Source organism: Chenopodium album, chromosome 4 (genome assembly GCF_948465745.1).
Source record: "Chenopodium album chromosome 4, dcCheAlbu1.1, whole genome shotgun sequence".
Classification (NCBI taxonomy): Eukaryota; Viridiplantae; Streptophyta; class Magnoliopsida; order Caryophyllales; family Amaranthaceae; genus Chenopodium; species Chenopodium album.
Window position 1 is genome coordinate 67,384,312 of NC_137837.1, and position 144,179 is coordinate 67,528,490.

Sequence of the window (144,179 nt, forward strand, 5' to 3'; positions counted from 1 at the left end):
TATTGCACATTTTAAGACAGCATCTATTGTACTAGTAATAATTTTGAACAGGAATGCATGAAAAGCAATAGAAATTTAAAGATGGAAAGTCATAAAGCGGCACATAAAAGGAAGGCATCATATAGTAGCATAAAGCAAAATACTCGCAAATACAGCAGAGTTTCAGCAAAGTTGAGCTCAACAAGCTCACCAAAACATAATTGAGAGCTTGAACATAAAAGCAACAATAGCATAGTAACTAATTGATAAGAAATTTAACTTTACGAAAAAGAAAAAACCTGAAATTATTTCTCTCAGATTTAATCTTCCCGAATATTTAAAGCCATTGAATTCAAAGTAACTGAAAACTCCCCCATTCTTTCTTCTGAATTCTTGTCTTCATCATAATCTCTCAGTTGGTTTGTGAAACATATGTAATCATATAATTCCCTGTAAGACCAAAACAGCTTGAAAAAATAAATACTGTAACCCATAATTTAATCAGAAATGCAGAAAGCTTAATAAAGTTGTGTAATGGAAGTATCACCTTTAGAGACTGAAACAGGTTAAGGGGGAGTGTTCAAAGTTTCTTAAATCAATGGCGAGAACCGGAGGAAGCAGAGGACGGCCTATTAGGATCGCCGTCGTGTTCCTCTTCACCCTGAATCCGAGCAGGAATGTGGAACCCAGGAAACCCACCTGAAGTAAAACCAAGGCCTGATAAGGCTTGTGGGTGGACTGCAATAGCTTGATGATGTTGATTGTGATGTTCACTTGAGCTAGCAATTGAAAAAGATGGGTCACTAATCCATGCGCGGATAGAAGGTGTGTTACTGGACTGAAGGGGTCCCCTCTGAGTATAAAATTGGCTGTGCTGGCCACCACCAAACAATGGATGCAACAATGGTGGGGGCTGATTAAAGATAAATCCGCCACTGCCACTGCCACTGCCACTACTGGTACCGAGATTGTGGTGCTCGGTACCGGTGTGCTGGGTGTTCCAGCCAAGCATCAGCCTATGGAGCCGTCCCAATTCCGGGTTTGATTGATGTTGGCTATCAGCCCAACCCGTATTCGGGTTTTCAAACCCAATTGGGACAGCTCCTGGGAACAATGTATGCTGCTGCTCATCATGAGCATGAGCAGCAGCAGCGCTGTGGTGATGTGAATGTGGGTGCATTAGTATAGGATCCTGAAATGACTGCAAAGACAATTTTAAGTCTTGACTCTGCCTACTACTACTACCACCACCACCATCATTACCACCACCACTCCTTTGCATCAAACCACCATGAGAATAATCCTGAAACTGCATCGGAGACGCTGATGCCGAACTCGTTTGTGGGTGCCCTGCATTGCCCCCACCCATAGGAAAGAAAGACTTGATAGTATCAGCAATGGCATCAGAATCCAATGAAGGCGGTAACAAACTAGAATTTGAACAATTAGCATTGTTGTATAACTGTTGTTGTTCCTCACCACCATACATCCCCTCTGCACTTCCTGCATCCTTCTCCTCAGCTAATTCCACCACCCCATCTCCTGCAGAGCTCTTACCGCGCCGCCTATTCGAGCTTAAAACATTCATATTAGTAGGACTCCAAGCAGGCAATTGATCAAGCTCATCAATGGCAGTCTTAGCCTTGTTAATCAACCAATCAACAGCCTTACTAGGACGGTCATACCCAAGCCTGTCCTGAACATCATAGAACTGTATAGCAGTATGAGCTGAGAGCCGAACTCTCCGGTCTCTCGGTCCTTTAGCAGTACAGACCTTGCTATGCCGGTCCTTTCGCCCCGTGGCTCGAACAATGTGACCCCCTTGAACCTCAACTATCTCCCCTATACCAGCCTTTCTCAGTGCTGACCTAGTGGAAACCTGCTGCTGCTGTTGTTGTTGCTGCTGCTGCTCAAATGAAGAATCTCCCATTGCGGCCTTTTGTCGAACATGTTGTGTGCCAACAGCAGCCGAAGGCGAAGAAGACGGAATATAAGAGCGTTTCTTAATGGGTTGATGGGGTGGTGAAATGGGTACCAAATTCTGGGGTTCCAGCTGAGAATAAACCTCTCTAACTTGAGATTGCTGCAAGTAGAATTGCTGGTTATTAAAGGGTGGTGGATGTTCTTGCTGATGAAATTGGTGATTCGTTGTTGTTGTTGGTGGAAATGGAGGTGTTGGGGTTTGTTCTTCCTCTCTTTCTCTCCTCCTCATCTACATTTCTGAGGTTTTCATGGCGGTATTAATGGTGGTTTTAGCAGAAATGGGGATACTTTCCAACAGCTGTAAAACCCAAAACCCCCTTCCATTCAATTCCACCATTTCCAATAATCTCAACTTATAAACAACAAATTCAAAGTATACCCACCAAAAATTAACTCTAACCCATTTCAAAATCTGCAGAAAAATGGCAGATAATTTAAACCCAGGAAGCAGCAGAAGCAAGAAGAAGCAGAGGCTATGAATCAAAGATTCAAAGTAAGTACCTTGAAAAAAGGGGAAGAAAGTAAGAAACTTTGGTAGAAATGAAAGGGTTTTTGTTTTTGGTTTTTGGGTGGAATTTAGTTTCACAGTTTTGGGGGGGGAGAGTAAGAAAGAGAGGAAGATGGGGATTGTAATGGAACAGTAAAACAGGAGAGAGAAAGAGAGAGAGAGAGTGTGTGTGTTTGTGGGGGGGAGAGAGGGATGTCAAGTTGGTCCGAACTACCTTTTGATTAGTTCAGTATCACCGTCGGTTTTCGTAATAATAATTCTTTTACTGTACCATTAGAGCACTCCAATGGTTGCTTTTAGGAACTAGCTTGTAATTTTAATAATTTTTAAGCTAATAGTCAAATCATTGGAGGATAGTTTAATAATTAGCTTGGCCAAGCTAATGCCAAGCAAATTAGCTTAAAAATTAATTGTCTCTAATAAATTACTAATTATTTAAAAAATAAAGCTGAAAAATCTAAATGCTAATTAGCTTAACCATTGTGGCATAAATTAGCCAGAAGGAAGAATATCTTTGCAATCCTATATGGCATGGCAAGCTAATTTGACAATTAGCTTGCTGTTGGAGTTGCTCTTATATGTATAACTTCATATACTACATAAAACAATGTTATTATGTATTACAAGTAAATTATTAGATTAATCAAAAGATATATTTTGATAATATTGAATTGTATTGCCTTTATTTTTTTTAGTTCCTACACTTTCTTATTTTAGAAATTGTTTTTTAGTTACAACATTTTTTATTTTTTATATTTCTTTCTCTCTATCTCTCTCCAACCCACATGGGCCCTCTTATTTTTCTCTCTATATCTCAACTCTTAAAATTTTGTATAGAAAATCGTGAAAATTAAAGTGTAGCAACTAAAAAAACGGAGAAAGTACTATATTTTATACGTAGTACTACTTTGTCATTAAAATAATTACTCCCTCCGTTTTAACATACTTGTTCCACTTTTCTTTTTTGGCTTTTTTTTTTAAATATTTGTTCCATTTCTTTATCACAACTTTAAATTTATTTCTCTCGACTAGTATACCCAACATAAATCATATTTTATTAATTTCATATTCTCTCTGCTCCAATTCTCTCAACCACTTTTACTTTTTACAATTTTTTATTCTTCTGTCTGCCCTTTACCTCTATTTTTTATTAATTTCTCCAATTTCTCCTAAATCTCCGCACGGAGAAATGAAACAAGTATTTTAACACGGGGAAGTAATAATCAAAGTTGTGTCTTGACAATTATGTTGGCAAAGATATTGCTTTTAAAAAAAAAAATAGAGGGAGTATTCCACGGTTGTATGAGGAAGCATTAAATAAGTTACTTCCTTCATTCTAAATTGAATGACATTTTCTATGATCATGTTTGTCAATGCAAAAATTCCACAAAGATATTCTTAATTATACAATTGTAAAAAAATACTATAAATTGAATTTTAATTAAATACATATTAAAACGAATCTAATAATAATCCATATTGCTATTTTTATAAATTTATAAATCACATATGTTAGTCAAAGCAAAGTTTATAAATATTATTAAAGTCAAAACGTGTCATCTTATTTGAAATGGATGACGTATTGTAAAGAGTAATTTTTTTTACAATGTTTAAAGATTAACTTATTATACTTTTGTTATCATTTTTCATGTTCCCCCTGCCATTTACTACATACATACGTAGTGAAATTTAAAAAAGTTTTGATTTAGTGTAACATATAGATATAAGGAAAAAAAAACATATTTTTATAGCGATTTTTATTATAGACTTTACATTTTGCAATGTATGACCAATTTTTATCCAACTTGTATTTTTGTATGAATTTTTGTTGACTTAGGCCATGTTCACTCACTTAACCTGAAAAAAAAAATATTCAATAAAAATAATTTTAGTTAAGTAAAAAAGAGTTCAATTTAATAAACATCGGTAACTTTAATAGAGAACTATAATACAAAATCGGTAAAAATAATTTTACATTAGTAGAAAAATATATTTTTAATTCAATAAAAATAATTTTACTTCAGCAAATAAAAGATGAAGTGAACCGGGCCTTATTTAGTCTCAACTTTTCTTGTCTAAACTTTATTGTTTTCATAAAATAGTCAAGGATAACACACTATAAATCATATTTGCTCTGTTATATATATATATATATATATATATATATATATATATATATATAACAACGACACTTGGCGTTTCAACTTTTCTCTCCAAGTGTCGCGCCACGTAGGATAGAGTTATACAGAATTCAATTTGTAGGATAAAAAATGTTTGTTTAGAATTCTATATTTACCTATGCACAATTCTAACCATTATATATATGCAATAAGTTAAATGGCATATTTACCTATGCACAATTCTAACCATTATACATTAATTATACAAGCTAAGAAACACACGTAATGTGTGTATGTGCAATATAAGAAACATATTAAGCTCTAATTTCCTACTTTTTCTAATTATAAAAATATTAGTGGGTATAAATTTAAAGTGATTGATAAAAAGCATTAATTTTTTTATAATTGCTTTTTAATTAAAAAAAACAATTAATATAAATAGAGTAGTTATAAAAGGGTAGATAAATACTCCTTGTATTATGCTATGATGGTAGTTTTTTTTTCTTTTTTTAAAGGTTAATAGGAAAAAAAAATGTTGATAAAGAGAAATCTAGGAAAATCTATAACTCTAAATGAAGGAGTTATGTCTTCGATAAGTGCAATTACTAGATATATCAAGGATCACTATTATGGAGATAATAAGTTCATTCTATTGGGTCGTCAATGTTTGGTGCTAGATATGACAATTGATCTTTGGGCTAGCTTAATAGCCCAAAGCCTTATAGAATGGATCCTACAAGGTCACACATAAGAGTATTGGGTTAAACAAGTTAGAGGCCCATTATTGGGCCTCATGAGTTCATGACATACCACATTGATATTTGGGCTTGGATAATTAGAAGAGTCTAATGGGTTTTGGACATGACATGGTTTTATTTCTAGATATGATTTATAAATATAAACCATGCCTGAGGTTGCATGACAGAGCAATTGACATACAGTAAATTGTCACACAAACAACCAAGCATCCCAAAACCCCAATTCTCTCTCTCTCTATTCGGCCCTCACTTCTCTCCTCCCTGTCCGTACGGCTCTTCCTTGTGGGCGGCGCGTGTGGTGGCGCGCGGGTGGTGGTGTGGTGTGATCGTGACTCGGATCTTCGTTGAAGGTTGATTGAAGCGTTCAGTCACAACTAACTAGCATTAGTGGAGGTTTAATCCGTGCTCGTGGACTAAGTAGAGGAATCACACGTGGGGTTCTTGTTCTCCTTATTGTTCTTGCTCGATCACTTGTGGAATCACGCTTCAAAGGTATTATTCTTACTCTTTATGTGTTATGCATGAGATCCTTGGTTAGGTGCTATATAAATATGATTCATGATTATTTCCGCTGCGTAGTACCTATAATCCCCTACAGTGGTATCAGTTAGCCTCTTGCAATTACATATATTGAGTATTAAACCTTTGTTGATCCACAATTTTAATTCAATTAGAAGGGAGAATAATTTAATTATGGGTCAATTATTATATTAAATGTGATTTAACAATATAGAATCATTAAAGTTGTTTAATTTGCTCCATATTAGCCCTAATTTGATTCGAAAATTGCCCTATGAAGTTCAAAAAAAATCGACCCCCCCCCCCCCCCTTAATATTTCAAAATTTTCGAAATCATTAACCCTAATTTGTGAAATTTGTGTTTTGAATTTGATTTAATTCGAAAGTTTTATGTTTAAAGAATTTAATCTAATTGATTTCATGATAAATTATGAATTTTTCATGATCAACCTATTTAATTTAAAAGTTAAATTGAATTGGGATTAAATTCATGAAGAACCCTAATTTTAAAATTGAATATGATTTAATTTTAAAATTGGATGGACCACACTAATTTTAATTTTAATAAAATTGTTTTGTTTTAAATTAAAAATCAAAAAAAAAAGGGAATTAAGGCGACTGCCGCACCGGTGGTGGTCCAGGAGGGAGGGCGGCTGGGCACGGGTCAGTCAAAGGGGCAGCGCAGCAGTGCACCACCCCGATAGGTGTGGTGCTGCTGCTGTCCGCGCGTCGCTGCAGGGGCAGCGCACACCGCAAGGTGTGCGGCCACCGTGGCCGGCTTCGGCTGGCCACACCACGGTGGCTGACGCGAATTTTTCAAAAAAAAAAAATTTTTTTGTTTTGAATAAAATCAGTTTTCAAAATTAAAATTAAAAGATAAGTTTTGATTTTGAAAGGATAATTAACAAAATTAAAGTTGTTAATTTTGTTAAGATAGGATAATTATGGAGCAAAAGATTCTATTTGGATAATAATTGATTAAATAATGTGATTATCCCATAATTATTTTAGGATATTAATTGATTTAAAATATGTGATTGGCAAGTAATTAGGATAGAATCTCTTAAAGGTTAGGATAATCATGGAAAATAAATATGATTTATCTTCCATAATTAAAATAAGATTTGATTCTATCTCATACCTAAATTAAAATATATGATATTTTATAATTGGTTATGAATAATATATGATATTATCTAATTACAGTAATTAATTAAAATATGAGATATTTTTAGGAGCCATGTTTCCTTTACTGTGAACATTCGATGTTGTAGTCTAGGAAAGCATGATGAGTGATTTATTATATGGCATTTTATAATATATGATGTTATATCTATTGATATATAGACTCGTATGGCCCATATATTCTAAATACGATCTGCGCATCGTTTCATATTTTTGTAATCAAAATACGGTCTGCGTACCGTTAAGTATTTTTGTAATTTATTTTATTTTATTTAAGTAGTAGATAGAATAGAATAGAATTACAGGTTGCAGTTAATCCAAGAATCTATGGAGTGGAGGCCCAAAGGAGCAAGATGGATGAGATCCATGAAGGTTCAAGTGGGAGCTTTTGCTTTATTAGTTTTCTTAGGATTAAGGGGCCATACTATGTCATGCTTTATTTATGCATTAGTAGATTATGCATGTTAGATTTTATTTATGTTGTTTGATGATGCGCTAGAGTTCACTAAATAATCACAACATAATAAATCTAGGTCCCAGTAATATTGAGGTAGCTTTTCCAATCAAAAACCCGATGAAACCTTTGATATTTATGATGGGTCATGCCAAAGCAGGGTGTCATATTATATCTTAGGGGAGTGGGGGTAAAACAAATTTTACACTTTTGATTGGTTGTACTCAACAAGGTTACCTAAAGAGTTTAGAACCTTGAAGCTAAGGGTAATAATTAAACATGTGATGGTTAATTATTCAACCAAGAATTGCAAAGAGTTGTAATCAGTAAAGAGTTTACTCACCTTGAAAATGTAATAGTTGATGGTAGGGCCAAAGTCTGGTCAATTATTGCACAAATAAAGGATCTTGGAATCATTCTATTCAGTAGGGATCAATTAAAATTGAATGAATGTTTTAAAGTTACCAGTATTATAATCACTTATGGTACTTTAAAAGTTTATTAAACATAATTATTGAACTTTGCCTCGTTTGTTTTTGTTTGTAGATGAATAACTTATACGACAACACAATTTTACCAATGAAACTTAACTTAAGGCTGAATCTCAGAAACTTCAGGGAATGGGAAAAGGAGTTGAGAAATGTTCTCACAAGCCATGGGCTTGAATCTCGTTTATACATTCCTGTTGAGAGCAAATATACAGAAAAGTATGGAGCTGAAAGGCATGCTGAAATTGTTTCAGCTGCAGAGAAAATCAGAGAGCTCATTTTAGAATCTATTCCAACTTGTTGGAAAATAAGATTCAGGAACTATGAGCTAACCATCTTGTACAAATGTCTACGTGCTATCTGTCGAGGTGGCATATATAGGAGCATTAGGAAGTGGAGGCATAAATGATCAAAATGCAAGAGAGGTCGTTAACTCGATCCCTCAGATTTACTATTCTTGGACTGACAGTGTAAGGTCGTTAACTCGATCCCTCATCAAATGGATGTCCTTGGAAAACCGATCGATGGTGACTCTGCTCATGATATTATTTTGTTCTCACTCCATGATGGTTTTGACATTGTCAAGCTTACTCATAATGATGAGGGATCTTCGGTGACATTGATCAATCTGTTGCTTAACCATGCTGAGGAGTTCCTGAAGAGGAGAGGAAGCGAATGCTTCTTTTGCGGTAGTTGGCCATGCCATACACCAAGGTGTCCCCACTATACACCAGTGAAAACTGAAGGTAAAGAGTTACTTGATGTTTTTGTTGTAGAAATTAATCTTACTTCTTCTTCCACTTGGGTATTTGATACCGGATGTGGTGCTCATATCGTTAATAACGTGCAGGGCTTGAAAGAAAGTAAGAAGTTGGCAAAAGGGGAAGTAACGCTTCGAGTGGGAAATGGAGCAAAAGTTGCTGCACTTGCTATTGGAAGCTATCATTTGAGACTTCCGTCTTGACTTATTTTGGTGCTTAATAACTGTTATTATGTACCAACAATAACTAAAAACATTATTTCAGTTCCTGTTTTAGATTCTGAAGGATTTTCATTTGAAATAAGAGACAAGTGTTGTTTTATTTCGAAAGAAAATATGTTATATGCCAACGCCAAATTAATTAATGGTTTGTATGTATTAGAATATACAACCAATGTCTACAATATTGATCATAAAAGGCAGAAAACAGATGGTTCAAACCCAACTTACCTATGGCATTGTAGGCTTGGTCACATAAACCAAAAGCGCATCCAGAAATTACATAAGGATGGACTTCTTTCTTCATTTGATTATGAATCATTTGAAAATTGTGAGTCATGCTTGCTTGGGAAAATGACTAAGTCACCCTTCACGGGTATAGGTGAAAGAGCTAGTGATCTTTTGGGACTCATACATACGGATGTGTGTGGACCAATGAGTTCAAAAGCAAGGGGTGGGTTTAACTACTTCATTACTTTTATTGATGATTTAAGTAGATATGGTTATGTCTACTTAATGAAGAACAAATCAGAATCCTTTGAAAAGTTCAAAGAATTCCAGAATGAGGTACAAAACCAACTTGGGAAGACGATTAAAGCATTACGATCAGATCGTGGTGGTGAATATTTAACCCAAGAATTTGATGAACATCTGATTAATTGTGGAATAATTTCACAGTTAACTCCTCCAGGAACGCCACAGTTGAATGGTGTGTCAGAAAGGAGGAACAGGACTTTACTTGATATGGTGAGGTCCATGATGAGCTTTACTGATCTTCACATATCGTTTTGGGAATATGCATTAGAAACAGCTGCCAGAGTACTAAACAGAAGCCCGTCCAAAGCAGTTGAGAAGACATCATATGAGATATGGACTGGAAAAGTTCCAAGGTTGTCTTATCTCAAGATTTGGGGTTGTGAAGCCTATGTAAAACGTTTACAAGGTGATAAACTACAACCTAAATCAGACAAGTGTTTCTTTGTGGGCTATCCAAAAGAAACAAAAGGGTATTACTTCTACAATCGCGAAGATAACAAAGTGTTTGTTGCTCGCGATGGTGTCTTTCTAGAAAAGGAATTCCTATCTAGAAAGCCAAGTGGGAGTAAAGTGGTTCTCGAAGAAATTCGAGACGAGCAACAAATGGATGTGGATAACACCACATCACAAGCGAGGGCGCATGAGTCGATTAATCATGCGTCGGAGCAAGCTAATTCGACTAGCAAGACTCCTATCCTCCCACTTGAACCTAATTCTTGCAAAAATCTTCAAAGAGTTAGAGAGAATATTTCTATTGTTGCTCCTACCCCTCGTAGGTCTGCCAGAATCAGAAACAAACAGTTTGTTGAGTTTCTGATAACTGAGGATTCTGAAATCTTCTTATTGGAGAATGAAGAACCCACAACCTACAAGCAAGCTTTGGCAAGCCCCAACTTAGATAAATGGCTTGAGGCCATGAAGTCCGAAATGGAATCAATGTCTGAAAATGAAGTGTGGACCCTAGTTGACTTGCCTAATGGGGTAAAACCTATTGGTTGCAAATGGGTTTACAAAATTAAAACAGACAAGGATGGAAATGCCGACATCCACAAAGCAAGACTGGTTGCGAAAGGATACAGACAAATTGATGGTATTGACTATGATGAGACCTTTTCCCCAGTAGCCATGCTTAAGTCCATTCGGATACTTCTAGCGATTGCTGCATTTTTCGATTATGAAATTTGGCAGATGGATGTCAAAACCGTCTTCTTGAATGGGTTCTTGACGGAGGAAGTGTATATGACACAACCTGAGGGTTTTGAGGATCCAGAAAATCCTAGTAAGGTATGCAAACTTCAGAAATCCATTTATGGATTGAAGCAAGCATCCAGGAGTTGGAATCTTCGTTTTGATGAAGCAATCAAACAGTTTGATTTTCTCAAAAGGGAAGAGGAACCTTGTGTATACAAGAAGTCTAGTGGGAGCAGCATAGTTTTCCTAGTCTTGTATGTAGATGACATACTACTCATGGGAAATGACATACCAATGCTTGAGTCAGTCAAGGAATGGTTGAAGAGTTGTTTTTCCATGAAGGACTTAGGTAACGCCGAGTACATTTTGGGAATCAAGATCCATCGAGACAGATCTCGAAGGATGATTGGACTAAGTCAAGAGACTTATATTGATAAGGTTCTTGATAGGTATTCCATGAAAGACTCTAAGAGAGGATTTCTCCCCATGTCTCATGGCATTACGCTCAGTAAATCTCAATGCCCTAACACGCTAGAAGAGATGAGACGTATTGTTGATAAACCTTATGCTTCGGCAATAGGGTCAATCATGTATGCCATGATATGTACGAGACCGGATGTTGCATATACTCTGAGTATGTGTAGCAGGTTTCAGGCGAATCCAGGAGAAGCACACTGGACAGCTGCCAAGAACATCCTTAAGTACTTGAGAAGGACTAAAGGAATGTTTCTAGTATATGGTGGCGAAAATGAGTTGGTTGTCAAAGGTTATACTGATGCGAGTTTCCAAACAGACAGAGATGATTTCAGATCACAATCTGGATACATTTTCTGTCTGAATGGAGGAGCAGTGAGCTGGAAGAGTTCGAAGCAAAACACTGTCGCAGACTCTACAACAGAATCAGAATATTTAGCTGCTGTTGAAGCAGCTAAGGAAGCAGTTTGGATTAAGAAGTTCCTAACTGAGCTGGATATCATACCAAGTGCTCAAAAGGGAATCGAGTTGTATTGTGATAATAATGGCGCCATTGCTCAGTCAAAGGAGCCTAGGTCACACTTCAAATCCAAACATGTAGAGAGGAAATATTACCTCATTCGAGAAATCGTTAACAGAGGAGATGTGAAGATGTGTAAAGTTCATACGGATGAGAATATCGTTGATCCTCTTACTAAACCCCTTCCACTTCCAAAGCATGAGAAACATGCTAGTGAATCTGGATTGAGGCAAATGATGTAATTAGAAGTTGTATTTATTTTTGGAGGAAAATAATTTACATATGTAATACATTCATTTGCAGAATTATGTTTAATCAGAAATTTTATTATTTCTCTTATTTAATGATGGTTTTCAATATTAAATAAAATGTCCAAAATAATTATGGATTGATGGGCTCATCAGGTTGATGACCTGGTGAATGAAACCCCACAGGTGAACAAAATCCATATATTATTTAAAGTTCCTAGTTCAGAATCATTAAATTGGACATAAATGACTTCTAATAAAGGACTAGAAAGTAAGAAGTTTCATGGGCTATAGAGGCATAGTGAGGCTCGGTCAATCACATGGATATGCATGAATGATGCATGATCGAACTATAGACCTACTTTGAAGTTCAAGTATAGAACTTTCGGATATATTAGTGGATTCCTTTGACATGAGTGGAACATTGATTTCACTCAATAGATGTTATGGCTGTGGTACACTCAAACGTCTGCCCGTAACTGGAGATTATAAAGGGTGTTTCCCGGTTATTTCAGAAATTGAGTGGGAGCTTTGGTTGCCACAAGATTGGATTGAGTCTACCTATTTAATTAGGAATATGTCTTGGCCTCTTGAAGAGGGAGAATTCAAAGAAATGCATGGCCGTGCTCAAATGGATTACACAGTAATCATTTGTTTTGTAATTCTCACTCAGTTTTCAAGAAAAGATTTGTGGATTAATATGATCACGACATAAGATGCAATCATATTATCAAATCGACACACATTGACTTAAGGAATTTGAATATTGCGCACTTGTCTCAGACAAGTGGGAGATTGAAGGAGTTATGTCTTCGATAAGTGCAATTACTAGATATATCAAGGATCACTATTATGGAGATAATAAGTTCATTCTATTGGGTCGTCAATGTTTGGTGCTAGATATGACAATTGATCTTTGGGCTAGCTTAATAGCCCAAAGCCTTATAGAATGGATCCTACAAGGTCACACATAAGAGTATTGGGTTAAACAAGTTAGAGGCCCATTATTGGGCCTCATGAGTTCATGACATACCACATTGATATTTGGGCTTGGATAATTAGAAGAGTCTAATGGGTTTTGGACATGACATGGTTTTATTTCTAGATATGATTTATAAATATAAACCATGCCTGAGGTTGCATGACAGAGCAATTGACATACAGTAAATTGTCACACAAGCAACCAAGCATCCCAAAACCCCAATTCTCTCTCTCTCTATTCAGCCCTCACTCTCTCTCCTCCCTGTCCGTACGGCTCTCCCTTGTGGGCGGCGCGTGTGGTGGCGCGCGGGTGGTGGTGTGGTGTGATCGTGACTCGGATCTTCGTTGAAGGTTGATTGAAGCGTTCAGTCACAACTAACTAGCATTAGTGGAGGTTTAATCCGTGCTCGTGGACTAAGTAGAGGAATCACACGTGGGGTTCTTGTTCTCTTTATTGTTCTTGCTCGATCAATTGTGGAATCACGCTTCAAAGGTATTATTCTTACTCTTTATGTGTTATGCATGAGATCCTTGGTTAGGTGCTATATGAATATGATTCATGATTATTTCCGCTGCGTAGTACCTATAATCCCCTACACTAAACCCCTCTTCTCTTTATATAATCACAAAGTTTTATATGTGGCTGGTTGCACGGTATGGCCAGTCATTATATGGGTTACTTCGTTACTGCAATGGGTTTACTTCATTGACCGACCTAATGAACTCTGAAATCAGTCAAACTAGTTGTATTGGTTAGCTAACGTCATGGCTTTTCCAAAAATGTATCATATATATAAAGTGTCACGAGACAACAACACTTGGCGTTCCAATTTTTCGCAAGTGTCGCGCCACATAGGCAACAATTAAATATTGTATGCCACATAAAATTTATATGATGTGCGCCACGTAAACAGCAATTAAATAATTTATCATATAAATTTATTTTTATATTATAATTTTTTGGATCGAATGAAATATGAAGTTCAAAACATACAACATTCATTTATAATATTCCCATATAAAAAAAAGTTGGTGTTAAAATTAGATAAACAACACGGGCATCGCACCAAACTAGTCACTAATATATATATCACTAATATATAAAGACGGTCTCACAGCCATGCCACGAGACAACGACACTTGACAATTCAGTTTTTTGCCAAGTGTCGCGCAACGTAGGCAAAAAAAATAGGTATTATTGTGACACATATATGAAGGAGTTATGTCTTCGATAAGTGCAATTACTAGATATATCAAGGATCACTATTATGGAGATAATAAGTTCATTCTATAGGGTCGTCAATGTTTGGTGCTAGATATGACAATTGATCTTTGGGCTAGCTTAATAGCCCAAAGCCTTATAGAATGGATCCTACAAGGTTACACATAAGAGTATTGGGTTAAACAAGTTAGAGGCCCATTATTAGGCCTCATGAGTTCATGACATACCATGTTGATAATTGGGCTTGGATAGTTAGAAGATTCTAATGGGTTTTGGACTTGAAATGGTTTTATTTCTAGATATGATCTATAAATATAAACCATGCCTAAGGTTGCATGACAAAACAATTGACATATAGTGAATTGTCACACAAGCAACCAGTTTTCCTAAAAACCCTAACTTTCTCTCTCTCTACTCGGCCCTCTCTTTCTCCTCCCTGTCCGTACGGCCCTCCTCCCCGGGTGGCGCGTGGGTGGTGTTGTGGTGTGTTCGTGGCTCAAATCTCCGTTGAAGGTTGATTTAAGTGTTCAGTCACAACTAATTAGCATTAGTGGAGGTTTAATCCATGCTCGTGGACTAAGTAGAGGAATCACGCTTGGGGTTCTTTATCTCCCATTGTTCTTGCCCGATCGCACGTGGAATCACGTTTCAAAGGTACGATTATATGTTCTTTATGTGTTATGCATTAGATCTTGGGACTAGGTACTATATGAATATGATTCATGTTTATTTCCGCTGCGTAGTACCTATAATTCCTTACAGTGGTATCAGTTAGCCTATTGCATTTACGCATATTGACTATAATTCTTTGATAGTCCACAATTTTAATTCGATTAAGAGGGAGATTAATTTAATTATGGTTCAATTATTATTTTTAATGTGATTAAACTTTTAGAATCGATTAAATGTGATTTAATTATGCTCAAATAGCCATGAAGATGACCGTTTTTAGCCCTAATATGTTCGACAATTTCGAACCCCCTAACCCTAAATTTAGAATTTTTCGAAAATCCTAGCCCTAAAATATGATTTTTGTGCTTGATTTTGATTTAATTTGGTTTATTTTATGTTTCATAATTTTAATCGGATTGATTTATGCATAAAAACGTTTTGTGTATGATCATCGATTTGATTTTAAAAGTTAAAATTAAATTGGGATTAATTTTATGATGAACCCTAATTTTAAGATTGAATGTTGATTTAATTTTAATTTTTGGACTGATTTGATTTAATTTTAATAAATGTTATTTTAATTAAATTGAAAACAAAAAAAAAATAGTTTTGAGGTCGGCAGCCGCGGCTGGGTGGCGCAGCCACGGCGGCTGCCGATCTGGTGGCAGTCCAAGAGGGAGATAGGGGAGGGCGGCGGTCCAAGGTGGCTGTGGACAGCAGCGTGCAAGCGTTGCATGGCTGCTGCCACGGCTACCAGTGCTGCTGCCCTTGCGGCAGTGGCTGCTGTTGGCAGCCAGCCACCGTGGCTAGCTTCGGCTGGCCAACCACGGTGGCTAGTGTGGTGGTACATGATTTTCAAAAAAAAAAAATATTTTATTTTAAAAATATTTCAAGATAAATATGATTTATTTTGGATGAGATAAAATATTTTGAAAATATGATCTTTTATTTTGAAAGATAAAATCGATTTTATTTGGATAAAATCGATTTTATTTGGATAAAATATTTTATTTTAGGATATAATCAAATATTCAAAAGTTGTTATATTTGATATTATCCATATTTAAAGTTGTTAAATTGGTAATTGTCCATAATTAAAGTGGTTAATTTTGGATAAGATTTGTTAGGATATTCTGAGCATATTCCAAAAGGATAATAATTGATTTAAATAATGTGATTATCCCATAATTATTTTTAGATAATAATTGATTTAAAACTTTGTGATTGGCTAGTAATTAGGATAGAATTTCCTAACTTTGTTAGAATAATCTTTGAGGATAAATATGATTTATCTTTTAAGATTAAAATAAAAATTTGATTCTATCTCATGACTAATTTAGAATATATGATATTTTATTGATGGTCATGAATAATATATGATATTATCTAATTGCATTAATTAAAAATATGAGATATTTTGGTGCCATGTTTCCTTAATTGTGAACATTCGATGTTGTAGTTTAGGAAAACATGATGAGTGATTTATTATATGGCACTTTATAATATATGATATTATTTACTGCTATATAATGACTAGTATGGCCCAGTAGATTGCTAAATACGATCTGCGCATCGTGATGTATTTTTGTAATCTTAGTACGGTCTACGTACCGATAAAGTATTTTTGTAATTTTATTTCATTTTATTTAAGTAGTAGATAGAATAGAGTAAAATTACAGGTTGCAATTAATCCAAGAAGCCCATGAAGTAAAGACCCAAAGGAGCAAGGTGGATGAGATCCATGAAGGTTCAAGTGGGAGTTTTTTACTTTATTAGTTTCTTAGGATTAGGGGGCCATGCTATGTCTTGTTTATGCATTCAGTTTATTATGCATGTTAGATTTTATTGATGTTTTGTGATGATGCGCTAGAGTTCACTATTTAGTCACAACATAATAAATCTAGGTCCCAGTAATATTGAGGTTGCTTTTCCAATTAAAAACCCGATGAAACCTTCGATATTTATGATAGGTCATGCCTCAGCTGGGTGTCATATTATATCTTAGGGGAGTGGGGGTAAATCACGTTTTACAATTTTAATTGGTTATTGTAGGCGTCGCTCGAAGTGCGCCTACGTTAAAAGCATGTGTGAATATGCCTGGCACTCATAGGAAGTGGGAATTGACATTACGATTAGGGACAACGATTAGGGACAAATAAAGTAGGGAGTCGCCAACAAGTTTTTTTTAGGAACTTGTAAACCGTTCACGGATCATAAAAGGCAACCACGAATAAGGGACAACGAAGGAAACAACGATTGACCCGTGAAGGTTACACCCCATTCATAATCCATGAGATTACTAACTCCATATGGTTCGGAACCACGAAAGGAGGATCGGGGATGATGGTACGAAGTGAGTCATGGAGTCACATTCGCCCGTATTGGCCTCTACTCGATTCTTATAGTGAAAAATGATTCCTGCGATCTCAAAGGCATACAAACAATAATTCAATTCGCTCCAAACTATTATTTAACTAAATTGGTTTAATATTAATGCACACATAATTCTAAAATATTGGTGATCACTTCAATTAATAATAAGATTAAAAAGGATCCTAAACCGGTTGTCCAAATTATCTTATTAGGCGTGATTTTCAATTACATATTCCCTTTAAACATGCAATATGGTGATCAATAATAGAATAACATTAATATTAAAACCAATTTAATCACAATTCCAACAACATAAAATCGTTAGAAAAATAATAAAAATAAAAGGAGCTAGATCCTTACTTTGATTCTGTTTATTTGCAACTACAAAATAATAAACGAGTTAGTAACTTCAAGGAAATAAATAAACAATAATTAAATTAAATTAAATAAAGTAGAGTTGATTTGAAGCCAAACCCTCAAACAATTCTACCTTTCACGCCTTGGCTTAAAGACAGAACCACGAGTAAAATATGGACTCCTTTGAGTGCTTGAGGAAGGAATTTTGAAGTGAAAAGGGTAGGCTAGTGTTTAGGCTAAAGCATAGAAGAGAGAAAATAAAATGAGAGAATTACTCGGTGCCCCGTTCATCAGAAATGAGGGGGTATTTATAGGGAAAATGTGCTGAGGGAGCACACGGAACCCTAAAATGATAAAAACCCTAAAAAAAGTATCCCGTGACACGGTCAAACTGTACCGTGACACGGGAAGCCCCACCGTCAGACGGTACACATTCCCGTGACACGGTACACTTTTGGCGCGACGCGGGAAATTTTCCGAAAACGGGATGAAAAACGCGTTAAGGGTTTACGCGGAAAGGACACGGAATGTCCCGTGTCACGGCAGACCTCCCGTGTCACGGGAAGTCCCACCGTCAGACGGAAAGGATTCCCGTGACACGGTGGCAGTCTGCCGTGGCGCGGGAATTTCCAGTCCATTTTCCGTCTAAATACATTTTTAACCCTAATTTCCTTCGGCTTTTTAAGTGCCGATTGATAATTTCGGGCCTTTTCTGACTTTTATTATTCGGGCTAAAATAAGAAAATAATTAAAATAAAAAATAAATAAAAGGGTTTGGGCCAAAAATAAATAATAAAACAATAAAATAAAAAAGGTTTGGGCTAGAATTAATTAATAAGTTTGGGCTGAAATTAAAACTATGCTTTTACCAAACATCAAGACTAATCCATGGACTATTCAAAAATATGAATACGATTTTTTAAGCACTCTCGGGATTAAATACTAAACCCGACCAATAGTGGCGGTGAAAGGTTGTTCATCATCGGGTTTGGTTTTGGGGAGACATTTTTAGGTGTCTACAGTTATACTCAACAAGGTTACCTAAAGAGTTTAGAACCTTGAAGCTAAGGGTAATAATTAAACATGGGATGGTTAATTATTCAACCAAGAGTTACAAAGAGTTGTAATCAGTAAAGAGTTTACTCACCTTGAAAATGCAATACTTGATGGTAGGGCCTCAGTCCGATCAATTATTGCATAAATAAAGGATCTTGGAATCATTTTATTCAATAGGGATCAATTAAAATTGAATAAATGTTTTAAAGTTACCAACTTAATTCGCTTATGGTACTTTAAATTTTATTAAACATAATTGAATTTTGCGTTTACTTATAAGTAACATGTCGTTCTAGTTTTATTTTATATATAATCTCCTCGATTGGAAATAAAGTAGAGAAACGTTCTCAAAAGGTCAAAAGATATTCCATAAACCTATATTCCAAATTTGCTAAGATGGTTCTAAAAGGCAAGTTTTAGAAATCCATGTCACATGTTTGAGTAAAATGCCAACACATCTTCATTTTGAAAAGTGTTTCAAAGGATATAATGAGATGGGAGGTACAAACCCTCTAAAAGACAAGTATAAAATTCCAATAAAATCTCTTATCTTCAATATGATTGAATATAAGAAAGTGATTGGAAATCTCTATGATTAAAAGTTGATCCATTGACGCTATTCTCCATCCACTTTATATAAGAGTTAAATAGTTGATTAAACTCTAATATGAATTATGATTGAATAAACTTAGCAAAATCATGAAATGTGCTTAAAGTAGTTAAGCAAAGCATCATTTTGAACCTAAGAGAAGTGTTCTAAGTGGCTCAAATGGGAAAGGTTTAGGAATATATGAGGATTGCATTAAGAAGTAATAGGCCAAGAAATGCAAACAAGTTGTTATCAAACCTAGAACTACTTACATGCTAAAAGTTGTTATGAACAACAAATATTTCAAATTAAATGGACCAATTCCAATTGATTAGAAACTACCTCATATAGTTGGAAGGTAAAAGAATGGAAATGTTCCAATTTAAGAAGTATATTATAGAAATTGATTTAGCACATTGCTACTACTTCTTGGACATATGATGTCTTGTTTAGTTCTCTCTCATTGAGAATGAGGTTGAACTAAATGAAGAAGTATGGCTAAAGGAGAAATAAATCTACAAGTTTAGAAGCAAATGTTGCTACTTCACAATTAGAATCTACAAGTTTGGAAGCAAAAGTTGCAACTTTACAAGTAGAACCTATATTTCACCTTACCTTGTTGTTGGCTAGAACTAAATAAATGTTATTCAATTTTGCCATTATCAAAACACCATTCAATGTTAGTAAAGACTAAACATCGAAGATTCAAAAAACGTGGAATAAATGTTATTCTATGCTTCATTGAGTCATAATGTGTTTTGAGTTGCTAAATAGGTTCAAAGTTCTATATGATAGAAATAATTGAACCATTTCTATAAATGAATTGTCTCTAAAATGTCAAATAATTCAAACAAAAATGAACATTGCATGCGAAAGATTCAAAGGGATGGACTTTCAATATCATTGGATTATGAATCCATTGATATATGTAAATATCATTCTAATTTGAAAGTATTGACAAGTCACCATTTAGAGAAATGATGATGAGAACTCAAGGTCGAATATATATCGATGTAAGAAAACCAAAGGTTCAAAGGCTAGAGACGGACAATGAAACTTCATTTGTGATATGATCACATGTGCTTAGTTGAAGCATAAGTACGAAAATTTTGAAAATGTTCAAAATGTTCAGTATGAAGTTCAGTATCAACTTGACAAGATAATAATTGCATTACAATATGATTGTAATTGTGAAAATTTGAGTCAAGACATTTACTTGGCAACACATTCAAAATATTGCGATATGATCGTAATAATGAAAATTTAAGCCAAGACCTTGATGAACATCCAAGAGTTGTGAAATCGTTTTACGACAAACTTCAAAAGAAAACCTTGTGAAGTGTTTATGAAGGGAGCTATCAATCTATATGAGATATATTTTGATAATGGATAAAATTACCTATCTTCCAACCATTATTCAGGGGATATACTTTTAAGATAAGCTACAAAACTAAACAAACTACATAGGTCAAATCAAATTGTAGCAAAGGCTTCATATGTGATATGGATAAGAAGAGTTCTTATAAAGTCTTTCTACAAAGCAAGGAATAAAAGTTGTATTAAATCGTTTAATGCACGATCAATTCCTATACAGAGCACAGGGTACTACCACACAAATCATACTTAGCACAAAATGTTTGTTGCTCAAGTAGGTGCCCTTATGGAAATTGTTCCAAAAGGTCAAGTGGGAGTAGTATAAATCTCGAAAGAGTTCGAGAAAAGCAACAAACAAACATGGCTCAAACCATGGTTGTTTCACCCTATGCTAAAAAGTGCCTCCTCAAAAGGGCAAGTGGGAGTATAAGAATCTCGAAAAGTTCGAGAGCCTTGAAAGAGTTCAAGAAAAGTGATTCGAAAATCTCGAAGAAATTTGAGAAATAATCGAATCAAAGCAACAATATGAGCGTGATTCACCTCATGTTACAAATGACAACGCGTGGTCTCATTAAGAGTAATGGGAATAATAACCATGTGTCAAAGGTAGTACATTCCAAGTGCACATCCTCTATTGTCGTTTCTCATTAAAAACTAAACAAAGTTGTTGTATGAGTTTCAATTGTTGCATCAAACCCATAACAATGACTAGCATATGTAAAACTTAGTCAAATAAATATGATTTCATATTGATTAAGAGTTCTAAAACATTCATTTTGGAACATGATGATTATGCAAGTAACAAAGATGATTTGACAAGTTATAACTCCAAGTGGTTTAAAAACCAGGAAATCTGAAATAGATTCTAAGTCTGTAAGCAAGTGTATGACACTTGAATAATTTGCCTAATTGGGTGAGACCCATAATAAGCAAAACAGACAAGAAAGAAAAATGTTTTCTAAGTAAGCAAAGACTTGTTAAAGGATTCAACTAATTCATAGTATGACTATGACTACGACGAAAACTTTACATTAGTCATGTTGTAAAGATCTATTAAAGGTATTTTAGTGATTACTACCTTATAAGATTTGGTAGATGGACTTCAAAACACTTTATTGAAATTTTTCATGAAAGAAGATTTGTATATGATACAATCAAAAGTTTGAAGATCCAATAATCCTAGGGATGCATAGCATCATGGAGTTAGTGTTCTTAATTTTGAGTTAATCAAATTGTTTGATGTTCTCGTAAAATGAAGAAAAAGTCTTGTGTGTACAAGATGTTTAGTGGGAGCTATGAAGTCTTCTTGGTCTAGTATAAAGAGCAAATTATTCATTGCTTGAAGAATCAAGTGGTGGGTAGTGCATTTTGTATGAAAAACCTTGAAGAGAATGATGAGTACATTTGGGATTCAAAATCTATAGAGATAGGTTTTGATTGATGTTTGAGCTTGGTTAAGAAACTTATATTGATAAGATTCTTATAAAGTTCAACGTTATATTGAAAGGGGTTTCAATCCCATGTAACATGGCACATTGCTTATGATTCAATGCTTTGAGAAAGGTTGATGAAATTAAGGTCTTGAGTGATGATCCTTATGCAGTTTGCAAAGGATGCATCATGCATGTCATGGAATATACTCGTCTATTTGATTCACATGTTTTAAGAACAAGTGATGATAGATTTCAATTGAAATCCAATGTTACGTTGGAATAAAAATTAGAAATTCCAAAGTTCCTTGCGAAAGGACGAAGGAAAATTCTTAGTGTATGGAGATGAAAATGATTATAAGATTTAGAAATTGCAAAATTCATGTTTATGAGAATGTCTCATGAACTCTACTTAATAAACCCCTTCCATTTCCAAAGCATGAGAAACATGCTAATGAAACTGGATTGAGGCAAATAATGTAATTAGAAGTTGTATTTGTTTTTGGAGAAAAACAAGTTACATATGTAATACATTCATTTGCAGAATTATGTTTATCAATTGAAACAAAGTTTCAATCTTATTTAATCGTGGTTTCAAGATTAAATAAAATGTCCAAAATAATTATGAATTGATGGGCTCATCAGGTTGATGACGTAGTGAATGGAACCCCATAGGTGAACTAAATTCATATATTATTTAAGTTCCTAGTTCGAAATCATTAAAGTGGACATAAATGATTTCAATTAATGGACTAGCATGTAAGATTGATTGGATAGTGCAGTTTCATGGGCTATAGGAGCGTAGTGAAGCTCGGTCAATCACATGGATATGCATGAATGATGCATGATCGAACTATAGACCTACTTTGAAGTTCAAGTATAGAACTTCCGGACATATGAGTGGATTCCTTTGACATGAGTGGAACACTGATTCCATTCAATGATTGATTTAGCTGTGGTACACTCAAACGTCCAGCCGTAACTGGGGATTATAAAGGGTGTTTCCCGGTTGCTTCATGAGTTGAGTGGGAGCTTTGGTTGCCACAAGATTGGATTGAGTCTACCTATTTAATTAGGAATGTGTCTTGGCCCCTTGAAGAGGGAGAATTCAGAAAATGCATGGTCGTGCTCAAATGCATTACATAGTAATCATTTGTTATGTGAATCTCACTCAGTTTTTCAAGAAAAGATTTGTAGACTAATATGATCACGACATGAGATGCAATCATATTATCAAATCGACACACATTGACTTAAGGAATTTGAATATTGCGCACTTGTCTCAAACAAGTGGGAGATTGAAGGAGTTATGTCTTCGATAAGTGCAATTACTAGATATATCAAGGATCACTATTATGGAGATAATAAGTTCATTCTATAGGGTCGTCAATGTTTGGTACTAGATATGAAAATTGATCTTTGGGCTAGCTTAATAGCCCAAAGCCTTATAGAATGGATCCTACAAGGTCACACATAAGAGTATTGGGTTAAACAAGTTAGAGGCCCATTTTTGGGCCTCATGAGTTCATGACATACCATGTTGATAATTGGGCTTGGATAGTTAGAAGAGTCTAATGGGTTTTGGACTTGACATGGTTTTATTTCTAGATATGATCTATAAATATAAACCATGCCTAGGGTTACATGACAGAACAATTGACATACAGTGAATTGTCACACAAGCAACCAGTTTTCCTAAAAACCCTAACTTTCTCTCTCTCTACTCGGCCCTCTCTCTCTCCTCCCTGTCCGTACGGCCCTCCTCCCCGGGTGGCGCGTGGGTGGTGTTATGGTGTGTTCGTGGCTCAAATCTCCGTTGAAGGTTGATTGAAGTGTTCAGTCACAATTAACTAGCATTAGTGGAGGTTTAATCCATGCTCGTGGACTAAGTAGAGGAATCACGCTTGGGGTTCTTTATCTCCCATTGTTCTTGCTCGATCGCACGTGGAATCACGCTTTAAAGGTACGATTATATGTTCTTTATGTGTTATGAATTAGATCTTGGGACTAGGTACTGTATGAATATGATTCATGTTTATTTCCGCTCCGTAGTACCTATAATTCCCTACAATATAATGCTAAGTAAGCGAATTTTGGATAGATTTTTTAAGATAAAATTGTTGTATAGAATTTTATTCTCGATAAAATTCTAACATTTCATATGTACAAAATTAATCATAACTTTTAATAAATATACTAAAACTCAATTATATTTCCATCATCAAATTCGTTTTAAAAAGTTCTTTAAAATAATATCTATTTATGATATATTTAATCACAAATTTTTATACATACTTGGCCAACCGGTGTCACCAACTATTACAAGTGTTACTTTGTTAGTGCTATAGGGGTTACTTGGTCCGTGTTATAGTGGTTACTCAATCAATGTTATAGATAGAGGTTACTTATTAGTCCATGTTAGAAGCTACTCAGTTAGTATTACAAGGGTTACTTGGTTAGTTTTATGGGTATCAATTTGTCCGACCAGATGGTGTGACAAGTCGCATTCAAAATGCATTGTTAATTAACTTATTTAAGAAATATTAAAAAAAAAATCGTTATAACAGTGGCCAAAAAGTAACCCCTATAGCACTAACGAAGTATCTTTTAGTATGGTAAAATACTTTTTGTTTGGTAAAAATACTTTTAGTTCAGTGAAAATAATTTAAGTTCAATACTTATAATTTCAAGTTAATAATAACATAGATATCTATTTATAAACAAAAGTAATAAAATAAACACACTACTCCGTATTATATAAATATAAACCGGGCCATACCACTTTTTATGTCAAAATATCATACATTATTAGAACGGATTATTTGACCGTATTTAACATTCAAGTCAAAATTTTATCTTAAAATTTTATTAACCTGGGAACCGTCTAGACACAAAAGGCACACTCTATATTAGAACGAATTTTTTTTTTTTTTTAATTTAACTGAGGATAAAATCAAAAGAAAAAGAAAAATGACAAGCAAGCAAACAAGAGCAAAAAAACAAACAGCAACCCACGTACACCACCAAACAACCTAGAACTACCAAATTATAAGAACGAATTATTATTTGACCATTTTTAACATTAAGTAAAAATGTTATCTTAAAATTTTATCAACCTTCTAGGTATCGCTCGGGCACAAAACTAATTACGTAGTATAAAGCATGTATATTCCTTGATCTTTAAGATCGTCTCGTTCTTCCATTGTATAAAAACCTTAGTGTGAATGATATGTGCAAATGTACAAAAATAATGCATGGTGCGTCGTACGTCTAGAATATTAAAATGTATAATGGACATTTAGACATTTTGGCCACCAACTATATCGTTAATAATAATTATTATTAAGAGCATATTCGCCAATAGATAAGCCGTATTATTATTAAAGTTGACGAAGCAAAATTTAGTATTTTAAAGTTGATTAATGATTGATTAACATGGCGTGTATATTAGTTTACGAAGTTTTAAAATTGCTTGGTGCTTTTTCCTTGTCTTCCATATATATGCTTCGATTCTTCCTTTCCTTATTGGGAAACCCAAATATTTTAGTACATCTATAATTTTATACTTTTGTATAAACGAATTATTTAAGTAACTACGGTAACGTATTTGGTACAAATGATTGACATTAATTAATACCACTATACTAGAGTACATTATAAAATTACGGCTTTAGTGCTTTACATAGTTATTGTTCGCTTGGTTCGTTTTCAAATTGCACATCTACACGCTTGAGGCTTAAAGAAAAACATTGAATAATGTACAACTCCCATCCATTAGATTTACTAAAAAGAATAACATTTTTTAAATGCAAAAAGATATAATCCACCAAGTACTAACTACTTTTTCTTAAGTCTTTAAAGGATTTTAACCAAATTTTAACCAGATTTCAACCCTCACGGTTTTTTGGTCCAATATTTGTTGGCTATATATATAGGAATAAAGGTGAGGATAAGAGAATTCCTACCCCTAAATTACCCTCACTTGATAGGATTTGAACCCTACAACTTTAAGACTTGAGGTAATAACCTTACCAAATGAACCAACACTTTTTTGATCTCTTAATTCACTAATTAAGATCTTCGATCATACAAATAGTAAACTCTACATTACCAAAAAAATTATACAAATGAATATAATTTAAAATATACATTTATTTGAATTTAGTAAAGCTTATAGTTAAATTAAATGGGATATTGCGAAAAAGTTTTCCGCAAAATGAATCAATAACTATTATATACTAAAAGCGAAATCAGAAATGACACAAGTGAAAATTAGAAGTGAATAGAACACAGCCTAAGTATCAATAATCTTGACATTGGTATAGGTATAGAAATTCAAGTTTATATTAATTTTTGAATAATTAGTATTACAAATATTACTTTTTTAAAAATTCAATAACAACCCTTTTTTGAGATTTTCCATAATATTAACAAGGTGGTGATGGAAAAGATGGGAATATTGCTCTGAAATCAAATATGAGCAAAGCATATGATCGAGTTAAATGGGTGTTTCTGGAAAAAGTTATGGAAAAAATGAATTGATCGTGTTATAAAAGTGCTTAATGGTGTTAATTTTGCTTTCAAGATTAATAGTCATATTTCGGGTTCGGGTACTCAATCGAGGTGGTTACGTCAAGGTGACCTTATTTCCCCATAATTGTTCCTGCTATGTGATGATGCTTTTTCGACGTTGTTAGGGAAAGCTTCATATGATAATCTCATTTATGGTGCTCAAATATGCAAAGGTGCACCCCGGGTCTCTGTAGACACCCAAATGTGTCTCCCCAAAACCAAAAACAGTGATGAATATCTTTCATGTCATTTGATAATCAAACGAGGTGAAAGTGTGAAAAGTCTAGTGATGAGGATGTTTTTATTAAAATATCTCTTCTTTTTGTTTTTGAAAATATTTCTTTTCTTACCCTATTTATAAAAAAACGTGCATTCTAGTTTAGTTTGGTTCATGACAAGGGTCCAATAATAGTGTAGTTGGATTGGGCTTGAAAAGTCCTTTCCAACGATATATTATAAGCCCAATTCCGATCAATAATGAGGAAGTTATGACCAAAATACTAAACTGGGCCCGGTTTGGCTCTTACATACGGCCCAATGATCTAGAGGAGGGTCTATTATTAATTATCATTCCTAAAGCTATTAGGATTGATTATAGTCTTCTAGAATACTCTAGAAGGTTCTCTAAAATTCTAATGGAGTTAGGATTGATAATTATGTTTCAAAGAGTTTGAAATTGAATAAAAATACTCCTTTTAAGAATCCTTGTTTTGTACAAGATGGAATATATTCAAATTTTATTTTAGTGCCTCATAATCTTTATCCAAATCTTATATGGTTGGATAGATCTTGAAATTATATTTCCAATGATATATTGTAATATTAATTCCGAGCAATAACGAAAAAGATATGAATGAAATATGAAACTCTATCCAAAACCGACACCCTTCCACTATTTCAGCCATATCTTTTTATCTACAAAAGATTTTAATCTGATTCTAATTGGGTTGAAAATTAAAATTCAAAAGCTTTCCAACGACATATTATATACCTTATTTGGACTTCTGGATCAAAAGAAATGATAAAAAAAAATCCGCAAAAACTGTCTTGCAGCGCCGGACGACAGGCCTGTTGCGCGGCGACAGGGGCTGTTGTGGCGACAGTGGTGTGTTTTATTCCTCTTCAAACTCTGATCGAAAAAATCATTGTCGAACTAAGCACAAGGTACACCAATGATTTGAGGCACCCCTTGTAGCCACATCATATTACCTTTAACCCTTCAAATATACAATCTTTTCTTGATAAACCACTTTCAGTCTCGTCTAATGATAGAACTTTCTTTCTTCAACCTACATCTACCTAACCTTGGGATGGGATGGGATGGTGTGTAACTTATGCAATTTCAAAAGCTTGAGTGATTTAAAAAAATATAAAAAGCAATAAAAAATAAATAAAAGTGTACAAAAGGGCAAGTGTTCCAATGTCTTTGATATGAACACGTCTCAGATTGCGTCTCTTATCGAGTGCTCGATACCGTGTCTGAGAAACATGAATGCCAAGTGAGTGATAGACTGCATGATCGGGATTGCCCACACTTATCAAAAAATGTTCGGAAAAAAAAAAAAAAAAAAAAAAAAAAGAGAGAGAGAGAGAAAGAGCTCAAAAGTGAGAACCTTCAAGCATAATAATACAAAGATTTAAAAGCAAGGTTGCACACCTTGAGGGCTTATCTAGGGTTTTAAGCCTTTGTCCCTTTCTTCTTCAACCTTAGCCTAACCACGTTACAACCCTTAAAAGACCTCTTTGAGGTATACACACACTTGTGCGAGGTTCGGCTAGAGCTACGTTCGGCCTGATTCCTAACGGATACGTAGGCAACCTCACATCGAGGTGCGGCCGTAATAAAAATGCATTCATATTTACATTCATAATCGATCATATCAAGGGATCTCCAATGCTCATCCCTATTCATGTAGAGCTAGACTTGGGGGCTTGATCCTTACATTATTAGCCTACCTATCTTAAGAGTCACCACCATTTGACTCTTCTCAATATATTTTTCCACACACTTAGCCATTGCAGCCTAACTTTAGTGTCACCATCACACACATCACAGATACATGACCAAATATACTTTCCTTAGGAGCCCTTTGTCATGAAATCTTAACACAACGCTAAAGCATGCCCTGTCATATCAAGATCAATCATCATTGCATCACAAAGTATGAAGTACTTAGCCTCCGTGCCTAAGTTACCTAAATACTTTCATTATCGAGTCAACTAGGAAAGTCTAAGATGTTACAATCCTTGTACTGTGAGAGACAACGTTAACGGATTAAGCTCATTCAACATACACCTTCAAAAACCTCGCTTCTTTCTTTTTCGCGTCTTTCTTTTTCGGGAGAAAGTCAGTTCCCTCCACAAAAATGACGGAAATTTTTTGCTTTTTCATTTTGAGTCAAGCACATCACAATACAATGCACACACGAGTCATGAGTCACACGTGTCAATTCGCCTTGGGTTAACCTCAAGTTAGTCAGTCACATTGAGTCAACCTCAAGTCAGTCAATCACCTTAGGTTAACCCTAAGAAAAAACATCAAGCCTTAGGTCAACCTTGAGAAAAGCACCAGCAAAGCCTTTTGGAAATCTTTTGATTTTTACTGGATACAACCATTCAGCAAAGCTCCGATTCGTAGCCAACTGAACGATCTCAATCAATCACAGCTCTTTTGTTCAAAGACGCGTGGACATATCATCAAAGCTCTTTTGTTCAGAGACGCGTGGACATATCATCAAAGCTCTTTTGTTCAGAGACAAGTGAACATAATAAAAAAAAAAAGCTCCATAATAAACAAAAAGCTCCATTGTTCAGAGAAAAGTGAACATCAACAGAGGCAAGGCGGCAAGATGGCGGTATTCCCTAGCTTGAGGAAGATCATCCCAACAAATCGGTTACCTACAGAGATGTGTGCTCGACGGTGCAAGATACGCGTTTCTTAACTCTCTTATATGTTTTAACTAACGCTAGTTTGCAGGTATCGGCGTTACAAGAATGATTTAGGATCGCAGAACGTTCTAAATCATTCTCCGTCCCTATTGATACTTTGACTTTTGATTTCGAAAATCGCGTTTCTCCAAACTTAGTCAAAGTGGGGCCTTCTGTAGACACCCAAATGTGTCTCCCCAAAACCAAACCCAGTGATGAATACCTTTCATGTCATTTGATTATTGAACGAGGTGAAAGTGTGAAAAGTCTAGTGATGAGAATGTTTTTATTAAAATATCTCTTCTTTCTGTTTTTGAAAATATTTCTTTTCTTACCCTATTTATGAAAAACGTGCATTCCAGTTTAATTTGGTTCATGAAAATGGTCCAATAATAGTGTAGTTGGATGGAGTTTGAAAATACCTTTCCAGCGATATATTATAAGCCCAATTCCGATGAATAATGAGGGAGTTATGGCCAAAATACTAAACTGGACCTGGTTTGTCTCTTACATACGGCCCAATGATCTAGAGGAGGGTCTATTATTAATTATCATTCCTAAAGCTATTAGGTTTATTATAGTATTCTAGAATACTCTAGAAGGTTCTCTTAAATCCTAATGGAGTTAGGATTGATAATTATGTTTCAAAGAGTTTGAAATTAAATAAAACTACTCCATTTAAGAATCCTTGTTTTGTACAAGATGAAATATATTCAAATTTTATTTTTTTGCCTCACAATATCTATCCAAATATTATATGGTTGGATAGATCTTGAAATTACCTTTCCAATGATATATTATAATATTAATTCGGAGATATAACGAAAAAGATATGAATGGAATATGAAACTCTATCCAAAACGGACACCCTTCCACTATTTCGGCCATATCATTTTATATTAAAAAGATTTCAATCTGATTCTAATTGGGTTGGAAAGTAGATTTTAAGATCTTTCCAACGACATATTATATGTCGTATTTGAAATTCTAGATCAAAAGATATGATGAAAACAACATCCACAAAAATTGTCTTGCAGTGCCGGACGACAGGCCTGTCACGCGGCGATAGACGGCGACAACCCTGTCGCGCAGCGACAAGGGCTGTTGTGGCGACATCAGCGTGTTTTATTCCTTTTTAAAATCTGATTCTTTTTTATCAAATCCGAACTGTTTTCATTATAAATAGCGTCCTTAGACCTTCATCATTAATCATCAACTCTTACCCAGAATTATCTAATTCTTCTCTTCTCTCTCTTAAGAAATATAGCTTATTCTTTCTCCCTCTAACTTTTCTAAACTAGCCTTTTACAAACACAATTCATCATACATTAGCAGTATACACACGTAGCCAAGTTCGAAGTTTCCTTCACCCTAGACGTGAAAGGTTTGATATTTCTGAGGGTTTGGTCCCAAATCTCTATTATTTAATTTAATTCTTTGTTTATTTATTATATTTTCCTTGAATTTACTAACGTGTGTGTTTTACTATTAGAAAGAGGTACGAGGCATCCATGTAAGTGCTTTATTTGTTTAATTGATATTATGATATAAATCATGTTTAGATTGTTATTTTTATTCCTAGCATCATGTTTGGATGTTTTATTGCTTCCTAGTATCATGTTTAGGGTAACAACTAAAAATTCCTAATATCAAGTATGATTAAAAGAATGTTTCCTATTTTCTTTCCTAATATCATGTTAGTATCATGTTAGGGATAAAACTTTGATTTTTAATGTTTAGTGACATGCTAGGGGTTGTTATTAATCTTATTAGTATCATGTCTAGGATCTTGCTATTATTATGCTTTAACATAATATTTTTAATTATAATTGTTTATGATGATGATTATTATTATTTTGATTGTTTTGTTGCTTGATTATATTTATCGTTATTGCTTGATCACACCTTTTATTCATGTTTAAATGGAATTTGTACTTGTAATCACGCTTAATAAGATAATTAAAAATCTTGTTAGGGTTAATACGATTATAATTCATGTGATCGCCAATAATAGTTTTATTTGTGCATTAATATTCAACCAACATAGATTAAACATGTTTAGGGTTAAACCTATTGATTGCATGTTAGTCATAAAGCACACATGAATACAAGAAGAATAAAGTAGAGGCCTATTATTAGAGTAGGTTCTTTCTCTTTTAGATTGGATTTGTACTTTCACCCCCGAACTTCCAGTTTTGGTTCCAGACCTATTGGAGTTGACGATCTCATGAATCGTTAAGGGGTGTAACCTTCACCCTGTGGACGGTTTACAAGTTCCTCAAACTTCTTGTTGGCGACTTTTTTGCTCTATCTTTCTTCCCTTTGGACGCCACCGTACTTTAGTATATGATCACAGTGGGGTTCAAGTTTGGGGTAATGCTTGATATATTCCTCATAGTCTCACACTTATTTTTTGCCGACAATAGTATTCTTATTTCTAGAGTAACCTTGAGTAGGGAATATTTCAAGCATTACCCCTAACTTGAATCCCACTGTGATCATACACTATAGTACGGTGGCGTCCAAAGGGAAAGAAGATAGAGCAAAAGAGTCGTCAACAAGTTTGTAGGAACTTGTAAACCGTTCACAAGGTGAAGGTTACACCCCTTAACGATCCAGGAGATCGTCAACTTCAATAGGTCTGGAACCATGACTGGTAGTTCGGGGATGAAGGTACAAATCCAACCTAAAAGAGATTGAACCTGCCCTGATAATAGGCCTCTACTTTATTCTGATCGTATCCATATGCGATTTCTGACTAACATGCAATCAATAGGTTCAACCCTAAACCTGTTTATCTATGTTGGTTGAATTTAATGCACAAATAAACTATTATTGGCGATCACTTGAATTATAATCAAATTAACCCTAAACAAGATTATTAATTATCTTATTAAGCGTGATTACAAGTACAAATTCCCTTTAAACATGCATAAAAGGCGTGATCAAGCAATAACAATAATAATCAAGCAACATAATAATAATCAAAATAAAAAAAATCATAATAATAATCATCATAATAATAATTATAATCATAACAATCATAATTAAAAATAATCATCATAACAATAATTATAACAATTATAATCATAAATCATAAAAATAATCATAATAATGTTAAAGCATAATAATAGCAAGATCCTAGGCATAATACAAACAAGATTAATAACTGTAGACACCCATTTGTGTCTCCCCAAAACCAAACCCAGTGATGAGTACCTTTCACGTCGAATCGTAATCGAATGAAGTGAAAGTGTGGAAAGTCTAGTGTTGCGGATAGTTTTTAATTTCTTTCTCTTCTCTCTGTTTTTGAAAACTTATTTTAAGAAAACAACCAATCCATTTTGTTTGGTCCATGATATGGGTCCAATAGTAGTGTAGTTGGATAGGGATTGACAAGAGCTTTCCAACGATATATTATAAGCCCAATTCCGATGAATATTGAGGAAGTTATGGCCAATTTACTAAACTGGGCCCGGTTTGAGCTTTATATGCGGCCCAATGATCTAGGGGAGGGCCTAATATGATTTATCATTCCTAATGCAATTAGGAATGGTTTTAGTCTTCTAGATTCTTCTAGAAAGTTTTTTTTCATTCCTAATTCAATTAGCATTGATAAATTGACTTTTGTTGACTTTTCAGAGTTTTAATCAAAATCAAATAGTATTTTCAAGGAAATTATATGATTTTATCTTCCAGTACGGCAAACTTATCTGATTTTTGAAAACGCGTTAAAATTAGGCTTGGCACCTGACCCCAGGCTTTGGCGCCTGGCGCCAGTGTTGGTTGCCTTGCGCCAGCTAGCCAGGGTTTGCGCCAGCTCTGTTTTTTGTGCGTCAGACTCTGTTTTGTTTATTTTATCTTTTTGGCTGATTTCTCTATAAATAACGTATTAAAAACTCCGTTTTCATTCACCAATTGTCACCAATTGTCACCAACTCTCATCAAGATTTTCTTGATTATTCTCTCTCTCTTTTCTAAACTAGCATTTTCTCAAATACAAAATTCCGCATTCGCAAGATCTAGAAACACCTAGTCATATTCGAAATCGCCTTCGCCCTAGACGTGAAAGGTTTAATTTATGAGGGATTGGTCCCAAATCTCTCTTTCAATCATTTAATTTAATTGTTTGATTATTATTTTCCTTGAAGTTACTAACGTGTGTATTTTGTTATTAGAAAGAGGTACGAGGCCTCAAAGTAAGTACTTTAATGGTTTTATTGATATTATGATGTAGATATCATGTTTACATTGTTATTATGATATTCCTAGTATCATGTCTAGGATAATTTTAATATCAAATATGATTAAAAGTACGATGCTTCCTATGTTCTTCCTAATATTTATGGTTGTTAGTATCATGTTAGGGTTAAAGATTTGATTTTTATTGCTTAGTGACATGCTAGGGTTTGTTATTAATCTTGTTAGTATCATGCCTAGGATCTTGCTATTATTATGCCTTAGTATTAACATGAACATGATTATTATGATTATGAATATTATTACTATTATTTTTTTAATTATGATGATATTGTTATTATTATAATTATGATTATTATTCATGATATTGATTATTATGTTGCTTGATTTTTATTGTTTATTGCTTGATCACACCTTTTATTGCATGTTTAAAGGGAATTTGTACTTGTAATCACGCTTAATAAGATATTTGATAATCTTGTTAGGGTTAATTTGATTATAATTTCAAGTGATCGCCAATAATAGTTTATTTGTGCATTAAAATTCAACCAACATAGATAAACAGGTTTAGGGTTAATCCTATTGATTGTATGTTAGTTAGAAAGCGCACATGAATACGATCAGAATAAAGTAGAGGCCTATTATTAGGGCAGGTTCAATCTCTTTTAGGTTGGATTAGTACCTTCATCCCCGAACCCTTATTTGGTTCTAGACCTTATGGAGTTGACGATCTCTTGGATCGTTAAGGGGTGTAACCTTCACCTTGTGAACGGTTTACAAGTTCCTAAAAAACTTGTTGGCGACTCTTTTGCTCTATCTTCTTCCCTTTTGGACGCCACCGTACTTTAGTGTATGATCACAGTGGGGTTCAAGCTAGTGGGATTTAAGGCTTGAAATTTATTCTCTACAATAACAAACCCTAGCATGTCACTAAACATTTAAAATCAAAGCTTTAACCATAACATGATATTAACATGAATATTAAGAAAGAACATAGGAAGCATCATAGAGATCATAATTGATATAAGCAAATCACCCTAAATATCATACTAAAGAAAGCATCCTAACATGATATTAGGAACATCCTAAACATGATACTAGGAATCAAAATAACAACCTAAGTATGATTTCTATATCATAATATCAATAAATCAATTAAAGCACTTACTTGGATGTCTCGTATCTCTTTCTAGTAACAAAATACATGCGTTAGTAACTTCGAGGAAAATAATAAACAACGATTAAATTAAATAATTGAAAGAGAGATTTGGGACCAAACCCTCAGAAATTAAAACCTTTCACGTCTAGGGCGAAGGCAACTTCGAACTTGGTTAGGTGTGTCTAGATCTTGTGAATGCGAAATTTTGTGTGCAAAAGGCTAGTTTAGAAAAGAGAGAAAGAGAGAGAGTAAATCAAGAGATTCTTGATGAGAATTGGTGGAAATCGATGAGAATGGATGAGAATTTGATGAGAATTGATGATTGAAAAACAGAATTTTAAGAGGCTATTTATAGAGAAAATCATTCGTCTGGATAAAAAAAACGATTCAGAGTTTCGATGAGAATAAAACACATTAGCGCCAGACGCTGGACATTAGCGCTTGCGCTGAAGGTTAGCGCCAGGCGCCAAGCCTTGTCGTCAGGCGCTAATAATCAGTTTCACGCGTTTTGTTTTTATCATATCTTTTGATTCGGAAGTCCAAATAAGGCATGTAATATGTCGTTGAAAAGCTCTTGAAGTCTACTTTCCAACCCAATTAGAATCAGATTAAAATATTTTGTAGATAAAAAGATATGGACGAAATAGTGGAAGGGTGTCAGTTTTTGATAGAGTTTCATATCTCATTCATGTCTTTTTCGTTATAGCTCGGATTTAATATTATAATATATCATTAGAAAGATAATTTCAAGATCTATCCAACCATATAAGCTTTGGATAAATATTATGAGGCAAAAAAATTATATCTGGCTGTCTTTGAACATCTTTAAATTCGAATAGAATTAGGATTTAAGAAAAGGAAAGTTTTTATTTAACTCAAATTCTTTAATCTTATCTTTTCAAAAAGGATAATTAAGATCTTTTAGAAACTTATAGAAGCTTCTAATTAACCCTAATTAGTTTAGGAATAGGATTAAACCTTTGGACCCTCCACATGATCATTGGGTCGTAGGTAAAATCCGGTTTGGGCCCAGCTTAGTATTTTGGCCGTAACTTCCTCATTATTCAATTCATCGGAATTGGGCTTATAATATATCCTTGGAAAGGTCTTTTCAAGCCCCATCCAACTACACCATTATTGGACCCATATCATGGACCAAACTAAACTATAATGCACGTTTTTCATAAATAGGGTAAGAAAAGAAATATTTTCAAAAACAAAAAGAAGAGATATTTTAATAAAAACATCCTTTTCACTAGACTTTTCACACTTTCGCTTTGTTCGATAATCAAATGACATGAAAGGAATTCATCACTGGGTTTGGTTTTGGGGAGACACAAATGGGTGTCTACACCTTTCAAGAATGTTCCGTTATAACTGACATTATCAGCAAGCACGAGAGAGCATCCGGTTAGAAAGTTAACCTAATTTAAGCAAGACAGATGTTACTTTTAGAAAAAAGGTTGATATGGTTCGTTAACAGGAAATTATTGATATTTTGGGTGTTCAAGAGGTGGAAAGGCATGAGAAATTCTTGGGTCTCCTGACCATTATTGGAAGACAAAAAGAGCAATTTTTGCAGAGCTAAAAGAAAGATTGTGGAAAAAGTTGCAAGGGTGGAAAGAAAAATTACTATCAAGAACAGGGAAGGAGGTTCTTATAAAAAAGGTATGTAGCTCAAGCGATCCCGACTTACATGATGAGCATCTTCAAAATTCCGGAGGGACTTCTCGATGAGTTTCATTCCATGTTTGTACGTTTCTGGTGGGAATCTATAGGTGCGACTCGAAAATTGCATTGGCAACGTTGGGATCTTCTTTGTCAACCAAAGAATAGGGGTGGTATGGGTTTTAGAAATATAAAATGGTTTAACCAACTTCTTAAAAAACAATGTTGGCGCCTTCATCAAAACCTAGGTACACTTTTACATTCTATTTTAAAAGCAAAGTATTTTAAAATTTGTGATGAGCTCGACTTTGGGGGTTGACCCTAGTTATGCTTGGCGGAGTATGTGGGGTGCAAGATCTCTTCTTCTCGAAGGTCTGAAGGGGAAGGTCGGAAATGGGAGTGATATTTATGCATGGTGTGATGCTTGGCTGCTAGGGAACTCGTCTTCTCTTGTTCCTACCCCTTCAAGCAACAACGATTTAAGCATGCGTGTCATTGTTTTAATTGATCATGAAAAGCATGTGTGGGATGTTAATGCAGTCCGTAGTAATTTTAATGTGGTTTATCAAGCTTTATCCTCTTAATCCCTATCTCTCGTTGAATGTTAAAGGATTCTATGTACTAGTGGCAGTCAAGGAATACGGAATATAATGTAAGATTGGGTAATTGGCTAGGAAAACAGAGTACATGAGCTCCTGTTTCACTGGCTACTACTGAAGCTTGGAAGATGGTCTAGAATTTAAATGCCCCCCGAAGCTCTGTAATTTTATGTGGAGGGCATGTAAAGGTTTTTTGGGGGTTAAGGAAAGGCTTGCATATCGTCATCTTGTTATTGATAATTCATGTACTATCTGTGGGAGTGGGGAGGAATCAATTATTAATGCCACATTCGAGTGCACACATGTGAAGGCTATATAGGCAGCAAGTAACTTTATGTCCTTGATTTCTCAAGCCCCCTCCACGAATTTCACTAACAAATGGATGTGGCTAGCTGCTAACAGTCCAAAGGATAAACTTCTTACCGTTATTTATCTCATTTGGGCCTTATGGAGCGGTTGAAACAAGGTAATTTTTGAAAATGAGTGCCCTGTTTCGATTGATGTCGCTACATGCTACACTAGAATGGTGCAAGAGTATGTTTCATATGCTATAAGGGTATTTGCGAAGCCTGGGAACAGTGGGTCGCAATGTGTGCGAGCTTGGAATTTTCCAAGTGGTGGTAAGGTTAAAGTTAATTATGATGCTCATATTGGCAATGAGACGAGGCTGGGTGTCGTGATAAGAAATGAAAGTCGGGAGGTTCTGTTAGCTACTGTAAGGCTGCAAGGAATCAATATTTAGGGGAAAGGAATCTCTGAGTTGTCATGTGGTGAGGAGGAACTTATATCACAGGAGGAAAAGAAGGGGGATGAACTAGAAATTTCCAAATCTGACCAGTACTTTTACTCCGTTGTTAGCAACTTCTCCGGTGGCGCGATGGTAAAGAAATCTAGTGGAGGTGCTGGTGGGGGACGTGATGACCTTGGAAAATTTGACGGTGAGATCAAGGAAACTCAAATATGGGGGAAGGCTTGGCGATTTCAGGGATGGGTTTACAGGTGGAGGTCTAGGTGAAATTGTCTAGGTTGTTGGTGCGGTGAGTGTGAACAAAGGACTCCTAGTGGGCCAGAAATTCTAAACAATGATCTGAGAAGTAGTGGGCTAAGGAATGGCGATATCTCCGGTGGGTTTTCAGATGGCGGTGATGTGGACAGAGGTGGCTTGGACAGAAGAGGGCCCTTGGTGAGCGGCGGTATTAGTGGTGGAAAGCTTGAACGGTTGCTGCTCGATGGTTTCCAGACTTGTCTAGAAATAGAAGAGTATGAGAAAAGCTTGAGTGGGTCTCTTGTTGGCTTGGAGAGGAAGTCAAAATTGAAAATTGCAAGTAAGGGTATATTAGTAATACACCTTAAAGATATGGCAAATGATTTCAGCCAGAGCTCACGTGCTTAAACAAAACAGAGCGCCATAGTGGGTATATGAGATTGAATAGGCTTACTCATTTAAAGCCCAACCTATCATCTTTTGGGGTGACATACAAATCAGACTCTTCAGGTTTTGGGTTTGTTAATTTTAGGCCCATCCATCCAACATCAGTATTAAATTCCAATTCATCACCCAAAATGTTCATTGCAATCTAATATACTTTTATATATATATATATATATATATATATATATATATATATATATATATGAGTTTTTCCCCGATATTTTAGAGAGTCATGTAGGATTTAATTTTCTTAGCGCGCTATGTAGGATTATAAATTTAAGTTGTAGCCAATTAAATAAGAGATTATTAATTTATTTTACAATTAAATAATTCAAATGTCACGTGAGCAAAATTGACGAATGAGATTTTAAAGTTTAAATTAATTAAAACAAAATATTATCTTTTGATATTAGGAATTTAATCTAATATTTTAAAACTAATATAATAACAATTTTAATCACGTAAATATGAAAAATATTTTTTAAAAAAAAATACTAACAAACCGTGCATCGCACGGATTTCATCTAGTTTCCCCTACCCACAACCAGCTAATCCTAAGTCAACAAAGACCTCTACCCAAATTTCAATGATCTACTCTCATGACATGCTGGTACATTATTCAGATTTTCCTGCCATAGAATGTTCACAAGAGGGAATACGAATTTTCAGCAATGATCAGGAATTCTCACTGCAGTTTTCTCTCGCCTTTGGCTTATTTAAGAGCTGGGTCAATGACCATTGTTGCCGGGAATCCAGTTCCGATTATAAACCACCTTGAGGACAAGGTGAAAGTTTAGACGACGGGTAATGCAAGGAATCAATATTTAGGGGAAGGGCATATTAGTTATAGTCTATTATTAGTGACTTGGGAAATAAGCTAGAGTTTGTTAGGAGGGGTTTTCTATATATATGCCTCATTAGGATCATGTTGAATATTGTAAGGATTTTTATTGGGAAAGAGTGAGCCTCTCAAAAGCTCATATTAGGAGAGAATCCACCTCTCGAAAGTGGAATTATCGTTCAATTAGTTGTAATTCTCTTCTTAATACCATAATCAGTCTTTTTCCTCCTAATTTTATGTCATTATTACTGCTAGAACCATGCTAATGCCTAGCATTCTAGCAAAGGCGTGATGTTGCAGGCTGGGAGGTGGATATGGTGGAGGCTGCTGCTTGTCGTTTTGGTGTTCGGTTGGCTAGGAGAATGTGCTTCACTAAGGTTAATTTGGAGAGTGATGCAAGAAAGGTTGTTGCAGGCTTAAAAGGAGTCATTGGTTTTAATCCTTTTCACTCACATTGGATGATATACGTGATTTTTCTTTATGTTTCGAGTCTTTTATTTGTTCTTATGTCAAACGGGCGTGAAATACTTTAGCTCATCTAGTGGCAAGGTGGGAAACTAGGGGTTGTGATGAATATTATCAGAATATGTATGTCTCCTTCAAAGTCTATTGACTTTGGCGAATCTTGATCGTTATAATACATTTTTTTAAAAAAAATTAAAATTTAATAACAAACCGTACATTGCATGGGACTTAAACTAGTTTTACGACTATAACTCTTAAATCAAGAAATATAATAATAAATGACTCAACTTAAACCACCCGAACCGCCTCCAGCCCTCCGACACACCAAATTCTGGCAACGTTGGTGCCATTCTCCTTGTGGCGCTTAATAGTAACCCTCCCATTTTGTCTCTCGCCAAAATTCCGAACCCAACCTTCTTGCAGTGTACACGAGCATAGCCGAATCCATATTGATTTTAACTCAACCTGAGAATAGTATGTCATAAAGCAGTTGATAAGAGGAAAGCCGCAGATGGGAAAGCAAAGATATTACTTACCTGCAGAAATCCTCAAACCTCACAAACCTAGTCCCAGCTAGAGTCGCAAGTCACAACATCCTAAACGAGTATTGTTCCGAAACTTTGGCAAATATATTACAGTAAAGATAAAGAGCTTTTTCGGAGAAGTTAGAAATAGATTACAAAACCCAATGCTTTCAAGGGGAAAGGACATTTCCGAACTACAGATAGAAACTGCCAAAGGAAGATGGCGATATGGAAGCTCAACCAGGTTGGGGAACAAGGATGGAGAAAACGGGTTAAGAGGCATGAACAAACAAACAGCAAAGCTGAATTATGGTCACCTGGCAAGCTCTTTGAAATGCACTGATCAGTGAGGCTACTGCTAGACAACAAAGCTCGAGGCAGTGGAGGATGATTGTGTGAAACAGGGAAGGCTTTAAGCTTTTCCGATGATATCCATGCTCCTCAAACTACAGCAACATTAATTCCACAATTTTAGCCTTCTATGTTCATCAGGGTTTTAAACTACCGCTACCCCTTGCAGGTTCAAGCTAAAGTTACAGTTAATTAAAATCATAGCGGATCAATAATGGATCTAGCTCCTTTTGGACGACCTCTTCGTAAAATTAAATTTAAAAAATAATAACAATCCATGAGACATTTATACATATGAGTAGCTCCTTGAATATTTTTTGTTAATCGACGGTTACCCATCATAATATTTTCATCCTTTTGAAAAGCAGCTAATGAAAAGTAAATTTCTTATGCCCTATAATACAAAACGCAAAAACCCATATTGGCCATATCTAACATAAAATAGTTGCAGCTCATAAATTTCACTTTCTTGACTTGTCACAATCTCAAGCAGAATGCATATGAAAGAACAAATCACAAGAGAAATCAACGCTGAGAAGGGTGGAAGGCTACTTCCTACATGCTTAACATACTTTAATCACGCATGCTATTGCTATCACTCTCAACAGACTGGGTTGTGCACCAACTTGCAACCCAGTCTGTCAAATCCGCAACATTTTTTTCGATGTCATCAATGGAGTCACTCTTCATTGCAACCACTACATCTTCTCGGTAACTATCTTTAGCCTCCTCAAGCAACGTTTGAAAGATTTCACATTCAATATTGTTTGTAAGCTTTGACCCCGTATAGCCTCTGCAGCAAGATTACCATTAGATACAAGCAGCCAGATGCCAAATAAAAATATGATGGAAAGGTACAGTATATAGATGGTGATGCCTTTCCAATACACAAAAACAAAAGAACTGTGAAGAAACTAAGGAACAATACAATCTAGTGAATGGCATACCTCTTGCTGAGGCGATCATACAAGATAGAATTTTCAGTTTGAAGCACCACAACACGATCAAACCAACGCTCAGGAAAAAATTCACAACCATGGTAATCAACGATTACACCGCCCTCTTCCATCATATCTTCAAGCTCATCACATACCTGTCAAAGCCACATGAAACTTGAATGTGAGATCATAACTTATCTTTTCCTGTCAAAAACCAACCAGAAGAAACTGGTCTGTCAGCCTAATACTTTGACCCAGCCAGCACCCCAAAAAAGGCTATAATACAACGAAACCTACATCATCCAAACTAATTTATTTCAAGTCGATAAACTATTTTCACAATATCTGACCTAAAATCTGACTATATTAAGTTCGAAACGAAGTGAATTTATAACATTGTTTCCATTACCTTATATTTAATTACACACTTAATTAAATACTACGAACTGAAAAAAAAAAAATGATTGATACATACAGAGTACTATATATCCTCTTTATAGAATCAAACATTTTAGCAAATGTTAATCTTACTGAGAAGTGGACGAAGTGTAACAAAACAATCACACCCCCTCTCATTACTTTTGCCCTCTCCGGGGTGCACTATGTTGCTAACTAGTTCAAAACTATCTTCTTAATCCACATATCATGAGCCATCCTTCAACTGAGAGACTATGCTACCAAATTTGTAGCAAGTAGCCACTAGGGCTAATCATCCAAATTCTCTCACTCCCATGATCGTTACAATTACAAATACAACGAAAAACATCATCAAACTAGTTTGAGCAATTAAACCAAGGTGACAAGATACTACCCCGTACTTGAATATCAACCAATGCAACTTTGTTCCTGTTAACTATTAGATAAAAATCAAATTTCCTAGAAACAGAGTTTTGGCAGAAGCCACTGATTAAATGAATAAACCCCAGATAGTAATTTCACCTAATATATAAAGCTGTTCCAACAGTTTTTTTGATAAATTCACTCCCTAGTCCCTATGGATGCTATGGTCTTTAATCTCTATCAGCATGACCAGATTATTATTGTCACTGCCCATAAACTAATGATGATGCTTGACAAAAGCAACTCTATGCAAGAAGCATTCAAATTAAATGCTAGATAGTGGAATCACATATTCACACCTTCACTTATCGTTTAAATTTTTTTTCAAAAAAGTATAATACTGAAGCACATTAGCCCATAAGGTACTTGAATACATATAATAACAATGAAAGACGAGCAGAGGGGAATCAATGCTTCTTTACAAATAAATGCTTATGATGAATGGCATACCAGATCCTCATTGATGACATGACATTCAAATTCCTCGTCCCAACCATCATGCAAGTTTTTCTCCTTAACCAAGTCTCCAATGTTCACATGGCGAAGCTGAGTAGCCTCTGCAAGAGCAGAAGACATAGTTGTTTTTCCTGTCCCAGGTGTACCGGTTATCAATATGTTTGGCTTCCCTCTCACCATTGTTAGTACACGCGCTATTTCCCAACTTTTACCTGAATATCAATGAATGACTATTAGATACAAAACCATTGCTAGAATATTAAGATAACAGTGATATTTTGGAGTTGAATTTTAAATTGAAGCACAAACACGAATCGTATAGTGCCTTAAATTTCTTCATAGCCCCATCACTTCTTTAGACTCTAGCTTTAACTCATAAAACCACACTACCCTTGTTTTACTTCTTTTTACACAATTATTGACAATTTTGATTGATTACTACTCGTATATCGCAACACCTCATCTACAACAGAAATTCAATTCAAACAGAGCATTGTACATTTCTAACATTCAAAATAGATATTGACAGAAAAGTAAAAATCTAACACCCTCATTTGTCTCACTACTTTCTTGATGAATCTCATTGAAGAGGCATGTTAAACTATAATTTATGTTGCTTCTACTCTTCAACTATATAAATTAATCATTATAATTACTCAAAAATTCAGTAGTTCAATAATCCACTTTAGAAAAACCCTAAATTGATTATAATAACAATTAGCACTAGATTGTGTGAAATTGATATTCGATGATTAAGTAAAGAAAGGAAAAAAAAGTAAATTACCTCAGAAACTGCTTCAATGGAGGAGAGAAAGCTCGGCGCCGCTTCAATGGAGGATTCAAAATACGGTTTTAACGGAAGAAAGAGAGAGGAGGAAAGGGCTGGAGTCCTAAGCGCCGAGTAAAAAGTTCCAAAGTAGGAAAATCAACGGTCCAAAGTCAGTACTCTGTATCACTTAAGTTTTAGTTAAGGTATTAGCTTACTTGGCATGCTGGATTGAAATTACTACTTTATTTTTAGAAAACGTTAAGAGCCTCTCCACTAGTGAGAAAAAAAAAAATTCTCCTCATTCTCTCTCTACCCATTTTCTCTCTCTTCCCAACTAAATTCGCTCATGAGCATTTTTTATGAGCAAATTTTAGTGAGCAAAAAAAAATGCAAAAAAAAAAAGCTCATCAATCTCTCTCCTACTTTTTCACATACCCCACCAATATTTCTCTCTCTTATACATCACCCTATTATTATTTATTATGTTTTGGTTAAATGAATTTTTAGGGCTACTAATTACAATTATACTATTATTTAATTTAATACAATTATTAAATATTAATTCATAATATTAAAATTTTAATCGCTAATTAATTATAAATTTAATACAACATAAAATTTTATTGGCGTACGACTACATTTAATACTACAAACCAATAACGAATCTAGATTTTTAACGTACGATTACATAAGACTCTATTAAATTGTAATCTTACGACAAATTTATTTTTTTTACTCATTAATAGAACCATATTTTTGCCAAATGTGTTCCACTAAATTCGCTTTTAATTGAACATGAGTGTCTCTATCACGTAGTGACATTCTTCTCTGGACGTACGTGTCGAAATCAACGTTTGGCGGTCGGCCAACATTGAATTCAAAAGGCTCATTGTTGTTAACTGTAGCACTTGTAGTTGGTCTTGTAATTTGCGGGCGATCTTGTTCATAGTACCTTCTTAAAACTTCGGCCCGAGTATAGTTGTGTCGTTTATCTTCGACAATCATGTTGTGCATAATGATACAAGCTTTCATTATGTCACACAATATATCTTCGTTAAACGCAAGGGAGGGTTGTCGTAGAATGGCAAACCTTGCCTGTAAAACCCCAAAAGTCAGTTCAGCGTCCTTCCGAGCTGCAGCTTGTTTATAAGCAAATAATTTATCCTTTTGAAGTTGTGGAAGTGTTATACCTTGAATAAAAGTAGCCCATTTTGGGTAAATGTCATTTGCTAAGTAATAGCCCAACTTGTATTCATGGTCGTTCACGGTAAAATGAATTGGAGGTGCCCGACCATGAAGAACATCATCAAAGACCGGAGAACGGTAAAGGACATTAAGATCATTACAAGATCCCGGGATTCCAAAGAATGCATGCCAAATCCATAAATCTTGATCTGCAACGGCCTCCAGAATGAGGGTTGCATTTTTATTACGGCCTGCGTATTGCGCTTTCCAAGCCATAGGACAATTCTTCCACTCCCAATGCATGCAGTAAATGCTACCTATCATACCGGGAAAATCTCGCATTTCATTTTGATGCAAGATTCTCCTTAAATCTTCGTCGGTGGGACTTCTGAGATATTCAGCTTCAAAATGTGTAATAACCCCTTGACAAAAATGTTGCAAAGCCAATCTGGAGGTAGTTTCGCCAATGCGCAGATACTCATCCACGGCATCTGGACAGGTCCCGTACGCCAACATTCTAATCGCAGCGGTGCATTTCTGCAACGGTGATAACCCAAGCCTTCCAGCTACATTCCTACCCTGCTGGAAGAATTGATCCCCCTCGACCACCTTGTTCATAATCCTACAAAACAAAGGTCGTTGCATTCAAAATCTACGCCGAAATTGTTTGTCGCTATAAACTAGATTACTCGCAAAGTAATCATTGAACATGCCCCTTTTCCCTATCTCTTCTATCCGTATCCCCTCTACGCTCTGGAACACATTCAACATCGGATACAGGTTGGGGTTGTGTTTGGTTGTTATACAACAAAGTTGGTAGATGGGTTGTGACAAATTCGTCAACTAAATGATCAAATTCTACGTATTGATCAGAATCAGACGATCGAGCTGGAGGTTGAGCTAATGGAAAACATTGTGTTTGCTTGTTACTTACGGGTATTTGGATATTTTTGAGGAGTTGGATTATAATGTGTTTTGCATAGATGGTATCACTATTATTTATAAGCATGAACACTCAATGAGAGGTCAAAAATATGAATGACAATTCCATGAGTGATGAAACATAATTGACAATTCCATGAGTGATGAAACGTGATTGACAATTCCACGAGTGATTAAAGATAGTAAGATAGAAAAGAATCTTGACTATTCAAAATACAAAAAGACAACTGACATGAAAGACATATGACTACTCAATGTCTAATAAGACAAGGGAAATGAAAGACATATGACTACTCAATGTCTAATAAGACAAGGGACATGAATACAACTAATAAAAATAAACTAATTAAGATTAACTAACTAAAGAAATCTAACCTCAGAATACTACTAATTAAAATTAAACAAAATAAAGATAAACTAATTAAAGATAAAATAATTAAACAAATCTAAACTCAGAATACAATTAATTAAAAATAAATAAACTAATTAAAATTTAACAAAATAAAGATAAACTAATTAAAGACATCTAACCTCAAAATACAACTACTTAAAAATAAACTAATTAAATTTGAACGAAATAAAGATAAGCTAATAAAAGATAAACTAATTAAACAAATCTAACCACAGAATACAACTAATTAAAAATAAACTCATTAAAGAAATACAATCATTTTCTACCGTAGACTAATTAAAGTAACTCGTCCTTGTGGGCCTCTTCAGCTGAAGTGAGTGGTGTTGTCCTTGCTAAAAGTGATTGAAGCATATCAAAATTCATCTTCTTCTCTGCTAAATCAATTTATTTTTTGCTTCCTCTTTTCCTTTTCTCTATCAAGTTCCAACCATTGTTGTCGTAAATTTGCCTCCCTTTCTCTAACCTCAGACACGCCTTTATCTGTTCACTAATGCTCAATATTGCACTTTCGGAAGCAATTGCTTTGCCCTTACGCTTAGCCTTCGTTTTTTTGACACCGTCTGGTCGTGGTAATCCTCCGCACATAAATCCATCAGTACGGATTTCATTTTCACTTTCCGCCCTAGACCTTTTCCCACTTCCACTGCTATCTTCCTCATCATCGGCACCGCAACCCTTTCTTTCCTCCTTTGACAGACCCCATCTTAGTTTAGTCCTCCACTTCGGATCTTTATTTACCATTTCCACTCCATGTGGAAATGCAAAATTATGTTGTGGATTAGAGGAGATATAAAACAACTTGGAAGCGTTTTTAATTCGATCGGCTTTGTTGTAACCACTTCCGCTTTCAGGGAGTTTGCTCGCCTCCTCATAGCAATTAGTCCACTGTAGAAAATCAGCTGCCATTCTTCTCCAATGTGTCTCCAAACTCTTCATAGGTCTTGGCGGGAGAATATGCGGTTTCTCAGCTTGTAGTTTACAGTAAGCTGCATGAACTTTTTTGGATTTTTTGGATTTTTTTAAAGTAAAACAAAATATTGCTACTTAAAATATCATTAATAACGTTTTAAAAAATATTAGAGTACTAAAAATATTAATTAGAAATAATAAACCAAAAAAAAAAAAAAAAAAAAAAAACCTATCTCAACTTTATATAGAAAATATAAAATAAATCTCACTAGAAATGGGATTAAGAGTAATATAGAGTGTTTTGTGATTTTGAAATTATACCAAAATATGTCAAAATGGATCTCTATTTGTAGAGAAAAAAATTATAACCGTTGTAGACACCCATTTGTGTCTCCCCAAAACCAAACCCAATGATGAGTACCTTTCACATCGAATCATAATCGAATGAAGTGAAAGTGTGGAAAGTTTAGTGTTGCGGATAGTTTTAATTTCTTTTCTCTTCTCTCTGTTTTTGAAAACTTATTTTAAAGAAAAACAACCAATTTTCATTCATCAATTCTTATTCTCTATTCTACCAACTCTCATTAAGATTCTCTTGATTACTCTCTCTCTCTTTTCTAAACTAGCTTTTCTCATATAGAAAATTCCGCATTCATTAGATCTAGATACACCTAGCCATATTTGAAGTTGCCTTCGCCCTAGACGTGAAAGGTTTAATTTCTGAGGGTTTGGTCCCAAATCTCTCCTTCAATTATTTAATTTAATTGTTTTATTATTTTCCTTGAAGTTACTAACGCGTGTATTTTGTTATTAGAAAGAGGTACGATGCATCCAAGTAAGTATTTTAATAGTTTAATTGATTTTATGATATAGAAATCATGTCTAGGTTGTTATTATGATTCCTAATATCATGTTATGATGTTTTTCTTAATGTGATGTTTAGGGTGACAACAATAAGTTCCTAGTATCATGTTTAGGATAACTTTAATATCAAGTATGATGCTTCCTATGTTCTTCCTAATATTTATGATTGTTAGTATCATGTTAGGGTTAAAGCTTTGATTTTTATTGCTTAGTGACATGCTAGGGTTTGTTATTAATCTTGTTAGTATCATGCCTAGGATCTTGCTATTATTATGCTTTAACATGATTTATGATTATTAATTATGATTACGATTATTTTTATGATTCATGATTATGGTTATGAATATTATTATTATTATTATTATTATTATTATTATTATTATTATTATTATTATTTTAATGATTATTATTTATTGTTGCTTGATATTCATTGTTATTGCTTGATCACACTTTTTATGCATATTTAAAGGGAACTGGTACTTGTAATCACGCTTAATAAGATAATTTAATAATCTTGTTTAGGTTAATTTGATTATAATTCAAGTGATCGCTAATAATAGATTTATTTGTGCATTTAAATTCAACCAACATAGATTAAACAAGTTTAGGGTTAATTCTATTGATTGCATGTTAGTCAGAAAGCGCACATGAATACGATCTGAATAAAGTAGAGGCCTATTATTAGGGCAGGTTCAATCTCTTTTAGGTTGGATTTGTACCTTTATCCCCGAACCCTATTTGGTTCAAGACCTTATGGAGTTGACGATCTCTTGGATCGTTAAGGGGTGTGACCTTCACCTCGTGAACGATTTACAAGTTCCTAAAAAACTTGTTGGCGACTCTTTTGCTCTATCTTCTTTTCCTTTGAACGCCACCGTACTTTAGTGTATGATCACAGTGGGGTTCAATCTAGGGGATTAACGCTTGAAATATTCCCTACAACCGTTGATGATTTTTTTAATTATTAAACGGCCAAATTACCGTTTAAAATTAATTACCGTTGCAAAACGGTAACAATTGCTGATTGGAGGAACAAGCTAACAGGGACGCATGTCAGCTTCCCATTGGCTGGACTTACGCGCCCCTGTCAGCAGCTGCACTTAATTTTTTTTTTGCTTTCCTCCCTTCAAAACGCGTCGTTTTGGGGATTGCTCTTCACAAGGAAAACCCAAAACGCGTCGTTTTGAGGGTGTCAAAAGCAAAAAAAAAAATAATAAAAAAAAAGGCAGTTTGGCCCCACCATTTTACTATTCACCTTCATTTTTGCTCATAGGATGAGCAAAATCAATTATGCTCATGAGCATTTTTTCCATTTGCTCATTGATGGGGAAGCTATTATTGCAATTTTGCTCACCATTTTTGCTCATGAGCAAAATTCTCTTCATTGATGGAGATGCTCTAAGGCGGACTTAGGCCTCGTTCTTTAGAGGAGCTCTGCTCTGTTCTATTTTCAAATAATAATTAATAATAATAAAAATAATAATTAATATTGTATTGATGATAATAATTTATTATTTTGAATAATTATTAATAATTCAAACTATTAAGAATTAATATTTAATAACATTATTATTTAATAAATTCTAATAATTATAACAATTCTTAAAAAAAAAGTAAATAATAATAATAATAACAAAATCTTTTTATAAACATTTGATTTTAGAATCCCAATGTGTAGATTCCTTCAAAAAAAAAAAAAAAAAAAAAGAATCGCAATGTGTAGAAACAATTTATGTGGGTATTGATTGTTAGTTCATTGAGTTGAATTAATTTTTAAATCTTTCTATACAATTTAAGAATTAAAAAAAAAGAGGTTGTTTCAAGTAGTACTTTGTATATCATTATTATTTTGAGGGTTAAAAATATATGATTTAGGCATATTTATACGTAAAATTATTATTACTCATTAAATAATTTTATTTTAAAATTTTTGTGAAATAAATATAAGTAAACCGTTGTCTTTTATCTTTCGACTAATAATAATAATAATGATAACAATAACAATAACAATAATAATAATAATAATGTGGGAATCGGCACGGGCACGACATTTGGCACGGTGGCCGTCCCATGGGTCGACACACCGGCACGTCACGTGGCACGAGGGCACGGCACGTGGCACGACACTCGTAATTTTATTTTATTATATGTATTGTTGTTTTTTTTGCTAAATTAATAAAATTATTTATATAAACTTAAACATAATTAGATAAGTAATTTATACAACCTTAATTACAATAAAGTTGTTCAAAACAAATATATTAACATATATATATATATATATATATATATATATATATATATATATATATATATATATATATATATATATATATATACACGTGGATCGTGCCGTGGGCTGGGGTGTGCCAAATTTAGGCACGGCACGGCATGGCCCGCGGCAGCATGGCACGGCTCGTTCCCCATTTTTAACAAGTACACACTACTAAATAAATCGTAGATTTGCTATATATTATATTTAAATAAGATGAGGGTTTAATTATGTTTATATTTTTTTTTGAGATTTATTTTTTTTTATTTCTGTATTTACTTTTTTTTCAACAAATGTGTTAAGTTTTGATTTTTAAATGTAGGTGCAATCGTGAAAGGGTAAAGTTGCCTCTAGTTAGGGTCTGTTCACATTTACTGAAATGAGCTGAACTGAATTGATTGGAGCTGAACTGAACTGAACTGAACTGATTGGAGCTGAACTGAACTGAATTGAACTGAGCGAGCTGAGCTGAAATGAATATTTTATGAGAAAGGGAAATTAGGAACTGAACTGATTGGAGCTAAACTAAAATTAAGTAAATGTGAACATGCCCTTAGGGATGTCAATTCGACTGTGCGGGTTGGATTTAATGAGGTCGGGTCGAATTGAATCTACTTTAACTTAAGTCATGCTAGATTATTGATTCGAATTTTTTGATTTAATTTCGAGTCAGGTTAATTTTGACACCTCTACTTCTAACATTTCATACAACTAGGGCAGTTAACGCGCGCGATGCGCGCGCAATAACTAGCCATATCCAAAATCTCTTTCGATTTAACCTTACATTACTAATTTAGTTCTTGACAACTTTTTAATGAGAAAAATATATAAACAAATATATTAAGGGGTATAAATTCCATGCACTATTCTTATTTTTTTTTTTATTTTTACAAATAATCATTATTAAAGAGAGTGAATAAATAGTCTAGATGGTATAATTGTCCAAACACTATTCATTACAAAAACTTATACATATTAGTGAGGGTATATATGTAAATACACATTTTAAAGGGCATAATTGACATAACACTATTCATAAGAGTAATGTAGGGAAGCATACAATCTTTACCATTAGACTAATTTATACTCGAATTCGAGCCAGTAAATAGTTGGTCTAGTTCATCCGTGTACGTATTTCTAAGCCACTAGAAACTTGAAATGCACAACTCCAGAAAATCAATTCTCCCACAACTCTTCAATTTCCATTTCCACATTGTATCAGATGAACATCATAACTCCCTCTTCTTGCAACAACACTCTGTTATTCAAATCCTCAACAAATCCCCTTTTTCCGCCATTAAAACCCATGTTCCTTTTCCCGCCAAAACCACCCCTTTCTCTCTCCTCCTCCTTCTTCCTCCCCAAACTCCCAACCCCTCAATTTCACCCCAAAATTCTTCTTGGATACCCCAGAACTTTTCTGGGTATTGTTTCTTGTTCCCAAAACCCACACAATTCGGGTTTCCCGGGTTCCGATGACGAGTCCCAATTGGAGTTGGATCGATTGGTGTCGCTGCTGCCGGAGGAGATGCGGTGTCGATTACGGCAGCACCCGGAGTTGGATAAGTTGATGGAAGTGGTTATGGATTTGGGTCGAACCCCGATAGCCCGGTTTCCTTCGGGCGATTTCGAGTTGTCGGATTGTCCCATTACAATTCAGGACCTTGAGTTTGCTACTTCTCAGGTATTGCATATGATATTGAATTTCTTTAGATTTTTTCCTTATCCTTAAATTAATGTATAAGCTTGGAAATATTTTGGGAATGTATATTTTTTTAGGCTATGATTTTTATCATGAATTTTGGAATTGACATAATAATATGATACAATTATACAAACACTATGATATTTGATAAATTTTTGTTATGGATATGTAATGGCGGGTGTATAACTGAATTTAAATGAGTAGCGTCAGTGAATTTGTTAACTGGTGATTAAGGAATATTTGCCGAAATTTATCCATTGTTTGGTTCGTTTAAGTGTTGTTCTCTTTACCGGAAATAATCTAAGGTTAGTTTTGCTTAATTGTTTGTGCTTATATATGTATATGGGAATACGTAGTAAGAAAAAACATTATTATGTGGTGTCTTGTTGAATTCGGCTCAATTTGAATTTTCGAAATATCTATATTTTCATACATTTTTGATGTTGTTAATATTTGTGTGGTTTGGTTTGAGTATTTCTCTTTTGATAGTATATTAAGCTGGAGAGGCCTTCACCTTATAATATTGAATTAAAGCTGATTTTTAAGGATTACTACGTTTTTTTTTTTTTTTAATTTTTTAATTTTTATTTATTTATTTTTTTTAATTTGGGGATTAAACTATTTGTTACTGTTTCACACCTTAACTAGTGTCTTTACTCTATTATTTGTGTATTACAACAACCTATGGAGTACTGATTTTACTGAATAATTAACTTGCAATTTTATATCGAATACAATCTGTTTCGTTGTATTTCTTCCGCTTCCCAGTACGAGCCTTTTGATCAAAGTAACCAATTATAAATAATGCCAGTTCCCGCCTGCTGGTGACAAAAATATGAAGAGGTAGTTCGATGATAGAGTAGTTCTCACTGCTTGTGTATGGCCAAAGATTTATGGTGCATTTGAAATGTCTGGTTTATGCAGCTGCATTGGCAAGATTAGCTGGAGAACTGATTTTTATTCTTTGTATGGGTGACTATAACAGTTAGGTGTTAGGGACTTAGGGCTGTTAGATAGATATTTTTGTATTTGTATGCTGCCGCTTTTAGTACGACATACCATGTTAATACTCAATACCTGAAATTTGTCCTCGTCTTAGGTTGGTGATTTTGCAGTTGACAACCGAGCAGGAATCAGCCGCACTTTACATCGGATCAGTGCTGTCAGGAACAGGAAAAATGCAATTATTGGCCTGACCTGCCGTGTAGGCAGGGCTATAACTGGAAGTGCTGATTTATTGAGAGACTTGGTCAAAGATGGAGCTTCTTTGTTACTCATTGGGCCTCCAGGAGTTGGGAAAACTACCATTATTAGGTCAGAGCATCTCAATTGTCTTACTATATAGCAATAAACAACACTTCTGTGCCAACTATCACTTTAGAAGTTTAAATCCATGCAATATGGGGTTGCTCTATGCAACTGGGTTGATGTTGCATGTATAGAATGTCTATCTGCCGTATACTCTTCTTTTTTATTTTTTATTAGTTTCGGGATGTGTAGTCTTTCGGTTTGAATAGAATGCTTCACCCTGTCCTCTAGGAACTCATGTGTGTTTTTTAAAAGCCATTGACTTTTTTGTTCTAATGTTCTAGAGTCCATAAAAGTGAGCCTTGACCTACCTATCTTCTGTCCTTTATTTTCTTCATTGTTTGTTTGGATAGAAGCCCAAGGTAAATTCTGTAATAATGAATCGTCCTGATTCATCTTATGATAAAAGCATGGGTGACAAATTATTAAATGTTGTTGCTTCACTTTATAAACATTGATTGATGGGACTAACAACGATGGCGTAGACCTAGAGTCCACTGCCCCACCATTTCCTACCCCATTGCCACTGCTTAAATTTATGGGTTTTATTTATGGTTTTCATTTTAAAGACATAATTTAAGATATTTGACTTTTAGTTTTAGGGGTTATAAGAAAGGGGAAACAATCAACCATCTTGATTTCCTTTATTTTGTTGTATGTTAGAACTTTTTAATGACTACTTATATTCTCAGGTTTATTCTACTTTTCCTCAAAAAAAAAAAAGAGGTTTATTCTACTTTTGTCTACCATATTTCCCACCCCCATTAGGGAATCATCTTAACCCCAAATTTCTCTTCATCCAACTAATATTAACTATCACTTTGACCATTCCATTTTACCACATGTCCATATCACACCACCATCAATCAGGCATCACCACATTTAACCCCCCAGAACCACCCACCTACGCACCCACCATAAAAAACCATCCCCCCCCACCCACAAAAAAAAAAAAAAAAAACCACACCAACTACCCTCAAATTTACTTTAACCACCATCAAAACAACTCACCCCCAACCTAAAATTCATCCACCCACCACCGAAAACAGTTGTCCACCATCACCTACGCAAACAAAATTACATCTTATAATGAGTTTGGAAAAAGAAAAGGGATGGAAAAGAAAGGGAGGGAGGGGAGGGGAAGGGGAGGGATGGGATAGGGAAGGGAATGGAAGGAAGAATGACAAGTTTTCTTTCTAAATTTCTATTGTTAGAGAGATTAATTTCTTACAATTTGATCCCTCCATTTCTCTCCCCTTCAATTTCCTTCCTCATTTGTTATCTAAATGAAAGATACTCCATCCCTCCATTTTCTTCAATCCAATTTCATTGTAAGAGAAATGAAAAAAATTGGAAGATGGTGATGGAACCTAGACCTCCATGTAATTGTCCAAGGGAATGTGGTGTTGACCTTTCTTCTCATGCTGAAATGTGTGAGATGATGTTGTTGGTAGTGGTTGTTGTAGAGAAGGAGATAATTGTGTGAAAAGAGGATTTTTTTCCCCTTTTCTCTATATACATAATATAATGAATATGATAATAATTTCCTTAATCCCTTTCTTAATTTTATTTCCTTAATCTTATGCTAATCAAATGCTTCCTTATTATTCTTTGTTTAACCTGTCTTAGTTTGGACAATATGGTTTTTGGATTCTTCTTGTCTAACAAAGTTGAATGGTATGAAACATATTTGTAGCTTTTTGGTGCTTTAGCTGAGATGTTTGTGTTGATTGCATTTACAAATGATAATTATGTGGGGGAGCCCTCTAGAGAGTTTTAGGAGATAAGTTGTTATTATTGTAATAGAAAGATAGCTATGATGACAGTTAATGGTGTGTTTGAATGATTTTATTGATGGTAGAGGTGTGAATGAAAAGTGTAGGCTAAAAAAACATTGAGAAATACTTCTTCCGTCCCAGAACAAAGGTTTGAGCCTAAAGAAATGTGTTGGTCAGTTGATCTCTTAGATATAAGGAGTGCTAAAAAAATTCCCTCTCTTTTAAATAAAACATGAATTTTCTTTCTTTCTTGGACGGTGCCTTATGACAATTCATGTTAGCCGACCCCAAATAATTTTGGGACTAAGGCTTTTTCGTTATAGTTGTTGTTGTATATATAATGATGTTTAGATAAATTGAAGGTACATTTGGAGTACAAAGTAAACAAAGAACAATATATCCTCAATAAAATTATAAGAAATTGTAAATTCTACAATAAAATTGTACCCATCCCAAATCATAAATTTCCGAATAGGATAGGTGATAGATATGAGAACAAGAATAGAGGACGGATGCTTTGTTGCCAAGATTCTTTTCAAGACCCTTTTCATCCATTACCCACCCAAAAACAAAACAAGAACAAAGGATGCCTTTGTGTAAATATGCTACCAGGTCATGCCATGGTGCCAATGGCCCAAGGCATAGCACAACCTATGTGTTGGTTGTGGGCTTTTCCAATGTACTTCTTACTCATGCAATTTCTACATTTTTTGACACCATTTTATGGAATTATTTGCCAAATTTGAATCATGACAATGTGTAGATTTTTGATGTTGAAGTATAATGTTTTTGACAATGATAATAAAATGTGAATTTGATAAAAATCTTTAACTAGTAATCAAAGAATGTGCAATAATACAATCTCTTGGGTTGTGAGAAAAAATTAGGGAAGTGAAGCCTTTTCGCATTAAGCATGCTTTTCAATCTCTTGGGGTCTGGTGGTAGGAGATGAGTGGTGGATATTTTAGGGTGGACATTTTGGTGAACCATCTTTTTGGATAGATTTTGCTTGGCAGTGTATGTTTGATGCTGCTTTGTGGAGGCCTTTCTTTAAGGATAATTTTGAATGAGGTACAATGTAACTGACACTTGTATTTATTTTGGAAGCTTTACTGGACTTGGTCTCATTCTGATGCGTGTTAGATACTGACTATTTCCTTGTTCCTGTCTGCAGAGAAGTAGCTCGCATGCTTGCTGATGATTATCAGAAACGTGTAATGATTGTTGACACTTCAAATGAGATTGGTGGGGATGGTGATATACCACATGCTGGAATTGGAAGTGCTCGACGTATGCAAGTACCAAACGCAGATATGCAACACATGGTACTGACACATATGCTAAGGCATCCTTCCTTTTTATATTACAGGAAAAGAATGCAAAAAAGGAAGAATGCAGACTTCATTTCAGATTTTATTATTTATTTTTAACAAGATGAAAGATGTATTTCATCGCTCAAGAAAATTATCATATGCATATGTCCTTAATTGTCCGGGCAGTTTACACAGAGCTCATAAGCCTTATAGCCCTTTGTAACATAGGAATCTAAGTTTCCAATTATCTGTGACCACTAGATTCTCAAATCTTTCCCTTAGCCGAGGATAACAAAATTTGTACACTTTTGGAAGGAAGTTATATGATTCTGGCACATGATCTGGTTCCTAGCAAACCAGATACTATGACTGCAATAAGAGCAGCTATTCTGTTTTTAAGAACAAAAGCTCTGTTCTTCTTAGAGCTAGTTTTATGCTTCATAATACTAGGTATTCTTGGGAACTGCATAAAGTGGAGATGGAATGGCTTAATTGATAAGATTACACAAGGGACCCATGAATTTTTAGACATGTTTTGAGAGTCATTTGGATGCTTTGGTGAAATACTCGATACCATCTTTATAGGGTAATCTATGATCTGCCTTATCTGCTTTCTTCATCTCATGACCTAATAGATCAGATAAGGATGCTTTGATATTATCAAGTAATCAACTTAACATACTTTGTAAAGGGTGATTTTTTTTAGAAGTCTCAAGGTTATGACAGGGAAGTCTCTGTCTACTATTTATTCTTTACCAGAGTGGAAGATGTGTGTATTAGGATTTGGAAAAGGCTATGTTGGTGGCCTGGTGGGGTCTTTTGGAGACTTAAAGTGGGGTTGGAGTAGGCTTACATTCCCATTCACTGTGAGGAAATTATACTTTTTTGTTTGTCTTCTCAGTGCTATTGATATCTTATAGCATGTTTTCATGATTTTTGTATTTTGATTTATATTTAACTGTGAAAATCAACCTCTGTTATTTTAGCATAGGAGGAATTAATTAAAATTGAGAATGTATTTAGGGGTTTGCTGTATCAGTTTGTCAAATCTATTCGACGGTGCTGCTGGGAGTTTTTTTTTTTTTTTTTTCTTGGGAGGCTTTCTAGTATCTCTGGATTATGTTGTTGCAAGCATACTTATTTAATATTCCTCTCTACCATCTCTTTTTCAAGACTCCAATGATTGTACGTAAGATTTTTTCTATGGTTGATGGTGAAAGAATAGATTATTTTCTAAGTGAGGTATGCTGCGCTAGAAGGAGATCTGAGATATGGGAGAATGGTGTCTGGAGTGTTTCTCTAGTTGGGATGTTTGATATGGCGTCTCTTGAATCAGAGTCCCATTGGTAGCCTCATTACTCTTTGGAGTCCAAAGAGTAATGAGGCTGCACCAAACTGGGTTGGGCTTCGAATGTGAAGCGATATGTAACAGACTGGCATAGCGGGTGGGGCACTATGGGCAATGACTTACATATCTGTTGAGGATTGTGTGGAGAATAAGTAGAGAATTTTATAAAGGAGAGAGAAGGCCTGTGATGGTAAAAAAATTACACTTGTTTGTCTTTGGAAATAATTCTTGTATTATCTGCCCAATTATATATCATATACACGATTGCCGTTTACAGTTGTGTGCACTGACTGATCAAAATATTGGTCAATGGAATGATAGTTGTTGTATCTTATTCAGGTATTGATAGAAGCAGTAGAAAATCATATGCCTCAGGCGATTGTGATCGATGAGATTGGAACAAAACTGGAAGCAATGGCTGCCAGTACGATTGCTCAGCGTGGAATACAGCTGGTTGCTACAGCTCATGGAATCACCATTGAGAACTTGATCAAGAATCCTGCACTAGATATGCTTGTCGGAGGAATACAAGTACTGAATACATACTCCTTATTTTGTTGTTCAAGATTCTACCTCCATTCCTGATATGACTAGTTGTATTAATGAGATTTTTCATCCTTGATTGGATAGGTAGAATAATGGCGGTGCATTGAAATGTACATATATGATTGAATCTTCTAGAAAGAAAGTGTATACTTGGGTAAATCTGAAAAGGTCAATTTGAAAGTTATTGCTATTATTATCTTGAATTAAGAGGCAGTGACCATTTATGAGCATTGAATATGATCTGCACATCAGCTGGGTTTTGCCTTAAGTGGCATTTTTGATAATACATAGTATGACTTCCACTGACATTTCTTGTTCAACCTTGTCGTCCCTAAAGTATTTACATTGTGCTTAAAGTGAATGACTAGCCAGCAAAATTTCCTTGAAATCAAAAGATTGGCCATAAATATAAGCAACAGGAACAATGGGAACCGAACCCTACCACAAATTCAAAGATGCTTTTGCATACAGACAGTTGTTTTTATTCCTTGGGAAAGGAGGGGGGGGGGGGGGGTGGAGAGGGTGCTAATTTAAACAAGAAAATTAGAAGAATTATTACAGTTATTTCCTTTTATTTTCATTTGTAATCTTTGTTGCTATTAAAAAAAAAAAAAAAAAATCCGAAGAACTGCAATCTCTTATCTAATACTCTGTGCTATATAACTGTAATGTTTATATTATTGCTCATTTGGCAGAGTGTAACTCTGGGTGATGAAGAGGCAAGTCGGAGGCGTGTTCAGAAAACGGTTCTGGAGAGAAAAGGACCTCCAACTTTCCATTGTGCTGTAGAGATAATTTCAAAAACAGAGTTGCGAGTGCACCGAAGTTTAGGAGCAACAGTTGATGCCATACTTGCAGGTATGTTTAACATTAAACACTAATTTATATCATCTATTGTTTGATGGTTTGTGACTAAACCATGATATGATTCTATTTATCATTTTTGGTAGACAATCTTTAGATTACAGGGTTCACAAGATGAGTTTGAGTACGGCTGACCAATGTATCCTCCCTTGTACACCTTTATGAACTATTTATGCAGGCCGATGCCCAGACTTTGATGTACGGAAGGTGAATTTTCATGGAGTGCAAGGAACTGAAGAAAGTGAACCAATTGTGTCTCAAATCAATGGCAGAAATGTGCAAGTTGAACCTGAAATTGTTCTGCCAGAAACTGTAGAAAATGCTGAAAATAATAGTTTTCTGAGGTCTTCTTCACCTCCTGAAAAGATTTCTGATGATGTGAGACCCCTTCGTATATTTGTCTATGGGGTAAGATGTCATATAATACATTGGATTTCTGCTTAGAGTTCTAATTTTAATCAATATTCACTTAATCATGATATATACTTTGTTTGTCAACTGTGCTCTCCAAAATCATATTCAAATTTCTTCTTTGGATAAATCTATAGAAAATTACTCCATGATGAGAAGTAAGCCAACAAAAATTTTGATGAATACCTCACCTCATTTGACATTAGCTTCCAAACATAATGTCCTGCAGAAATAGGAAAATGTGGATAAAAATGTTACTAGGGTTTATTATTTACCTTTAATTGCATAATATTAAGTAGATGTGCAACTTTTCAGTTGAACTGATGAAAAAATGTGGTTGTAATTAAATTTTTTTTGTATGGAAAAACCCAACATCACCCTTATTCAACAGATCTTGGAGGCAACTGTGATGCAAGGGATCAAAAAGTTGAATTTGGATGATGAAATTGAGTTGACTGATAATTTTAGTGAAGCAGATGTACTATTAGCTCTGCAATCCAAGCTTAAGAAGAACCTGGGGATCCAAGCTACTGCCAAATCTCATGGCAAACTTGTATACGCGACCAAGGTATTCTTTTCTATGTTTCAACTTATATACCCTTTTTCAGAATCGATTGTTGACCAGGGCTATAGATTTCTTGCAGACCAGCTCTTTGGTCCAAGTAACTAAGGCACTTCGCTCATTAGTGAATGACTATGACTATGAGGACATATCAAAGGCTTTTGTATCAGAAGAATCAGAAGATGGTCTAAAGACTTCAGAAAAGATCGATGCCCTTGAGGTAATGGATATAGTTTCTGTTCACTGTTTGGGAATTGTGGTCTATCTGTGAAGATAATGTGTTAATTTCCTTTTTAGCCCTTGCATGTTTATAATTGGGATAAACGATCGCTGCTCCAAAATGGATGTACTTCCAGATTATATGTGTTCCTTTGTTTCTTAGCAACAATAGTGCTTGAAGTACAATAGTATTGATACATATAGCCATATAGGATTGTTGGATGGCATTAGTGATGTAAAAAAGAGATAATAAGAGGGTCTATCAGACATGTTTAAGCAGCACTGAATTTCTTCACGTCATTAAGGATCATGGCACACACATCAACACCAGAGCAAGATCACTACCATCAATCATAGTATCATCACATTAATGAAAGCTTTATGAAGATTTTATGACATTGCGGAATTGGGGACCCTATAAAAAGTTTATTTATTTCAGCAAGTATCGTGTATGCGCAGAAAGTACTCAACAAGCATGCTTATCCTTTTAAAATCTCTATGTTTTAAATTTTACATCCCCACACCTGTATTCAAGGGCACCACTGGGCTTTCCCTTTATAACTATGCAATTGGGGGGTCTATAAGCAGAAAAGTATTTCTTAAGAATGCTTATATTCTTTTAAGTAACCTTACACGAGGTTAATAGAGCACATTTTGACATCTATGTCCTAACATGGGTGTTAGTCCTGATGAGCAGCTACCAAGGAGATATGATAGCCAATAGTGTTCCTCTATGAGTCATTCTTGCTATTACTTTGTATGTTCTTTTGCCTTGTTGATGAGGTCAATTTCTATTATTAGTAGGGCACTAGAGACATCTTTTGAGTTTTAAGTTTGTTCCAATCTTATTGAGATAAGTGTTTCAAGGTTGATGGCTCAATCATGAGCTGAACAACATAGCAAACTTGCCATTTTTATTTTATTTCAATTTTTTTTATTTCTACTGTACTTTGAAGCCACCCTTTCAACATATGGTTTAAGAATTATCTTACTACCATGTGACTTTGTTATGTAGCTGATTTAACCAATTAATTAATTGCAATAATGTCAACTCATGCTTATTTGACATTCCGCAATGCCATTTCCATTTGGTGGAGTGTTGTGAAAGATTTCCTTCTAATTATGTACAGTATAGATTTGATGTAAATCTGTACTCGTAGAAAATTGAAAAATAGTAGACCAATGACAGGATATTTCTGAGTGTCAAGCTACGATGATGGTATTACTAAACTTTTTAGCAATTGTAAGGAAATTATTTGGTCTTTGATGGCCTAAATATCTTTCTTCTTTTTCTCTTATTTGACCACTTATCAAAAATTCCTTTGTTGTATTCAAATTTTTAGCAGGAAAATAAAATTCGTCCTAAGATGTGCTATAAGACTATAGGTTACACACTGACACTCATGGTCCTTATAAAAATATGAAGAAAGCAATATGTTGTCCAACTCATCCAAAATGCGATCGGCATTTTTCAGTATCAGATATACTTTGATTTAGATGTGCAACCTAGATATATCTTGGAAGATTAAAAGGCTGTGTAGTGTTTGGGTGGAGAGGAGTGAGGAAATTTTTTGTCTGTCTTTGCAGGGTGAACTTGTAGTATTCATGAAGAAATATTAAGCTTATGATTTCATTTTTACAGGAAGCAAGAATCGCTATTGAGCAAAATGTCATCCTCAAAGGGGAACCTGTGGAGCTATTGCCCAGGCCTCCCCACATCTTGTCCTTTCAAGTGGACCTTGCACAAAGCTATCAGCTGCAGTCAGAGATCATAGGTCAGGGGGCAGAATCACGCCTCCGTATAATTCCCTTTTATTCAAATGCTTTGGGAAAACAGGACACAGAGGCAACTGATGCTGGTCATGCTGCAACCACCACTGATGAAGTCATGGACATCATTGAAAATACAAATGGCTTGCCATACTCTCTTGATAGATTACCTATACTGCCTGACTATCCATTAAGCTGATGAGAAATGACATTCTTGAGTGCAACACTAGCTGATTTCAATCTTATTCGTGAGACTCCCAAGCTGTATAATCTGGAAAAAAAAGTCTCTCTTATATTCTTATCTGTATAATTTCTCTCTTGTTGTACCCTTTATCATTCTGACTTCTCATATAATTGAGCAGCTATCAATGCTGATGGTCTATTTGAGATGAGTTTTCTTTTATTTGAGATGAGTACATATTATCCCCATCATTTTAAGAGTTAAGATAGTTGCCAATGTCTTGTACGACTGTACTCCAGTCAGTAAGTACCTATGGAGATGGGAACTTCATGATGAAAAGGAGAGGAAAAAAAATTATTAAGATAAAATTGGGTTTATTTTTTATTTTTTTTTTACCTCTATTAAAACACATTGTTACTTTGTAAAATCAGAATTTCATATATTAATTCAATTTTTCAAGCCTGTTTTGCTACTCACAGACTTTTAGTCCCTAACATATATCATTGACTGACACTAATGAAAGCATTATTGCATACATATAAGGTACTTATACTTGCCTGCTATATCTACCTTTGAAACTGCAAGGTTTTATATTTTGTTCCCTTCCTCTCCCCTCTTGTTATTACTTTCATATAAAACAGAGTATTATATTATATCTCATTTCACTACCTTGCTGCTGTAAGATTGTTTGTACTTCTTAACCACAGGAATTTTGAAGTAGGAGATAAAAGCTTGTGATAAGATGGACATGCAGAAGTAAATAGTGATAATGTACCTGGGCATGAAGTTTAAGGTTAGCATTCAACATTGTCAAACCTTTGTTCTTATTAATTTTCCTGAAACAATCAATTTTCTTCATAGTGGATCTCTTACGAGTTATGATGACGTATTGCATTACTCGTTCCTATTGACAGATTGATGATTGGTCCAAGTTTTGGTATGCAGATGAGTTTAGGATTTGTACAGGTGACTCGTTTATCTTTGCCTAGATTTTTTGGTGATTAAAATTTGGTTTATCTTTGTCAACTTGTCATATACAAGATGAGACAGGACTTAGGCTATAATTATTGAACGATGATGTGTCTTAGTGTACTGTGTTTAAGAGTTTTGGCAAATCCTTGTGATCTATCTTAACCCATCATGGATCTTCTCTTATTTCAATCTCAGCATGTCATATTGTGCCATTTATTTATACTTTCAAATACAATGTATATGATAAATGAGGAAAAGTAGACTGTCATTGCACCAAAAAAGAAAAAAGGAAAGAAAACTGTCAATTTATGGGATATGGATATTAGAGTTTGTTAGTATAATCCATATGTATTAATTATGCACATATTCGTGAGGTGACATGGTGTTGCGTCTCAAGGGTCTTACATCATGATTTGCTGGCTCACTGCCATTGTGACCTAAATTATCTACAACTTCATGATTGAAATTTAAGAGTTTTGGAGCAAAAATTTTAGGATATTGTTAAATTCTTGAAATTATACCTTTTTGAACTGTATTTTCTTTTGCAAAGAAATATGAAGACTACAATGTTAATGCTAAATTCTCTCATCTGAATTCTATAGTATTAATAAACATAATGACCTTAACAACGGATTATGACAGTTGATGTGGTAATGCAATGGTCTACAGTGGGTGTCGTGGTGTAATAATAAAGAAACACATTACGTAACAGATTGCCATGGAACAGCAAGTTGAAAAGCCGTCACAGAATGGCACTGATTTCATTACTTAGTGTAATCAGCTTAGAGTTCTCCTCTGGAGTTCTTTAGTTATAAAAAAATACTCTTAAGATCAATATAACTTGAAAGAAATTAAAGATAAAGGCCAGTTATGTGAGTAATGGACTGTGTAGTAAATGTCACTAACTTTACAAATGGAATCTTTGTTTATTCCACCAAAAACTTCAAGTAGATAAAAGTAGTATTATCTTATAGGTATTACATTTGGATAAGTACTAATTTTATTGTTCAAGCCTACCCTTTCACCTGGTTGCCTACTTTGGCTTAGCTGACTGGTTGAATCCTTTTTTTAATTCAGAAATTTCCACATCCGTACAGTCATTCATATTGTTTACTTGCCACTTTTTCAGTTTCTTGTTTATAGTAGCAAGTTTAAATGCTTGCCACTTTGTGTGATTATTATATAAAACATATAGTTAAAGTCAACTCATTTTTAATCACTTGTAAAACAACTATTATCAGTCAATTCCGCGTTAGGTGATGAACTGCTGTAATCATTGTACTGTCAACTTCTGTATACTATCTACTAGTGACCTGTCAATTACTTGATTGTTAAAATACTGCTTAACACAAATTTATACTTAATGAATCCTTAAAACCTTGGATAAGATGAATTTTAATCATTGACTTCTGCAGCCCTTTTCTTTTGACTCACTTACCCTGCTTTCTCTTATCTTCAAACTTTCGGTTGAATGTCAACCGTCCTATATAATCATTGCATCCATACATGACCTATTAAGTGAAATTGTTATTTTTTACTATAACTATCTCTTACATGTCATCTTTACACCAAACTATCTCTTACAGTATTACATATCTGCCGCCCACCCTCTTTTTTCCTTCGACTCTTCTATTTACCTTAAGTATATGTATCACATATTCGAGTAGTCGACTTTCCAACAAATTTATAGGAAAAGGAATGCTGACACTTCTATTATTATGATCCAAACTATTCTAGAGAAAGACTATTGAATAAGATGAAAAGCAAAGAGTCATGTGATATATGCTTGAAAGTAAACTTGAGATAAGAAATGTAACTAGATGCTATAAAGTCCATTATGTGCACTTGTAAGAGGTTTGAGAGCTAGGGATGCATTTCATTAATTTCTTTCCTCCAACTCCTCTCACCTGCACCCAATTCTAAAAACAGGGTTCCAGTGTGAAATTTTGAACCTCAAGTCTGTATGTAATTAATATATCCTTACTCGACTTTGATACCCGTATCTGAGTATCATTGCCTTTGTATTACTATCAGAGGAGAAGACAAAGGGGTATGGCTCAATGTTGGCCTTGTCGGATTTTTGTTTTCTGTTATTTTCTTTTGGGTGGAGGGGAAAGTTGTGAATATGGAAGGGGAAAAAAAACAAAACAGAAATGAAGCATTAGTAGACAGACTGAAGGACACTCTTATTTTATACTATACGTACATGAAACCATTGAGACAGACTATGTGGAGATTAGAATAACCCTTAATTGAGGCATTTGACAAGAGTAGTATCTTTAATTCTTTATTCCTTTATTTTTCTGGTCCATATGCTTTGGACTTCCCGCTACCTTTTTCTGAAGGATTTCTTATGAATCTTACTATTTTTCTAATTCTTTTAGCTTTTTTTTTTTTTTTTTTTTTTTTTTTTTGGGGGGGGGGGGGGAGTTGATACTTGATAGCTGAACCTATTTTCTCTGTTATCTTTCTTTGTAAATCTCTTACTTCCCATGGCATGACAAAGCACAATGTTTTTGCTTTTGCCTAGGCTCAGTGAAATGGCATGATTCAGCCACACAAAGCCACCATTCTGTTACGGGCTGTGCTTGACCAACCCAATGGGGCAAGAGGTGCAGTCATACCTGATGGTTTCATTCATTTTCGGGGGTTTTTTTTTAATTTTTTTTTTTTTTAAATTTATTTATTTATATTCTGAAGGAAGAAAATCAATAGATGGTGAATTGGTGATACTGTCCGTAGCTCCCACTAATAGTAGGAAAGGTAGCATAAACGGACATGAAACCTTTGCCTTTCATTTAAAGCCACCGCCTTTGTTTTAAATTGCTGCACATGTCATTTGGAATATGGGCTTATTGCTTTTCCTGTGTACATCCTGTCTGTTAGCAGAATAAGCCAAAAACTAACCATTCAAGTATACATTTTGTCTGTTGATAGGATAAACAAAATATTGACTTAATAAAAAAAGATGGCATTTTCCGTTGAATCTAAATGGTTAATTAGGCCATTAAAGTGTGCTGTATGGTTATAGTTTGAATAACTAGATTGAAGTAATGGTAGCTTGGATAGATTATCATAAAGATAATAACCAAAGAGAATCCTCTTCTGAAGTCATCCATTAACTGAATTAACGCTGATTAAGAATGATGAATATAAAAAGTGTTGCTATTGTAGCAACGAGGTTCTCTTTTTATTTTATTATATTTTTGGTTGAGTGCTGAGGCTTTTCATCAAGTGCAGAAGTTCTTTCATTAGTTTTTTGAGCTGATATTGGAAATTTACTGGTCTAAGTATTATCTATTATTTGGTAGATCTGAAGTGTGATCAAGGAAGTTGGGCATACATATGTAAAAGGGCATGTAAGGTTAGGAGATAATTGAATCCAGGTAGAAAACTTATAGGTTAAATCTTAAAAGCGGTTTGGGTATGATATGAGATCATTCTTTAATGCTCTTAACTTCATCTGAAAATCCTTGACATCAGATACTCCCTCCGTCCCTAAGAAAGTAATGGAGATCAATGACTGTATAAGTAGAAAGGAAAAAGTGGTGCAGTGGGTGTGTGCGGATCAAATCTTAGTGAAGAGTTCACGAAGAAAATCTAATGCCTAATGGTATACAAGGGATGTGAACATAGAAAGTAATACATCATGGTCTTTGCTCTAGTTTAAATTTGGAGGAGGCACATAGGCTGATAGACAGAAACTGAGAAACGCATTTTTAAAAATCCTTAGTTTTTTTGAGTAACTAAACTTGTTGACATCCACACTTTTTCGATTATCTGAATTTTATTTTCAATCAGCAATTATTTTAGTTTCTTTTGAGGTGGAGCTTACCTATACCACTAAAAATTGAACACTTTCTAATAAGTAAACTTTGCTTAGTCCACTTAATTTAGTGCTTTAATTTGTAGTTGACCAGCGCCCAGATATAGTATTTTTGTGGTCGTTTGCTGTCATGAATCTTCTCCTGAATCCTTTTTTTAGATGATTGTTAATGGGATCTTTGATTGGACTTGCATATACTTTCTAAGTCCATTTTGGCATTATAGTTCTTCTACGTAACGTAATGAAATTCTTTGCATTCCTCTGCTTTTACTTGAGAACAGCTAGTTGTCAAAAGCTTCAGCTATTGCAGTGAGCATCTCTAATCAGAACGAATATATTGAATTTATGAATCCTGTAAAAATCTTTTAAACTGAATTTTTCTCTTTTTTTTTTGGCTAGTCTCTTAACTTCCCCGTCTTCCAGCAGGCTTTTTCTTAGACTGTTGTGCACATTGGACTTTCGTCTCATTCTGTGGACGTACTTTCTATGTGTTTATCTTGATAACATTATCCTGTGGACGTACTTTGTATGTGTTTACCTTGATAACATTATCTAGGGTGTTAGATGCTGAGATCAAGCCTGATATGAAACGTAATGAAATTCTTTTCATTCTTCTGCTTTTACTTGCGTAATGGCAACTTGTTGCAGAAAACATCAGCTATATTACTTAGCTTTTCTAACCAGAAGGAATATGCAACTTTATGAATCCTTTTATTCTGTCCAAATTTTATTTATTTTTTCCCTGTTTGAGAGTCTCCGAGAGTTCTAAACTCACCCTATATTCTATTTTTCCATCAGTTCTTTAGACTGTTGTGTACTTTCTGATTTCACTAGTATTATCCTGTGAACATAGTTTTTGGTGTTTATGCCTTGTTGCCTTGACAACTCTATGTGCAGAAAGTTAAGTGAGTTTCACCATATCAAGAGTCCACATATTAAGATTAAACCCGATATTGTAGGTAGGTCGTAGTCTAGGGACCAGATCGGTAAAGGTGTAAGACCAAAACAGAGCAAAGCTGTTAAAGGCATAAATTGTAAGGTGCTTGTTGCAGAGTGGTGCAGAAGCAACCATTACAGCAGCAAGTTGTTAGAAGAAATGCTCATTCAATCTTAATAAGGGTTGAATACAGTTCTGGGATAATGGGTAGAATTAATTATTTATATATTTTGTCAGGCAAAATTTATTCATGTTAGCCGACTCTAAATCATTTTGGAACAACTAAGGCTTTGTTGTCGTTGTTGTTGTAGGAGCCTACTCAATAAGGCTTTTGGAGTACCCAAACTTAGAGATAAGATCTGGTGATGCCTTTTGTATTAGCTATCAGCCATTTCTGAGTGTTCACATGAGTTCTTACTCAGGTCGCTACTAGTTCTCTGCATCAGGAAAAAGCTCTTTTCATCAGGAAAAAGCTCTTTTCATACTTTGTTTTGGCGAGGTAGGTAGCATGATATTACAGCTCCTGTCAGTTCTCCCCTTCCCTCTATTGCACCCGATACAAGATCATGCGTAAGTCAAATCCGTACAATGAAGAACGACCCTTCATCAAAGCCTCTTTCGGCAGAGGCTGACCCTTAACTAAAAAAAAAAATTGCATGAATTTGGCCTTGTGACAATCTAAAGTGGATGCTGAGGATTTTGAGGGTCCCCTGTGTCTCAAGCTAAAAGTGCCATTTTTTTTTGTAGAGAATTGTATATCAGTAAGATAATCTCCTGTAGGTTATGCGAAAAAACTAAAATTTTTCGCCGCCGACGGTCGGTACTTTATATTTGGACTGCACTACAGCACTAGACGAATGAAAAACCATTGGATAAATTGAATTAGGAGTGCATGAGATTATGCATTTTAGTGGAACTCTTGCAAACCAACATTGTCCTATTTGACCTCCCTTGGTTCTTTCTACTTATAATAATTTTTATGGTATTTAAACTTGGATGGCATTTCACTATAAATACTGCATTTCTGCGCTTGAACTTATCACTGAATTATAATAGCATTATCAATAACAAATTTAGCAATCACAATAGCAATAACCCTCCCTCGAATTTCGACTATAATGGCTGTTTCATTGAGAGTTTGTGTTTGCCTTGTAATTTTACTTGTTTTGTTTTCGAGCTCTATAGCTCGGCCTCTACCACCAAGTAGTACATTACCGGTCAAGGGCCCTGTACCGCGAAGTAGTACACTACTGATCAAGGATAAAGACGATATGATAGGGCAAGTGAAAGAAATGTTTAAGAAGAGAATGCATAGAGAGGATGTCATTAGAAGTTATTATGTTTCAGATAGGGTGAGCCCTGGAGGACCTGATCCACACCATCATTAATTTCAGTTTCTTTTTATACGTTCGAATTTTCGAATGGCTGATCATTGATGATTTTCTCCCTTTACTTCTTCTTCCTTAGCCTTATCTCAGTATGTCAATAATCTTGCTCTTTTCTTATGAAAAGGAATTTTTGCGTAATGAGGATTTCGAATTTTGGGGAGAATGTGAGGCATGCTAGTCAAGAGCTTTAGAGATGGAGTAAGAGAGAAATATGCATTGCATTTCACCTTAACTTGCTTCTTTTGTTGATGTTGCTTTTAATTCTCAATGTAATCATGTTTCATTTTACAGTGTTAAGGAGGTAGAACAATGTATAAGTTAGAAGAGGTTCTATTATGTGTGCAGAAATTTGTTAGAATACATGAAATGGAGAACTTGTTTCTTTGTTTGTAATTTCTAGTTGTACATACAAAATAAATCTTTTACCAGATAAAACTTTTTTCACAATGTTATTGTTGATCATCGGATAAAGTATTGTAGTACCTTTTTTTTTTTTTTTTTTTTTTTTTTCATGTGTCATGACTTATTAATTTGTTTATTTTCACGTTATAAGAGTATGTAGATAGAGAGAATATATAGAGTACATCAAATAAAAGCAACTTAAAACGGAACATGGCTACTTCTTTCACAGACGAAGAGAGTAGTAAAGTCACAATAGCCTTTGCCATTTTATCAATACAAGATGTACAAATTCTTGAACAAGAGTAAAGTGAGCATACGTAGATTACATTATCTTCGGCCAAAAAAGATAATATTGAATACCGTTAAAAGACGTACAATTCATGAGCAAATATATCATATTACGAAGTACTTAAAAAAACTCCTGTCCTTCTCAATGATTTCACTTTAAATACTTTGATTAAAGCAAACGTGGGTGTAGATTCCTTAACAACCCTTTTTAGGCTTTTTACTAGGGCGTGCTACATCCTTGATTCCTTGGAGCATGTAACACACTTAAAATGAAAGGTGCCTTATAATATAAGGTGAGTCACTTTTTTTTTTATACTGAGATACTATAACATTTAATCATATAATCCCGAGTTTTCTGTTTGTTTCCAGTAACGAACAAGGAAACTTGTACTGGGTTTGGTAAGTGTCTCTAAGCTGAGTACCTATACAATCAAGGTACGATAACTACCTTAGTATTCTCGGGGATGGGTTTGAGAATACTACTTTTGATGATAAATAAAGTCTCTTGGTAAGGGTAGGTTGATTCACATCAGTGCATTTGTTGTACAACTTGTACTGCCTCTCTTTTATATTATTTGCAATATTGATGTATTATTTGTGAGATATAAGCAATTCTAAATTTACAAATAATATGAAATAGAGATAATAATAGATATTAGATATATCGTGCTAATAATTAATGAAGGCATTTATTTACAGAGCTGTTTGAGGAATCTACTAGTGCTGTAACCCGTGACTCTTGTTTAGTGAATGAGACAACATGGGTCGTGCTGGCACGTGGGAGGCACGGGCCCGGCACGGCATGGCGGCCCACTTGTGGGCCGTGGGCCGTGCCGTGAACAAAATTCTGAAAAATTGGCATAGGCACAACAGGCGGCATAGTCGCCCGTGGGTTGGCACGCCGGCACGGCCCGCCAGCCCGGCATGTGGCACGGCACGCGGCCCGCTAGGCACATATTTATTATTATTATTATAAGCAAAGCATTATTGTTTTTTTTTGCTAAATTAATAAAATTATTTATATAAACTAAATTTAATTAAGGTTGTTAAAAAAAAAAACATATTATAAATTAATAAAATTATTTATATAAACCTAAGTTGTTCAAAAAAGAAAAATTATATATCGATTTTATTTAATATACAAATATATTTATAAAAAATATCGGGTTGGCCCATAGCCCGGCACGGCCCGCCAGGCACGTGGGTCGTGCCGTGCTGTGGGCCGGGGTGTGCCAAAACTTGGCACAACACGGCCTGCCGGGAATACGGCCCGACACGAGCCCCACCCAGGCACACCCAGGCACGGCCCGTGACTAGGGGTGTTCAAAAAAACTCGACCCGATTTCCCGATGACCCGGTAAATACCCGATGGGAAATTTGGGAAAAAAAACTATTTTTCCGGGACGGGTACCCGACCCGGGAAAATTGCTTGTTATCCGGGTCGGGACATGGGCCGCCCTATATGTTAGACGGGTACCCGCAGACCCGGTAAGTTGTTTTTTTATTTTTTTTTAAAAATATATATACAGCTTTGCTAGGGTTTTTTTCATTTCACAGCAGCCACCTTCTTCTCTCTCCTTCATCTCCCCCTATCTCTCTCCTCCATCTTCTATGTCCATTTCTCTCTCTTCGTCCCTCTCCTCCGTCTCCGTCTTCGTCTCCTTCGTCGTCTCCCTTCATCTCTACTCTGTCCGGCTGTCCCTCTCCTTCATGTCTCTGTTTTTTTTCGTTCCCATTTTTCTCTCTCCGTCACGCTCTCTTCGTCCAGCAATCCGAAGCAACAACAACCCCAACAAAGGATCTTCGTCTAGCAACAACAAAGCAACAACAATTCTTAGCAAATCGAAGCAACATTGTGGTAGGTGCGGTGATGTGCTTGCTTCGATAAGGTGGCTGGCCATGACTTCTCATGCTCAGATCTACAAGATTACAAGTTTCCAATATATTAATGGAGTATACTTGTTAATTAGGGATGAATATGTTTACCCAATTTAATCTGGGTTTTAGTGTTTTACAATTCAATTAGTAGTAAATTAATTTTTATTGTGTTTGGATTTGTATATTCAATTATTCATCAATAGATTTGATATTGTTGGGGTAAATCAAAGTTTTTTTTTTTTTTTTTTTTTTTTTTTTTTTTACTTTTTATGATATGTTAATACAATTATTTGATTACTGAATTAAGGATAAAGGTTATTATTGTATTTGATATGTTTTTCTACTAGATTATTTTAATTTCATGACTTTTTTTATCAAAAATAAAATAAAATAAAAAGAGATCCGGGTACCCAATGTCCCGACCCGAATAATTCGGGTACCCGGAACCCGGGTACCCAAAATATTCGGGTCGGGACATGGGACAAATTTTCAAGTACCCGAAGGATTTGAACACCCCTACTCATGACGGCCTGACACGGCACGACACGATGCCCATCTTGTCCATGGTAGACTGGTAGTACCAAGTGTTGGATATAACGTAGAGAAAGTTGGAGAGCTAGCTTGTATCTTATCTACTCTTCTATTTTGAGAAAGGGTTTATTTGTAATAGGTCGCAACTAAGAGTGTTTGGCATATCATAGTGGATTGGCTTGGTTTGGTTTGAAATCCTTTGGTGGGTCGAGGTTTTACTTCTAGTACAATTCACCCCCCTCTTGTAGTATATACAATGGCGGACCTATATAGTGTCATGGGTGGCACGTGCCCCCCTTTATTAAAAAAATCTGATTGGCCCTTTTAAAAATTTTTTAAAAAAAAATTATGATAAGCGTGCCCCCACATTATTTCCGTCAGAACTTCCCCATTAGATGATAATAGTAGGGTCTGACAATTGATAAAAACTAAAAAAAAATAATAATAATAAAAAACCTTAAAAGTACAATTAAAAAAAGGAATACTACTACTTCTAGGATTCTACACCTAACCCCTATTCCCCTAAAACCCAATATTTCTAACTTTCCCACTTCCCAAAATCCTATTGCTCGTACAAATCCCCAAACCCCAATACCCCAACCACACTAAAAATCAAATTGTCCCCAACATTAAAGAATTAAGAATACGAGTACTTTTACTCCGTATTCAACCGTTTATCAGTTACTTCGTATAACCTTTAGCCCTTTTGGTTTCGACGAAAGTAAAAATTGGCCGAATTCTTGTGTAATTTTGTATCGTTTCTTGTTTGTGGGTGTCACATCTACCAAATTAAGGTCAATTACTTTCTTATTATCCTTTGTTATTGTTCTAATTTTTGTCCGTGATTTGGTTGTTGAATGTTGATATTTTTATAAATTTTATAATTGAAATTGATATGATTTATATAATATGTTGAATATTGCACATTGATAATTTGTTACGGACTTACGGTGGTACTTTATTACTATTAGTAAATTGTAAATTTGTTTGAGGGAATGAGAGATTATCAATTAATTATAAATCTATACAAAATAATTGTATCTTGTTAAATTAATTGTAAAAAATCTAATTGTACTCATTTAAAATTACAGTATGAAGAGAACAAAAACAAGAGATATTACAAGTTTTATTTCAAAAAGAGTTCATAAAAAATCTGGTGCTACCTCTAGTCCTAATCCTCCTCAATCTGAAGCAAATCAACCCGATATTTCTCAACCAATTGATAATCCTCCATCTCAAGAAACTGAAACTAGCCCTCAAAATTTAGGAGGTGAAGCAGAAATTGGAGCTAGTTCAAATCCTAGGACTGAAGGTCCAAACGATGAAGAAAGATTAACTGTGGTTGATGTTGTAAATCTTCCTCATGATCCGGGACTAAGAAAAAAGATATATGAGTTTCATCCAGATGACAGGGATCTTGTTAGGAGAGCATATATTCAAAGAAAACTTTGCCAGCCTAAAGACTATGAATTTCCTCAAAGACCTTTTGGGCCGAAAATGCGTCGATTTAACCCTAATTGGTTCAAAAAATATAAATCTTGTCTTGAGTATAGTGTTGAAAAGGATGCAGCGTTTTGTTTTCCTTGCTATTTATTCAAAAATGAAAATTCACCGGGTGGAGATGCTTTTGTAAGAGGTGGATTTAGAGCTTGGAATAAAACAGACGCATACGATAAGCATATTGGAGGACATATGAGTGCCCACAATCAAGCTATGGGGAATTTAAATGCTTTTAAAAATCAGAATGGTTCTATTGCATGTGGTTTATCTAAGCAAACTGAGGATACTATGAGTAAGTATCGAAAGAGACTACAAGCTTCTATTAAGTGTTTGAGGTGGTTATTACTTCAAGGGTTACCCCAACGTGGTCATGATGAAAGTGAGTCTTCGTCGAATCGAGGTAATTTCTTAGAACTTCTGAAATTTCTTGCAACTGAAAATTTTGATGTTCGACAAGTAGTTCTTGAAAATGCTCCGGGTAACTCTCAAATGACATCTCCTACTATTCAAAAAGACATCATTAATGCTTGTGCAAAAGAAACAACCAAAGCAATAATTGATGAATTGGGAAGTGATTTTTTTGCTATTCTTGCTGAGTCTGCTGATATATCTGATAAAGAACAAATGGCTCTTTGTTTGCGATACATAAATAAAAGAGGAGAGGTGACTGAGCGCTTTCTTGGTATTATCCATGTTGCTGATACCAAATCTCTGACATTAAAAGCTGCAATTGAATCTTTACTTATGGAGCATTCTCTCATTTTTTCTAGAGTTCGTGGTCAAGGTTATGATGGTGCCAGCAATATGCAAGGTGAAATTAATGGCCTTAAAACTTTAATTAAAAGTGAATCTGAATCTGCATATTTTGTTCATTGTTTTGCCCATCAACTCCAATTGACTCTTGTTGCCGTAGCTAAGAAAAATGCTGATTGTGGGTGGCTATTTGTTGATGTGCTTGCACCATTATTGAATTTTGTGGGTGGTTCACCTAAGAGAAAAGAATTTCTTCGACAAAAACAGGCTGAACATGTTGCGGAGGCACTAACTTTAGGTGAACTTGAATCGAGAACTGGTTTAAATCAGGAGCGTAGCTTGAGTAGACCCGACGATACTCGTTGGGGTTCTAACTTTAGAACCATTTTGAATGTGCTTAATTTGTATCCCATGATTCTTGAGTCACTTGATGACATTGGAGCTATTTCTGATCGTGCTGATAGGAATAAAGCTGAGTCACTTACTCACTTATTGATGACATTTGATTTTATCTTTGTGACACATTTGATGAAGAGTATATTTTCTATTACAAATGAGTTGAACATGGCTTTACAAAAAAGTGATCAAGATATTGTCAATGCAATGACAATGGTTGATGTAACTAAGAGACATTTACAAGAGTTACGAGATGATGGTTGGGATTCTCACATGGAAAAAGTAACCACATTTATGCTTAAGTATGACATTGAAATTCCTAACATGGAGGAAAAGTATGTTGTCCCAGGGAGACGACAATTTCGTGGTGGTAGGCCACAAGTGACTAATCTTCACCATTTTCGAGTTGAAGTTTTTCTAAGTGTCAATGATCTACAATTGCAAGAACTTGATTATCGATTTGATGAGGTAAGTAAGGAATTAATTATATGCATGTCTTGCTTCAATCCCATTAACCAGTTTTCTTCTTTTGACATTAACAAGTTGATCCGTCTTGCTAAATTTTATCCTAATGAATTTTCGAGTGTTGAAATTTCTTTTATGGAAGATTCACTTAAAATTTTTATTGTGGATATAAAAAGTGATGAGAGATTTTTGAATTTAAAGAACCTTAATGAGCTTTCCATGAAACTTGTTGAGACACAAAAGAATGAAACTCATCCGATAGTATACCTGCTTTTGAAGTTAGTGTTGCTTCTCCCTGTGGTGACATCAAGTGTTGAAAGAGCTTTTTCAGGAATGACTCAAATTAAAAGCAAATTGCGCAATAGCATGGGAGATCAGTTGTTGAATGATTGTTTGGTTACTAGTCTAGAAAAAAGATTTGTTTTTGAATGTAAGCATAGATGCTATCGTAAACCGATTCCAAAATATGAAAACTCGACGAGAACAATTGTAACTTTTTCAGTAGAACTTTGTTATGATCGATATTTTTTTATTACATTATAATTTACCTCTATGAATAGAAGTTTTTTTTTTTTTTTTTTTTTAAAAAAAATCGTCTATATCCTTTTATGTTGGTAGATATTGGTGCCCCCCTTTGTTGAAAATCCTAGATCCGCCACTGAGTATGTATATCATCCAAATAACATTTTGGGAATCGAATGTACGCTATATATGCATGAATGAATGAGATGAAGGGCAAGCTTTTAAGCCCTTATTGATTTCTATATGGTATCAAAGTTTAGTAAGATTAAGCCACAAGAATATAACCATGGCCGGTGATGATATATCACCATGGCCGGTGATGATATATCGCCATCACCTCCCCCACATATTGATATTACCTCCCATATTACCTTGGTCCTCACGATCATCCTGGAGATTTCATTACTCTGACCCATCTTTGTTAGAAAAAAATTAGGGGGATGAAGAATTAGGGACGTGTTTACACTGTCCATAAAGCAATTTTAACCCCCACTATGATTGCTATGGGTTACCAGTTAATATGCTCCCAGGATTTCTCTAAGTTCGAGAACAGTTAAAGCAATATAATTGAACTCCCTAAGAACACTTTAAGAACAATAAGAATAGATATGAAAGAAGAAGATAAAGTAAAAGGGTTCGTTATAATTTTGGAGCAATTAACTATATATAGTGAATAGCCTTTTAAAACAAGAGTCACTATTTCCTAAATATAATTAATTAAGATAATCTGACTTTTAATGAAAAGTCATTATTATCATAATCAATTTAACCGTAAGAAAGTGACTGTTGACACTCGCCCGATCGGCCCAAGCCTGCCTAGTCGGGCAAATAAACGGATGAATCTTTTAACTAGGCTCGCACTCGACCGAACAATGCCCACCCGATCGGGCCATCTACACTGAAGAAAATAAATTTTCTCTTACGCCCGATCAGGCTAACTTAGCCCTATCAGGCGAGCAAATATTATTTTCCTAAGTTTATACTCACGCCCGACCGGGCCCGTGGTCATAACTAGGGGTGTTCAAATCTGGGTACCCGGGATTTCGGGTACCCGAAGACCCGGGTACCCGGAGTTTCGGGTAGTTGAAAACGCGGCCCATGACCCGTCCCGTAAAATCCGGGTACCCGGTTATCAGGTACCCAAATTTCCCGGGTCGGGTCATGGGTACCCGACAAAATAAATTACAAAAAATTAATTGGGTGAATTTGAAAGCCAAAGAAAACATACTCGTACTATGTATTTCTCAAACACAAATCAAAGTTAATTATGGTTCAACCAAATAGAAGAAATTGAACAAAGAAGAACAATTACAAGTTGCAACCACAATTACAGTAAAATAATATCAAAGATAAAAAGGAAAAAGAAAGACGAAACACCATGAACAATTACAAACCAACTCAACTTTCAAATTTGATTATGAAATCAGACTACCCATCAGTATCAAGTTACTTGGTTCAAGTATAATCAATGTTTCAGCTTAGCACATTACAATTTGAACTCGATCTTGCAACGGTTGCGGTGATAGATCTCTCGTGTGGTTGGATCGACCGTCGATCGTAGATCTCGTGTGGCCTTGTTCGATTTGCTGCTTGATGAAGGTTTTCTCTCGCGCGGTGTGTGTATAAACTGTGAACTTGTGAAGGAATGAGAGAGATAGATAGATCTAAGAGAGGGGGGAGGAGAGAGGAAAGCTAAGAGAGGGGGAGGAACAACAAGAGAGGAGAGAGAGAGAGGAACACTGAGCGGCGGAGAGAGAGAGGAAGATTGAGAGCCCTAATTTCCTCTCAATAGTGGTATGGGCTGACCTTATTGGGCTACTAGCTTAGTAGCGAATTTTTTTTTTTAAATTTTAATTTACTATTGGGTACCCGAGAATGAAAATATGCGCCCCATGTCCTGACCCGGATAGAAGGAAATTTTCACGGGTCGGGAACCCGACCCGTAAAAAAAGTTTTTTCTCCAAAATTTCCCGTCGGGTATTCACCGGGTCATCGGGGAATCGGGTCGGGACAATCGGGTCGGGTATTTTTGAACACCCCTAGTCATAACCATGACTCACTTTAAAATTTTGTTTTGCTCCAAATATTAAATTTATAGACTAGTTCCAAGCTAAACCTTTCTATTTACCAATGTGGGAGTTTTCTTCCCAACATCAAGTTAAATAGAATATAGTAACTTATAGACTAGCTCCAAGCTATACTTTTCTATTTAACCAATGTGGGAGTTTCTTCCTAACTTCAAGTTAAATAGAATAGAGTAAGCTATCATCCTTTATTCGACCAATTGGGACTTTCTTCCCAACAACATGTTAAATAGAATTGAACAAGGCAACTTCTTCTATTCTACCAATGTGGGACTTCCATCCCACACTAACCTATATGTAGACACCCATTTGTGTCTCCCCAAAACAAAACCCAGTGATGAATACCTTTCATGTCATTTGATTATCGAACAAAGTAATAGTGTGAAAAGTCTAGTGATGAGGATGTTTAATTTATATTAAAATATCTCATCTTTCTGAATTTCTTTTCTTACCTTATTTATGAAAAACGTGCACTCCAGTTTAGTTTGGTCCATTATATGGGTCTAATAATAGTGTAGTTGGATGGGGCTTGAAAAGACCTTTCCAACGATATATTATAAGCCCAATTCCGATGAATAATGAGGAAGTTATGGCCATAATACTAAACTTGGCCCAAACCGGATTTTACCTACGACCCAGTGATCATATGGAGGGTCCAAAAGTCTAATCCTATTTCTAAATTAATTAGGATTAATTAGAATATTCTATAAGTTTTAAAAGATCTTAATTATCCTTTTTGAAAAGATAAGATTAAAGAATTTGAGTTAAATAAAAACTTTCCTTTTTCTTAAATCCTAATTCTATTCGAATTTAAAGATGTTCAAAGACAGTCAGATATTAATTTCGTGCCTCATAATATTTATCCAAATATTATATGGTTACATAGATTTTAAATTATCTTTCCAATGATATATTATAATATTAAATCCGTGCTATAACGAAAAAGATATGAATGAGATATGAAACTCCATCCAAAACTGACACCGTTCCAAAATTTCGGCCATATCTTTTTAAGTAGATTTCAAGAGCTTTCCAAGACATATTATATGTCTTATTTGGACTTTTGGATCAAAAGATATGATAAAAACAAAAACGCGTGAAACTGATTATTAGCGCCTGACGTCAAGCATTAGCGCCTGGAGCTAAGGCTTGGCACCTGGCGCTAACCTTCAGCGCCTGGCGCTAATGACCAGCGTCTGGCGCTAATCGAGTTTTATTCTCGTTGAAACTCTGATTCGTTTTTTTATCCATCCGACTGATTTTCTCTATAAATAGCCTCTTAAAATTCTGTTTTCAATCATTAAATGTCATAAATTCTCTCTATCAATTATCATCAATTCTCAACTATCAATTCTCTCTCTCACCAACTCTCATCAAGAAATTTTTGATTCTCTCTCTTTCTAATCCTAGCCTTTTACAAACACAATTCCTCATACATTAGCCTTTTACAAACACAATTCCTCATACATAAGCACTAGACATACCTAGCCAAGTTCGAAGTTGCCTTCGCCCTAGACGTGAAAGGTTTTAATTTCTGAGGGTTTAGTCCCAAATCTTTATTTCAATTATTTAATTTAATTGTTTGTTTTATATTTTCCTTGAAGTTACTAACGTGTGTATTTTGTTATTAGAAAGAGATATGAGGCATTCAAGTAAGTGCTTTAATTGGTTTTATTGATATTATGATTCTTAGAAATCATGTCTAGGTTGTTATTATGATTCCTAGTATCATGTTAGGGCGTTTTGATCTTCCTAGTATCATGTTTAGGGTAATTTCTAATATCAAATATGACAAGTATGATTTCTATGATGCTTCCTATTTTCTTCCTAATAGTCATGTTAGTATCATGATAGGGCTAAAGCTTTGATTTTTATTGTTTAGTGACATGCTAGGGTTTGTTATTAATCTTGTTAGTATGATGCCTAGGATCTTGCTATTATTATGCTTTAACATGATTATGATTATTTTTGTGATTTATGATTATTATTATTATTATTATTATTATTATTTATTATTATTATTATTATTATTATTATTATTATTATTATTATTATTATTATTATTATTATTATTATTATTATTATTATTATTATTATTATTATTATTATTATTATTATTATTATTATTATTATTATTATTATTATTATTATTATATCAGAAAAAACCTACAAAGTCAATCAATTTACAAGAAATTAGTGGGGAGCCGAGATACAATCTGCTGAAGATGTGAGCTGCCGCACGAGCACCAATATCCTGAATCTTAGCAAACGCCTGAACCCGCTTCAGCAACGCAATAGCATCCTTATCTAATTTCCCCAATGAAGAAAAGGAGAAAGGAAGAAAACCGTAGCCAATAGCCCTGCAACGCGCCCCATACTTGTCCCGCTTCCGCTGAGCCGCCGTAGACACAACACGACCAGGAACGAAGTCAGACAACCCCGACTGTGTCAAAGGTGAAGATCCCGTCAAGTCAACACATACATCAAGGCCTCTATCCCAGGAATAAAGCAACATATCTTGATGATATTATTATTATTATTATTATTATTATTATTATTATTATTATTATTATTATTATTATTATTATTATTATTATTATTATTATTATTATTATTATTATTATTATTATTATGTTGCTTGATGATATTTTTTATTGCTTGATCACGCCTTTTATGCATGTTTAAAGGGGATTGGTACTTGTAATCACGCTTAATAAGATAATTAATAATCTTGTTTAGGGTTAATATGATTATAATTCAAGTGATCGCCAATAATAGATTTATTTGTGCGTTAATATTCATCCAACATAGATAAACAGGTTTAGGTTAATCCTAATGATTGCATGTTAGTCAGAAAGCGTACATGAATACGATCAGAATAAAGTAGAGGCCTATTATTAGGGCAAGTTCAATCTCTTTTACTTTTCTACATGCTTTCTCCATATCACAACCTTCATTCTTCCTACCTTCTTCCATCCATGCATGTTGAATCGAGTTTGAGTCATGTGATTGACAAACAAAAAAATGAGGGTAATGATGAAACAAATGCACAAGGCAAGCTTCTCACCAAGATTTCATGCTTTCTTCTTCTTTTTTTCAAACCCTTTCCCCAATAAGTCTAGCATAGGCCTCTTTTTTTTTTTCTCCTTAGATTTATTTTGTAGGATCATTATTTCTTTTCCTTTATTAAAATGAGCATTTATTTTCTTGCATATGATCATTGCATTGCATTAAAAAAAATGTCGAACTAAGCACAAGGTATACCAATGATTTGAGGCACCCCTTGTAGCCACATCATATCTCCTTTCACCTTTCAAATATACAATCATTTTTGATAAACCACTTTGAGCCCCGTCTAATGATAGACCTTTCATTTTTCAACCCACATCTACATGACAGGTAAAGTCGTATCCCCTAATCAAAAGTAATTCCTAAATCCTCTAACTAATGTAGATAGGGAAGTAGGGTCGAATCCACAGAGAAACGAGTCTTTCTATTCCTAATTAATTAATATAATCCAGATTATAAAGTAACCAATATATTGTAATCAAAGGAAACTAAACTACGAAGATTAAGAGCAGGGAGAAAACAATGAATAAAAGGATATAGGGCATAGGTTCACCAATAAATAATACTCCAGGGTAAAACATAGTAATCAATCGTTGACATTGCATAAATAACACGATTAACAGGCTCTCGCAATTTATTAATCAACATATATCTAACAGGCTCTCGCAATTTACTAGATCTAAGTTCTTATTGAAAATAGCCTTTAATATCAAATTAACATCTGCTCGATTCATCAATTCAATATTGCTATACTTTTACAAGCCGCAATTGTAAAATGTTAAAACAATTCAATAAGAAATTATCATGCAATACCAATAATCAATAATAGTCAATCATCAATGCATCAATTAACCAGATTGTAAAGGGCTTTCGCTACGTATTACAATCATACAATTAATTTACCGGTATTAAATCTCATCTGTCGAATCTCGACTTAACCATTTATAAATTAATCTGCCTATTGAAACTAGACCTAAACATTAATTCTCATCTGTCGAATCTCAAATCAATGTTGTCAAACTCATGCATAAAAGATCTGCGCAAATCTAGTCACAGAGCATTAAATCAATCAATAGGAAATTAATCTAGCATTGATAATCAACAACAATAAATTACCCCTTCATATTATTTATGGATCCCCATAAACCCTAGAAATAGAACTACTCACACATATTAAAAACAAAACAAATCAAAGCAATAAAATAAGTCATGATGAAGGGAAATAAGATTAAGAGAAGAGAAATCGTTACCAAACTAATCTGTATTAATGGAAATAATCAAGAACAAGAGTTGAGAAAAGAGTTAAGAGAGAGAAAAGATCCTAAGTAGAGAGAGAAAGTCTAAGGAAGAAGATCTCCAAAAATTCCGTACAAAACTCATATATAAACGTTTCCTAAAACAAAAGTTACGGCTAAACTAATCAGGTCTCTTAAAAACGCGCGCCCGATCGGGCGAAGGGCCGCCCGATCGGGCGTGCCTTTTTCTTCGCGTTCCTTGCCTGCAGCATCGCCCGATCGTGCTAGATTCTCGCACGATCAGGCGCTTGCTCCACTTTGAGGCTCGAACTTCAATTGGGCTTGATTTCTCGGCCCAATCCGGATTTCCTCCTCGGGTCTTGAATACTTGGTCCAAATACCTCGGGATCCCAATTACCGAGCCCTTAATCACCGGCTCTCACCGATCCTGGGCTCCAAAAGTGGTCGTGTCTTTCTAGCTTCCGTAGTTGATCCATAAAGCCCGGGAAAATGCTCTAAGAGTGCAATTTCCTGTAAAATACAACTAAAACTACAAAAACACTAGAAAACACAAATTAGTAATAAAAGTGGTCCGAAAGAGCCAAAAACACTACTAATAACGACCAAGGGACGGGGGTAAAACACTATATAAAATGGACATATCAAACTCCCCCAAGCGAAACCTTTGCTTGTCCCTAAGCAAATATCTCATCAAATGAATCAATAAATATGATTCACCCCAAAAAGTAAAAATCAAGCACAAACGATTGAGGGTAAATCAAATAAACATGCTTCAAAGTCAACCAATCAAATCCATCTAACTACCAATCTTCCCTAACAATTGTCAAATAGAGCAAACAACAAGAGCATATAGAATTCAAGACTAGTGCTCACACACTCAACTCTCATTTTTGTGGCGAGTAAAAGATGTACTCGATCGCTCTCCATCCAACCCCCTTTAGGTGAACAATGCCCTACCAACTCACACTCTCGTGTGTATAAAACAATGAACGCTCAATCCTACTAGTCGACTCGAAATATGCCAAGTCATAACTTGCATTGATAAACAACATTTTCACATTCATATAATTCTATGCACAAAGGTCGGAAGGTCTTTAAATCTTGTAATGTAAGGCTAGGGTAAAGGGTAGGATAAATTTGGGAATAAGTGAGAGAAAAGCTATGCTTAAAGGAGTCATATCCTAATAAAACCCATGATCAAAATAAATAATGATCATACACCTCCTACATAACCAACTCTAACACCAACCAAATATATTCCAATCACAATAAATAAACCCAACTCTTACAATTTCACTCATAAGATATAATGATAAAGAAGTGGAGTGAATAAACAAACTTATTTTCCAAACTTGAATATTTTTCATTGAAGCTCTATTATTTTTCTTTTGATCACCCTCCAACTAGAACATTTGAACATTTTTTTTCTTTTGAAGTTCACTTATTTTTTCACATTTTTTTTCTTTGAACTTCTTTTTTTTTTTTTTCATGATATCATGCTTTATTTTTTCAAGAAAATATAACTTTCAAACTCATCAAAAATAAACATGATCAACAACAAAACAACTTATCAAATCCCACCCAAATTGTCCAAATAATAAGCACACTACAAACTCCCTCACCTCACTCACTAATAGCTCCCCCAAGCCAAACTTGGGACTAATAACCAATGGGGAAAAATAGGCTTGTAATGCGGCTAATAAACAACAAAAAGTCAAGGCAACAACATGGGTAGCAAGAAGGGAACAAATGTATCTACAATATCTGGAGGCTACCTAAAAGAACAAATGCCTTCGTCCTCCTCAATGTGCATAATAATGAATCATATAAACATTAATAATAGTTGCAAACCAATACTCAAATTCATTGACATACCAGGAACTATGGAACTATCACACATTCCTTACCAAATCAACTATTCAAGCACTATATTCACAAGTAGTTGGACAAAATTGACGCATGTAAAAGGTTTCAAGGCAATCAAACATCAAATCATGATCAACTAATCCACAATGCCTATCGTCAAATACCAAGAATCAAAACAATTTTCTCAAGTAAGGGGCACAGGGAAGCATAATTTACAATTCATTAGAACGTATTTTTGAAATTTTTTTATTTTTCAATTTTTTTTGTATTTTTCATAAATAAGAAAGCAATAAAGACTACACTAGGAAAGCAATAAATAGTGAAAAGAGAAATAGGATTACCATATATACAAGAAATCTCCCCCCAAGCCAAATCAAGCAATTCCCTCATTGACTTTGGAGGGTAGCTAGGAAGAGCTACTCCTCATCGTCATCCATCCTCTCATATCCTCCTCCATGACTCGAGCCGGCACCACCCCGGCTCGGTCCAGCACCACCGTAGCCCGAACCACCTGCAAAGTAGTTAGGGTCCACATTCCCCCCCATACCCCCAAAAGGAGCATCACCCCCATATCCGTGGACTGAAGAGTAGTCCACATAAGTACCATACGCACCGGGGTGAGAATACCCTCCTTGGGGGTATTGGAACCAATCGGGAGTAAGTGAATCGGGAGGAATAGCCCCCCGATGGGCATAATCGTCATACATGGGGTATAGACCCCTCCCGAGGTTCCTCTCTATGTAACCAACCCGCCCATCTAAGGTGCTTAACCTAGAATATAGGGTTTGCATCATACCCTCAACTCTCCCTTGCCCCGTCTCGATACGGTCTAATTGGATCCTAAAAGCCGAAAAGTCATAAGGGGCATTGGGGTCGACGTTATAGTCGACCGAGGAAGTGGGTATGCCATAGGTGAAGGGTGGAGGTGTTGGGTAGTGTGGTGAATGGTGAGTGGGGGAATGGTCTAGGGGGGATTGGTGGGGTTGTGGTGAAGGGTGAGGTGGTTGAACCTCACCTTGACCATTAATCTCGAAAGTATAAGAAGGCTTCCCCTTCTCAAATTTGGTCAAGGCGGGGTTGGGTAAGGTAAAGGCTTGATCCCTCCTACCCGATTGTCGGTGGACTATCCACCAAGTATCACTCCCCATGGGTTGCACCCAATTCAAACTCCCTAAATAGGCTAGGTCCATGAGGTTTGATCCTACAACTTTCCTATGCCCATTCGGGTTCCAACCTAGGTGTTTTCTAGAAATGTGGGTCACTAACTCCCCAAAATAAATAGGCGCCCTAGACCTACTAGCCTCGGCCGCATTGGCCGCCCTTTGGAAGTGATTGGCTATCCTATGGGGTATGTTCAATTTTTTGGCGGTAGGAATTATATAGGATGCTAAAAGTTCCAATTCATCTCTCCTAACATTTGCCGGTTCATGCCTCCCAAAAATAGTGAGGCCGGCAAATCTTTGCCAAAGTTTTGGGACGGGATGTTGAATCCACGTCCCTTTGTCATGTTGGAGGTTAACTAAATCCTCCCCAGTTATCCTCTTATAGACCACGGCGGTGTGGTCTTGAGAGGGTTCAATCGTTTTATCCGATTTCAAATCAAACAACTTTCCGAATTCTTTAAGAGTTAGTCTCACATCGTTGTTTAATAATCGGAATTGTACATGAGTAATTAGTGCATTCATTTTAATAACATTAAAACTTGAAATAAAGTCTAATGTTAAGTAGTCATACGTATCATGGCACATTTGAAATAAACCACTCATGCCTATACCTTTGAACAATTTTTCCAAATATTTATCTAAGCCTAACCTAACTAGTGTGGGATGATGAATAAAACGGGTAGAGATTACCTGGCGATCGATAAGGTTTAGCATCCTAGCCCGTTGCTCCTCCGAGGTAATGACAACCTCCTCCCATCCCGGAATTTGAAGATCCGGGTTGACCGTTGGTTGTGGTGCCCTCGAACTCTCACCCCTTTGTGTCCTTGAACGTTTTGAGGCCATTATATGTGGAAGAATTTGATGCTTGGAGCTTTCTCTCTCTAGGGGTTTGAAGGAAGTATGAGAGAAAGTGGGAGAAAATAGGTGGGAAATGTAGAGGAAGATGTGAGAATTAATAATATGTAAGAATTTTGAGGTTTTGATAGATGAATTTGAGGAGATCTTGAAAAAGAAGTGAGTTTGAAGGTGTAAAAATGGAGGTTTTAGAGAGAGAAAGTAATGGAGAAGAAGATGAAATGAGAAGAAAGTGAGGAAAGAAAGAGGAGGAAAAGTTTAAAGGGACGGCCAAAATAGGCGCGCCCGATCGGGCGGATAAACTTGATTTCCAGAAACCCAGTTGCACGCCCGATCGGGCGAGCTCCGCCCGATCGGGCGCGAACACGAACGAAATTTTCGCCCTCTTACTCGCCCGATCGGGCAAGCTTCGCCCGACATATCTTTTCCTTCACTCGATTTGCGCCCGATCGGGCAACCTCGCCCGATCAGGCGAATTTCACTCGAGTTTCTGACGCTCTTTGCGCGCCCGATCGGGCAACCTTGCCCGATCGGGCGAAAATTGCTCGACTTTCCATCCCTCCTTGCGCGCCCGATTGGTCAGCCACGCCCGATCGGGCGAATTTAAGACTGGAATTTGCCATGCTTGCGCGCCCGATCGGGCGAGCTCCGCCCGATCGGGCCCGTGCCCGGTCAGCATTCCTCAGCTTTTTCTTCGTATTCAAATTTCATCTAAGTCTTTCGACCTCTTAAACCTATACCTGTACAAAAACACTTATAAAGGGTAAAATTTCACTTTCCTCGCCTCTCAAAAAATAAAAATAAAGATAAATAAAAAGGAAAACTAGTCTAGAAAGCAAGAAATACGGGTTGCCTCCCGCAAAGCGCTGATTTATCTAGGTCCCGCACGACCCTCTTACCAAGTACAATGTCTAGGACCCTCGGCCTAACACTTGATCGGGTGGTTTCTCACCCGGTCTACCGGTGTTTAGGTTGCGATGCGGCTTCCTGACATACCCTGTAGGACGCCAAATCACCTTATCCGGTGGATCCTCCTTGACTTGGACTGGGGTATCTTCAATGCTACGCACTAAAAATCCTTCTTCGATCGAAGGTTGCTTCAAATTTTCATTGCGTTCAACACTTGCAACTCGATCTGGCGGAACACTTACCGTAGGCTCGATTCGCATAACTTGCTCGATCGGTTCCACCCGTTCATCCTCGAAACCAAGACCAACATTGTAGAGTGCTCTTTCTATTGCATCGAATTCCTTCTGCCATTTGTCTATCTCATCTGAAAAGGATGCAACACAAGATACCGCCTCCAAGGGATCTTTTTTAAGAGCTTGGGGCATGTTAGAATAATCTTCAACCACATTAACACTGAAACATTTCTCCTCTGTCATGGAGCTTTTAGGGGCATTATTCAGATTAAAAACAACTTTATCATCCCCTACTGATAGTGTTAACTTACCACTTCTTACATCTACGACTGCTCCTGCAGTGTTAAGGAATGGTCTACCCAAAATAATTGGGGTTTGCATATCCTCAGCCATATCAAGAACAACAAAATCTACAGGTATATAAAATTTACCTACTCTAACGGGGACATCCTCTAAAACACCTAAGGGGTATTTGAAAGAACGGTCGGCCATTTGTAAAGTTATATTGGTAGCTTTTAATTTACCCATATTCAACTTAGAACACACAGATAATGGCATGACGCTAACACTAGCACCCAAATCACATAATGCATTATCAATCAAGAGATTGCCAATATGACAAGGGATAGAAAAACTACCCAGATTTTTAATTTAGGTGGAGACTTATTTTGAAGTACGACACTACATTCTGCAGTGAAAGCTACCGTCTCTACCTCAGTAATAGACCTTTTTATCGTCAATATTTCTTTCATAAATTTTGCATACGAGGGGATTTGTGTGATCAATTCAGTAAAGGGAACTGTTACCTTCAAATCTTTTACCACCTCCAGGAACTTACCAAACTGCTTATCCAAGTTTGTCTTCAATTGACGATTGGGGAATGGAAGTTTGATAATTGGCTTTGGAGCATTATTACTCTTGTCTGGAGTAGCCACCTTCTCTGGAGTTGTACCCTGCAATGTAGAATTGGATATGTTAGTACTATCCTTTAGCCCTGCAGGGCATCAAATACATTGTTTGGTTTAACAGAATTAAGATTAGCATTATTTAAAAAAACAGGTTCATCAACTCCGGGCATAGAGGGCCCTTCATAGTTTGAACCACTCCTTAGAGTAATTGCAAATTCTTGATCCGTAGGCCTAGTCGGCTGTGCCGGCAGAGCTCCCTGTTGGCGGGCTTGTAGGGTAGCGGAGAGTTGCCCGAAAGTGGCCAAAAACACTACTAATAACGACCAAGGGACGGGGGTAAAACACTATATAAAATGGACATATCACTACCTAACCTTGGGATGGCAGTGTGCAACTTATGCAATTTTTTTTAAAAATGCTTGAGTGATTTCAAAAGATCAAAATAAATAAATAAGAAATAAAAAATAATAATAAATAAAAGTGTACAAAAGGGCAAGTGTTCCAATGTCTTTGATATGAACACGTCTCAGATTGCGTCTCTTATCGAGTGCTCAATACCGTGCCTGAGAAACATGAATGCCAAGTGAGTGATAGACCGCATGACTGGGATTTCCCACACTTATAAAAATGAAATAAATGCTAAAGTAAAAGAAAGAGATAAAAAAGAGTAGAAAACTTCAAGCATGAAAATACAAAGATTCAAAAGCAAAGTTGGACACCTTGGGGGCTCATCGAGGGTCTTGAGCTTTTATCCCCTTCTTCTATAACCTTTAGCCTAACCACGTTACAACCCTTAAAAAGACCTTTTTGAGGTATACACACTTGTGTGAGGTTCGGCTAGAGCTACGTTCGGCCTGATTCCTAACGGATACGTAGGCAACCTGACATCGAGATGCGGCCTTAATAAAAATTCATTTATATTCACATTCACACACTCACACCATGATCATATCAAGGGATACCCTATGCTCATCCCTATCTACTTAGAGCTAGACTTGGGGGCTTGATCCCTACATTATTAGCCTACCCAGCCTAAGAGTCACCATTATTTGACTCTTTACAATATATTTTCCACACACTTAGCCCTTGCGGCCTAGCTTTAGTGTCACTATTACACACATCACAGATACATGTCCAAATATACTTTCCCTTAGGAACCCTTTGTCATGAAATCTTAACACAAAGTTAAAGCATGCCCTTCGTCATAACAAAATTGCTTATCAATCATCATTGCATCACAAAGTACGAAGTGCTTAGCCTCCGTGCCTAAGTTACCCAAATATTTTCATCATTGAGTCAACAATTGAGATAGCCTAGGATGAATTAATCCTTGCAGCTTGAGAGATAGTATCAAACAACATTGGACTAAGCTCATTCAACATGCACCTTCAAAAACCTCGATTCTTTTTCGGGATAAAGTCAGTACCCTCTACAAAAATGACGGAAAATTTTTGCTTTTTTGCATTTTCGAGTCGCACGATCACAATACAATGCACACATGAGTCATGTACACATTGAGTTATGTCATGATATCACCTTGATTTGAGTCTAACACATGTGTCAAACACTTTGAGTCGAGTCATCCTCGAGTGAGTCATCATTGAGTCAAGTTTATACCTTGAGTCATGTCAAGTCAATGAGTCAAGCAACACTAATTATTAGGTCAACCCTAATTACATGAGCAAAGTCCTATAGTCAAAGATATAAATACAGGTACATCCCAGCAAGCAAGAACATTCCTTGATTTTTTCAAAAAAATCGCGAATATGACCACATGAGATTCTTCCAAGATGAGAGGAGTTTGAGCAAAATTACATGGATCAGTAAATTAGAGATGAAGAGCTTTAATTTACAAAATATTTGAGCGGATTTGGTTGAAAGGAAATGACCAAGTTCAAAGTTCGAAGCGAAACCGAGCAATGAACAGCGGCAGCAAAAGCAGAATAGGGAAGACCCGACTCCACCGCCAGATGACAACATCCAGCATCTGGCAATATGATTTCACCGCCTGGCGCTAGATCCCAGCATCTAGCGACAGAACAAAATCGCGGCGCCAGAGATATTTCAGCAGCGACAGAGCTCGAAGCCTCTAAGGACGGTTATTTCGACCTCGTACAACAATTTTAGGTTCCTTGGTACGCCAGTTACCCCTATAAGCAATTTGACATGATTGAGTAGTCGATTTGATTACAACCGCAAATAAGTAATCGACCTGACGAAAGATTGTCTCACTTAGCTTAAAGTGCCTAAACATTGGCTCATCACAAAGGCACCGACATCCTGGTTCAGAAGCACCGACGTAATGGTTCACAGCACCGACATACAGGTTCACAATTCAAAGTACCGACATACTTGTTTACAAGCAGCAAAAGTGCCGACGTACTGGCATAGTGGAAGCAAAGTTAAGCGAGCTTTAATGATCGACAAGCGTTGGTCTTCGGTAGTTTTCTTCGGAATATTATCGCAACAACTGAGGATGACTTCAAGAGAGGTTATTTTAGACAGCATTCGCTAAGATTGTGGAGGTTGTCACCCAAGATTTGAGAAGATAGCACGAGATGGGCGGTCTTCGACGACATTCGCTAAGATTATGGAGGTTGTCACCCAAGATTTGAGAAGATAACAGGAGATGGGCGGTCTTCGACGGCATTCGCTAAGATTGTGGAGGTTGTCACCCAAGATTTGAGAAGATAGCACGAGATGGGCGATCTTCGACGACGTTCGCTAAGATCGATTGTGGAGATTGTCACCAAGATTTGAGAAGATAGCACGAGATAGGCGGTCTTTGACGGCATTCGCTAAGATTGTGGAGGTTGTCACCGAGATTTGAGAAGATAGCACGAGATGGGCGGTCTTCGACAGCATTCGCTAAGATTGTGGAGGTTGTCACCAAGATTGGAGAAGATGACACGAGATGGGCGGTCTTCGACGGCATTTGCTAAGATTATGGAGGTTGTCGCCAAGATTTGAGAAGGACGGTTCGTGATGAGGCGGTCTTCGACGACTTTTGCTATGATTGGAAAGGTTGTCACTATGATTTAAGAAAAGGCTCGAGATGTAGCAACATTGATCGACGGCGTTCCCTTGATTGCGGAAGATCGTCAAAACAAGCAGCAAGATGGAGTTCCCTAGATTGTGGAAGGTTATCACAACAAATACAACAGCTATGCAACAGGAGCAAATCAGTTACTTCAGAGACGTGTGCTTGATGGTGCAAGATATGGTTTCTTAACTCTTTTATCTGTTTAAACTAATGCTAGTTTTGCAGGTATCGGCGTTATAAGAATGATTTATGATCGCAGAATGTTCTGAATCATTCTCCGTCCCTAATAATACTTTGACTTTTGTTTTCGAAACTTGCGTTTCTCCAAACTCAGTCAAAGTGGGTGCTTCTATAGACACCCATTTGTGTCTCCCCAAAACCAAACCCAGTGATGAATACCTTTCATTTAATTTGATTATCGAACAAAGAGAAAATGTGAAAAGTCTAGTGATGAGGATGTTTTTATTAAAATATCTCTTCTTTCTGTTTTTGAAAACATTTCTTTTCTTACCTTATTTATGAAAAACGTGCACTCCATTTTAGTTTGGTCCATGATATGGTTCTAATAGTAGTGTAGTTTTATGGGGCTTGAAAAAACCTTTCCAACGATATATTATAAGCCCAATTCCGATGAATAATGAGGAAGTTATGGCCATAATACTAAACTTGGCCCAAACCGGATTTTACCTACGACCCAGTGATCATATGGAGGGTCCAAAAGTCTAATCCTATTTCTAAATTAATTAGGATTAATTAGAATATTCTATAAGTTTTAAAAGATCTTAATTATCCTTTTTGAAAAGATAAGATTAAAGAATTTGAGTTAAATAAAAACTTTCCTTTTTTAAAACTTTCTTTTTTTCTTAAATCCTAATTCTATTCGAATTTAAAGATGTTCAAAGACAGTCAGATATTAATTTCGTGCCTCATAATATTTAATCAAATTTTATATGGTTGGATAGATCTTGAAATTATCTTTCCAATAATATATTATAATATTAAATCCGAGCTATAACGAAAAAGATATGAATGCGATATGAAACTCTATCCAAAACTAACACCATTCCACTATTTCGGCCATATCTTTTTATCTACAAAATATTTTAATCTGACTTAAATTGGGTTGGAAAGTAGACTTCAAGAGAGTTCCAACGACATATTATATACCTTATTTGGAATTTTGGATCAAAAAATATGATAAAAACAAAAACGCGTGAAACTGATTATTAGCGCCTGGAGCTAAGGCTTGGCGCCTGGCGCTAACCTTCAGCGCTTGGCGCTAATGACCAGCGTCTGGCGCTAATCGAGTTTTATTCTCGTTGAAACTCTGATTTGTTTTTTTATCCATCCGACTAATTTTCTCTATAAATAGCCTCTTAAAATTCTGTTTTCAATCATCAAATCTCATCAATTCTCTCTATCAATTATCATCAATTCTCAACTATCAATTCTCTCTCTCACCAACTCTCATCAAGAAATATTTGATTCTCTCTCTCTTTCTAATCTGAGCCTTTTACAAACACAATTCCTCATACATTAGCACTAGACATACCTAGCCAAGTTCCAAGTTGTCTTCGTCCTAGACATGAAAGGTTTTAATTTCTGAGGGTTTGGTCCCAAATTTTTATTTCAATTATTTAATTTAATTGTTTGTTTTATATTTTCCTTGAAGTTACTAACGTGTGTATTTTATTATTAGAAAGAGATACGAGGCATCCAAGTAAGTGCTTTAATTGGTTTTATTGATATTATGATTCTTAGAAATCATGTCTAGGTTGTTATTATGATTCCTAGTATCATGTTAGGGCGTTTTGATCTTCCTACTATCATGTTTAGGGTAATTTCTAATATCAAATATGACAAGTATGATTTCTATGATGTTTCCTATGTTATTCCTAATAGTCATGTTAGTATCATGATAGGGCTAAAGCTTTGATTTTTATTGTTTAGTGACATGCTAGGGTTTGTTATTAATCTTATTAGTATCATGCCTAGGATCTTGCTATTATTATGCTTTAACATGATTATGATTATTTTTGTGTTTTATGATTATTTATTATTATTATTATTATTATTATTATTATTATTATTATTATTATTATTATTATTATTATTATTATTATTATTATTATTATTATTATTATTATTATTATTATTATGTTGATTGATGATATTTGTTATTGCTTGATCACGCCTTTTATGCATGTTTAAAGGGAATTGGTACTTGTAATCACGCTTAATAAGATAATTAATAATCTTGTTTAGGGTTAATATGATTATAATTCAAGTGATTGCCAATAATAGATTTATTTGTGCGTTAATATTCAACCAACATAGATAAACAGGTTTAGGTTAAACCTAATGATTGCATGTTAGTCAGAAAGCGCACATGAATACGATGAGAATAAAGTAAAAGCCTATTATTAGGGCAGGTTCAATCTCTTTTAGGTTGGATTTGTAACTTCATCCCCGAACTACCAGTCATGATTCCAGACCTATTGGAGTTAACGATCTCCTAGATCGTTAAGGGGTGTAACCTTCACCTCGTGAACGGTTTACAAGTTCTTAAAACTTGTTGGCGACTCTTTTGCTCTATCTTCTTTCCTTTGGACGCCACCGTACTTTTGTGTATGATCACAGTGGGGTTCAAGCTAGGGGTAATGCTTGAAATATTCCCTACACTATACAACCAACTTCTATTCTACCAATGTGGGACTAATTTCCCATCATTCACTAAACACCTATTATGAAGACTACTCTAACAGTCTTTGTGGCAAAAATTATGATGAATGGGCCAGTGACATTCAAACCGCGTTGGAGGCACGTAGAAAATTTGTTTTTTTTAGATGAACAATCACTTCTTCTTCCTCTCCGTGTACTAAAATGGATTGGAACACCATCCATGCTATGTTAATTACATGGATAATGAACACTGCCATAGACCCTGAGGTGAAAATCCTATCAAAGTATAAAGACGCAAAACGATTGTAGGATACTCTCAAGATGTGCTTTGCTGCTACTATGAACGGTCCATGCATTCAGCGAGTGAAGTCCTTTATTGAGAAGTGCACAGTCTAATAGTCTAAGAACACAATTGTGGATGCATACTTTGGGAAGCTAACTGCATTGTGAGGAAAATTAAATAATCACGAAACTTTAATTGCTTGCTCTTAAGTTTACAGCAGGTACGAAGCATGAGAAGTTTCGTGAGAATACTTGTCTCCATGAATTTCTCATAGGGCTGTACACAGGTTATTATTCCCAAACTCGTAACAACATTCTTTCTCAAGACCCTTTGCCTACTCTTGATCGTGCCTATCAATTGGTTGTACCAAGATGAGTGAGTTAGGCTTGCCAAAAAAATCCCCGAATATCAGCAATTTGAGGCAGTGGGGTTTGCTCTCCGAACTAGCGCGACCAAGGCAACTAATCTTGCTCAGATGGAAAACCTTACAAATCTAGTCTATATTGCACGCATTGTAAGAAAATGGGACATTTAGTCTTTAATTGTTTTGAATTAAAAGACTATCCATATGTTGGTCGCCAAATCAATGAAAGGTTCATGGTAAGGCTCCTCAATCAAGGGAAAAAGGGGCATCACAACAGGGTCTACACCCGATTTTAAGAATGCTTCGTCAGCAGGTGCATCTTCTCAAGCCTTCACAGCCGAACAACATAAAGCACTTGCCAGATTCGTTGGTAATACTAAAATACCTGATGATTGCTTGAATGGTGAGTTTGATAATGCATTGTAGATTTTTTATATATATAGATGCCTCTAGACATGTTACATGTGATGATAAATGGTTGTTTGACACTCAAACGATCAATTATCCGATTGGTTTTCCGAATGGCAAGTCCGATCTGTTTTGGCCACTTAGGAAGGATCAGTTTATCTATCCCCAAAAATTGTTCTTACACATGTGTTATTTATTCTAGCTTTATATTGCAATTTAATTTTGGTATCACAATTGAATGATGATACAAATTATACACTGTTGAATTTAACTCTAATATGTGTGCTATACAAGACCAGTCGATGGAGCTGATTGTAACGAGTTGTTAGGCGGGATATACTGTTCTACTTCGAAGGGACTACTTTGGTGAAACATGTGGCTATGACTGGGACTTCATCTATGCTAGAGTTATGGCACAAGCTAACGGGTCATCCTTTAGAAAAAGTTGTGAAACTCCTCCCTCTTGTGTCATAATTATAAGGGTAGTTTAAACAAAGCATGCAAAATTTGTTTTCGTGCTAAACACCCTAAAAGTAGATTATTTTTTTTTTAGTGAAATTAAGGCCTCTAGAATTTTTGAAAAGATATGTTGTGATTTGTGGGCGCTCATATAGGCATGCTTTGTCTTGTGGTGCCCGTTATTATTATTATTATTATTATTATTATTATTATTATTAATTAATTAATTAATTAATTAATTATTATTATTATTATTATTATTATTATTATTATTATTATTATTATTATTTTACTATAGTGGATGATTTCTCTCATGTTGTTTGGATTTATTTGCTTGTTTATAAAATTGAGGTGTTTCGTATATATATGCCGTTTGTGGCAATGATGGATACACAATTTTCTAAACAATAAAAATAGTCCAAAGTGATAACGATACTAAATTTAATTGTTTGCGAGATTTCTTTATTTAATGCTACGGGCATATTATTTCAAACCTAATGTGGGGACACCCCACAACAAAATGGTTGGGTTGAGCGCAAACATAAACACTTACCAAATATAGGGAGATCAAGCATTACTATTTCAGGCTAATTTACCAATTTATTTTTATGGGGATAGTGTTCTTGCTACTGCTCATCTCATTACTCGTACCCCCTCTCTTTTGTTGCATAATAAAACCTCTTACACTATTTTTTATTGGTACTACTCCTTACAATACCATTCGTACTTTTGGGTGTCTTTGCTTTGCACACAATAAAAAAGCCAAGGGAGATAAGTTTGCCAGTCAGAGTCATAAATGTATTTTTGTGGGTTATCCATTTGGGAAAAAACCTAGGGTGCGTGGAATCGCTTTGATCATGATTCGAAAGAATGTTTTGTTTCACGAGATGTTAAGTTCTTTGAAGATATTTATACTTTTCTTGATCCGAATTCATCAAATATTGTTTAGGAGAAAATTGAGCCGATGAATGATCTAGTGGACTATGATTTTTTTTTAGGTTGTTGTGGATACTCATATGGATGACAATGATGCAACAAATGTGGCTATTCAAGACTTGCACGAGGCTTCCACGCAACAACATACATCCTCTGTGCTTGCTGGCAGTGCGCAAACCAGAGACTAAGAAGCCACTGATCAACCCGCAGGGAAACCAATGCCCGCATGCCTGGCCATGGGTGACAATGATGTTACTACCCTGCTCAATGAAAAAGCTATGTCTGTAGGTGATCTCGACCACTACACCACATCCTTCGTAGCTCTGCATACTCGGCAGACCCTATTGATACTTCCTCTTCAAAAAAAAAAAAAAAAAAAGCATGCCACAAACACAAATGATGCACATCTTGGTTAGGGTATGCGTGAAAAATACCCAAGTGATTTATTATCGGGACCTCATCACTCACATTATTCTTGTTAACAACCCATCGTCTCCGATCCATCACTTAACACTCCATCTCTAAGGCATCCCTCGTGTACTCCTTACCTCATAGCATATTATACATTGTGACAGTTTTTCTATGCATTGAAATTTTATTGCAACTATTACCTTCGGTAAAGAGCCCTGATCTTTTAAGGAGGCTATGAAAGATGCGAGTTGGAGATAGTCAATGAAAGTGAAATACAAACTCTTAAAAAAATGGAATATGGACCATGTAATATCTACCTCCCGACAAACATGATCTAAGAAGTCAATGGGTGTACAAATAAGATGCAATTCCGACAAGAGTATTGAACAACTAAAATCAAGATTAGTCGTTTTTGGTAAACTTTTGCTCCTGTGGCTAAAATGGTCACTATATATTCAAGCCTTTCTAGCCATTACAGCTTCTAAAAATTGGGAGTTTTATCAGATGGACGTCCATAACGCCTTTCTTCATGGTGACCTTGATGAAGAAGTTTACATGAAACTCCCCTCGGGCTTTGAATCATCACATCTAAATAAGGTATGTTGCCTTAGGAAATCATTGTATGGCTTGAATCAGGCTCCCAAATGTTGGTTTGCTAAAATTGTGTTTGCTTTGAAAACATATGGTTTTCTTACAATTATATTATGATTATTCATATGGTTTTCTTGTTTATGTTGATGATTTCATTATTTCTCGGAGTAATTTTGCTGCTTTAAGGGAATTCAAAGCATATCTTAGTGACTGCTTTCATTTGAAGGATCTTGGCACTCTGGAATATTTATTGGGCATTGAGCTTGCTCGTAGCTTTTAAGGCTTGTTTCTTTGTCAAAGAAAATATACTCTAGATATATTTTCAAAAACTGGTTAATTAGGTTCCGAGCATGTAGGCTTTCATATTGAGCAAAACCACAAGCTAGACTTGGCTAGTGGTGATTTACTTTCTGATCCTTAATCTTATTGTAAACTTGTTGACAGATTGATTTATCTAGAAGTCACTAGGTCGGATTTAGCCTATTTGGTCCATATCTTGTCTCAGTTCATGCAAGAACTAAGAATCGAACACTGGGAAGCTTTACGATTCATCAAATATTTGAAAGGTACTCCAGCCTACGGTATTTTGTTGCAGTCTGATAGTGATTTGTCATTGCAAGGGTGGTGTGATTCAGATTAGGCCGCGTGTCTCCTGACACGTAGATCATTGACAAGATGGTTAGTATTTCTTGGCCATTTCCCTATTTCTTAGAAAACCAAGCAGAACACAGTTTCTAGGAGTTCCGCAGAGGCTGAATACCGCTCTATGGAAGCTATTACTTGTGAGTTTAACTAGTAGAAGGGTCTCCTATTGAGCTTGGGTGTCCATCATCCGAAGGCTATTAAGCTATTTTGTGACAGTAAGTCGGCTTTACATATTGCGAAGAATTCGATTTTTCATGAACAAACCAACATATCGAAGTTGAATGTCACTTTGTTCGTGATGCTATTTCAGGTGGTCTGATTGATCCATTCTATGTCTCTACTCATGTGCAATTAGCCAATATCTTAACCAAAGCACTCGAAAAATCACAAGTTCGATTTCCTACTTCACAAGTTGGGAATCTTTTGTCCAACTGCTCCAACTTTAGAAGGGTGTGTTGGGAATATTTATCATATAATTTTGTAATAGTATTTTCCTTGTTGATACCTACAATTGTTACAAGATAATATCTTGTTTATCTCTTTAATTTTATCTCATATATTTTGAAAATCGATTGTTTTCTTTATAGTCATGAATGAATGAGATGAAGAGAAACCTTTTAAGCCCTTACTGATTGACAAGGGAATAAACGCGTCGTCAATTGTCTATCCCTAGATCAAATACAATTTATACAACTTAAACAAACCTAATACGAGTATAAGGCAAGCATAGGGGTCAAACCACAGGGAACGAATAAACACCACCAAATATAATCGATAATTAAGCTAGTTCGGAATAGGTGATAAATAAACTAAAGTCTAAAGATGCTAAAACAAGAAATAAAACACTAAGAGAAATGGTTTAGGTATAGCATTCACTTGAACATAAACAAAGGCATAGAAATTGAATTAATTATGAACTAAACATGCTCGAATATCGAAATAAAGGATCCAATCTAGCCGCCTTCCGGGGTCAATTGGCTTCTCCTAACATAGCCTCTATGTTTCCACACTAGAACCATATATTGGGAGGTGCAATCAAAGAACAATCGATAGTAATGAACCTTAACTAAGTCAACTTTTGTTCCTTGTTAGTAAAGATTCACCTTTAATCAACCAACAATGTGCACTTGCAAGAAGATTAAAGAATATCAAGCATATAAAGACTTTAATCACAAATAAATCAATTCTAAACCCTACAACATGCTCAAGATCCAACTACACCACAACCATCCCCTTAATGGGGGAATTACTCACTAATCATGCTAACAACAAGATTAATTAACAAATAATCTAGAATCAACATGATTAACAAGCAATACCAACAACTAAAATAATAATCAAAAGAAAGCAATAAAAATAGAGGATAGAGACTTAGAGATTCTCATTGATTGAAGATGAAAGTCTATAGAAAAGATGATCAATTTCTTCTTGAAAATCCAAGCTCAACAATGGTGAAACCCTTACTTTCTCTCTCTAAACTACCCTAATCCTAACATAAACCTAGAGAGAGAAGCTCTTCTAAAAATTAATTAGAGAATAGACTAATTGGTAATTGTTCCATATTATTTCTTATTACCCTAAAATTGGGTATTTATACTAAGCTAATAAAATAGAAAAATAAAGGAAGGAAATTAATAAAGAAAAGGAATTTAAAAGAATTAAGAAAAGGAAAATAAAATAAAAATAAAATAAAAGAAACAAATAAGAAAAGGAAAGTAAAAGAAATAAAATTAAAATAAAAAGAAAAATAAACCCACAATTCTCCCCAAACCGTCAAACTTTTTTTCTTTTCTTCTTCGACTTCTTGGTTGCTCTGAACTCCATCACCATTCATCAACTCCATCAATCGCTATCCTCGCTTCGACCTTCAATATCAACCGTTCGATCTTATTAAACATCATGTGCGAAGCTCGTGAAATGGTTCGGTCGAACCATGGGTTGGTATGGCCAAACTACGGGGTTAGTTCAGTCGAACCATGGGTGTGTTCGACCACACCTCTTCAAATTACGAAACTTCGAAAGTTTCTTACTATTTTGGCTTTTTTTTGCATTTCGATTGAACTCCTATGCGGTTTGCCCGAACCCGATTGATTTTCTATTTACTCTGATTTGGGTGCTTGATTGAAGGGTTGATTTGGGTTTGCGGTGGCCGGGAATTGTAGGGAAGAGGTGCAGTTTGGGTGGCTGAAATTGAGTGGCTGCAGCGGTGGTTGGAGTCGTGGTTTGGTGAGGTGAAGGAAGCAGGGGAAGTGTTTTTGGAGGTTTGGGCTATGGTGGTGTTTGCGTGAGCAACGCTGCTGCTGTTGGTTGGATGCGGCTGTGATTGGAGGCCGGTGGAGATGCGGCGCTGATCTTTTGGTGGTGAGAGTTGCAGCGGTGGATATGGTGGTAGGCGTGGGAGGCGCAACAACTGCTGCGGGCCGCTGCTATATTAGTTGTTGTGGCGGTGATTGCTGTTGTTGGGGTGCGTGGATTAGTTTGGTGGTGTGGTGAAGGTTGTAGGTGGGGCTCGTGGTTGCCTGAGGTTGCAATTTATGGTTTTGGTGTTATGGTGTGCGTGAGGTGATGAGGACTGCGATATGTTGAGGTTGTTGTTGCGGTGTGGGTTGCAATACGCGTGGAGTAGGGGAGTTGTTAGGTGGGTGGAAATGGGAGTTATTTGAGCTGGGTTTGCCGGCGGTGTAGGTGGCTGACGATGGTTGCGCGGTGGTGTTTGCCAGGCAGCATTGCTGCTGGTTGTTGTTGTGGAGTGAGTGAGGAGCTGGGAGTAGGGGAAATAGGTTGTGAATTTGGTGTGGTGAAGGATAGGTGATTGTGGGGTGAAGGTTAAGGGGAAACAATAGATTGGTGTGTGAGCATGTCTTGGGATTTCGCCTTGCACCTCGAACTCGAACCTACACACAAACAAACCCGAGGAAGATTGAGGAGAGGATTGGGACAAAGAATAAAATAAATAAAATGGAAATAAATAAAATATAATAGAAAATAAAAGAAATAACACTAAACCAATAAAAATTAAATAAAACTATACAAGTAAATAAAATCAAATAAATAACAAAATAAACTTAAAACTAATAAAAACTATGAAAGTAACAAAGAAAAGGAACGAAATAAAATAAATCGAAAGCAAATAAAATACGAAAATAAACTAGAAACCAATTAAATAAAGAAATTAAATTAAAACATACTAAAACTAAGAAATAAACTAGAAAATTTATTAAAAAGAAAACAAGAGAATAAAAGGGAAAATAAACACGGAAATAACTCTAAAACTACTCCCTAAGAGTGACATAAATGTCACTCATCACTGATTTCTACAAAAGTAGATAAATCGAGGATTAGTCAAAGTGATGTTATTTGTATATGTATTAGTCAAAGAAAATTAATAATTAAATTGTACATTTATATATGTATTAGTTAAAGTGATCAATGTACTTATTCTTAAATTAATTTAGGGGTACGAGTAAATTTTTATTTTTTGACATAAGAAGCTTAAATAAATATTTTTTTTTTTTTTTTTTTGTTCATTTTAACTAATCAATTCACAAAAGAAAAACGTAGGGTGTCCCGTCCCAAAAAAAAAAAAAAGAGAAAAACGTAGGGTGAAGTCACTCGTGAGTTCGTGACCAAAGCATTAAGCAAAAGAAATTTAAAGTAGAGGCAAGAACCAACAGACATATGTGGAAACCACCATCTAATCATTGAGAAGTAAAGTCAGATGCTCATATCCCAAAATAGCCAATAGTATTTGATCTATAATTTGTAGAATTTTTTTATTTATACAAGTGCAAACATGTACGTTAAGAAAAAGAAAATAGAAAAGAAAACCTAAACACCTACAATTAATTAATGTTCACGGTAGTATATAGATTGCAACAAAGACTAATATAACCACAATTTGACTCACTTAGGGCATGTTCTCATTGAATGAATTCAGCTGAGCTGAACTGAACTGAACTGAATTGAATTGAATTGAACTTATTAGAACTGAATTGAACTGAAATGAATATTTTATAAGAGAAGAAAATTAGGAGCTGAACTGAACTGAACTGAACTTATTAGAGCTAAACTGAACTTATTAGAACTGAACTGAACTTATTAGAACTGAACTGAACTTATTAGAGCTAATAAGCTGAACTTAACTGAAAATAATAGTATGAAAACAGGCCCTTATTAAGGCTTTTACTTCAAAATTTTGAGATATATGGTTTTGAATCTTGCCAAGTGAGGATATTTGAGGGTGGATATTCCTTTATCCTATACAAATAAATAACTATTCTATAAGAGATAGTGAGTAATATAATCATATACTGAGTAGTATTACGTTGTACATTTGAAGTGGAAAAACAATAATGGAGGTATTTAGTGTAAATAGTTTCAAATTAATTATAGCCACCACTATTCTCCATGTCTCATTTATTGTTTCTCAAAAATTGAAAATACGGTTTTTTCCACCTTTTTTTCTTTACAAGAAAAATGCGCTTTTTTCCACCTTATTTAGAGTGTTATGATCTAATTTTTTTATTAGGTCTGTTTTGGTGTGCATATTTCTAATTTGGTGTGGTTTGAATAATACTCCCTCCGTTTCATAATGTTAGTCCCACATACTATTTTGGGCGTTTCAAAATGATCTACCCATATTGAATCTATTCCTTTTTAAATTTTATTTTATTTTCCTAATTTGGTCTTATAATTTCTAATCCCATTAGTGGATTGATGACATGACAGTAATTAAATATTCCGATTGGTCATCAATCCCATTAAACAAGCATTGTAATTGATGCTTTCCAAATAAAAAAATCACAACATTTAATAAGATTGAACTAATTAAGCAATTTTTGTACTAAAATGTAAGATTCCAAATATTGTTCATTCTCTTATTTTTTTATTTTTATTTTTTATTGATTCTATATGGGACTAATATAGTGAAACGAAGGGAGTATTGTTTATTTGCTTTTGTTTGAAATAATTGATGTTTGTTCATAATAGTCCAAATGTTCAATTATAATCTAATTTGATTATAAAAACATTATTCTTCCTCTGTTATGCTATTATTACACCATATGAGGATTAAGGCATCTCAATACACATTTTCAATTTAAAATATCTTTAGTTGTATAAGAGTAAAGATTATTGTAAAAAATTGATATTATGAAAGTATATATTAAACAAGATCCCACATAATTATAGATTTCATTTTTCTGTTTGAAAAAAGTATTAAATTTACACATGATGCAATACTTGCAATATTTCTAAAACAGAGAGCGTACGAGTTAATTAGAATAAGTGAAGTAAGTATAAAAATAATCAAATTAGTTCACCATAAAAAAAGAAGGCATGCTTTTTAAAAGTTTGACATCTATATTAATTCTTAATTGTAGCTTTAATTTGCGGCTTTGATTACATCAATTTCCCATTTGACTCCACTCATATAGTCATACGCTCATAGCCTTATTAGGTGATAGGTTGATCCACCTAGTCATTGAGAGATGTAAGGACAAGAATCAACTAAAAGTTGGCAAATCGTGATTCTCAGTCAAAAGTGGATTTATCTTTGCTGTCCAACATATATAATGTTAATAAAATCTCAATTTGATTAACAGAAAAATCTTCTTTAATTAAATTGCAAGTATATGTGTAGCATCATAGCATGTAATAATCTCTAATTTCAATCAAAATTAAAGATAGATAAATATAAAACCTTAAAACATGTGAAATATAGACAACATTAATATAAAAAATTTTACAAAGTAATTTTTTAACGAATGTGTTCCGGGTATCAGTTTAGGGTAGATAATTTTCTTTTGTCCAATATATTGATGAACCCTCAGAATGGTTCAAGATGACTATATTGAGATAGAATTATGTACATTTGTAATGTATTGAGACTTGAGTATTTATAAAAGTTTCAAAGGGGCATATAATTAGCTTTGTGTTAATGTAGAAAATTGACAATATAACCACTTGTATAGTATGTTTACTAAATAATAATCGATTATTAATATATAGGCCGGCTTAAAAAATATTTTAATAAGTAAAACAATCGTAGATTTATGAAGATAAGGTTGGAAAAGTTCATAGAAAAATCAAGTAAAATTATTCATTGGATGGTGTGGCACCTTCATCTCATCAATATTCTTTAAAGTATTACGTAAATGTAGAAGGATAAAAAATGGATAAGGTAGAATTATTTGAAGTGAAGATCTAAGTGTATGTCCAAAAACACCCAATTCAATTTACTTTTAATGTTGGTGTTGTTATTTTCCTAGTGGCAACTATAAATTTAGGTGAAAACATCATATACACAGTACAACGACTTACATAATAAACAAAATAATTAAAGTACTAAAAATAATAATTGTTTGGTTTACATCTCTTCTTTACCAAAATTTATATTTAAAAATGTTAGTGAAAAATGATGCTACAACAACAATTTAAAGCCTATAGAAATGTAGGTAATGACCAATTTAAATTCACATTCTTTTGAATTTAGGGAACACGTATGTGTGATGATTCGCAAGTATAAAAGGAAATACACTTGTGTTTACATCCAAATTACGCCATGCTAAAAACATTTAAGATTAACGTTAGAATATGATGATGATGTAATGAAAAGAGAGACCTAAAGTTAGGCTTTAGAAAGATTTTTATAGTAAATCAAAATTTTAAAGGCCCCTAAATAAATTAACAAAATAAAATAATATTTGGAGAGAATGTGGCGATCCGACCTATAAATCAAGATCATACTTGTGGAGTAACGGTCCCTAACTCTTCTTTTGGTTAATTTTTTTTTTAAAGCCATCTTCTTTTGGTTAATAATAATTAATTATGTTTTAGTTTATGCTCAACTTGGTTTTAACAAGGAGCCAAATTTATGACTAGATTGTGAATTATAGTTTATACCATATTCTTTATTTTGACGGCTATACCTATGACTCTATGAGGGCTATGAGTTTTGGTGGATCCATTCTCCTAATAATAAAATATTATAAAGAAATATAATGATGATTTGGCGGTTATAAAAAAATCTCGATTTTTTATTTGAAAAGATTAATATTAATACTACCTCCGTTACAGGTTATGTGCAACGATTGGACATAAAGCAGAGAGGGAAAATGTCTAATCGTTGCACATAACCTGTAACGGAGATAGTAATTTTAACTTTGACTATTTTATTTTAAACAATCCCAACTTTGAATATTATCTAATAATTTGAACTTCTGTGTTTTCCTCCACCAAGCCAATTAGCCAGTAATTTGATGAATGAGTAAATTTTCCTAATTTAAATTAAAGTGACACGTGGCACATGTTCATTGGTTAAAAAAACTTTTCTCAGTTCATTCTTATCCCCAATTTCTACGAATTTGTAAAATTGATAAATAGTCTGTTGTTGGAAGTGACATGAAGAGTAAAGTCTCGTTCTCTTCACTTTAATTTTGCTGAACTGAAATTATTTTTACTGAACTGAAATTATTTTTGCTGAACTTAAATTACTTTTACTGAACTTATATTAATTTTATTGAGCTGAAATTATTTTTGCTAAAATGAAATTATTTTTACTGATTTTCTATTATTAATCTTCTTTAAGAAAATTGAATGTTACTGAATTGAACTGAATTTTACTGAACTGAAATTATTTTTACTGATCTGAAATTAATTTTACTAAACTGAACTTATTTTTACTGAACTAAATTTTTTTTTACTTAATATTATTTTTTTAAGGTGTAGAGAACAGGGCTTAAGTATTGGCCCATACTTGGTATGGTCCATATCGAAATAATTTTTTTTGTTTTCTGCTTATTTGTCATTATTGATAAATATACTATTATAATTGATTTTATAATGTTATTATTCCAGTGAGATTTGGAGAAAGGGAGAAAGAGGAAATAGTGTATTTTTTTTTATGTACTGTAATATTGATTTTATACTATTTTTGCCCCTTAGCTTGTTATGATCCATACCTGGTAGCAGCCCATCATGCCTCATGACATGACACCCAATTGTAATTTTTTTTTTCATAAATGCTGTCTCACTTCCAAAATCATAAACTTTAAATAATTATTTTTAAAAAAACAAAGAAAGAAAAAAAAACACATACAGTAAAATACTCATATTATGATTCTTTTTTTAAAAGGTAAGATACAAGGAGCCCCCTTTTATCACAGGAATGGGGATGAGGATCGAAGTCCCATCACTCGATGATGGGGGGAGATGAAAGGATTAACCATCTTCCACTCCTTGATCCTCAACTACTCCCATTAATTAATTCAATTTTTTTTATTTATATGAAGTAATTTTTTTATTTATCATAACAAAATACAACGTAAAATATTATTTATATGAAGTAATTTTGGAAATTAATTATCTATTGCTTATGTGAGTTGTAACTCTCTATACACCATTGTGGCCCTCAAAACTTGTGATCAAATTCTGTCAACCCTCTATTAAATTGGTTTTTGGAGAGCCACAAGAGCAGGGGTGAAAATCAATCGCGGGATATTCAGAAATCAAAGAGAAAACTCTTACCATTTGAGTTATTGCTAACTCTCGCATTTTATGACTCTTTATTTGACGGAAAAATATGAAGTAAATTTTTTATAAGGAGTAACAAATTAGTACTAACTAACAGCCTAACTTGGCGGCAAAGAGAAGAATTGATGAAGACCACTTCCTAGTGACCACCACACCTTTTTGAACATTCTCGCATTTCTCCACCCAAGCATTACCGCTCACAACTTACAAACCGCCCACCCAAACACTGCTTCTCCGACCATTCTGTTTCCTGCTTTAGTAACTTATAAATTTTCCAATTTACCATTTTTTTGTAGGAATTTGAATAGATGTATATTGGCTTATAAATGGGTATTTTTTAATTTTTTTTTTGGGGGAATAATGGTTATAATTGCATTTTGTTGAAAAATTTCTAATGTTTTGGTATACAATTAAGTAATTGGTTGTTGTAAGGGCATGTTTTGATTTACTGAACTGAACTAAATGAACTGAGCCGAATATTTTATGAGAGAAGGAAATTAGGAACTGAATCGAACCGAAATGAACTGATTGGAGCTGAACTGAACTGAACTAAAAATAAGCTGAAAAAAACAGACCCTAATTGTGTGGAGTTTCTCGATTTTAATTCATTTTTAACCAATTAATTAAAGATTTTGGGTAAATTATACTATAGGGAATGGGACAATATACAATTTGTTACAAGTAATTAAACATTTGATGATAAAATTCAACTGAACTGTTGTTGACCAGTTAAACTTTTCTTATTCAATCTGTTTATTCTCATTTTGATTTGCAGGATTACAAAGATAACCCGAACCCAAAGTGGGTAGTAATGTAGTATAATAATTTGTGTAATGGAAGCATAATTAAGGGTATTTGTTGTATTGTAGACATGGGTTCTAATGAAAGAAGTGTTGGGTGGAGTGTATTTGATACTGTGAAGTTTCTGAGGAAGCCCAGGTTTATCAATTTGATAAACTTGAAATGTTTATCAAATGGCAATTTGGTAATTATTTTGCATAGAATCTCGTGCTGGCTAATTAAAAAAAATATTTCATCCTCTTTTAATCACGTGTTGAAGATTGGTCCCTAACTGACGGAAGTTACTCATCTTCTCCCTCTAAACTGAAGAAAGAGAAAGAAGACCCAGGTTCTCCATTCAACAATGAAGGAAGGTACCATTTTCATCACCATATTTTCTTCAACAATGAAGTCGTCAATTGCAATAATGATCCTTCTTCTTCCTCCTTCCTCCTCCATTGAAGCTCACATCAAAGGCGACACCATTGAAGACGGTGACATTGAAGATGACCCCATTCGGCGCCTCCGGCGCCGATATAAACGAAAAACCCTAGAAATAAGGGTGAAATTAAGGGCATGGTCAACCCCAAAGGGTAGGGTGACCATGTCCTCCATTAAAGCTAAAATTGGGCTTGAAGATTGAATTTCTCCATTATAATTTTCTGAATTTTTTCCATTATACATATACCAAATTGGAAGAAAATCGACTTACAAACTCACTGGCGTTTGGTCGACTCGCCGACTTTCTCCAGTGAAGAAGATGAACTTGCTTGTAAATTTTGACTAACGACAAGGCTAACGCTGTTAGTTGAATATGCCTAACAAAAATATTAAATAGCAAAATTGTCCATACTATTCATGAGTAAATAGTCCAATATACCCTTTGATAAACAACTCATGTTTATCATATTGATAAACTTGAATTTTCTCGAAGTTTCTCCCTTCGACGCTGTAGGCGTCGCTCGAAGTGCGCCTATGTTAAAGCATGTGGTGAATATGCTTGGCACTCATAGGAAGTGGGAATTGACATTACGATTAGGGACAACGATTAGGGACAAATAAAGTAAGGAGCCGCCAACAAGTTTTTAAGGAACTTGTAAACCGTTCACGGATCATAAAAGGCAACCACAAATAAGGGACAACGAAGGCAACAACGATTGACCTGTGAAGGTTACACCCCATTCATAATCCATGAGATTACTAACTCCATATGGTTCGGAACCAAGAAAGGAGGATCGGGGATGATGGTACGAAGTGAGTCATGGAGTCACATTCGCCCGTATTGGCCTCTACTCGATTCTTATAGTGAAAAATGATTCCTGCGATCTCAAAGGCATACAAACAAAATATTCAATTCGCTCCAAACTATTATTAAGCTAAATTGGTTTAATATTAATGCACACATAATTCTAAAATATTGGTGATCACTTCAATTAATAATAAGATTAAAATGACCCTAAACCGGTTGTCCAAATTATCTTATTAGGCGTGATTTTCAATTACATATTCCCTTTAAACATGCAATATGGTGAACATAAAAATAATAATAGAATAAACATTAATATTAAAACCAAATTAATCACAATTCCAACAACATAAAATCGTTAGAAAAATAATAAAAACAAATGGAGCATTGTAGACACCTAAAATTGTCTCCCCAAAACCAAACCCGATGATAAATAACCTTTCACCGCCACTATTGGTCGGGTTTAATATTTAATCCCGAGAGTGCTTAAAAAATCGTATTTTACTAAATTCATATTTTTGAAAGGTCCATGGATTAGTCTTGATGTTTGGTAAAAGCATAGTTTTAATTTTAGCCCAAGCTTATTAATTAATTTTAAGCCCAAACCTTTTTATTTTATTATTTATTTTTGGCCCAAACATTTTATTTATTTTTATTTTATTATTTTCTTATTTTAGCTGGAATAATAAAAGTTAGAAAAAAAGCCCGAAATTATCAATCGGCCCTTAAAAAGCCGAAAGAAATTAGGGTTAAAAATGAATTTAGACGGAAAAATGGACTGGAAGTGACCGTGTCACGGGAACCCTTCCCGTCTGACGGTGGGACTTCCCGTGACACGGGAGGTCTGCCGTGACACGGGACGTTCCGTGTCCTTTCCGCGTGAACCCTTAACGCGTTCTTTATTCCGTTTTCTGAAAATTTCCCGTGTCACGGGAAAGTGTACCGTCTGACGGTACAGTCTGACCGTGTCACGGTACAGTCTGACCGTGTCACGGGATACTTTTTAGGGTTTTTATTATTTTAGGGTTCCGTGTGCTCCCTCAGCAAATTTTCCCTATAAATACCCCTTCATTTCTGATGTACGAGGCAACCAGAATTTTATTATTCTTATTATTCTCTCTTCTATTCTATTAACCTAAACACTAGCCTACCCTTTTCACTTCAAAATTCCTTCTTCAAGCACTCACGTGGAAAGTAGAATCGTTTGAGGATTTGGCCCCAAAATCAACCTTAGTTTATTTAATTTAATTTAGTTATTGTTTTATTATTTCCTTGAAGTTACTAACTCGTTTATTATTTTGTAGTTGCAAACAAACAGATTCAAAGTAAGGATCATGCTCTTTTTATTATTATTATTTCTCTAACGATTTTTATGTTGTTGGAATTGTGATTAAATTGGTTTTAATATTAATATTTATTCTATTATTTTTATTGATCACCATATTGCATGTTTAAAGGGAATATGTAATTGCAAATTACGCCTAATAAGATAATTTGGACGACCGGTTTAGGATCCTTTTAATCTTGTTATTAATTGAAGTGATCACCAAATTTTTAGAATTATGTGTGCATTAATTTTGAACCAATTTAGTTAAATAATAGTTTGGACCAAATTGAATATTTTGTTTGTGTGCCTTTGAGATCACAGGAATGCTTTTCAATATAAGAATCGAGTAGAGGCCAATACGGGCGAATGTGACTCCATGACTCACTTCGTACCATCATCCCCGATCCTCCCTTCGTGGTTCCGAACCATATGGAGTTAGTAATCTCATGGATTATGAATGGGGTGTAACCTTCACGGGTCAATCGTTGTTGCCTATCGTTGTCCCTTATCGTGGTTGCCTTTTTATGATCCGTGAACGGTTTACAAGTTCCTTAAAAACTTGTTGGCGGCTCCCTACTTTATTTGTCCCTAATCGTAATGTCAATTCCCACTTCCTATGAGTGCCAAGCATATTCACAACATGCTTTAATGTAGGCGCACTTCGAGCGACGCCTACAATTTGGCGACTCCATTGGGGAGGATTCTTAATTATTTATCGATTTGAGTGATCGGTATTTAATTAAGATGAGTGGATGAGACTTGAAAGATTTTTGAAAAAATATTCCTGTGATTAATTTGGCATTTTTGCATCTGCATAGACGTTTTAACGTTGCATTCAGGTCTGTCCCGTAGGAAAAATTGGATAACTTGATTGCGCGCAAAAGCAAACAGGGCACCAGTCAGATTTTCTGACTGCCGTGTCACGGCAGTCCTAAAATCAGTCCGGTGGCTTATTTTCTTTTCTCACAGTCGACTTCCTTCGATTTTTCTGAAAAAACGTATGTGTTCTACATGCGTCATAGCCCCGGGGGATTTAAGCTCTATCGACCCAAAAACGCTCATGGCAATAAGGGTTCATCCGAGTTATTAAATCCACCCAAACCATGGAGTCGAGTCCGATTTCATCACAAACTCGCGGAGCCGCCCGTTGGCATACACCCTCAAGGGAGGCTGCCTTGCTAACACGTCCAAACTCTTAACCATGGTAACCTTTTGACACCCAAATCTTGACCAATAGTTGAACATAGATCTCGACTCTAGGTTGCGAACTTTTTTTACATCATCGTGCCTAAATGCTATGTGGTTGTTTGGTACTAACCCTCATGCGTTTGCTCTTTTTGTTTAACCCATGACCGAGGGTTTTTATTCTCACATAGTAATTAGTACGGACTTAAAATCGATTAAAATCTGAAAAAATCACAAAACTGACCTGGAACTGCGCACCGTGTCACGACATTAACTGCTGTGTCACGGTGAACAGTGCCGTGACACGGGAAAGTCTACCGTCTGACGGTAAACTGCACCGTGTCACGACAGTCTGCACCGTGACACGGTGCCCAGGAAAGTGTCCTGTCAGTCTTTTTTCTCGATTTTTGTGCGAATGCTATGTCCAGTTTTCAGTCTTGTCTAGCTATACGGTCAAAACACGCGTCTATAACCTCTCACTCAGATATTATGTCCACACACTTTTTTTCAGTCGTGCACCACTTTTGACCGTATTTTAGGGAAGTCTCGTTTTTGTGTCGTTTTTTTTCCGGAGTAAGTCGGATGGTATCCTCCCATGTTTTCTTTTTTTAATAAGTAGAGCTCTAATAATATAAAAAAAAAATTCTTTTTTTTTAATCCGGATAGGTTAAGGTCAAGTTTGGTAATTAAAAGTGTGTTTGTTTCGGTGTCACAGCGCTTGGCAAGAAGCAAGGGTAGATTGTTACGGTTCGAGTCCATACCTCAACAACCTCTTATACCAAAGAGGCGTACAAGGAAACCACCTCAATCATCTCCACAAGATCCATCTCCACTCTACTTCCAACCAATGGCCACTAAGGAAGACATTGGGAACCTCAACAGGACAATCGAAAGATTTTCTAACATGATGCAGACACTCACCACTAGAGTCAGCACTGTAGAGCAAGACAATCAAAACAGTGTCACTACTGCTGCGATGGACAAGATCAAGGAACAGATGAGCAAAATTTCCGAAGAGTTCACTTATGTGGAACAGCCTGTCATCTCCTCGTCCATAAGAGAGAAGCTTCCTGAGAAGTTTTCCACTGCTGATATTCCCAAATTCAAGCCTACTGATAATCCGCTCTTCCATTTGAAGGCTTTTTCTACAACTATGGCTCTTAAGGGAGTAGATGTGACACTCTTCCTTACGGTGTTTCCTCTTTCCTTAGAGCATGCCTGTCAACAGTGGTTCTATTCTCTGGAATCCAAGCATGTCGCGACCTGGGAGGATGTTGCTGAAAGCTTTATAAACCGGTACAAGTGTAACATCCAAGCTAAGACTTCTGAACGTGAACTCTCCATTCTCAAACAGAAAGAGAATGAAGGCTTCACCACTTACTTAAGCAGGTGGAGAGAAACAGCTGCGCTCTTGGTGGATCCTCCCAAGGAGAAGGAAATGGTTCGCTTGTTCATTGCTAATCTGACTCATAAGTACAAGCAACACTTGAAGTTTCTACCTTTAAGTACCTTTGAAGCTGTATACGATATTGGAATCAATATCAAAGATGAACTGATGAAGTCTGTTGGTAGCAACAATAACAATAGTACTTGGAAAAACAAGAAGAACGACACTCCTTCTTCTTCGTCTTCTAAGCCCAGTAATGCTACCAACAATATCAACATCAATGATGTGCTGACCCTTAATGCTCCCCCTCAAAGATTCCAAAGGAAAAAGAGGGTTTATACGCCTTTGGGAATGACTTATGATGCTGCTTATGACCGTCTTCATGGCCAGGGACTGATTATGCCAATCGGACCATTTCCAGAACCTCGACCTGAGAATAGGACCGCTAGCTATGACCCCAATGCTTATTGCAAGTATAATCAAGGCAAGGGTCATAACACTGAGAAGTGTTGGAGGCTGAAAGATGCAATCCAAGACCTGATTGATGCTAACCAACTTCCTGTTCCTCCAGGGGGCAAGAAGCCTAACATTCAAACAGGTCCTCTTTCTGATGCTTTGGCTATCATGGGAGATGAAGTCTCCTTTGATCCGTCAATACTCATTCAACCTGTGAATGAGCCTCTGCCGGAAGTTGTATTTATCTTAAGCACTGAAGAAGTGAATGGGATCTGGGATAGTGATGATGAAGACGTCTATCTCAAAGACATAGCCTGTTCATCTCTCGGCACCAGTGAAGATGTTTGGGGGGACCTTGAGGTCAAGGTTCTCACCAGAAGTGGACGTGTGCAACAACCTAACCCACCTCCACCTCCACCACAATCACATCCGATAGTTGATCCCATCGACCCTGTGAATAGCGATGTGGTCAAACAACTGCAAAAGACTAAGGTGGAAATGAATGTATGGAAGCTTTTGGACACTTCCCACGAGCATCAAAAGGCTGTGATGAATGCTCTGGTGAAAATAGGAGTTGATGATGACATGACTCCTCAAGGATTAGTCAACTTTCTCACTACCGAGCTGCCGAGTACCAGCAATCTGATTTCTTTTTCTGATAAGGATCTACCCCCGGAAGGGGACCAACATAATAAGGCCTTACACCTCACTGTAGTGTGTAGGTAGATGAATGTTCTTATGAGCCTGGTTGATAATGGCTTTGCAATCAATGTGTGCCCACTCCGTACTGCAAAGAAGTTGGGTATAAAGAATGAAGAATTGACTCCCTCCACTCAAGGGATTCGAGCTTACGATAATACTCGCCGTCAAGCCGTGGGTACTATCATATTGAATATAACTACTAGGGCCATTGCACGTCGCACCAAGTTTCAGGTGGTGGACATTAAGGCCTCTTTCAATCTGTTATTAGGAAGCCCTTGGCTTCATGAGCTAAAGGCGATTCCGTCATCGCTTCACCAGAAAGTGAAAGCCATAGTTGGAGGGGTTCCGATTACTATCGATGCTTCTCCTATGCGCATTCAAGTTATTGATACTCCTATAGTCCATGTTGAACATGACGAAGAAGATGAAGATCTTTGGGGGTTTTCACTAGATGATGTTCTTGTGATCGAAGAAGAGGAAAAGTGCCATCTTGACTTCGATCCCTACTCAAATACCAGTATCAACGCCATTCTGAAGAAGCAAGGTCACTTCCCTGGAACGACCCTTGGGCTCAAGAAGAAAATGGCTAAATCTTGGGGCCATCCTGGTGCGCTCAAGAAGGATACTTTTGGTTTAGGATTCGAGCCAACAAAGGAAGATCTGAAACAAGCTGCATTGAAAATGAAGGCTCGCAACAACGCTCGAATCATGAAGACGGAAATGGCTATGGATCCATATCCATTCACCCTCAATGGCCAGTACATCAAAGTAGGGGAAGACTTCCCATGCTATGAATTCCCTGAACCATTTGTCCATAATGGGATCCGTGAACCGGGATTCGAGGTGTTCCTCGATTGTGACTTCATCGATGAAGAGCTCTCCACAGCCGAGAAGTCAGCTAGCCTGAACTCTGATGAACTGGGAATCAACCTTCTTTTTGGAATGGAGAAAAATGAATCCAAGCCGGTCTGCAACAATAAATCCGAGCTCGTTCAAGCCGTCATCGCAAACAAGGATTTTGACCCCTCCGAGTTAATCGTCCAAGCTGACAACATTTCAAGGGGATGGCGCAAGACATTGAGGATCACTACGCCGAGTGGAGAGAAGTTGGAAATAACCACTGGCGAGGGTCCTATGTTTGATGAGTCTGAGTCGTCTGGGTCTGAGTCCGAGTCTGAGTCTAAGTCTGTAGACGAGTCCTTAGAATCTGAGGCCGACCCTCTTTCTTCTATAGAGTTCAACCCTGAGTCTCTTGTTGAGTCCTCTCTTCCTAGTCCTAATAATTCTGGTGAGGTCGCAGGCGACCTTGCCTCTCTTGATGTATTAGCCAATGAATTCAATGAAATGAATACCTTTGCTTACGATGCGTGCCATTCCCCTAGCCCTGATCAATATTGCTTTGCTAATGATAAAAATGACAAAGAAATAATAAAAGCAATGGAAGAACACGAAAATAAAACAACAGTTATTGAAGATACAAAAACAGTTAACATTTCCAATGATACGACTATTAAAGAAGTAAAAATTGGATTAACACTAAGTCAAGATGAACGCAAAGAGCTAATTAACTTGCTTAGTGAATTTGTTTATGTATTTTCTTGGTCATACCAAGATATGCCAGGAATTGACAGGGATATAGCTCAGCATACGATACCACTCATTCCAGGTATGAAACCTGTCAAACAAAAGCTGCGCCGAATGAAACCAGATGTGGCTCTCAAGATCAAGGAAGAAATCAGGAAGCAATTGGCCGCAGGTTTCATCAGAGTATCCAAGTATCCGGAATGGATAGCAAATGTGGTTCCAGTTCTAAAGAAGGATGGAAGGGTCAGAATGTGTGTTGATTACAGGGATCTCAATAAAGCAAGCCCAAAAGATGGGTTCCCTCTACCTCACATCGACATTCTGGTCGATAATACAGCAAACCATGCACTCCTGTCATTCATGGATGGTTACGCCGGATATAATCAGGTATTGATGGCCGAAGAAGACATGGAGAAAACCACATTCGTCACACAATGGGGCACATATTGCTATACGGTAATGCCATTCGGGTTGAAAAACGCGGGTGCCACCTACCAAAGAGCAGCTACAGCATTGTTACATGACATGATGCACAAAGAGGTGGAGGTCTATGTCAATGGTATGATTGTCAAGTCTAAAGATAGCCCAGGCCATATCGTCGCACTTCGCAAGTTTTTTGAAAGACTCCGTAAGTACAACATGAGATTAAATATAGCAAAATGTGCATTCGGAGTCACGTCAGGCAAATTACTTGGATATGTGATCAGTTCCCGAGGGATTGAAATAGATCCTTCAAGAGTAAAAGCGATCATGGCCATGCCACCACCCAAAAATGAGAAGGAGATTCGAGGCTTCATTGGAAGGTTGCAGTATATAAGTAGGTTCATATCAAAGCTCACAGCAATATGTGAACCTATATTCAAGAAGCTTAAGAAGAATGTCCTAGTCACATGGGATGATGATTGACAAAAGGCTTTCGACAAAATCAAAGAGTATTTGGCAAACCCACCCGTACTAGCGCCAGCAATACCCGACTTTCCTCTTCGACTCTACCTTACGGTCACAAGAGAAACGATGGGGGCAATGCTAGCACAAGAGATCGAAAGCAAGGAGAATGCAATCTATTACCTGAGCAAGAAACTCCAAGGATATGAGACGCGATACACGCCACTCGAGAAGTTGTGTCTCGCACTTGTATGGGCCGCACAGAAACTAAGACATTACATTCTCACTCATACAGTGCATGTCGTGTCCAGGATGGATCCTCTCAAATACTTGTTCGAGAAAGCAACACTCAACGGCAGATTATCAAGGTGGATAGTCAATCTGGCTCAATTTGACTTGATATTTGTGCCACAAAAAGCCATCAAAGGTTCTGCAGTTTCTGACTTCTTAGCAGACTTTCCGCTAGAAGAAGCTGAAAAAGAAGAAGATGAGTACGATTTCCCAGACGAAGATTTACTCATGACCGAAGACGATAGTTGGACCCTCTATTTCGATGGAGCGTCAAACCAAAAAGATGTTGAACCTAAAAGAGATTGAACCTGCCCTAATAATAGGCCTCTACTTTATTCTGCTCGTATTCATGTGCGCTTTCTGACTAACATACAATCAATAGGATTAACCCTAAACCTGTTTAATCTATGTTGGTTGAATTTTATGCACAAACAAACCATTATTGGCGATCACTTGAATTATAATCACAATTAACCCTAAACAAGATTATTAATATCTTATTAAGCGTGATTGCAAATACCAATTCCCTTTAACATGCAATAAAGGTGATCAAGCAATAACAATATAAAATATGATACATATCAAGCAACATAATAAATAAATAATCATTATCATGAATAATAATTATATTAACAATATCAATCATAATCATGATAATCATAATCATGTTAAAGCATAGCAAGATCCTAGGCATGATACTAACAAGATTAATAACAAACCCTAGCATGTCACTAAGCATTAAAAATCAAATCTTTAACCCTAACATGATACTAACAATCATAAATATTAGGAAGAGAATAAAAGGCATCATAGCAATCATATTTAATATTAAAGTTACCCTAGACATGATACTAGGAAGATCAAAACGCCCTAACATAACATTAGGAATCATAATAACAACCTAAGCATGATTTCTACATCATAATATCAATTAAAACCAATAAAGTACTTACGTGGATGCCTCGTACCTCTTTCTAATAACAAAATACACGCGTTAGTAACTTCAAGGAAAATAATAATCAAAACAATTAAATTAAATAATTGAAAGAGAGATTTGGGACCAAACCCTCAGAAATTAAAACCTTTCACGTCTAGGGCGAAGGCAACTTCGAATATGGCTAGGTGTTTCTAGATCTTGTGAATGCAGAATTTTGTATTAAAAAGCAAGAAAGAAAGAATGCTAAAGAATTTATGAAAGCTTGAGAATGAAAAGAATTGGTGAACGATCGGTGTAGATGATAATTGATGCTTGTTGATGAATGTTGATGAATGTTGATGAAAACTTAAGAATAAAGAGAATTGGTGACTCTTGATGATTGAAAACGGAGTTTTTGATACGATATTTATAGAGAAAATCATCCAAAAAAGATAATTTATCAAAACAGAGTCTGAAGATCACAAAACTAACTTGGCGCCAGCCCTGGCTCATTGGCGCCAGGACCAGTGGCTAGCGCCAGGCGCCAATGCTGGCGTCTGGCGCCAATCCTGATTCCGGGCGCCAAGGCCTGGGGTTGGACGCCAAATCGGCTTTTAACGCGTTTTCGAAAATCTGATAAAATTCCCGTACTGGAAGATAAAATAATATAATTTCAGTCGAAAATGCTATTTGATCTAATTAAAACTCTGAAGAATCCTAATTAAATTAAGAATGATAAAACCTTCTAGAATGTTCTAGATGACCAAAACCATTCCTAATTGCATTAGGAATGATAAATCATATTAGGCCCTCCCCTAGATCATTGGGCCGTACTTAAAACTCAAACCGGGCCCAGTTTAGTAAATTGACCATAACTTCCTCAATATTCATCGGAATTGGGCTTATAATATATCGTTGGAAAGGTCTTTGCAAACCCCATCCAACTACACCACTATTGGACCCATATCATGGACCAACCAAACTGGATTGGCTGTTTTCTTAAAATAAAGTTTTCAAAAACAGAGAGAAGAGAAAAGAAAAGAAATAAAACTTTCCGCAACACTAGACCTTTCCACACTTTCGTTTCATTCGATTATGATTCGACGTGAAAGGCACTCATCACTGGGTTTGGTTTTGGGGAGACACAAATGGGTGTCTACAGAAGCCCCCACTTTGACTGAGTTTGGAGAAACGCAAGTTTCGAAAACGAAAGTCAAAGTATCGATAGGGACGGAGAATGATTCAGAACGTTCTACGATCCTAAATCACTCTTATAACGCCGATACCTGCAAAACTAGCATTAGTTAAACAGATAAAAGAGTTAAGAAACGCATATCTTGCACCGTCGAGCACACGTCTCTGAAAGTAACCGATTGTTGCTGCTGTTGTTTTGATGACCTCCTGCAAGCTAGAGAATGCCATCCCGCTTGAAAACCGCTACGCTCGTAACTGCTTCCAAATTAGAAGATTGCTTCGCCTGAAACTACCTTCTCCGCTGTGATAATATTCCATGTCCAAGGGAACACCATCGAAGATTATTTCTCTTGAAACAATCCTCAGTTGTTTGTGACAACTCTCCACAATCTAGGGAACGCCACCTTGCTGTTTGTTTTGACGATATTCCGCAATCTAGGGAATGTCGTCGATCAATGTTGCTACATCTTGAGCCTTTTCTTGAATCATAGTGACAACCTTTCCAATCATAGCAAAAGTCGTCGAAGACTGCCCATCTCGTGCTATCTTCTCAAATCTAGGGTGACAACCTCCACAATCTTAGCGAATGCCGTCGAAGACCGCCCATCTTGTGCTATCTTCTCAAATCTTGGGTGACAACCTCCACAATCTTAGCGAATGCCGTCGAAGACCGCCCATCTCGTGCTATCTTCTTAAATCTTTGGAGACAACTTTCACAATCTTAGCGAATGTTGTCGAAAATAATTTTTCTTGAAGTCATCCTCATTCGATGCGATAATTTTCCTAAGGAAATTACCGAAGACCTCCATCTGTCGATCTTTAAAAGTTCGCCTGAACTTTGCTTCCGCTATACCTGTATGTCGGTGTCTCCGTGATGAGCCAATTCTTAGGCACTTTAAGCTAAGTGAGACGATCTTTCGTCAGGTCGATCACTTATTTGCGGTTGTAATCAAATCGACTACTCAATCATGTCAAATTTCTTATAGGGGCTAACTGGCGTACCAAGGAACCCGAAATTGTTGTTCTGTCGCTGCTGAAATATCTCTGGCGCCAGTAATTGGAGTAGGGTCCTCCCTATTCTGCTGCACCTGTATTTATTTTGACTATAGAACTTTTCCAATCTTTTTAATTATCTTAGGGTTGACCTAAGGCTTAATGTTGCTTGACTCATCGACTTGACACGACTCAAGGTATAAACTTGACTCTCCGTGATTGACTAACTCGAGGTTGACTCGACTCAAAGTAAAATGACACATATGACTCGTGAACATGACTCGTGCAACTCGAAAATGCAAAAAAGCAAAAAAGCAAAAATTTTCTGTCATTTGTGGAAGGTACCGACTTTCTCCCGAAAAAGAAAGACGTGAAAAAGAAAATCAAAAGTTTGAAGATGCATGTTGAATGAGCTTAGTCAAATGTTATTTGATACTATCTCTCAAGGTTCAAGGATTAATCCATCCTAGGCTATCTCAATGGATGACTCAATGATGAAAGTATTTGGGTAACTTAGGCATGGAGGCTAAGCACTTCATACTTCATGATGCAATGATGATTACGATTGATGAGCGATTTCGATATGATAAGGCATGCTTCAACGTTGTATTAAGACTTTATGACAAAGGGTTCCTAAGGGAAGTATATTTGGTCATGTATCTGTGCAGTGTGTGATAGTGACACTAAAGCTAGGCCGCAAGAGCTAAGTGTGTGGAAAAATATATTGAAAAGAGTCAAATGGTGGTGTCTCTTAGGCTAGGTAAGCTAATAATATAGGGATCAAGCCCCCAAGTCTAGCTCTAAATGAAAAGGGATGAGCATTGGAGATCCCTTGATATGATCATGGTGTAAGTGTGTGAATGTGAATATGAATGCATGTTTATTACGGCCGCACCTCGATGTGAGGTTGCCTACGTATCCGTTAGGAATAAGGCCAAACGTAGCTCTAGCCGAACCTCGCACAAGTTTATGTATACCTCAAAAAGGTCTTTTAAGGGTTGTAACGTGGTTAGGCTAAAGGTTTAAAGAAGAAGGGGATAAAGGCTCAAGACCCTAGATAAGCCCCCAAGGTGTGCAACCTCGCTTTTGAATCTTTATATTTTTATGCTTGAGGTTTCTACTCTTTTTTAGCTCTTTTTCATCTTTTGCTTTAGCATTTATTTTATTTTAATAAGTGTGGGCAATCCCGATCATGCGGTCTATCACTCACTTGGCATTCATGTTTCTCAGGCACGGTACCGAGCACTCGATAAGAGACGCAATCTGAGACGTGTTCTTATCGAAGATATTTTCATATCAAAGACATTGGAACACTTGCCCTTTTGTACACTTTTATTTATTTTTTGCTTTTGCTTATTTGATTTTCTGAAATCACTCAAGCTTTGTTCTTTGAAAAATTGCATAAGTTGCACACCATCCCATCCCAAGGTTAGGTAGATGTAGGTTGAAAAAAGAAGGGTCTATCGTTAGACAAGGCTCAAAGTGGTTTATGAAGAAAGGATTTGAATTTGAAAGGTGAAAGGAGATATGATGTGGCTACAAGGGGTGCCTCAAATCATTGGTATACCTTGTGCTTAATTCGACATGGATTTTTTTTTTTTTTTTTTTTTTAATTCAATGTAATGTGATGATCATGTGCAAGGACATAGATGCTCATTTTATTAAAGGAAAATAAAGAATCTACAAAGTTAATCTAAGGGAAAAGAAAGGTGCCTATGCTAGACTTATTGAGGAAAGGAAAAAATGAAAAATAGAAAAAGAGGTCATGAAATCTTTTTGTTGGAGCTCGCCTCTTGTCTTGTGTTGTTTCCTTTATCATCACTCGCTCTTCTTGGAGGCATGGGAAGCTTGTTATTATCAATCAAATGTTGGATAGCCTCCTTTAGCTTCCAACAGCTCTCAGTAGTATGACCCCTACCTTGATGATACTTGCAGTGTTCGTCTGGATTCCAACTAGGCAATCTCTTTTCAGGTGCGGGATCTTGAATAGGTCCAATGGGAGTAATGAGTCCTTTGGCATGGAGTCGATCGAAGGCAGTATCGTAGCTCATCCCAATGGGGGTGAAGTCTTTCCTTAGTTGCTTCTTAGATTGTTGGTTATCCATGGCTAAAACTTCACTGAGATCAAAGGTACTAACATTGTTACTAGAGTGGGTGTTTTCGGAAGAAGAAGGATTGTCGTTCTTCTTTCCTTTCCAGCCACCGTGGTTACTATTGTTAGTAGCTTTTTGCTTTGCAAGGTCATCTTTGATTTCAATTCCGATGTCATAAACGGCCTTGAAAGTATTCAAATTGTGTTGATATTTTAGGTGCTTCGAATACTTTTCTTGGAGATTCTTGATAAACATCCTCACAGACTCCTTTTCGGTGGGGACTTCAATCATCTTAGAGGAATTTTCCCTCCATTTATTAAAGAAAGAAGTAAAGCCTTCATTTTCTTTTTGTCTTAGCATCTCAAGTTGTCTATGATCGGTTTCAACTTGGATATTGCACTTGTACCTATCAACGAAAGCGTTTGCTATCGATTCCCAGGTAGAGGTTTTCTCCTTGTCAAGGGAGAAGAACCATTGTTGGCAAACGGTTTCAAGAGATAGTGGGAACAGAGAGGGGAACACCTTCTTATCAATACCCTTAATGGTCATTATAGTTTCGAAAGCTTTTAGATGGAAGTAAGGATTATCTGTTGCCTTGAATTTTGGGATGTCGTTGGCATTGAACTTATGCGGAAGAAGTTCTTTATCCAGCGAGACCCCTTGCGAGCTCATGCCCTGAAATTTATAGTCACTAGATAACTTGCTCAGACTCTCTTGCATGAGGTCCATCCGTTGTTGCTTCACGGGATCATCGACCTTAAGTGTGAGGAGTTTCAGTGTCTCAGTCATGGTAACTAATTGATTCCTAAGCTCATTGACTTATTCTTGAGTTGCCATTATCTTCTTAGCCTTTCTCTTTTGACGAATCGGTTTATCAAAAAGTAAGACTTGAATAAAGGTGTTGTCCTTGATTAATCGCCCTTCTCTCCTCGACCAAGTACTTTGGGAAAGGAATTTGGGGATACTAATTGTTAATTATTTGACTCAAACTTTATTCAACATGCAATGGATGGAGGAAGTGAAGAAAGATTGGAACATAATAGAAAAAAGATGGAGGTGGAGGGATATGAAGAACTAGGAATAAAATGTACCCCCTAACTCAAATGACGGAAAAGACTGACTCATGCATGAACCTAAGACATGGCCATGGTGATGTATACTCAGAGTGTGTGCTAAGACTAGTGAGTGTAGATGGTGCGTTAAGACTCGTGTCATGACCATGTGGCTAGACTATGTGACCCAGACTCGATTTATGACTTGACAAGGTGTTATTGACAGCGAAAATTAACCGAATTAATTAGTAAACTCGTTAGTTAGACATTAGGTGATGACTCGACAAATAATCCGAACTGTCGGCCAAGCGACAAAACTGGCGTCACAGTACGGTGGTTGGCGCCAGACTTTTTAGTAAATTTCTGGCGCTACACACCATACAGTGGCGCTACAGCTCAGATTTTGGCACCAATATTGGAGCCTCGGTCTGTGACTGTTTTCGATATTATTAGTCAACTGGGGTATGCCTAAAGTCGTACTAGGTCAATTCCGATTAAAAGAAGAAAAAACTTTATTGAGTCAAATTAATTAATTAGGCAAAGTTCTTTAAGTCATTAATTATAATCTCAACACAAATCAACAAACGGTTAGGAGGAGCATAGGATATATATGCACAACAAATAATGCACAATTAGTCAAGTAGGCACAATATGATGCAATGAGTTCGCAACCTAACCATGGCTCTAGTTCTCTAAAGTTCGGGATATGGTTTAGTCAAACAGGGTCCATGGTTAATTGTCCAGATGCACCGCGTAGAAGCCTAACCGTGAAGGGTTAACGCGTGTGGATAGAACACCGCGAGTTTTTAGAAAAAACTCGCTTCCATGGTTTGGTGAATTCAACCTCTCAGATGTACCCTTTGTTGCCAGGAGCGTTCAATCGGGTAGATAGAGCATGAATTCCCAGAGGGTTATGTCCATATGTAGAACACATATGGGTTTCAAAAAAGTGAGAAAAAATTCAATCAGGAAGTAGGATCGAGCAAACAATACGAAAAACCGGTCGAAATTAGAACGCATATTTCTGGCTCGGTATTGGGGGAAATTGACGCCAGCAAACAGAGACTGGCACCAACTTTTAACTGTAGCGCCTGGCGCCAATACTAGCGTCTGGCGCTACGGCTAAAAGTGTGGCGCCAAGCTCTGGCCCCTGACGCTACTTCCCACATGCCTCAGCAGCTTTCTGTGCTCAATAAAATCTTCCAGTTTCGCGTGGTGTTATTTCAGTCCTAGTTGTGAAAGACATTTCTCAAATTTCCTACGTGTAAAATCCTATGTTTTTGACTCATTACGGATGGTCTTTGCAATGAGAACCTTTTTATGCATATGCCACAATGTTAATCAAAATTACGCACATGAAATACTTAGAACTTTTCGAGTCTCATCCACTCATTCTAAATCATTGCCGAAACAAATTCAGGAATTAAAATAGAAATCCTCCCCAGTGGAGTCGCCAAAAACTGTAGGGAATAATTTCAAGCCTTTAAAATCCCACTAGCTTGAACCCCACTGTGATCACACACTAAAGTACGGTGGCGTCCAAAAGGGAAGAAGATAGAGCAAAAGAGTCGCCAACAAGTTTTTAAGGAACTTGTAAACCATCACGAGGTGAAGGTTACACCCCTTAACGATCCAAGAGATCGACAACTCCATAAGGTCATGAACCAAATAAGGGTTCAGGGATGAAGGTACAAATCCAACCTAAAAGAGATTGAACCTGCCCTAATAATAGGCCTCTACTTTATTCTGCTCGTATTCATGTGCGCTTTCTGACTAACATACAATCAATAGGATTAACCCTAAACCTGTTTAATCTATGTTGGTTGAATTTTATGCACAAACAAACCATTATTGGCGATCACTTGAATTATAATCACAATTAACCCTAAACAAGATTATTAATATCTTATTAAGCGTGATTGCAAATACCAATTCCCTTTAACATGCAATAAAGGTGATCAAGCAATAACAATATAAAATATGATACATATCAAGCAACATAATAAATAAATAATCATTATCATGAATAATAATTATATTAACAATATCAATCATAATCATGATAATCATAATCATGTTAAAGCATAGCAAGATCCTAGGCATGATACTAACAAGATTAATAACAAACCCTAGCATGTCACTAAGCATTAAAAATCAAATCTTTAACCCTAACATGATACTAACAATCATAAATATTAGGAAGAGAATAAAAGGCATCATAGCAATCATATTTAATATTAAATTTACCCTAGACATGATACTAGGAAGATCAAAACGCCCTAACATAACATTAGGAATCATAATAACAACCTAAGCATGATTTCTACATCATAATATCAATTAAAACCAATAAAGTACTTACATGGATGCCTCGTACCTCTTTCTAATAACAAAATACACGCGTTAGTAACTTCAAGGAAAATAATAATCAAAACAATTAAATTAAATAATTGAAAGAGAGATTTGGGACCAAACCCTCAGAAATTAAAACCTTTCACGTCTAGGGCGAAGGCAACTTCGAATATGGCTAGGTGTTTCTAGATCTTGTGAATGCAGAATTTTGTATTAAAAAGCAAGAAAGAAAGAATGCTAAAGAATTTATGAAAGCTTGAGAATGAAAAGAATTGGTGAACGATCGGTGTAGATGATAATTGATGCTTGTTGATGAATGTTGATGAAAACTTAAGAATAAAGAGAATTGGTGACTCTTGATGATTGAAAACGGAGTTTTTGATACGATATTTATAGAGAAAATCATCCAAAAAAGATAATTTATCAAAACAGAGTCTGAAGATCACAAAACTAACTTGGCGCCAGGACCAGTGGCTAGCGCCAGGCGCCAATGCTGGCGTCTGGCGCCAATCCTGATTCCGGGCGCCAAGGCCTGGGGTTGGACGCCAAATCGACTTTTAACGCGTTTTCGAAAATCTGATAAAATTCCCGTACTGGAAGATAAAATAATATAATTTCAGCCGAAAATGCTATTTGATCTAATTAAAACTCTGAAGAATCCTAATTAAATTAAGAATGATAAAACCTTCTAGAATGTTCTAGAAGACCAAAACCATTCCTAATTGCATTAGGAATGATAAATCATATTAGGCCCTCCCCTAGATCATTGGGCCGTACTTAAAAGTCAAACCGGGCCCAGTTTAGTAAATTGGCCATAACTTCCTCAATATTCATCGGAATTGGGCTTATAATATATCGTTGGAAAGGTCTTTGCAAACCCCATCCAACTACACCACTATTGGACCCATATCATGGACCAACCAAACTGGATTAGCTGTTTTCTTAAAATAAAGTTTTCAAAAACAGAGAGAAGAGAAAAGAAAAGAAATAAAACTTTCCGCAACACTAGACCTTTCCACACTTTCGTTTCATTCGATTATGATTCGACGTGAAAGGCACTCATCACTGGGTTTGGTTTTGGGGAGACACAAATGGGTGTCTACAATAGCCAAGAAAGAAGCACATAAAACCATGGAAAACCTTCATGCTGGTATATGTGGAACTCACATGAATGCAAAGATGTTAGTCCAAAAGATTCAACGTCAAGGTTACTATTGGACTATTATGGAGAGAGATTGTCACGAGTACGTCAAGAAATGTATGAAGTGTCAAATCTACGCAAACTTACAACATGTTCCACCTTCGCTCCTCTACACGTATACTTCTCCATGGCCTTTCTCCACTTGGGGCATTGACATCATTGGAAAAATAACACCACCAGGACAAGGGGGGCATGAATTCATCCTCGTAGCAATCGACTACTTCACCAAATGGGTCGAAGTTTCCTCATATGCCAAGCTGACGGTAAAACACGTAGCTCAGTTCATTGAGAAAAATATCATATGCCGCTATGGGGTACCACATGAGATGATCAGTGATAATGGAACACATTTCCAAGCCGAATGCGCGGAATTATTACAGAAATATCACATCAAACATCACCGATCATCACCCTACAAACCACAAACAAACGGAGCAGTCGAATCGGCCAACAAAAATGTGAAAACCATCATCGAAAAGATGACGGAAAATTATAAGGATTGGCCAAGTAAGCTACATTTCGCCCTTTAGGGTTATCGAACCTCTGTTCGTACATCGACAGGGGCTACCCCTTTCTCTTTGGTCTATGGCGTTGAAGCTGTACAACCAATCGAGATCGAGATACCTTCTCTTCGAATCGCATTGGAAAGCTAACTAGACGAAGTCTACTGGATTAGAGCAATATACGACGAACTTGTCTTGCTTGATGAAAAACGCTTGGCAGCTTTGCATCATGTCCAAATCTACCAACAGCGTATGGCACGACATTTTAATAAAAAAGTCAAGACCAGAAATATCAAAGAGGGTGACCTAGTGCTTAAGGCACTTCGTAAAAATGTGTTAGATCCAAGAGGCAAATTCAGACCAAACTGGTCAGGCCCGTACATTGTTAAAGCCATCCTGTCTGGCGGAGCAGCACAATTAGTAGACATGGACGGTACCGGCTTCCATAATTTAACCAACTTGGATCAACTCAAGAAATTCTATGCCTAGTCGCATGGGTTCATGACCCAATAGAGCTACGTTTGGCCTGATTCCCTTTTAGGATACGTAGGCAACCCCTCAAGGGGGCTCGGCCACTTTAAAATAAAAAAATCCACCCTCTGTTGATCAAATATCCGCGTCAGTTCAGCATTGCGTCACGGCAAAAAAAAAAAAAAAAAAAAGGAGAAAATGCCGCGACACGGGAATTTATCCCGTTTGACAGGAACAGTGTCCCGTGCCACGTCAGCCCCTGAACGGAAAAAAGGGAAAGGGAACTTCCCGTGACACGGGAATTTATCCCGTCTGACGGGAACAGTGTCCCGTGCCACGTCACCTCCTTGTCAGCCAAATATATATATATATATATATATATATATATATATATATATATAAATTTGCCGTGACGCGGGAATTTGTACCGTGTCACGGGACCCTTCCACCGTGACACGGTGGACTTCCAGTTTTCCCGTTTTATTTTTGGAATATTGGCGCATTTGTTGCGAATTCATTGTTCGAGTTTTTATTTTCGTTCTTCCATTGCGTCCGACTCCTTGACTCGGATAAATAAATAATAAATATAAGTCATTGTAATTTTTATTTTAAGGCTGAAATAAATGTGCTATTATTAAAATAAATACGACTACAAGTATTGGCATCATATGCCTTATTTTAAATAAAAATTATAAATCATAAAATGCAAAGCACTATTGATCTAATCTCTCTTCTCTTTAGGAACATTCTTCTCTTGCTCAATTAGGTCGGCCTTCACCATTAGTGTGTCTTTTGAAGCCCGAACCGTCACATCCCTAGTCGAACTTTCACCTCTTTCACTTTTCTTGAACTTTTTCGGTTCTTTCTCCCTATACACCATCTTTTCTTTACCCTTTCCTTTCACATAGGTCTTCTTTCTTGGCATCTTAGGAGTCTTAAACTCAATTCCTTGTGTTCTCGGACCTAGACGATCTTTAAGGGGAGCTTTCTTATCTCCAAGACGACTCTTTACATCAGACTTGCGTGATCCAAATCTTTCCCTCCTACTTCTAGGATTCAACCATGCCTTGTATGCACTAGATAAAGGAGGAGGAGCTTGGTCACTTGCAGAAACGGTCCACAAAGGTCTTCCAATCCAATAAGCCTCGTACTTGTGAACGTTACTTTCATGCAACGATACTTCACGAGGACTATCGTTATAGCGTGGAATTACTTGTTCAAGTCCATACTGCCGCATCAGTCGAGAGGGACAGTAAAAGGTCAGTTTGGAGATACTAGGAACACGGCAATATGGAGTTTCATTCGTGCCAACCATCCTAGTAAGCCTCCACCAAGGCACCACCCAACGATTGGAAAATTCCCTCTTTGCAAAGAAATTTTTCCATTCTTCATACGACATGTTCGCAGAGTAATTCTTTTTCCTACGGACTAAGTCGTTAGGGTCATATTTTTCAATATCGTCGGGGGCTTCAAATAATTCCAAACGCTCCATCAACCAAATCTGCAAAAAAAAAAAGAAAAAAAAAGTGGAAATTAATCGTAAAAAAAAAAAAAAAGTATGCAGATTCCCGTGACACGGCAGTTTTAACCGTGTCACAGCAGACACCCACCGTGACACGGTGGCTGTTTTGTGTCACGGGGGCTATTCGGAGCGTGTTTTTACCTGCAGTAGTACCAGAGAGCCCTTCCGGATGGCTTTCCGGTCAGATTTTGCCTCGTCAAGACCACGAAATGTTTCTCCAACGCACGTCGGCATAGGAGATCTTCCGGATTCAACATGCTCAAGCACAGACGCTAGACAAGCATGTCCTACCCTACCGTTTGCAAATAGTAGCTTGCTAAACATGCAAAATATATATTCCCTTCTACGATATACATGATAAGACTCAGAGATAGGGCGATTAAAATATAAATTAGCAAGTTTTTCTAAGTCTACTTCATTACCACAAACAATTCTATTTAAATCTGGATCCGTTAGATTCAGATGGCGTTCAAAATCTTGGTAATAATATTCACGTAGGGTAGGCATGGCAATAAGATTTCTAGCAGGAAATCCAAAGATTGCACCAAATTCCTCCGGCAGAGGACAGATTTCATCATAATCAAATTTGAAACAGTGTGTTTTTGGACTCCAATAATCTAATGCTGCCCTTAGGAAATCATGTTCAATAGCTACGTGTCGCAGGGCTAGCAAACCCCTGACATGAAATAATTCTAACTCTCTTTTTTCAGCATTGGTCAAAGAATAAGACCAGTCGCGCAATGTATTATCAAAATTCTGAGACATGATTATTGAAATATGAAATTCTAAATTATTTTGTGTTTCGTAATTATGCATATCGTGAATAATCTGGTCTTATTTTATAGCAAAAGCGCTCGAAACTGCCCAAAATTTATCTTTTCATGCGCGTAAAACAAACCGCTGGCTTATACGCGTCCCGTGACACGGGAAATTCCACCGTGTCACGGGAACTTTTGCCGTGACACGGCAGGTTTTGCCGTGACACGGTGAACAGTGCCGTGTCACGGCACTTTACGCGCTTTCTTTTTTCATCTTTTCCCGTATTTATCCGGATTTTTTATAATTTTTTATCTTTAACGTTTATTTTTCAGTTTTTTCTGAGAATTTTATTTCTAATAAAATTCTCACCTTTTTATTTTTATCTTTATTTTATTTTAAGATTTTATTTCTTTATATTTGTTTTGTTTTTTTTTATTTTATTTTTGTTTTGGGGAAGATAATTTTTTTTATTTATTTTATCTCTTTATCATTTTATTTTTATTTTTATTTTTATTCTTTTCTTTTCTTTTTGGGGAAAGTAATTTTTATTTCTTTTTCTTTTGGGGAAGGTCGGTACCCTCCATTACTCCACTTATGTCTTTCGTCGTGTCGTTAATAAATACACAATCACACACAAGAAGTCTCAAACACACACTAACACACACAATAATAAATATATAAACTGTAAATAATGTACAAAGAGTCGTAATACATAAATATGTCAAGTGTCATCATAGTATGTACAAAAACCCTCGGTCAAAAATCCCTAGAGCCAGAATCAGTCTCATCTCCACCATGTGCATGTGGTCCACCCTGTGTATATGGGAACGGCGAACCAAAGAGTCCCTCGACCATCCGAGTACGGGGAGTAGTGTCCCTACTAGTCCCCGTAGGCCCAGCGGTAGCCAAGCTCAAGGCAGGACCCGTCCAGCCGGAAAACGGAGTAGATTGGCCCAAAGATACTGGAATCGTCGTCGAAGGCATCGTCCCATACATCGGAACCGAGAACAAGCCCGACAACGGTGGAGGAATCCCGGATAATGGAGCTGAAAATGAACCAGGATCCAAAGGAGACCCAAACTCGGGAACTGGAGGCTGTGAAAATGACTGATGTTGCCCCTGACTCTGGCCCGGAAAACGCTGAGAAGACTGACCCTGTTGCCACTGAGCCTCCTGAAATGGCTGAGTAGTCTGGGGCTCTCGCTGAGAACGCCGGTGAGCCTCAGGAGATCGTCTACCGCGACCAAGCTCCTCCTCGTCCGAGCCTCTGGGCCTTTCACGCGAGCGGGACCTCCGTCGCTCCTGAAAGATACAAAATCAAAAGGTGTCAACAATGCAAAATAAAACAAATGGTAGAAATAAAAAAAATAAGTGATACCTCAAGAACGTCGCTAGAGCTCCGACAACTTGCACCACGCCGAAGCTTGATGATGCAATACTTCAACGCGTCCACCAGCTTCATGATTCCAATCATCTCCGGGCGGTTAGGCTGAGGATAAAACAAAGAAAAGTCAGTAACAAGCGGCGTTAAAAAGATGAATAATGCATCAAAGAAAACTCACCGGCTCAAAGACCTCGGGCAGAGACTCCTGCGCCTGTCTGTAACCCTCCGGCGCGTCAGCAATATGGTCCTCCGTGATATCGATCGGCCCGGGGTAGCGGACAGACTGAGGAGGAATCTGAATCCTCCCCACAGGGTGGATGGTCGTCTGAAAATATGATCGAATAATCAAGTTATTCGACTTTTTAAAACAGAGACTAGCAAAGAAGATTCTCAAAAGAAATCATACCTCGGGAAGACGGGTTGGAGGAGCCAGAGAGGGAAGCAAATCCCGCGCATAGTCGCCCTCCATGTGAACGAGCTCCTGCCATGGAAGAGTGTAGCGCTCTCCCCTGTTGATCAACTCTCTGATCAAGCGGGAGTCCAGCATCGACTCTGGCGGGGATGAAGGCACCACAAAGCGATCGCCGCTATGCTGACGGACGACTCGCTCCCCCAAATACCAGACGAAGCGCCCGGTACCAACCAAAATGGTACGGTACACTGAAGGACGCAGAGCCTCGGGTAGATCAGTCATCCCGGCCCAAGGGCGGTACTGGACATCGGTGGGAACCTGGAAACCATAAAAAGTTAGGCGTGAAACAATAGAAACAACATCTGAAGGAAAGAACGCAACAAAACTAATCCTTACGCCAACAGAAGAGGTGCCTCGGCGTAGTAGCCCACGAAGTGCCGGAACAGACTCCACCCGCGACTCTCCTCGGTCGCGTCAGCTGGCCCCGACGGGGAAGTCATGGACCGCTCCCCGACGCCGGCGAGGAGCCAAGCCTGGGAAGTACTCGTAGAACCATAGCTGCAACAAAAATAATATTTAGCACACGAGTCGAACAAACTAAAATGAAACAAAAAGGGCCAAGCATCATCACCTCTACGACTCTCCACAGGCCATAAACGGTGATAAGGGACTCGTCATTCAACTGCCGGCAGCCATGACGAAGAGACAAAAGAAGATCCGCGTACCCAAGACTGGCCCAGCTATAGGATCCTATCTCGGGGATCCTGGCCAAAGAAGGGAGGTAGCAAAGGAGCACGAGTGAACTCCTGTCGGGAGAGAGGGTCATAGAGATCAAGATCAGGATGAAGATCTGCACCCGCTGCTCAGTTGTCGTATCCTCCATCTCGAAGCCGTGAGCTAAAACTGAAGCCAGCTCCGATCGTCCACTCCTAAGACCACCTCAAGACACTGGTCGGGTCCTGATGTGCTGAACAATCGGGCCCAACAAATCAGCTACCTCAGCCGATCCCCAAGATAGATCGGACCTCTGGCCTACAGCCCGGTCAGTGAAGCGCAACCCGCTGATCATGCTGAAGTCTAGGGGGGTCACCAACATCTCCCCCCAAGCAAAGTGAAACGTGTTGGTAGTATCCCAAAAATACTCCAACAATGCGCGAACGACCATCGCGCCGCAACCCCGGGGGCTGCAAAACCCTACAACCGCCGCGTAGAAATCGACCAAGCCAGCCGACTCCCATAGAGCGCTCGTAGCAGGATCCCTGGTAATGACCTGGTAAAGTCGAGGGATCAAATCACCGGCTCCAGAACCATGCTGGCGAAGTGTGCCATCGACTATGCCGGAGAGTGCGCGGTGAGAGACGTGGTTTTCACGGCAGAAAACCAACTGGTCTGGGGTCCACGGAGGTGGAACCCACCTACCCCTACTCGTAGAAGTCCGAGGCTCGGACTCTAAGACGTCGTCGTCCACGCCCTAAGGGACAGTGGGAGTGTCCTCCTGAAAAGCCCGACGCCGGCCGCGGGTAGAAAGGTCGCAATCTCGTCGTCTAGGCATGCTATTATAAAAATCTAAATGTTTAGCATCATTTCCTAAACATTTTAAGTTGCGTATTTATAAAAATAAAAATAAATATACTTAGCATCATTTCCTAAGTTATTTAATTTTTGAGTTATATGTTAAATTTTTACCTCCAGGCTAAAAATTAGCAAAATTATGGTATTTAGTTTCTCCATGACAAACTAATACTACAGTTCTCCTAGCCGCATGATACTATGTTCTCCATGACAATATAGTACATATGCAAAATATGAATCAACACATCATTTCACAAGAATTCCCCACCATTTTTTGAACATTATTTCACAAAGTAGCACCCAAAAATGGTGATTTGCTCAATTCTCCATCAAATCATGCAATTTTTGTCTCAAATCTTTCACAAATACACATGTATACATATACAAGTAAAATCATGGCAAGAATTTCAACATAAAGCTTCAAAATCAAAAACCCCCAAATTGATTTTTTAGGGTTTGTCATGAAATTGTTATGTGAAGCCAATTCAAAGCAAAAATCAAAGGAAACTTACATGAATGTTTGTAGAGGGTCGAAAATGAGGAGAATATCGAGAAATTACAGCAAATTGGTGAGATCGAACTCCAAAAACTCGAAAAAATTTCCGGCCACCAGCACAACTGCCGCGACACGGTCAACAATAACCGTGACACGGAGAAGCAGTCCCGTGTCACGGTGAGCTTCAAAGCTGACGGAGCCCCGACGACTTAGGCGGCAACTCCGGGACAGAAACAGCAACGGCAAACAGCAGCAGCGAAGAACAGCAGCAAACCGCAGCAAAAATAAAAAAAAAAAGGAAAAAAAGTCAGATCTGCAGAATAACCGTGTCACGGTGAGCTTCGACGGCCGGCGGTTAACCTCAAGCGTGGCGCGGCGATTTTTGGTAAGCAAGAAGCAAAAATGGAGAAATGAAGAGGAGATGTGAAATGGTGAAGTGTGAAAGCAAGTATGCGAATTTAAAGACAGAAAAAGGACAAAAAAAAAAAGAAAAAGTGACTGTTGCTTTGACTGATTCAAACAGCGAAAAGAAAAAAAGAAAAAAAAAAGGGAGTCCCGTGACACGGGATTCTAGTCCCGTCTGACGGGAAGTCTTTCCCGTGTCACGGTAAATGGCTGACGTGGCACGGCAAAATTGCGCTTGGTCAGGGAATATTCTCGCCTTTTTGACTTGTTTGACTGATTTTCCGAGCTTATTGGGTGATTATTTTTCGATAGAGTTACGCGGAAAATCCCAACTGATATTTAAGGGGGACTAAAATTACCATTTTACCCCTGGCAAGCGTCAAAGCCTTTTTTTCGGCATTTTAAGCATTTAATATGGCCGGATAATCGGCTTAAAATTGTGAATCATCTGCGGCCCACGTTCGGGGATAATCGAGCCACCATACACTTATCAATTTTCAGCAATCGTCGGATTTCCTCAGGCTTGGAAAGCGTTATCGGTGGATTTTTCTTCAAGTATAGAAAACCGCCAAGTCGGCTTTCCTCAGGTTTGGAAAGCGTTATCGGTGGATTTTTATTCAAGTATAGAAAAACCGCCAAGTCGGCTTTCCTCAGGCATGGAAAGCATCATTAGTGGATTTTTCTTCAAGTATAGAAAACCACAAAATCCTTTTGTCGGCTTTCCTCAAGCATGGAAGGCATTATCGGTGGAATTCTTCAAGCATAGAATGACACCAAATTCGTTCGTCGACTTTCCTCAGGCATGGAAGGTATTATCCGGTAGTTTTCTTCAGGCCTAGAAAACTACCAAACTCTTCAGTCGGCTTTCCCCAAGCATGGAAAGCGTTTCAACAAATGTCACTCGGTGGATTCCTTCAAGCATAGGAAAATACCAAATTCGTTTGTCACCGATACACTGGTGCCAGATACGTATTCTATCCCTTTACTCTTTTATCTGTGGAATTAACATTTTTATGCAGGTATCGGCGTATGCAGAGTGATTTAAGATCGCAGAACGTCTTAAATCATTCTCCGTCCCCATCGACTACTTTGACTATCGTTTTCGAAACTGACGTTTCTGCAAAATCAGTCAAAGTGGGGGCTTCTGTAGACACCTAAAAATGTCTCCCCAAAACCAAACCCGATGATAAATAACCTTTCACCGCCACTATTGGTCGGGTTTAATATTTAATCCCGAGAGTGCTTAAAAAATCGTATTTTACTAAATTCATATTTTTGAAAGGTCCATGGATTAGTCTTGATGTTTGGTAAAAGCATAGTTTTAATTTTAGCCCAAGCTTATTAATTAATTTTAAGCCCAAACCTTTTTATTTTATTATTTTATTATTTATTTTTGGCCCAAACATTTTTTTTATTTATTTATTTATTATTTTCTTATTTTAGCCCGAATAATAAAAGTCAGAAAAAAGCCCGAAATTATCAATCGGCACTTAAAAAGCCGAAAGAAATTAGGGTTAAAAATGAATTTAGACGGAAAAATGGACTGGAAGTGACCGTGTCACGGTACAGTCTGACCGTGTCACGGGAACCCTTCCCGTCTGACGGTGGGACTTCCCGTGACACGGGAGATCTGCCGTGACACGGGACGTTCCGTGTCCTTTCCGCGTGAACCCTTAACTCGTTTTTTATTCCGTTTTCTGAAAATTTCCCGTGTCACGGGAAAGTGTACCGTCTAACGGTATAGTCTGACCGTGTCACGGTACAGTCTGACCGTGTCACGGGATAATTTTTTAGGGTTTTTATTATTTTAGGGTTCCGTGTGCTCCCTCAGCACATTTTCCCTATAAATACCCCCTCATTTCTGATGTACGGGGCAACCAGAATTTTATTATTCTTATTATTCTCTCTTCAATGCTATTAACCTAAACACTAGCCTACCCTTTTCACTTCAAAATTCCTTCTTCAAGCACTCAAAGGAGTCCATATTTCACTCGAGGTTATGTCCTTAAGCCAAGGCGTGAAAGGTAGAATCGTTTGAGGGTTTGGCCCCAAAATCAACCTTAGTTTATTTAATTTAATTTAGTTATTGTTTTATTATTTCCTTGAAGTTACTAACTCGTTTATTATTTTGTAGTTGCAAACAAACAGATTCAAAGTAAGGATCATACTCTTTTTATTATTATTATTTCTCTAACGATTTTTATGTTGTTGGAATTGTGATTAAATTGGTTTTAATATTAATATTTATTCTATTATTTTTATTGATCACCATATTGCATGTTTAAAGGGAATATGTAATTGAAAATCACGCCTAATAAGATAATTTGGACGACCGGTTTAGGATCCTTTTAATCTTATTATTAATTGAAGTGATCACCAAATTTTTAGAATTATGTGTGCATTAATTTTGAACCAATTTAGTTAAATAATAGTTTGGTGCAAATTGAATATTTTGTTTGTGTGCCTTTGAGATCACAGGAATGCTTTTCAATATAAGAATCGCGTAGAGGCCAATACGGGCGAATGTGACTCCATGAATCACTTCGTACCATCATCCCCGATCCTCCTTTCGTGGTTCCGAACCATATGGAGTTAGTAATCTCATGGATTATGAATGGGGTGTAACCTTCACGGGTTAATCGTTGTTGCCTATCGTTGTCCCTTATCGTGGTTGCCTTTTTATGATCCGTGAACGGTTTACAAGTTCCTTAAAAACTTGTTGGCGGCTCCCTACTTTATTTGTCCCTAATCGTAATGTCAATTCCCACTACCTATGAGTGCCAAGCATATTCACAACATTCTTTAATGTAGGCGCACTTCGAGCGACGCCTACAAGCATGATCCTTACTTTGATTCTGTTTGTTTGCAACTACAAAATAATAAACGAGTTAGTAACTTCAAGGAAATAATAAAACAATAACTAAATTAAATTAAATAAAATAAAGTTGATTTTGGGGCCAAACCCTCAAACAGTTCTACCTTTCACGCCTTGGTTTAAGGACAGAACCTCGAGTAAAATATGGACTCCTTTAAGTGCTTGAAGAAGGAATTTCGAAGTGAAAAGGGTAGGCTAGTGTTTAGGCTAAAGCATAGAAGAGAGAAAATAAAATAATAGAATTAGTCGGTGCCCCGTACATCAGAAATGAGGGGGTATTTATAGGTAAAATGTGCTGAGGGAGCACACGGAACCCTAAAATGATAAAAACCCTAAAAAAGTATCCCGTGACATGGTCAAACTATACCGTGACACGGGAAACTCCACCGTCAGACGGTACACATTCCCGTGACACGGTACATAATTGATGTGACGCGGGAAATTTTCAGAAAACGGGATAAAAAACGCGTTAAGGGTTTACGCGGAAAAGACACGGAATGTCCCGTGTCACGGCAGACCTCCCGTGTCACGGGAAATCCCACCGTCAGACGGGAAGGATTCCCGTGACACGGTAGGTACCTGCCGTGGCGCGGGAAATTCCAGCCTGTTTTTCCGTCTAAATACATTTTTAACCCTAATTTCCTTCGGCTTTTTAAATGCCGATTGATAATTTCGAGCGTTTTCTGACTTTTATTATTCGGGCTAAAATAAGAAAATAATTAAATAAAAATAAATAAAATGTTTGGGACAAAAATAAATAATAAAACAATAAAATAAAAAAGGTTTGGGCTTAAAATTAATTAATAAGTTTGGGCTGAAATTAAAACTATGCTTTTACCAAACATCAAGACTAATCCATGGACTGTTCAAAAATATGAAAATATGATTTTTAAGCACTCTCGGGATTAAATATTGAACCCGACCAATAGTGGCGGTGAAAGGTTATTTATCATCTGGTTTGGTTTTGGGGAGACATTTTTTGGTGTCTACAGAAGCCCCCACTTTGACTGAGTTTGTAGAAACGGCAGTTTCGAAAACGATAGTCAAAGTAGCCGATAGGGACGGATAATGATTTAAGATGTTCTGCGATCCTAAATCTCTCTGTATACGCTGATACCTGTAGAAAAATGTTAGTTCTACAGATAAAAGAGTAAAGGGATAGAATACGTATCTGGCACCAGTGTATCGGTGACAAACGAATTTGGCAGCTTCCTAAGCTTGAAGGAATCCACCGAGTGACATTTGTTGAAACGCTTTCCATGCTTGAGGAAAGCTGACTGAAGAGTTTGGTACCTTTCTAAGCCTGAAGAAAGCTACCGGATAATACTTTCCATGCCTGAAGAAAGTCGACGAACGAATTTGGTGTCATTCTATGCTTGAAGAAATCCACCGATAATGCCTTCCATGCTTGAGGAAAGCCGACAAAGGAATTTGGCGGTTTTTTATACTTGAAGAAAAATCCACCGATAACGCTTTTCAAGCCTGAGGAAAGCCGACTTGGCGGTTTTCTATACTTGAAGAAAAAATCCACCGATAATGCTTTCCAAACCTGAGGAAAGCCGACTTGGCGGTTTTCTATACTTGAAGAAAAATCCACCGATAACGCTTTCCAAACCTGAGGAAAGCCGACGATTGCTGAAATTTGTATGATGGTTCGATTATCCTCGAACGTGGGGCCGCAGACGATTCACAATTTTAAGCCGATTATCCGACCATATTAAGTGCTTAGAATGCCGAAAAATGGACTTTGATGCTTGTTAGGGGTAAAATGGTAATTTTAGTCCCCCTTAAGTATCAGTTAGAATTTTCCGCGTAATTCTAGCGAAAATAATCGCCCAACAACCTCGAAAAATCATTCAAACTAGTCAAAAACGCCAGGAATATTCGCTGACAATGCATAGAGCTGTCGTGCCACGTCACCTCTTTGCCGTGACACGGGAACTCCTCCCGTCAGACGGGATAAAATCCCGTGTCACGGGAATATTTTTTCCCTCTTTTTTTCCGCTGTTTGAATCAGTCAACGTGTGAATTATTGTGCTTTTTATTGACGGATACCAGCGCGCCACGTTATCAGTGTACCGTTACACGATAACGGTAACCGTGGCACGGTGAACGGGGAGCGTAACGGTTACTTTTTTTGTCTTTAAATTCGCATTTCTGCTTCACTATTTCGCCATTTCTCATCTCCTCTCTCTATACTTCTCCATTTTCATCTTCTTGCTTCACACGAATCGCCGCGCCACAATTAAGACAATCCGACCGCCGTCCGTCCTCACCGTGACACGGCAGTTCTGCATTCTCTCTCTTTTTTTTTTTTATTTTTTTTTTTCTTTTTTTTTTTTACTGCGGGCTGCTGCTACTGTTGTTCGCTGCTGTTGTTGTTGTTGTTCGTCGGTGCTGCTGCTGCACAACAGGGCTCCGGCACCCTACTTGGTCCCCGTGACAAGTCGGTTTTCCACCGAGCCGAGGCAAAACTCAACCGCGTCACGGCGGCCGCGCAGCTCTTCGAAGTTCTTCGAGCTTTTGGAGCTCAAAATTCCACCAATTTTGCTCTAATTTCTTGCTATCTTCCTCATTTTCGACCCTCTACAAGGATCTATGTAAGTTCTTCTTAATTTGTGCCTCAAATTTGCTTCAAAAGTAATTTCATGAAAAACCCTTAAAAATCAATTTGGGGATTTTTGATTTTGAGGTTTTATGTTGAAATTCTTGCCATGATTTTACTTGTATATGTATGTATGTGTGTTTGTGAGAAATTTGAGACAAAAATTGCATGATTTGATGGAGAATTGAGCAAATCACCATTTTTGGGTACTACTTTGTGAAATGATGTTCATGCTACTTATTTTGTACTTGAAATGGTGAAAAAATGGTGGTAAATCTTGTGAAGTGTTTCATGATGTGTTGATTAATTGTTTTTGTGCAATTTCAAAACATATTTTGCGTATGTACTATATTGTCATGGAGAACATAGTATCATGTGGCTAGGAGAACTGTAGTATTAGTTTGTCATGGAGAAACTAAATACCATAATTTTGCCAATTTTTAGCCTGGAGGTAAAAATTTAGCATATATTTCAATAAATAACGAACCGTAGTATTAGTTTGTCATGGAGAAACTGAATACCATAATTTTGCCAATTTTTAGCCTGGAGGTAAAAATTTAACATATAATTCAATAAATAACTAAATAACTTAGGAAATGATGCTAAGTATTTAGATTTTTATTTTTATAAATATCCAACTTGAATTAAATGTCTTAGGAAGTGATGCTAAGCATTTAGATTTTTATAATAGCATGCTTAGACGACGAGATTGCGATCTTTTTACCCACGGCCGGCGTCGGGCTTTTCGGGAGGACACTCCCACCGTTCCTGAGGGCATAGACGACGATGTCTTAGAGTCCGAGCCTCGGAATTCTACGAGTAGGGGTAGGTGGGTTCCACCTCCGTGGACTCCAGACCAGTTGGTTTTCTGCCGTGAAAACCATGTCTCTCATCGCCCACTTTCCGGCATAGTCGATGGCACGCTTCGCCACCATGGTTTTGGAGCCGGCGATTTGATCCCTCGACTTCACCAGATCATTACGAGGGATCCTGCTACGAACGCCCTATGGGAATCGGCTGGCTTAGTAGATTTCTACACGGCGGTTGTAGGGTTTCGCAGCCCCCGGGGTTGCGGCGCGACGGTCGTTCGCGCATTGTTGGAGTATTTCTAGGATACTACCAACACTTTTCATTTTGCTTGGGGGGAGATGACGGTGACCCCTCTAGACTTCAGCATGATTAGCGGGCTGCGCTTCACCAACCGGGCTGTAGGTCAGATGTCCGATCTATCTTGGGGATTGGCTGAGGCAGCTGATTTGTTGGGTCCGATCGTTCAGCACATCAGGACCCGACCAGTGTCTCGAGGTGGTCCTAGGAGTGGACGATCGGAGCTGGCTTCAGTTTTAGCTCGTGGCTTCGAGATGGAGGATTCGACGGCTGAGCAGCGGGTGCGGATCTTCATCCTGATCCTGATCTCTATGACCCTCTCTCCTGATAGGAGTTCATGCGTACTCCTTTGCTACCTCCCCTCTTTGGCCAGGATCCCTGAGATAGGATCCTATAGCTGGGCCAGTCTTGGGTACGCGGATCTTCTTTTATCGCTACGTCATGGCTGTCGGCAGCCGAATGACGAGTCTCCCATCACCGTCTATGGTCTGTGGAGAGTCGTAGAGATGATGATCTTTTCCCTTTTTGTTTCACTTTAGCTTGTTCGACTCATGTGCTAAAGATTACTTTTCATCACAGCTATGGTTCTACGAGTACTTCCCAGGCTTAGCTCCTCGCCGGCGTCGTGGAGCGGTCCATGATTTCCCTGTCGGGGCCAGCTGGCGTGATCGAGGAGAGTCACGGGTGGCGTCCGTCCCTGCACTGCGTGGGCTACTACGCCGAGGCACCTCTTCTGTTGGCGTACGGATTAGTTTTGTTGCGCTATTCCTTCTGACGTTGTTTCCGTTGTTTTACGCCAACTTTTTATGGTTTCCAGGTTGCCATTGATGTCCAGTATCGTCCTTGGGCCGGGATGACTGATCTACTTAAGGCCCTGCGTCTTTCAGCGTACCGTACCATTTTGGTTGGTACCAGACGCTTTGTCTGGTATTTGGGGGAGCGAGTCGTCCGACAGCATAGCGGGGATCGTTTTGTGGTGCCCTCATCTCCACCAGAGTCGATGTTGGACTCCCGCTTGATCAGAGAGTTGATCAACAGGGGAGAGCGCTATACTTTTCCATGGCAAGAGCTTGTTCACATGGAGAGTGACTATGCGCGGGACTTGCTTCCCTCTCTGGCTCCTCCACCCCGTCTTCCTGAGGTATGATTTCTTTTGAGGATCTTCTTTACTAGTCTATGTTTTAAATAGTCGAATAACTTGATTATTCGATCATAATTTAAGACGACCATCCGCCTTGTGGGGAGGATCGAGATTCCTCCTCAGTCTGTCCGCTATCCAGGGCCGATTGGTATCACCGAGGATCATATTGCTGACGCGCCAGAGGGTTACAGACAGGCGTAGGAGTCTCTGCCCGAGGTCTTTGAGCCGGTGAGTTTTCTTTGATGCGTTATTCATCTTTTTAACGCCGCTTGTTACTGAATTTTCTTTGTTTTATCCTCAGCCTAACCGCCCGGAGATGATGGGATTCATGAAGCTGGTTGACGCCCTGAAGTATTGCATCATCAAGCTTCGGCGTGGTGCGAGTTGTCGGAGCTCTAGCGACGTTCTTGAGGTATCATTCATTTTTTCACTACTACCATTTATTTTATTTTGCATTGTTGACACCTTTTGATTTTGTATCTTTCAGGAGCGACGGAGGTCCCGCTCGCGCTCGAGGCCTAGAGGCTCGGACGAGGAGGAGCTTGGTCGTGGTAGACGATCTCCTGAGATTCGCCGGCGTTATCATTCTCAGCGAGAGCCTCAGACTACTCAGCCATTTCAGGAGGCTCAGTGGCAGCAGCCTCAGTCTTCCAAGCGCTTTCCGGGCCAGAGTTAGGGGCAGCGACAGTCGTTTTCATAGCCTCCGCAGCCTGAGCTTCGGTCTGTTTTGACTCCCTTGGATCCTGGTTCATTTTCAGCTCCATTGTCCGGGATTCCTCCACTGGTGTCGGGCTTGTTCTCAGTTCCGATGTATGGGACGATGCCTTCATCGAAGATTCCAGTGTCTTTGGGCCAGTCTACACCGTTTTCCGGTTGGACGGGTCCTGCCTTGAGCTTGACTACTACTGGGGTTACAGGGACTAGTAGGGACACTACTCCCCGTAATCGGATGGTGGAGGGACTCTTCGGCTCACCGTTCCCATATGCGCAGGGTGGAGATGATACTAACTCTGGCTCTAGAGACTTTTGACCGAGGGTTTTTATTTGTACATACTATGATGACACTTGACATGTTTATTTATTACGACTCTTTGTACATTATTCACGGTTTATGTATTTATTATTGTGTTTTAGTGTGTGCTTGAAACTCCTTGTGTGTGATTGTGTATTTATTAACGACGCGACGAAAAAAAATATAAGTGGAGTAATGGAGGGTACCGACCTTCCCCAAAAGAAAAAGAAATAAAAAGACAAGCAAAAAAAAATTACCTTCCCCAAAAGAAAAAGAATCAAAAATAAAATGATAAAGAAATAAAATAAATGAAATTACCTTCCCCAAGACAAAAAATAAAATGATAAAGAAATAAAATAAATGAAATTACCTTCCCCAAAATAAAAAGAAATAAAAAGACAAAAAATAAATAAAGTGATAAAGAAATAAAATCTTAAAGTGATGAATCAATAAATAAATAAAGATAAAATAAGAATAAGAATATAGATAAAAAAAAGGTGAGAATTTTATTAGAAATAAAACTCTCAGAAAAACTGAAAAATAAACGGTGAAGATAAAATACTATAAAAAATCCGGATAGATACGGGAAAAGATGAAAAAAGAAAACGCGTGAAGTGCCGTGTCACGGCACCGTGCACCGTGTCACGGCAAAACTTGCCGTGTCACGGCAATAGTTCCCGTGACATGGTGGAACTTTCCATGTCACGGGACGCGTATTACTCAGCGGTGTGATTTACGCGCGTGAAAAGATAAATTCTGGGCAGTTTCGAGCGCTTTTGCTATAAAATAAGACCAGTTTATTCATGATATGCATAATTACGAAACACAAAATAATTTAGAATTTCATATTTCAATAATCAAGTCTCAGAATTTTGATAATACATTGCGCGACTGGTCTTATTCTTTGACCAATGCTGAAAAAAGAGAGTTAGAATTATTTCATGTCAGGGGTTTGCTAGCCCTGCGACACGTAGGTATTGAACATGATTTTCTTAGGGCAGCATTAGATTATTGGATTCCAGAAACACACTGTTTCAAATTTGATTATGATGAAATCTGTCCCTTGCCGGAGGAATTCGGCGCAATCTTTGGATTTCTTGCTAGAAATCTTATTGCCATGCCTACCCTACGCGAATATTATTACCAAGATTTTGAACGCCATCTGAATCTAATAGATCCAGATTTAAATAGAATTGTTTATGGCAATGAAGTAGACTTAGAAAAACTTGCTAATTTATATTTTAATCGCCCTATCTCTGAGTCTTATCATGTATATCGTAGAAGGGCATATATTTTTTGCATGTTTAGCAAGCTCTTATTTGCAAACGGTAGGGTAGGACATGCTTGTCTAGCGTCTGTGCTTGAACATGTCGAATTTGGAAGATCTC

The 144,179-nt window shown here is 36.6% G+C and overlaps 3 protein-coding genes and 1 pseudogene across 4 annotated transcripts; 2 read left to right on the forward strand and 2 right to left on the reverse strand.

Annotated features, from left to right (window-relative positions):
• Positions 1-98: 98 nt before the first annotated feature.
• LOC145629220 (transcription factor TCP4 pseudogene) lies at positions 99-2,664 on the reverse strand (annotated as a pseudogene). The gene is made up of 2 exons (XR_014111618.1): positions 527-2,664; positions 99-429 (listed from the first exon to the last, which is right to left on the reverse strand). The product of XR_014111618.1 is annotated as a transcription factor TCP4 pseudogene (transcript).
• A 38,472-nt stretch (positions 2,665-41,136) lies between these two features.
• On the reverse strand, positions 41,137-43,907 carry LOC145629221 (adenylate kinase isoenzyme 6 homolog). The gene is made up of 4 exons (XM_081681765.1): positions 43,755-43,907; positions 42,965-43,182; positions 41,684-41,829; positions 41,137-41,529 (listed from the first exon to the last, which is right to left on the reverse strand). Exons 2-4 carry the CDS (start codon positions 43,148-43,150, stop codon positions 41,310-41,312), a joined length of 552 nt encoding a protein of 183 aa, XP_081537891.1. The 5' UTR covers positions 43,151-43,182; positions 43,755-43,907; the 3' UTR covers positions 41,137-41,309.
• Positions 43,908-51,416: 7,509 nt separating this feature from the next.
• LOC145629222 (protein SEEDLING PLASTID DEVELOPMENT 1-like) lies at positions 51,417-62,550 on the forward strand. The gene is made up of 9 exons (XM_081681766.1): positions 51,417-52,007; positions 53,128-53,342; positions 56,289-56,439; positions 58,115-58,306; positions 59,017-59,179; positions 59,364-59,593; positions 59,988-60,164; positions 60,241-60,378; positions 62,020-62,550. The coding sequence occupies exons 1-9, from the start codon at positions 51,546-51,548 to the stop codon at positions 62,344-62,346; spliced, it is 2,055 nt and encodes a 684-aa protein (XP_081537892.1). The 5' UTR covers positions 51,417-51,545; the 3' UTR covers positions 62,347-62,550.
• Positions 62,551-73,642: 11,092 nt separating this feature from the next.
• LOC145628058 (uncharacterized) lies at positions 73,643-76,207 on the forward strand. The gene has a single exon (XM_081680383.1). The coding sequence runs from the start codon at positions 73,643-73,645 to the stop codon at positions 76,205-76,207; it is 2,565 nt and encodes an 854-aa protein (XP_081536509.1).
• Positions 76,208-144,179: the final 67,972 nt, after the last annotated feature.

What these genes read in the sequence shown, in the direction of transcription:
- LOC145629221 (XM_081681765.1), bottom strand. Translation starts at nt 43,150, where the DNA reads ATGGTGAGAGGGAAGCCAAACATATTGATAACCGGTACACCTGGGACA. An exon ending in ATGTCATCAATGAGGATCTG is followed by an intron (nt 41,830 to 42,964) that starts GTATGCCATTCA and finishes TGGCTTTGACAG; the next exon opens with GTATGTGATGAGCTTGAAGA. An exon ending in TATGATCGCCTCAGCAAGAG is followed by an intron (nt 41,530 to 41,683) that starts GTATGCCATTCA and finishes ATCTTGCTGCAG; the next exon opens with AGGCTATACGGGGTCAAAGC.
- LOC145629222 (XM_081681766.1), top strand. Translation starts at nt 51,546, where the DNA reads ATGAACATCATAACTCCCTCTTCTTGCAACAACACTCTGTTATTCAAA. An exon ending in TTCGTATATTTGTCTATGGG is followed by an intron (nt 59,594 to 59,987) that starts GTAAGATGTCAT and finishes CTTATTCAACAG; the next exon opens with ATCTTGGAGGCAACTGTGAT. An exon ending in AAAAGATCGATGCCCTTGAG is followed by an intron (nt 60,379 to 62,019) that starts GTAATGGATATA and finishes TCATTTTTACAG; the next exon opens with GAAGCAAGAATCGCTATTGA.
- LOC145628058 (XM_081680383.1), top strand. Translation starts at nt 73,643, where the DNA reads ATGAAGAGAACAAAAACAAGAGATATTACAAGTTTTATTTCAAAAAGA.